This window comes from Saimiri boliviensis, chromosome 4 (genome assembly GCF_048565385.1).
Source record: "Saimiri boliviensis isolate mSaiBol1 chromosome 4, mSaiBol1.pri, whole genome shotgun sequence".
NCBI classification, from domain to species: Eukaryota; Metazoa; Chordata; class Mammalia; order Primates; family Cebidae; genus Saimiri; species Saimiri boliviensis.
The window spans coordinates 19,825,054-19,969,232 of NC_133452.1; the positions used below are offsets into that span (position 1 = coordinate 19,825,054).

At 44.0% G+C, this 144,179-nt stretch overlaps 1 protein-coding gene and 1 non-coding gene across 2 annotated transcripts; both read right to left on the bottom strand.

The window, feature by feature from the left end:
- Positions 1-2,137: 2,137 nt before the first annotated feature.
- Positions 2,138-116,014, bottom strand: PPP1R14C (protein phosphatase 1 regulatory inhibitor subunit 14C). The gene is made up of 4 exons (XM_039467924.2): positions 115,149-116,014; positions 38,283-38,366; positions 36,225-36,257; positions 2,138-3,745 (listed from the first exon to the last, which is right to left on the bottom strand). The coding sequence occupies exons 1-4, from the start codon at positions 115,458-115,460 to the stop codon at positions 3,671-3,673; spliced, it is 504 nt and encodes a 167-aa protein (XP_039323858.1). The 5' UTR covers positions 115,461-116,014; the 3' UTR covers positions 2,138-3,670.
- LOC120363508 (small nucleolar RNA U13) lies at positions 87,757-87,860 on the bottom strand. The gene has a single exon (XR_012517487.1). It is a non-coding gene; the product is annotated as a small nucleolar RNA U13 (small nucleolar RNA).
- Positions 116,015-144,179: the final 28,165 nt, after the last annotated feature.

A 144,179-nucleotide genomic window follows, 5' to 3' on the forward strand; every position in this document is an offset into this window, starting at 1 on the left:
CCTGTGCATGCAGTGGGTCGAATCCCAGGAGAGGGACTCAACACTTACGGAACCCAAATATTTTATAATAGACAGCTTTGCTCTGCGGGGAGACACGTTCTCTAACTTCCAAGGCTGTTTGCTGGACATAACTAACATTCTTGGAGAGAGGGTCTGGAACAAAGGCAGTCTCTGCTCACAAGACACGCAGAGACATGAGACCCATGTAGAAATGTCTCCAAACAACTTGAACACTGAATTCTGATTAAGTCTATGCAGCGCCTATGTTTAGAATGCACTCTTCTTTATAATCTGTGCTTGCTGGAACTGCTCACCTTCTAGAACCCACTAGAACAAAGCGAGCCCAAAGAAGGCCATCCTGCTAGTTTCATTTACACCCCACTGAAGAGACTGAGCATGAGGGAAACACACACCAATCACTAATCTGGCCTTGTTTATCCAGTTGACTCAATAAAATACCAGAAAAGCAGGTTTCTCAAGGACTTCATTTGTAGCTGTTCCAATATCAGTACCTTATGGAAATGTCTGCCTAATGTGTTGTGATGGGGACACTCAGAGAGCCACCAGAGGTAGAGAACAATCCAGTCTTTAAAGAACAATTCATCCCCAGGCAAGATGTGCCAGTCAACAAGAGAGAACTGGTTGGCCTTGGTGGCTGCACAAGAAGGCTATTAAGTGAAGTGTTTTCAGCATTTCTTTCTGTGAGGGGGTGGGAGGGAACTCCATGAAGCCTGCACTGTTCTTTCTCACTCCTGGAAGACTGAGAATCCACTCCATTTTTCACAGGCAAATTACAAACACACAGTGGACTGTACTCCAAGACCCCAAGGAAATGAGACTAGTTGTTAGTAACAATTCTCCAGGAGTATTTGAGTTTTTAAAGCTTCCCAGGTGATTCAAATTTACACTCAGATCTAAGAACCACAACTCTAGCTGGGAAGAAAACAGTGGAGTTTTCGTGAATCTTCTGTCACATTCATTCAATTGGCAAACACACATCAATCTCTTTGATGGGCCAAGCCTAGGACCAGATGCTTGGTGAAGTCCAGATCCCAGCCTCAAGCATCCTAGATTCTAACAGAAGACACCAACAAGTGGATAGACAATAACGAAACTGTGGAAGCATCTATGATGGGTTACAGGCTGGAGCTGAGGGGGATCATGCCTACGAGGGGATCTAACCCAGCTTTCTGGATATATCGTGTTGGTAGAGAGGGTGTTCTGGGCCAAGGCAACAGATTTTACAAAGTATTAGAGGAGAAAATACATAGAACACTACAGAAACTCCAAGGAAGGAATTTGGAAGAACTGGGCATTAGTACAAGGCCCAAAGATGAGGTGGAAGAGACAGAGACAACACTTCTCATAAGGCATGCAGAGAGGCTTAGGTATCAAGCAGAGGGTGGAGTCATTAGACTATTCTGGCAGCAGTGTGGAGATGGATTAGAGGGAGACAAGCCTGGACATGGAGACTCCCACCCAAGGTGGTGGCAGCAATCCAGGAAAATTGGATGTGGATTATATTTGAGAAGTATTCACAGAGGACAAGCTGGATGACTGGGAGTACACTGGGGAGTCAAGGAAGAAATCCAACCTTCTGGTGGAGCACTCATGGGGATCAGGGGATGCCAGGCCCTGACAATGGCAGGAGGGAAGGTGGAGAGGGCATGTGTGGTGGGCGCAGAGGCCTCTGGAGGAAAAGTCGGCTCTTCCTTCAACTGAGACCATCACATGGGCTGGTCAATCAAGTCTAATAGAAATCCTGCCCATTCTATATTTTTCTGACTCCATGGTGCAAGGCATTCTAACAATAAGTGGACTAGTTTATTAATTTGCAATGTTTTTGAGGGTTCTTGTCAGATCTGACAAGAAACAGGGAGTTTTCATTAAGGGGCATGGCCTAGGAGAGTGCCAGGCTGAGCACAGAGCTTGTCTTCTCTCTCATCCCAAGAATGTGGTCCAGCTGCTTTGCTTTCACCACCTGATCTGAAGACGCCTCAGGAGAGGGCCAGGATTACATGCCTAAAAATATCTTGAAAATGAAAAGCTAGATAGACGTAGGTGCTTGGTCCCCACCTCCACAGAGAAACTGACTAAGCAAAACCATCATGTTAATGTGTTGTGTAAGCCACACATGTTAACAGACTTGTAAGCAGCTCCATTTATTTGAGTAAATAGCTTGTAAATAAATCATTGGTAAACAATACAAAATTAAATACATTTTCCAAAGCTTGCCAGTATACGCAGAATTCACAAACACAGTTTCTTTAAAAAATAAAATATGTTCAGAGCACCCTTGATATAAAATGCCTGACCCCCGTCCTTGGACCAGGCCACCTGGAGACATCTTACGGTAGGTGGGTTTCTGTGGGAGGCAGCATGGGCCTCCTGGAGTGAAGGAAGAGTTTCTACTCTCACCTATTACCCATCCCACATCCCGTCTGAATTTGTTTCCTTCTCCAAAGAGCTGGAAACTGAGAGGGCTACAGCACACCACCAGGCCTAGCTCCAAGCACAGGGATCAGGGTACACAATTAGGGCCAGGAGCACCCAGAGTCCTCAACACAAGCCAGTGAGAGAAGCCAGAAATGCAATCACCACACTTCCAAACCAGCAATGTCGGCTCCTATAGCAACTGTCTTGAGAGAATGTGAGGCTTTCTCGCCTTGACGTTAACACTCGGTTTACATGCACTGGTCTGATGCTACCCAGGCACAGAAGCTATCAGAATCTATTTCTAAGGAAGACGACACTCGATCTGCTAACTTCCTTTTGATCTGCTTTCCTGGAGAGAGAATAATACACAGTATTGGGTTGAAAGCAGACAATGTGTTGCTACACAGAGCTTCCTTTTTCCAATGCAAAATACCATTTAGATAGTGTGGGCATTTCTCTAGAAACCAAGTTAGTTCTTCAAAAGAAGGGTTCATAAAACTCTAAAAGACCACAGATGAGGCAATAAGCACATGACCTGGCAAAGCATCCCAACCAATGAAATAATAGACATTTTATAAATTAAGCCCTTGACCAACTTAACATTTCTGTAGTGTAGCACATTAAAATAACAGATACACTGAATTCTTTCACTTTGGTGCATAAAGTGAATGTTGAAGTCAGCAGCACTCAATGAAGAATGCCTAGTGGCCTCTTGAAAACACATGTGCTGTGACCTCCAGTTAAAGGATGATCACAAGTTTATTCCATCCATATGAAATAAAACTCACATCAACATTTTAACTTAGTTGTGTGTAGATATATACAAGTACAAGAAATTTGACAGCTGAGTCAAATGTACAACTTAAGAAAAAAAATATTACCAAATTAGTTGTAAGAAAACTATCTTCCCTGTATCATAAGGTACTAAACATCTGAGTCCTTGCAGAAAATGCAGCTTGGCACGACCCTTCCTTGAGTGTCCACCTGCTTTGATAATCCTTGGTTGGGCTGTGGCTACAGTCATAATATCTTTGCTATTAAAATATTACATTAACAAAAACCTTTAAAACCAAAAAAGAAACACTCTTGAATAAATGTCTAATAGCACCCCCCACAATCTCCACACCAAAAAAAACTTTGTTCATAAGGACATCTATTCTTTCACAAAAGTCTTCATGAAGTACAAATCCTAGGACCCTCTTCATCTCTGGGAGAGTTCCACTCTGTTCCAGAATCATACACTCTTCTTCTGTGGAGGGCTCAGTTTCCTCATGCCTCTTATTCGAGAAAGCAGTTCTTTGATAAATTCCTAAAAGAGATGAGAAGAAGTTAATATGAAGGGTCACTATTAAAATTCTGTGTTTAAAAGTCTGTTTAAAGTAATTGATCTCAACCTCAGTTAACTTTTGCTGATGAATTTGGTTGGATGTGTTAACCCCCAATGGTATACTACAAGAATTTCTTAAACAAATAGAGAGTACTAAAACTTCACATCACAATGCCTTCTTATTGTTCTACTTTCTTTAGGGGAAAACCAGGCTACTTTCACTATTGACATGACCTACTTGGTCCCTGAGGCATTTGTTTTGAGATCAGAGCTATTCAACATTACCATGCAAACAAATTACCTGGTGATCTCACAGATTCTGAGTGAGCCTGTCAAGATTGGGGTCTGAGATTCTGCATTTCCAACTAGCTCACAGGTGATGCCAGTGTTAGTCCCTGAACCTCACCAAGAATAGCAAGTCTGGACTAGTGGCTCTCAAATTTGAGTGTGCATCAGAATCACGAGGGAGACTGCTGTGGTTTGAATGTGTCTTCCAAATTTTATGTATTGGAAACTTAATCCCCAAATTAATATGTTGATGGCATTTGGAGGTGGAGCCTTTGGGAGGTAGCTAGGATTAGATAGGGTCATTGGGGTAGGGCCCCCAAGATGGGACTGGTGGCTTTATAAGAAGAAGAAAGTTATGAGTTGACACACACTTGTCCTCTTGCCATGTGATAACCTCCACCATGACATGACACAGCAAAAAGACCCTCGCTAGATGCTAGTGCCATGCTCTTGGACTTCTCAGCCTCCAGAACTGTAAGCTAAATAAACCTCTATTCTAAGAAATTACCCAGCCTGTGGTGTTCTCTTACAGTAACAGAAAACAGACTAAGACAGGAACTCATTAAACCACACAGTGCTGGAACCCACCACCAGAGTTTGTGATTCAGTAGATCTGGGTGGGGCCTAATAAGGTGCATTTCTGACAAGCTCCCAAGTGACGCTGATGTTACTAATCACTGGATAATACTGCACACCACTGGTGTAGATCACACTAAGATTCTTTGGACTCTTTTGGCTGCAGACTACAGATAAAAAAACAAAACAAACCAAAACAAAAAACATTATGTTACAATCTAGTAACTACAAACACACACCTGAAAATTAAAAACGTACAGGATACTTACTACATGCTATGCACTCTGGTATTTCTATTCTACTCTAATTTCGTTTACAAGGGAATGCTGTGGAAGACTCACTAAAAGGATTTTATGATCATTGATCAGAACCTGAAGATTGAAAAATGATCCAGAATGGTTCCCACTTTACAGCATCAGGAATCTGTCACTGTTGCCTCCTGTTTTAAAATGTTTGGGCACCAACTAAATCATATTTATTAGGAAATGATTGCTTGGTCTTCCTATTTTATTTTATTATATCTATTTATTTATTTATTTTTATTGTGCTTTAGGTTCTGGGGTACATGTGCAGATCATGCAGGATTGCTGCATAGGTACACACGTCTATGTGGTTTGCTGCCTCCATCACCCCGTCACCTACATCTGGAATTTCTCCCCATGTTATCCCTCCCCAATCCCCCCACCCAACGGACCCCAGTGTGTGATGCTCCCCTCCCTGTGTCCCTGTGTTCTCGTTGTTCAACATCCACCTATGAGTGAGAACATGCGGCATTTGATTTTCTGTTCTTGTGTCAGTTTGCTGACAATGAGGGTTTCCAGATTCATCCATGTCTCTACAAAGGACGTGAACTCATCATTTTTTATGGCTGCATGGTATTCTATGGTGTATATGTGCCACATTTTCCTTGTCCAGTCAGGTCTTCCTATTTTATATTTATCAAATACAAAGCTGACAGCCAGGCAGACTTTCTAATCAGCAAGTGACAGTCAATAAGTGACAGAACTGAGTGCATCAGAGACTGAAAGCAAAAACACCAAGAAACTTTGCTATCCATGGAGCCATCTGAAAAACAGCTCTCAATCTCAATCTCTCCCTGTACCAATTACAACCCTTGGTCATGAGCTCCCAGACTAAATGAGCCCTGCATTACTTTCTGGCTCTAAAACACAGTAACCCTAAACATTCAACATTTTATTAGTCCCAAAATTTCTTTTATGAATAATCTTTTCCCTATTATAAAAGTAATATGTGTTTTTTTCTAGAAAACCTGGAAAACACAACCAGCAACAGTGCAGTCCTCAGGATTAACTACCATTAATATATTTCCTTCTATGGATATTGTTTTCACCTAATTAAGATCATACTATACAAATATATCCTTTTTCTTCACTTCACATTATGTGAGAAGCTTTTTCCCACATGAAACAATCTTCCTAAAAATCAGTGCCAGCGGTTATATCACCTTTTTGTAAGGATGTTATATGATTTGCTTAATTTCCCCCACCTCTGGATATTTGGATGGATCCTGACTTTTCAAAATTAAAAACAATGTCATAACTGATGTTTTGTGCACAAATCTTTGTCTGTAGCTTGGATTATTCCCTTTGGAGAGCTATCCCAGAAGAAGGTAAAGTAACTTGTTTTCATCACCACCATTTCTGAACTTGTACAGAATGGAATGAATACAAGTGAAGTAAAAGGGAGGCTTTATTTTAATTTTCTAAACACTGACTATTATGATTTAAAGAATTTTCTAGGGTGAAAACATGCCATATTTTCCTATTTATATTCAGTTTTCATTTTGCAAATGTAAATGTATTTCCTATTGCCTCATGTGTTACGTACTTTAATCAATACATAGTATTCTGCGCACACAGTTTCAGTTTCGTTGTTTTTGGAATCTGTTATGCAAATGACTACTACAAAAAGTTTCAGTATTTGAATTTAAGTTTTTTTTTTTTTTAAAGCAAAGGTCAAAATCACAAACCCTGTAATTTATTTTGTTAATAACTCGTAATTTTTCTGCACTATTTTAATAACACATTTTCACAAAGTAAAGACTAAATTTGTTTAAGGAATAATATATCCTAAACTACAGACCTTTCTTTTCAAGACTTTCAAATTTACATTTGGATAATTTAAATTAAATTTGGTAATTTAAATCAAATTCAAACTTTCTCACAAAGCTAACCATGATGTACATAAATCTCAGATTAAAAAGTTTAAATAAATACTATTTGTCTTGTGCTTATGATATATTCCCACTAATGAAATACTCTCATTTTAAATTTTATATTAACATAATTTATACATCTATATCTTAACATACTATGTTGTGCATAATGTGCATATTTTAAACTGTTCATTAAATTTGCATAATGGGGTGCTCAGTCAAGTAAGTTAAAAAATAGCAAGACCAATATTTATTCTCCATGCAGAAACTTGGCAGTATCCCATGCGCAGAAGGATTTTGTTGATTACAGATGATTTGCAAAGAAAATTCAAGGATCTCTAGTCAAGAATACTTTGATGGCTCTTGGCTCCTATTACTCAAAAGCACTCTATTTCAGTAACAATGTATCTCATTTACTCCTAAAATACTAACACTTAGACTTGGGTTAGAGGCACTGATTTAGTCAGAGAAGGGCTACTCCTTTGAGGAAATCACCTCTGAGTTAATACCTGAATTAACAGAGAGGAGCCAGCTTGGGAGGATCTGGAGGGCCTAGGTCACAGTGCATGTGCAGGGCTCTGCAGATAAATAAGCAAGGAAGTGGAAGTCCTTGGCACAGAATGGCCAGGGTGAGTGTGATGGACCAATGCCAGGGGGCTTGGCCTGGTCACCAGGGCCTCGTAGGCACAGTAAGGCGTCAACAGAGCATCACAGGGGAAAGCCCCTAGAGGCTCTGGAGCAGGGGAGCAGCAGCATCTGATTTATGACTTTGGAAGTTTCCTTTGGTCACTGGGTCTTATGAAAATAAGAATGAATCACAGACCAGTTTAAAGCTACAGCAGTACTCCAGGGAAGAGATGCCAGGGGCTTAGAGTATGTTGATAGAAACCCAAATGGAAATAAGTGGGTAGACCTGGAACCCATTTAGGATGCAGACCCAATAGACCTTGCTGGGGGATAGAGGTCACAACACATGTGCACAGCCCTGCAGATAAATAAACAAGGAAGTGGAAGTCTCTGGCACAGAATGGCCAGAGTGAGTGTGATAGGCTAATGCCAGAGAGAGCATGGTGTGGTCAGTAGGGTGTGGCGGGAGGGGGAACAGGAAAGCAGAAATTTAAGGTCACTGTTCCTTATCAACTGGAGGAAAGACAGTGCCATTTGCTGAGCTGTGGGATAACTGGAGGAAAAAACAGCAGGCTTACAGACTTGTGATGAGATGTCAGGATGACAAATATGACTTGGGATCTCAGCTCATGGTTGCAAACATCAATATGGACATCATATTAGTGCCTCTCAACTTACACATGAAACAAAACCAAAAAAAAAACCATGTGTGAGCACTAGACATACCAGCCCGAAACAAAAATTTTATGAAAAATATAACTTATTCTGAAAAAATGAAAGTCAAGACCAGCAAATGTGTTCCTACCCAGTTTGTAAACACACGGTGATCTAGACCTGGACTATTCAGTATGGTGGCCAGTAACCATATGTGGCTTTTTAAACTGAAATTAAGTACAATAAGTAAAATTTGAAATTCATCTGTTAGTCTTGCTAGCCACATTTCAAGTACTCCACAGCCACAGATGGCCAGTGGCTACCATGTGGACAATGCCAATAGGGACTCTTTCTATTATCCCAGAATATTCTGTTGGGATGTACAGATGCTGCTGCTTTACATTGCAGGCCTTGGTGGGATAACCTTGGAGTTGAATATAAATAGAGAGGAAGATAAGGTCAAAGGCCCTGGTGAGGTTTGGTAGAGGAGTCAGAGCCACAAGAGCTGGGAGAAAAAACCAAGAGAATGTACTGTTCAGAAGCCAAGAGGAAAAAGTGTTCCTAGCAGAAAGAGGTGTTCACCTAAGTCAAGTGCAATGAGAGGTTAAGTAAATCAAGGACAGAGACAAATATATAGGATTGGGCAAGAAAGGGCCAGTGTGTCTTAGATGAGAGATTTTTGAGTAGAATGGTTGGGGAAGTGGCTACAAGGTTCCCAGTGACTTTTTCTTTGTAAACACCTTTATTAAGGCATAATTGAAATGCCATAAGCTGAACATATTTAAGGCAGACAAGCACCACAAGCCTGCTATCTGCATGATGAACATCATGGACGTATCCAGCACCTCCAGCACTTTCTTCATGTTTCTGTGCAATTCCCCTCTCCTCCCATTCACAGGAAAGCATGACCTGTGTTCTGTCACTCCAGATTAGTTTTTCTTCTCCAGAGTTTTACACAAACAGAATCCTAACACTGTACTTTTCAGTGCGGCCTCTTTTACTTTGCACAGTTATTTGGAGATTCAGCTATACTGCTCCACGTGTTAATAATTAATTCCTATTTTATTGCAGAGTAGCATCGATCATAAAGATATACCACAATTTATCTATTCAGCTGTTGGCAGAAATGTGGGTTGTTTCCAGTTTGAGGCTATTATAGACAAAGTTGTTTAAAACATTCATGTACAAATCTTTGTATGGAACATGCTTCAATTTCTTTTGTCTAAATATCCATGAGTGGAATGGCTGAATCACTGATCTATTTATTTGTCGACGTTTATACCCATACCACATTGTCTTGAAAAGTATGGATTTATTTATAGTAAATCATGAAACCAGGTAATGTTAGTCTGCCAACTTTGTTGATCTTTTTCAAAATTGTTTTGGCTATTCTAGGTCCTTTAAATTTCCTTAAGAATTTTAGGGCCAGGCACAGTGGCTCACACCTGTAATCCCAACACTTTGGGAGGCTGAGGCAGGCGGGTCACCTGAGATCAGGAGTTCAAGACCAGCCTGGATAACATGGTGAAACCCTGTCTCTACTAAAAAACACAAAAATTAGCCAGGTGTGGTGGCAGGTGCCTGTAATCCCAGCTTCTTGGGAGGCTGAGGCAGGAGAATTGCTTGAACCTGGGAAGCGGAGTTCCAGTGAGCTGAGACTGTGCCATTACACTCCAGCCTGGGCAATAGAGCAAAACTCCAACTCAAAAAAACAAAAAAAAACAAAAACAAAAAACAAAAAACAAAAACCCAGAATTTTAGAATCAGCTTATAAATTTCCCTGCTGGAGTTTTGACTGAGATTGCCTTAAATCTGTAGATCGATTTGGGGAGAACTGATATCTCAACAGGAATGAATCCTTTCACCAACAAACATGATATATCTCTACTCTCAGTTAAGAACTAAACTATCTCAGCAATGGTTTGTAGTTTTCAGTGTATGAATATTGTATATCTTTTGTCAGATATGTTTCTAAGTATCTAATATTGTTGATGTTATTGTAAATAGTATATTTTTATTTCCAGTTGTTGCTCGTATAGAGAAATACAATAGATTTTCATCTACTTATCTTGTATCCTGCAAGCTTGCCGAACTCATATTAGTTCTAGGAGATTTTTTGTAGATTCTATTGAATGTTCTACACAGCCATATTGTCTATGAATGAAAACAACTTAACAGCTTCCTATTTAGAAGCCTTGTATTTATTTTCTTTCTTTTTTTCCTAACTGTACTGGCTTAAAGCTGCAACACTGTGTTGAATAAAAGTGGTGAGAGCGAAAACCCTCACCATGCTCCTGATCTTGGGGGAAGCAGTCAGTCTTTCACCACAAAGTCTGTTACCTGTAGGCTTTTTGCAGGTATTATTTATCAAGTTAAGAGGGTTCTCTGCTATTTTTAGCGTGCTGAGAGTTTGTATCAGGAATAGAGGCTGGGTTTTGTCTAATGCTTTGTCTGCGTCTACTGACATGATTAGAAGGTTCCCCCCTTCTAGTTCTTTCCTTTTTTTTTTTTTTTTTTAAGACAGAGTCTCCATCGCCAGGCTGGAGTGCAGTGGCGTGATCCCAGCTCACTGCAACTTCCGTCTTCCGATTTCAAGCAATTCTTCTGCCTCAGCCTCCTGAGTAGCTGAGACTACAGGCATGCACCACCATACCCGGCTAATTTTTTGTACTTTTAGTAGAGACGGGGTTTCACCATGTTGGCCAGGATGGTCTTGATCTCTTGACCTCGTGATCCGCCCACCTCAGCCTCCCAAAGTGCTGGGATTACAGGCATGAGCCACCGCACCTGGCCTCTCCTAGTTATTTAATGTGGTGAATTATGTTGATTTTCTAAAGTTAAATTAATCTTGCATTCTTGCAATAAACCCCACTTGATCATGATGGCTTTTTTACATATTGTTGAATTCAATCTGGCAGAATGTTCACATCCATGTTCGTGTAAAATACTTGTCTGTACATTTATTTTCTTGTAATATCTTTATATTTAGTATCAGAGTATTGCCAGCTTCATAGCATGAGTTGGGAAGTATTCCTTCCTTTTCAGGTTTCTGGAAGAGGTTATGTAGAGTTGGGTAGGATTTCTTTCTTAGATGTCTGGTAAAATTCCCCACTGAAGCCATCTGGGCCTAGAGGTTTTTGTTTGTTTGTTTGTTGTTTTGTGTTTGAGGGGAGGTTTTGAAAGGTTGTACCTATTGAGAAATTTTCCTGTATGAGGTAGGAAAAACAAAACTCTTTTTCCTACTCCCACACTCAACACAGAATACTTCATGTCACCAAAATGTGGGTGGGGGGCAGGGGGTTTCCCCACATATCAAGCAATTCTCCAGAAGACATCAGCAGAGTATCCTATGATTCAATTCAATTCTGGATGTCTCACTCTGTCACCCAGGCTGGAGTTTAGTGGCATGATACTGGCTCACAGCAACCTCCACCTTCTGGGTTCAAGCAATTCTCATGCCTCAGCTTTCCAAGTAGCTGAGATGGAGTTTTGCCATGTTGGCCAGGCTAGTCTTGAACTCCTGGCCTCAAGTGATCCACCCACATCGGCCTCCCAAAGTGTTGGGATTACAGGCATGAGCCACCATGCCCAGCTGATTCTGACACTATTTGCCTGGAGTTAGAGTTAGATACCACGGGTTAAAGTGTCAGTCCCACAGGCCTGACCCCAGCTTCAGATGCCAATTCTAGGTCCCAGGTTGTCACCTATACTTCTGGCTGACCAGCTATGAACTGAGGTTCTCATGACCCTCTCTGTGGGTACAATAATTTGCTAGAGCAACTCCCAGGACTCAAGGAAACACTTACATTTACTGGTGTATAACATTAATAAAGGATGTGATAAAAGATACAGATGAACAGCAGATGAAGAGACACACAGGTCAGGGCATGGGGGAAGGAGCATGGAGCTCCCATGCCCTCTCTGGGCATGCTCCTCTCCCAGAACATTCTTATGTTCAGCAACCCAGAAGCTCTCTCAACCCCATAGTTCAGGGATTTTTATGTGGGCTTTATCATATAGGTATGATCAATTATTAACTGTATCTCTAGCCCCCTTCCTCTTTTTGGAGGATGGGGTAGGGCTGAAAGTTTCTAATCATGGCTTGGTCTTTCTGCTGACCAGCACCCACTTATTTGCCCACCAAGAGGTGCCTCATTAGAACAAAAGACACTCCTATCACCCAGGAAATTCCAACAGATTAGGAGATCTGGGTCAAAAACTAAGGTCAAAGATGAAATGCTAGAACAAAAGATGTACATAGCACCTGATTGCCCAGGAAATTATAAGAGTTTTAGGAGCTCTGTGCCAAGGACCTGGAGGAGAAAGCAAACATGTATTTCTCATTATATTACAAAGCTGAGGCAGGAGAATACCATTTGGAGGCAGGGAACCTAAGGCTGATTCGTGCAGACCACCTAGAAGTAAATCAAAAGGAAAACCCCAACTTTCCACACCCACGTGAAAAATGGATAAGAGACTATCCCCTTTGCAACCTTCCCCACTTTCTGCATTGCAGATGAAAAATGGAAGGTACCTCTGATAGGTCCCCTCTCGCAACCAGTCGGACTGGTTGCAGTCCTAGTCTTCATCTGCGTAAGTGTATAACTTGAAAAATTCACTTCTGCAACTAATCAGACTGGTTGCAGGCTACTATTTTATTTACATAAGGTATAAGCAAGTAACCAGTGGGAAACCTCTAGAGGTTTCTGTAACCAGGCCTCTTGGAAATTCTGTAACCAGCACTCTTGAGTCACTTGCTCGAGTCCACTCCCACTCTGTGGAGTGTACCTTCGTTTCAATAAATCTGTACTTTCATTGCTTCATTCTTTCATTGCTTTGTGTGTTTTGTACAACTCTTTGTTCAAAACACAAGATCCTAGACACTCTCCACTGGTAACAATATCCTGCCTGTTTCAGCTAAGTTGTTGGATTTACTGGCACAATCTTGTTCATAACATCTATAGAATCTGTAGTAATGTCAGATGGTTCTGACAGTAATGTTGGTTCCCGATGTTAGTAATTTGTCTTCTCTCCTTATTTCCATTTATCATTATGGCTAAGAAGTTTATCAATTGTATTGACCTTTTCAACGAATCAGCTTTTGTTTCACTGATTCTCTTTTTTTTTTTTTTTTTTTGAGATGAAGTTTCACTCTGTCACCCAGGCTGGAGTGCAGTGGCACGATCTTGGCTCACTGCAGCCTCTGCCTCCCAGGTTCTGGCAATTCTCCTGCCTCAGCCTCCTGAGTAGCCGGGATTACAGGCATGTGCCACCACACCCAGCTAATTTTTGTATTTTTAGTAGAGACGGGGTTTTACCATGTTGGTCAGGCTGGTCTTGAACTCCTGACCTCATGATCCACCCACCTCGACCTCCCAAAGTGTTGGGATTACAGGCGTGAGCCACTATGATTTTCTTTATCATTTCTTTTTTTCTTTTCTTTTTCTTTTTTTTTTTTTTTTTTTTTTTTTAGATGGATTCTCTCACTGTCACCCAGGCTGGAATGCAGTCACACGATCTTGGCTCATTGCAACCTTTGCCTCCCAAGTTCATGCTATTCTCCTGCTTCTGCCTCCCAAGTAGCTGGGATTACAGGCATGCACCACCATGTCCAGCTAATTTTTTATATTTTTGGTAGAGACAGGGTTTCACCATGTTGGCCAGGCTGGTCTCAAACCCCTGACCCCAAGTGATCTACCTGCCTCAGCCTCCCAAAGTGCTGGAATTACAAGCATGTAATTACACTGAACCTGGCCTGTTTTTCTATTTTCTATTTCACTGATTTCTGCTTTATCTTTATTATTTCCTTTCTCCACCTTGCTTTGGGTTTAATTTGCTCTTCTTTTCCTGGTTCCTAAGGTGGAAGCTCAGACCATTGCTTTGAGACCTTTCCTGATGTAGACATTTACTGCTACATATCCCTCCACCCCAGCAGCATTAAGCATTGCTTTAGTGGCATCTCACAAATTTGGATATGATGGGCTTTTATTTTCCTTCCGTTTAAAACAGCTTCTAATTTTCCTTTTAATTTCTTCTTTGGACTGTGGGTTATTTAGAAATGTGTCATTTAGTTTCTAAGTATTTGGAGATTTCCCAGATAATCTTTCTGTTACTTATTTCTAATGTAATTCTGCTGTAGTCAAAGAACATACTTTGTATGGCTTGAATTTTTTTTAATTGAGACTTGCTTTCCGTCCCAGAATAAATCTGTCTTCATAAAAATTCTGCATGCATGTTATTACAAACCAGGCTGTCTCCATGCCAATGTTTCACCACAACCTTTAGACACCCTCCTCCCGTATAACTTGTACATGCACTGAACATGCTGAAAGAAAGGATGCACACAAGTGGTTCCCTGTTGCAGGATATTCAAGTGACAATGATAAGTTATTTAAAGCAATTCTCTAACCACAAAGGACATGATCTTTTGCAACATTCTAAAAACGAAATCCACTCTTCTTTGAACTTTTGGTCCCCGGCTAAAAGGATGGGTGAGGATCAATGAGGAACTCCCTGGCGGATGTGGCACTGCTTACGCCCGACTGCTAGAAAAGAGAAGGAAACCCTGATTGAAGGCCTCCCCTGTGTGGCCTCTTTACATGTTCCTGTATTTAATCCAATGTAGTAGAGGTTTTACAGTTCAAAAATACAGATATTCTGGTTCATCACAAGTCTTTTCCCTAAGTCACAACGCAAATATTTGAAGCCAGGCCTCTGGATGCCAACTGAATTTGATAAATATGTACTGAGCTCACGCTCTAATCTAAGTAGAGGCTATGCCAGGCTCTACCCAAGTGCTGAGAGGCAGAGCAGAAGGTGGCAGAGGCCCTGCCTTCCAGGAGCTCCCAGGCCAGCTGGGAAAGAAGACACAGAAACACAGCCTCTGCCAACATAAAGCATGAGCTGCACCTGGGGGTGCATGGGTGCCCTCGGGCAAAGGACAGCCCCTGCCAGGCCAATTCAGGCTCCTCCCATGCTGCCTTTCACAATCAAAGACTGCAGAAGGCAGCCAGAGCTCTGAGAGACCTCAAAAGACCTCTGTGTTCATTTAAAGGCTATAGAATCAAGGATGACTGCTCTGGAAGAACCAGCTCCCTCTCCTTCCTTCTTCCCTCCCTCTTCTCTCCTCCCCCCAGCACTCCTTCCAGGGAAAATTTTTTTTTATTAACTGACTGCCTCTGCACCAGTTTCTATGATCTGGCCATTCTACTTTCCTAGCTGTTGAAATACATTCAGCTAACTGCCATAATTTGACAAACAAGCATTTGCCTTGACTCAGCTTTCAAGACAAACAGTCTCTGTTTTCTACACTGCCTCAGTAGCTTTTGTCCAAATGCATCTCAAAATCCTACCTAAGCGATCCAGGGTCCACACCTTAGTCTGCCTCCCAGCAGAAGCATTCTCTGTGGGCTGTTGTGCCCAGACCTGGGCAGGCACAGAACTGCAAGTGGACAAATCATCACATGTACTGCTGGTGATGAGGCTGGGGCCCTGTGTCCTGAGGGCTATGGATTGTACAATGATGCAAGAAGCAGAGAAACAGAAGGAAAAAGTTTGGATTACAAATATAGCAGGAACCTTTGAAACTGATGCCTAAAAAACCTAACGGATTTGTTCTTGTAAGGAAGGAGTCATCCGATACACACACAGTAAGAAGCAGCGTAGCCACATGCCTATGAGAGGGACTCTGGAGTCAGATGACTTGGGTTCAAATCCTTCTGCACCACTTAGAGATGAATCATTTTCTCTTCATGCCTCAGTTTTCCTCACCTCTAAACAGAAGCAATGACAATAAGACCTCCCCTCAAGGACGCTGTAAGGATTAAATGATGAGATGATTTACTGTAGGTTACATATTTGGGAAAGTGCTTAGATAGTAGTAAGTGCTGTACAAGTTCCTGATACTATCATCATCATCATCATCATCGGACTACACTGAACTTTCCAGTCGACAAATTCAAATCAAGAATGTGCTACTCTGACCACACCAAAAAAATGTAGCTTAGGCCAGGTGCGGTGGCTCATGCCTGTAATCCCAACACTTTGGGAGGCTGATGCAGATGGATCACCTGAGGTTGGGAGTTCAAGATCAGCTTGACCAACATGGAGAAACACTGTCTCTACTGAAAATAGAAAATTGGCTGGCCATGGTGGCACATGCCTATAATCCCAGCTACTTGGGAGGCTGAGGCAGGAGAATCACTTGAACCCAGGAGGCGGAGGTTGTGGTGAGCTGAGATGGAGACATTGCACTCCAGCCTGGGCAACAACAGTAAAACTCCATCTCAGAAAAAAAAAAAAGAAAAGAAAGAAAGATGTAGCTTATTCTCCCCACCCCCCACTCCTGCCCATTTTCACCATGGGAAAGGTTTGCCATTGAAGGCAGAGGAGAAGCATGTTGTATGACACCAGGTGTGACCATGGGAGCTCAGGCTGGGGCATGGACATCAGGCCGGGTGCAGCACACACGTGTTTCTTCTGAGGAAGCTGTCAGTATCCCGCCAATGTTTCTCCCTCAGTGACTGTCAGTTCTCCCAGCTTTAGATAACAGAGGCTGTAACTGCAGAGAAAATCCACAGCAGCCTCTCCATCCCGCCTGGCCACGGGCCATGGTCTGTGAAGCTCCTTTCTCAGATTCTTGCCTGGGGCCACTCCTCACCACAGCCTAAGCAACAGCCCAGAACCAAAATCAACACTCCAGAGCCACCCAGACTGGGTGACTTCCCCTCTCATCATGAAGTGCTCAAAATGCACTTGAAAACATTCCTTCAGTGGCATTTCCCAACAGCTCCCTCCTAGGTAAACACACACACACACACACACACACACACGTACACACAGCAGTACCACCTCCCTCTGCGTTCGGCTCCTCCTTCTCATGCTGGCTCCTCTGAGTCTTTGGATGTGACCGCTGTCACACTGCAGGTGAAGTTTTATCCTCCCACCAAAACCAATGAAAAGGTCCTCTCTTCAATAAACTCCTGGGCCCCACCTCTCACTTCAGTCCTGGCTCTATTTTGGGATCTGAGAGTGATGCACTGCATGCATTTTTTTTTTTTTTTTTTTAGAGACAGTCTTGCTCTGTCATCAGGCTGGAGTGCAATGGCACGATCTCGGCTCACCGCAACCTCCGCCTCCCAGGTTCAAGCAATTCTCTGCCTCAGGCTCCTGAGTAGCTGGGATTACAGGCACCCACCACCACGCCCTAATAATTTCTGTATTTTTAGTAGAGAAGGAGTTTCACCATCTTGGCCAGGCCCGAGACTATTCTTTCCCATGTGTGTGCATTTCTAGTTTGCTTGGCACAGTACCATGCTCTTGTGGGCACTGAATATGTCAGGGATTCAGACACAGCATATATTTACTGGGCACCTTTCATGTGACAGGCACTCTAGTTATTTTCACATATTGTCCCATTTGATCATTACAAGTATTATAAACCAGGCTCAGAAGGGTTTAGAGGTTTGCCTGAGGTCGCACAGTGGCTCCGTGGTCAGACCAAAATTCGAAGCATAGGTTCATATAAAGGCAAAAGGGACCTGAGATCCCCACCCTGAGAGGGGAGGGCACAATTCCCTTTGTCTGCACAATGCTGCTCAGGGTGAGTTTTCTTCATTATTAAGCAACTGGGTTAGGTTATTGTCGTCCAATTGCAAACTAAACTAAAATAACCGAAAATACGTCATGGTCAACACAGCAATGCCTTCATTTTTTACTACAGGAGGAGGGAAGAAAGATGTGCAAAGAACAGTGTCTACAACTAGACTGGAAATTCTCCTCTGAGTATGACAAATCTTTTCCTCCAGTTCTCTTCCCAAGGGGACAATAAAATCTTTGAGAGCCCCCAGTAACTCCTTCCTATTCTAGCTACCTTATAAATTAGAAAAGAAGAATTTTAAAAGGAGGGAAAACTGGGAAAAAAGAGGAAAGAAGGAGGGGAAAAAAAGAAAGGAAGAAGAGAGGGAGTGGAATGCTGACTTTTCTGCTTACTGAAATTCTGCCCAGGCAACCCCCAGAATCATCAAGGCTCTCCTCATCGGCACATCCAGTGCCCCCAGCCAGGTCCCTTGACACTGCTAAGGATCGCTTTCCTTCCTTTTCTCTTTATCACCTTCATTGAGGAATACATTATGAACAATAAACTACATCTATTTAAAGTGTATCACTGATGAGTGGTGACAATGGGTTATACCCAGGAAACCATCACTGTCAAGATGCAGCACGTTTCCATCAGCTGGGGGCAGTGCCTCACACCTGTAATCCCAGCACTGTGGGAGGCTAAGGCAGAAGGATCACTTTGAGACCAGCCCGGGTAATAAAATGAGATCCCATCTCTACAAAAAATTTAAAACATTGGCCAGGTGTGGTGGTGAGCACCTATAGTCCTAGCTACTCAAGAGACTGAGGAGGATCATTTGAGCCGAAGAATTTGAAGGCTGCACTAAGCTATGATCATGCCCCTGCACTTCCGCCTGCACAACAAAATGAGATCCTGCCTATTAAAACAAAAGAAAAAGAAAAAAACAATTCCATCACCAATGAAAACGTCTTATTCCCCTTTAGGGTTCAGCTGGTTCCAAACCCAGTTTTCTGTCACTATAAATTAGTTCCCATTTTATGTAAATGAAATCATTCCTCTTATGTATTCTTTTTTACTTGGCTTATTTCACTCAATATTTCTGAGATTCACCTGTACTAGATGCTATTGTGTGCAGCCATAGTTTGATCCATTTTTTTTTTTTTTTTTGAGACAAGAGTTTCAGTTGCCCAGGCTGGAGTACAGTGGCGCAATCTCAGCTTACTGCAACTTCTGCCTCCCAGGTTCAAGTGATTCTCTTGCATCAGCCTCCTGAGTAGCTGGTACTACAGGTGCATGCCACTGTGCCCAGCTAATTTTTGTATTTTTAATAGAGATGGGGTTTCACCATGTTAGCCAGGCTGGTCTCAAACTCCTGACCTCAAGTGATCCACCTGCCTTGGCCTCCAAAAGTGCTGGGATTACAGCGTGAGCCACTGTGCCCAGCCAGTTTGATCCTTTATATTGCTGAGGAGTACTCTATTGTATGGCCAGACCACTATTTGTTTATCCATTCATCTGCTGATAAATGTCTGCAGTTCTGACCATTGCAAATAAAGCTGTTATACATATATTTGTACAAGTATTGTTATGGGCTTTGTTGTTCTTTTGAGCACATATTCAGTAATGCAATGGCTGAGTTGTGTTATGTGTATACTTAACTTTTTCTGAATCCCCCCCACCAACAGTTTTCTAAAGGTATTGTGCCATTTTATACTCCCACTCTGCTGGTGGGAGAATTCCCATTCTTCCACATCTTCCCCAACACTTGGTGTTGTCAGTATTTTTCATATTAGTCAAATTCTAGTGGGTGTACTGTGGTAAGATTTTGGGGACAGTTTTTCAAGGGGTTTATCTACTTCCCTCTGCAACAGGGCCTGCAGGAACATTGGTTTGTTAACATTGTTTTGCTATAAGGTTGGGGAAAGAAAATAGTTTCCCCCCAGAGCCATTCTCTGTACGGGAGTTCACACGTTCTCCCCACATCTGCCTGAGTTTTCTCCGGTCCTCTGGTTTCCTCCCACATCCCAAAGCTGTGTGTGTTACGTGAACTGCCCTGTCTACAATGTCCCAGTGTGAGTGAATGTGGGTGTGGGTGCGAGCATGCCCTGCAATGGGGTGGTTTCCTGTGAAGGGCTGGTTCCTGCCTGGTGTGTGCTCTGAGCTGTCAGGATGAGCTCCAGCCACTAGCAACAATTAAATGGAAAAAGAAGGTTGAAAAATAAATGAACACAAATTATCATAAAACAAAAATCAAAGAATATGATGATAACTCAAAGGCATGACAATAAATAATGCAGTCCAAAAGTGCCTGGCCAACCTGCCATACTGGCTACTGATTATTTTGGAACCACGTGATGGGAGGAGATGCTCTTTATAATTTTCACTTTGCACACATTTGGTCCTGGATTTAACCCACTGCTGGTATGATCACTATCACTCACAGATTTGCCACAAATTGGGTGAATAATTAGCAAACTTGATTTTATTAGTCTTTCTTAAATGTCTATATAGCTCACATTTATTTTGATGTTTAATATTAGAAGTGTTTTAGGCTCTTTATTTAGAAGTTTGGAAATGTTTTTGAGACCAGAAATATGCCGTAGGAACTTAACTCTTGTTTATATCAATTAGCCTGCAGTCAAATTGGTTTTGCTTATATACAGTTTCATTTAAAATTTCAGTTTCCAGGAACCTACTGGCAATGTTAAGACTTGCTGTACATTCTCTACCTGAGTTTCTAACTGCCACTCCTCACTCCGCTTTTTGCACTCCCACCCACCACCTGCTGATTAAATGCTAGCCTCCAAAGCTCTGTTCCCAGGCCCCTTGAGGCACTCCCTCTTACCAGCCACACTAGTGATACAGATCTCATCTCTAGCTCAGGTTTCACCCTGACAACCAGACCCACATTTTCTGTAGCTACCAAAGATCTCCGTGAGATGTCCCGTGGGCAGATCAATCTCAAGTGACCAAAAGTGAACTAACTCACTGTTACTCATCCCTTCCTCAACATGTCCCTGCCCTAGACTGTCCATTTTTGTGTGTCCTGAACAAATCATCATCAAGATCTCTTCTCTCACCAAATTAACCTATAAAGTTAATGTAATTCTAGTCAAAATACAAATAGTCCGGAATAGGTAAGACACTGTGAATAAGATAATAGTAGGCTTATTGGACCCTTACTAAGAACTTACGATAAAACCCTAGTAGTTGAGACAAAATGCAGGGGTAAACAAACAGCTAGAAGTAATCCCTACTTATAAGGAAACTTGGCATACAACAGAAGTGGATTACAGAGCAGTGAGGGTACACTGAACTGACTGCTCAATAAGTGGGACAATAGGACAAGACATAAAATTAGATCCCTACCTCACACTATACACAATAACAAAATCATGAGGTAACCGTAGGTAAATCATGATTTACCTAGGTGTAAAAAGTGTAAGTGAAAACTTTCAGAGCAAAATATAAGGAAGACTGGATTTAAAATCTTAAAGTCATGAAAAATTTCATAAACAAGCCCTTTTTTTTTTTAAAGCACAAGCCAAAGATGTCATTAATAAATCTGGCTTCAATTAAAAGTTAAAAACTTCTGTACACAAAAGATAACACAAGTGAAAATAAGCGCCACAGTTTGGGAAAATCACTTTGCAACCTATAATAAGGTCAAAGGATTGTCATCTAGAATATATAAATAACTCTTAAAAATCAACAAGAAAAACACCAAAAACTCAAAAGAAAAGTAGGCAAAGATTTCAAAATGGAAATTCCGAGAGAAGAAAACATGAACACCCAACAAACATGTAGGACAAAAAAAAAAGTCTCAACCTTACTAGCAGTCAGGAAAAATTTTGTTGAAACAATGAAATAGCATTAGATTGAAAAATTGTTAACACTTAGCAATACTAGGTGTGGAAATCATGAGGTCAAAAGGGAATTCTTATATCCTAATGATGGGCATGCACAGTACTGCAAACATTTAAGAGCAACTCCATTTCTTAAATATTCTTTGGATAAAGCCTTGTACACAAGGAAGGCAACAGGTCGATAATAGTTATTTTATTGCACCATTGTTCATAATAATGAAAACCTGAATACAGCCTGAGTATCAACAGAAGAATGGGTAAACACATTACAGTATATAAATAGAAGTACTGTACAGTAATAAAAATGAATGGACAGCCTTCTGTATTAACATGGATAAATGTCAGACATCTAATGTTGGGCAAAATACACAAGCTAAAAAACAACATTTGCAAAATATTCTTCACACATTTACGATGCATACAAAATAATTCACGTGCATACTTGTCACCCCCAGAAGATTCTAAGAGTCTTACTCATCTTTGTCTTCCTAGAATAGTGAGTGCTTAAGAAACCACAGGTGCTTCTCAAAGGTTTGCAGAATAAAGGATTGTACAAACGAACTAATTAATTCCTGTAACTCTGGTATAAAAGTGAAGAAAAAGAGAGAGGGGATACCGAAATCTTCAAATGTCAACTGAGTGAGAAAAAAAACTAGACAAAGTGTCAACTGGCCCAGCAACTATGAAAGTTCCAGAGGTGCTCTTGGAGCACTGGAAGCTAGCCAGACTTGGGGTGGGGTTGAGGGAAGACACAGTGTTAGGAGAGGGGAGGGCCAGGGATATTCCTTTCCACTCACACACAGTAATACAGAGGAGACATTGAAGAAGCAATAGAAAGCCAAGCCACATTTCCAGGGAGCTTGGAAAACGGACTTTTTACAACATGCTGCTGAGAGACTTCTAAGAAAGAAAGAAGTCCAAGCATGTTCCTGAGGGGATCTGGGAGTGGCCATGAAAACAGAAGGACCTTTCTCTCCCTGGAGTTTCTGCCACGTGGTTCTGTCATGGGGTTGTGGCATCACAGTGGCCACACTCTACTCTGAGCTCTGCCCACTGCACTAGCCCATCCTGGGCCCTGTGGCTTTCATATTCCATCCCCAGCACCCCGCCTGCTCCAGCTGGCACCAGTGGTAGCAGATGGACACCTATTTTGTAATTATTACCATAGCCATCTATCTGGTAGCCTTCCCTATTCATTCAAAGTAATTCATCTGTTTCTCTCTTTGATGATAATGTGCTGCTTAAGAAAGATGGGCCCAACGGAAAGTAGGGAAGGGGGAAACCACAATATCACTACAAATCCCCATTCTGTGCATAACCTGTACTTATGTCATTCTTTTAAGCATTTTGAGTCATTTAAAAAGCTAAACAAGATAAATGGATATTATGCAGTAGCCCTTGCACTGGACATATTTCCTGAAAAAAAGAAGAAATGCTTAAAATCACTGCTCAGGAAGCAGTCTCACCAACAGCAGTGATTGTGTACATTTATAAGCTCTAATAAAGGGTGCCCAGAACTCTGGATGCTCACCCTGATTTTCCCAAACAACGACAACAACAAAAAAATCACTCCTTATGCAGAGGGTAGGGGGACAGGGGAGAGAAGTAGCAGATGAAGATTCCAAAGGCTGGGGATGCACGTGGGTCATGCAGTTCCCCATATGTTGCCTCTTCTTTGTGCCCCTGACCAGTTACTTCCTTCAAGGTGCATAGTCACAAGGGCCATCTGCACCCAGCCTGGAGTCTGGCTGCCAACTTACAGCAAATTGAGTCAACTCAATGTCAAGTTTCCTTTTAAACAGCTACCAAACACTTCTTCTAAAGACTCTGACATTAGCAGACAGGTGGAAATGAGGCAAGGTGTGAAGAGGGTGGTGGAAAGAGAAGAATTTCCAGATCTTCAAAGTTTAGATGAGTGAGGAAAATGGGCAGGTGGTGTGTGCCTCTTGGAAAAGGTGAAGATAACACCTACAAATTGTTGCAAATGGCAAAATGTCCTCACCCAAAGAACCAGCTAAGCATTTAAAAATCACACTGAAAACTGGACACAGCCAGACAGGCAGGCAGATGAATCAGTACTGATGAGCTCAGCTTTGGGGTGTTCCCCAGCTCAGTGTGACACTGGGTTTTGCTCCCAGAAGTCCCAGGCAGGAATCAGCTCCACAGCAAACCCCATCACCCATCATCCCTCACCATTGACACATTTAATTTCCCTCTTCTTTTTGGGGATGGGGAGTGTTTTTATCTTTCAAGAGGTGCATTTGTTGGCAGGGCACACCGGAACTGATCCTATTTTTCATTATCTGAAAAGAGGCTTATGGATCTGTTATGGGTAGGGGTTTGTGGCTGCTGCCATTATAATGACTTCTGCCAGAATAAATTCCTGAAGGTCTTAACTACATCCTGCTTTTTCCCCCTCCTTTAACTTAAAACCACTGACACTATGTTGTCCATTTATTTTCTTGACTATCTGTCTTTAAATAGTAATTGGTTCCACTGTGAGATAAGTCCCATTAATCTATTTTAGAGATTCAGTCCATTGTTCTTGGACTAATTTATTTTTTACCCAAATTCCAACCTCTATTTGTATGCAGCAGTCAGTTTATTAACCCTCCCCTAGATTCAATCTGACAGCATTTAATTTTCCCCTCACTTACTAACTGGTGTCTCAGAATCTTTGCATTTTCAATTTGGGCAATGTAAAAAAATTCACATATATCATCCACCACAGTAAACAATCAATAGAATAAATTTGGCAAAATTATAATCTCTCAGTTTAGTCACTGAGGAACTAAAGTATAAATAACTTCATCAAGATCCTAATTGTCAATGAGGGAGAGTATTATTTGCTATAAACACCCAAATCTTGCCTAAATAAAAGAAGCCCATTGCCTGACTTTTTTGGGACTTGCTTTTGATTATAACTCTTTTTGTTATAGACATAGAAATTAAAGTCATGTGTCACATTGTCTTTATTTTATATTCTTTCTTTTGTCTAGATTAGTCTAAGTACAGGAAGAGAGTATGAATCTGTTTTTAATATAGGGTTGGCCATTCTGAATTTAATGAATAAGAAAAGGCCATAAAATACAATCGATCACTTTGAAAATGCTAACCAGGCCCACTGCCCTTTAAAGCTGTGCCTCCTCTATTGTGTCTCATAAAAATAACAATCATTAATTATCAAGAGAAAGAAGACCTACCCAAAAGCAAGGCCCACATGGATTTTCCTATAATGCCATCTAGTTTCTTCTGATCACTGTTATTATTATTGTGTCATCACCATCTCATGGTAATCCTGCTTCTAAAAGTATATAGTAAAATATTTAACCTTCCCTCACCTCCTGAGAGGTGAGCTCTAAGTCCTTAGAACATCTGCCTGAAAAAAAAGAATCTTTGTTTACTTGGGGTATGGTGCCAAGTTATATAGTCTAATGATGTGACTTAGAGTAGACACTTTGGATCATGTGGTATCAGCTGGAGACAAGGTCAGCCACGTGAGTAGTCCACTATGTCTACATGACCAAACCTCAGTAAAAACTCTGGACACCCAGGCTCAGGTTAGCATCTCAGATTGCCAATACTCTCTGCATATTTGTCACACGTCACTGCTAAGAGAATGCTGTCCATTACCCAGGCAGGAGACAAGTGGAAGCTTCATATTTGTCACTTTTATGGACTCTGTCTCATGTGTCTCTTCCCTTGACTATAGCCTTTCCCTGTAATAAACCAGAACCATGAGTATAAACTATTTGAATTCTTCTTTCAAATTATCAAACCCAAAGTTAGTTTTGAGGATGTGTGAACTTGTGATTGGTGTCACAAGTGAGAGCAGTCTTTTGGACACTTCCCTAACTTTACGAAGAGTGCTGAATGATGGCCAGGAAAAAAATGCAGAGTTTTGCTTCATGACTGCCTGTCTTCAGCAAGCTTACCTAACATTTCTGAGTAACACTGATTTTCCTCAATTAAGATAATCTTAATCAGATTTATAAATATTCTAAAGTAGAGCTTATGCTTGGTTAGTAAAAATTCAGAAAAAGGCAGTGATGAGTTGACAGAGCATAGAATTTGGACTCAAATGTGGGTCCTTTTCCAGCTCTAGTATGTACAGCACTTTGACCTTGAGCAGATGAAGTCTGGTGCATAGAGTCCTACTGAAAGTATGTGAGCAACTATAATACTGAGACCAAAATACTTTGGGCTTTTCAGTAAAGCTACACGTTTCTGGCTAGTAAACCCCAATCCTTTAATACTTGCCTGCCCAATGACACTAAAACATTATAAGGCTTTTGTAGCCAGTGGCTACAACTACTAAAACATAGTTTTCCTGATTCTGGTCTGGCTTTCTCAATTCCTTCTCTATTCGGAAACATTGTTCTAAACGTTTTAAAAGTGTGTTTCCAACTCATGAATCTAGCATTCAAGCTCTGTTCCTCATCCCCGCCCAACACTGCAGTCTTTTCTGAGGAAACCCCATGAGAGGTCAGATGAAAAGGGTCTGACATAAGAAAGGAGTTTCCCTGCCTATGGATACACACTCAGACCCATTGGAATGAATAACATGACTGCTTCCTCTAGCAAGTTCCGATGCCCTAAAAAGCACATTCTGTCAAGCAATTTGCTTCCTAACTTAGAGAACCATTGAATAAGCTGGCAGACTGACATTTCTGTCCTTTTATTCCTATTTAAATATTCTTTGAGCACTTAAATTCCCACCATAGTTCACTGTGGCTTTCTAAGAGGTTATTTTAAAAATGGATGTAGAAGTTCCCTGCCAGGACTCAGTTCCTAGATTAGTTACAGGCACACAGATATTTGATACACATTTGTTAAACAAATGAATAAAGAGAAGATTGTAAAACACCAAGCTGTGTCTCTTTCAGTCACCACATGGTTTTTCTGTGTTGTAAATACCATTTATAGTCTCTTTCCACTGTAAACATTTCAGTGCAGAAGGAATGTACTTCCATGTATGCAAAAAGTGAACAATGACTCTAAGAAACAGGTTTAAATACCAAATAAATGGTTGGCAATGGCCATCATCAAAGCTAGTCAGAAAGTCACAGTTACCATGAAATCATGGCAGAAGGAGATTCTGCCTTCCTACTGCCAACATGAGAAGAACAGCAGAGCAGACCTGCCTTTCAGAAAATACTGCTTGATTTCTACTTACAAACCATATCACACATTGCTTTCTGGCACCAGTGTATGAACATGACATTTCCATTACCTGGTAGATTACTAGAACCCAGAAATGCCTCTTGCCACCTCCTCTCAAACTTAGTCATCCTGGATGAATGAATGCCAATCAATATATAGGCTTTGATATCGTTGCTTGTTGTCTCATTTGATACAATGATAGGTTCTATCTAAACCTCTAGTTTAAAAAATGAAACAAATTCATGGAAAAAAAAAAACCTGACATTTATCAAAGGGCAATGGCATAGGTATTGTCAACTATAAAGAGAGATTTTTTTAAAAAGCTCATTGACTAGACAACTCCCGAACAGACGGTAAGGCAGATGCCCTCAAGCCCAGATTAAATGCATTTTCTATTCATCCTCCCAGTACAATGGAGGTTCTCCTAGTTTGTAATCCGAAAATTGGAAACTCTTCAAAGAGTGAGAAAAAGGAGAAGAAGCTCCTCTCAAGTCTGGCTAGCAGGCTTCCAAACCCCGACCTCTGATTTTTACCATGTCCACTAGGCTAACACTATCAATCATTCAAATACAAGTAATATCCAAAATAAAATTACCTTTTTGCCTCTTGCATTATGTGGAAACATCCTTTTGCTACCTTAAGTCAGATTAATTTTAATATTCACTACATTAGAAATGGCATTTACTCAAGGAAAAAAATGAAATCACCATTCTTACTAATCAATCACTCATACATTAATGAGGTGCCACAGTTATATTGCTGTGTTTCCCAGCAGTCATATTCACTGTCCAGGTCAGGAAGATTTACATGACAAGAGTCCACAGACTGAATATGAATCAATCAGGTCAGCTATGGATTTGGGGGGAATAAAGCATATGAATCATAATGGGGGCACATAAGTCCCTTCCCTAGTGGGCAGTGGTCCATATAAGGATGAAACCACAGACCCAAAGTATATGACAGAAGGTGACACACCAAAAACAATATCACTTCTGTGAAATTATCCAATTCTTTAAAGACAACTCTTTAAATTTAATAATCCAAGAATATCATTATTGGTGAATCTGGACATTTTGCATATTTAACATGTGACAGGGAAGCATTACTTTATGCAGAATCAGATTCAACTAGCATACTAAGGACCTATTATGTGTGAAGCTTTATGTCGTGTGCTTTAATACATACCCTGACTTCTCCACTCATTAACTGTGTGAATTTAGACAAATTACAGAACACTTTCATGCCTCAAATTCCTTAACTGACAACAATGGTGTCAATCTATTAGCTTTGTTGTGAAGATTAAATAAGAATTCCTGTTTCCAGTCAGGTATGTAAGAAGTTTGGAAATTGCCACCCTATCCAAACAAAAAAGTAAAAAGCTGAACAATATCCACAACTATTTTTAGATCCACAAGGGAAGTGAGGTTGCTGAGCAAACAAATGCCCCAGAAGTAGAGGAACTGACAGGTGAATACAGAAAATCACAACTTCCTGGAACAGAAACTCACAAGTAACAACCTTGGGGAACCAAGGGATAGGTAGAAAAACCTGAACTGGAATTGACAAATTGCTAGAATCTCAGAGAGAACAAGTTTTAGAGATTAAAATTCCATGGGGATCCAGTCATGGGCAGAGATAGGAGCATACCTTTGTATGAGATTTACCTTTAAGAATTCTACCAAGTCCTCACAGTGAACAATCGAGAAAAATTCCCTTGAACTTCCAGCAGGATGAGAGAAAATGGAACCATTTTGAAATACACCAGAGCATTCTGTTCTTCTTCTTCTTCTTTTTTTTTCCAAAGTCTAAAATTTTATTTAACAAGATCTGTCCTGAGAAGAAACTATTTAACCAGAGCCTAACCTGCCAGGGTTTTACAAGAGCCTAAGTGACCTGGGGGAAGGGGAAACACCAAACTCCATCTGGCTCCAGCTATCCTTTCCACCTACAGGGGCATGGGGGTGAACAGGGAAGCACTTGTGAAGTTCACAGTTCAGGGACACAGGTTACCTATAAGACTGAGAACTAATCACAGGACTGTGGATGCTTCTCCTCTCCTCACATCTTACTACCACATGACTTAAGGCCTGTTTACAGTAGTTCCTTTTATGTAGTTCACCATGTTCAGATATCAAAAAAAATTGTAACACATACTAAAAGGCAGAAAAACACAGTTTGAAGAGAGTAAGCATTAGAACCACTCAGATACAGCAGGAATGTTGGAATTATCCATCCAGGCATTTAAAACAACTCTGTTTAATATCATAAGGGCTCTGATGGCTAAAGTAGACAGCATGCAAGAACAGATGGAGAATGTAAGTAGAGAGATGAAAATTCTAAGATAGAATCATAAAGAAATGCTAGAGATTAAAATTACTGTAACAGAAATAATGCCTTTGATGGGTTCATTAGCAAATGGCACACAGCTGAGGAAAGTGTCTCTAAACTTGAGGATACCTTGATAGAAATAAATGGAGAGGTATTCAATGTTCATAGATAGGAAGATGAAATATGGTCATTGTGTCAGTTCTTCCCAAATTGACCTACAGATGCAATGGAATCACAATAAAAGCCTGAGGATGTTATTCTGTGGATATCAACAAACCGATTCTAAGGTTTATATAGAAAGACGAAAGACCCAGAATAGCCAACACAATGTTGAAGGACAAAAACAAGGGTGGAAGACACACTACCCAACCTCAGGACATACTTGAAGCCACAATAATCAAGACAGTATGGTATTGGTGAAAGAGTGGACATATAGATAACTGGAATATAATAGAGACTCAGAAATAGACCAACGTAAATATCAGCTGATTTTTGACAAAAAAGTAAAGACAATTCAATGGAGCAAAGGTAGGCTTTTCAACAAATCCTGGGACAACTGGAAATCCAGGTGCAAAAAAATGAACCCAGACCCAGACCTTACACTCTTCACAAAAATTAACTCAAATGGATCATGTATGAACCTAATGTAAAATGCAGGACTATAAATCTCACAAAAGGTAACATAGGAGAAAACCTAGATAATCTCATGTTTTACAGTGAGTTGCAGATACAACACAAAATGGACGATCCATAAAAGAAAACACTGATAAGCTGGATTTCATTAAAATAAAAAATCCTGCTTTGTGAAACATGCTGTCAAGAGAATAAAAAGAGAAGCCACAGACTGGGAGAAAATATTTGCAAAGAGCATGTCTGATAAAGGCCTACTACCCAAAATATACAAAGAATCCTTAAAATTCAACAAAAAGAAAACAAACCCTTTTAAAGGACGGACCAGAAACCTTAATGGACCCCCTCACTAAAGACGATATAGATGACAAATAAGCAAATAAAAAGTTGCTCCAAATCATATGTCACCAGAGAAATGCAAATTAAGACAATAATGAGATATCACTACACACCAATTAGAATGGCTCAAATCCGGAACAATGACAACACTAAATGCTGGCGAGGATGCTGAGCAACAAGAACTCTCTTTGCTGGTGAGAATGCAAAATGGTACAGCTGCTTTGGAAGACAGTCAGGCAGTTTCTTACAAAACCTAAACATACTCTTCTTACCATACAATACAATAATCCTACTCCCTGGTATTTACCCAAAAGACTTGAGAACTCACGTCCACACAAAAACCTGCTCAGGAATGTTTATAGCAGCTTTATTCATTAATTGCCAAAACTTGGAAGTAACCAAGAGTATTTCAGTAGATGAATGAATGGATAAACTCTGGTACATCCAGACAATAGAATATTATTCAGCACTGAAAAGAAATGCTCTATCAAGCAATGAAAAGACCTGGAGCAAACTTAAATGCATATTACTAAGGAAAAGAAGCCAGTCTGTAGCTGCTAACTGTTTAAATCAAAATTTTTAAAAGCCAGTTTGGGCTGGGCACAGTGGCTCACACCTGTAATCCCAGGACTTTGGGAGGCCAAGGCGGTTGCATCACCTGAGGTCAGGAGCTCATGACCAGCCTGGCCAACATGGCAAAACCCTGTCTCTACTAAAAATACAAAAATTAGCTGGACGTGGTGGCGCATGCCTGTAATCCCAGCTACTTGAGAGGCTGAGGTCGGAGAATCACTTGAACCTGGGAGGTGGAGGTTGCAGTGAGCCAAGATCATGCCACTGCACTCCAGCCTGGGAGACAGCAAGACTCCATCTCAGAAATAAATAAATAAAAGCCAGTTTGAAAAGGCTATGAATTTTCATGCTGTGGTTATTCTGAAAACAGAAAGACTATATACTGTATAATTCCAACTATATGGCATTTTAAAAAGGTAAAACTATGAAGACAATAAAGAGATCAGTGATTGCCTGGGGGAAAGGGAAAGGGAGAGATGAACAGGCAAAGCACAGAAGATTATTAGGGCAGTGACCCTACTGTGCATGATGCTGTAATGGTGGATACATGTCATGATGAATTCAATCAAACCCGTAATCTACGGTACCAAGAAGTGATAATGACGTATTAATGTAAGTTCACCAGTTCTAACAAATGTACCTCTCTGTGGGGAGATGGTTACAACTGGAGATGCTGTGTACATGTGTGAGGTGGATGGGAGTGAGTATATTGGAAATCTGTACCTTCTAGTCAATTTCACTGTAAGCCTAAAACTGCTCTAAAAAATGAAGTCTACTTAACATTTTCTTTTAAAAGCTATGAAGAATTTACCAAATGTTTAAATTTTCTGAAAAAAGATTAAATGTGTTAATACATGAGATGTAATTAGATCAGCACCTGGCATCTACTAAATGCCTAGTGATGTTTTTAGCTATCATCATTGCTACTGTTACTATTACTAAAGTTATCATGTGGGCCAGGCTTAGTGGCTCATATCTGTAATCGCAGCACTTTGGGAGGCCCATGCAGGCAGATTGCTTGAGCTCAAGAGTTCGAGACTAGCCTGGACAACACGGAGAAACTTTGTCTCTACAAAAAATACAAAAACTAGCTGGGTGTGGTGGTGTGCACCTTTAATGGTGGATACATGTCATTATGAATTCATGTAGGGGGTCTGGGGGCCTGAGGCAGGAGGACTGCTTGAACCCAGGAGGTTGAGGCTGCAGTGGGCTGTGATTGTGCCACTGCGCTCCAGCCTTGGGCAACAGAATGAGACCCTTTCTCAAAAAATTAAAATAAAATAAAATTTTAAAATCATCATAGCAAATAATCCTTACCAACATGCAGAGACGTGGTTATTATTACCTCCATTTTATAGAGGAGAAAAAGGAGACTCAGACAGGTTAAGAATGTTGCTTAAAGTCATATAGTTAGTGCTAGCATTGGCATAAGACTTTTGACTCAAATTCCAGTATTCTTTCCACCACTCACCCTACCTCTGCAATGAGGAGCTATAAAATAAAAGTATCTGAATCAGCAAAGACATCTTCCTTACATTTCCAAGTTCCAAGTGGCATAACAATTGTAAGTAAAATAATTTTAATTAAAAACAGCACCTCTAGAGATGGCTACTTAGAACAGAACACCATTAATTGATAGGCATTTAGTTCAGATAGGGCAAAGTCCTATAAAGCACTAAACCTCTTGCTGAGTCAAGTAGCTTAGGAAGACTGGCAGATTGGAAAGAAAGAGCACAAGATTAGGTGTCAGAAACTTGGGTTGCATCCTGACTCTTGCTCACTGCTCTGACCTTATGGGCAGGCTCCCCAAACCCTCTCTACTTTAAGTGACGATTGTGAGGATTAAATAAAGTAATGCATGTTAGTGCAATGTGAACTACAGATCTCTGGAAAAATATAAGCTATTAATTGTCATTATCACAATCCAGGTGCCAGTAAAATCTGTTTCTTATTAACCTAAACTCAAAAAGTGTCCAGCCTTTTTGAAATGATCTGTTAACAGATAAGTGAACCTGAATGAAATTCCTCAGCATTATACATCATTTCCATTCCTAGAAATATGAGCTAAAAAAAGAACACAGAGATGTTCACTTAGAGACTCCAGCTCCTTTTTCTGCTTGTGGAACTCTGAAGACTATTCAAATACTACATCCTTTCATCTCCTAAGCCTCCAAGTAGAAACCAGATGAGAAATATTTTCACTGCGGTGTGGGGTGGGGTCAAGACCCACCATTTTCATTGAACTGCAATGGCTCTTAATTAGTGTAAATATTTGGTTCCCTAGACACTGCAAAAACTGGAGAGAGAACGGGCTCATTTCCATGAGAAAACGCAGTGCCTCTCACTGTTGGCTGCCAAGCTGGGCAAAAGAGAAATCTGCAAGTCCAAACTTTCTCACCCAAATAACCAAACCATGAATTTCTTCACTTAGGTGGAAAAATGAGAAAAAAAGGAGTGATAAGATGAGTGACTGTGTGTCAGCAGCTACCAGTTAGGCTTCCTCTCTGCAGCAACCCCTTCCACCCCCATATTACATGCTCATTCACCTGCATAATTCATCATCTGTCTTGACTACAATTCTATTATTCTTGTCTAACCCATCACACAATTTAAAATCACTTTCTAATATCTAATTAACTCCTATACTAATTCCCTAACTACCTATAAATAAAGAAGCTCTAGTCCTCAAAGAGCTAAGTAGTAAAGTCTCCTGCCTTCTCTCTGCTTCCAGAAAGCCTAAAGTCAGACTGTCAACCCTCAAATAGGGAATTTGAGGGTCAAATTCTAAAAAACCCAAATCTCTTCAGAGAAAATGAGCCAAACATTGAATTTTTGAGGAGCCCACCCCCTTCCATATGTAATAGATTAAAAAAAAAAAATCCAGCTTGCAACTCAGTCACTCCATAGTGAGACCCAGCAATAGCCAAGCAGTCCTGGGTGAGCATGGTGGCTCATGCTTGTAATGCCAGTACTTTGGGAGGCCGAGGCAGGTGGATCACTTGAGGCCAGAAGTTTGATACCAGCCTGGTCAATATGGCAAAACTTTGCTTCTACTAAAAATACAAAAATTAGCCAGGCATGGTGGCCCATGCCTGTAATCCCAGCTACTCGTGAGGCTGAGGCAAGAGAATCTTTGCACCCAGAAGGCAGAGTTTGCAGTGAGCCTACATTATACCACTGCACCCCAGCCTGAGGTGACAGAGCAAGATTCTGTTCAAAACCAACAACAACAACAACAAAACAAGCTGTTCTTATACACACAAATGCAAATCCACTTACTGCCTCCTCATATTCAAATGTGAGTCTGCTGTCAAAAATCAGAAAAGACATGAAAATAGGCAGAAAAAGGTAAGATTCAGAGAAAACAGAAACAATGCAGACAGCAGAATAATCTTAAACATAAAAACAACAAAAAACTTCTCCAGATTGTTATATAGGGGCTCCAGGAGAAAAGTCTGGGGGCAGAGGGATAGCAATGATGTGTTTGAGCAGTCACGAAATACATTATATGTTTGACAAAGACACTGGAGAGTTCACCAAAAATAGCAATTGGTATTAGACAAAACTAAAGACAAGAGTTACGGCTGGGCACGGTGGCTCACGCCTATAATCCCAATACTTTGGGAGGCTGAGGCAGGTGGATCACTTGAGGCCAGCAGTTCAAGACCAGCCTGGCCAACATGGCCAAACATCGTCTCTACTGAAAACACAAAACTTAGCCAGGGTTAGTAATCTCAGCTATTCAGGAGGCTGAGGCATGAGAATCACTTGAACCTGGGAGGTAGAGGTTGCAGTGAGCCAAGATTCTACCACTGCACTCCAGCCTGGGGGACAGAACAAGACCCTGTCTCAAAATAACAGTAATAGTAATAATAATAATAATAATAAAGACAAGGATTATCAACTCCAAGAGAAAGAAAGGGCTATACAAAAAGGAACCATAATCATATTTTACTGTTGGCTTAACAGTGAAAAAATTTGCTTAAATCATAATGTTATAAATCTTGACTACTAATTTAGCAAAATACTGTTAAGTAACTTTGATGAAGGTATAGATGAAAACGAATTGTGTCAAGAGTGAGACAGTGATCATCTTTCTCCTAAAGTCAATAAATGAAAAAGATGTAGTAAACGCATATTTAAGAATAAAAGAATAAATAGGCCAGGCACAGTGGCTCATGCCTGTAATTCCAGCACTTTTAGAGGCTGAAGCAGGAGGATAGCTTAAGGCCAGGAGTTCAAGACAGGTTTGGAAAACATAGTGAGACCCAATCTCTATTGAAAAAAATTAAAATAAAAGTAATTTAGCTGAGTGTGGTGGTACATGACTGTAGTCCTAGCTACTCAGGAGGTTGAGGTGGGAGAATTGCTTAAATACAGGAGTTCGAGGCTGCAGGGAGTTATGACTGCACCATTGCATTCTAGCCTAGGTGATAGAATGAGACTCTGTTTCTAAAAAAAAAAAAGAGAGAGAGAGAGAAAAGAAATAAATAAATAAAAGAGCAAATAATAGGGAAGGGAAACAGCCCAAAGTGCAAAAGTGTTGCTTATTAAAATACAGAAATATAATACATAAATATAACATAAAAGAGGGAAGGGACCTGAAGGGTAGAGAAAGTCACTGTTACCTTTTTAAATAAACCTTAGAATTTGGGGGCGAGGAGATTCAGATGTATTAATATGTATTTGTATTACATTAATTTAAACATATATATAATTTTTTTTTAAGAGATGAGATCACACTATGTTGCCCAGGCTGGTCTTGAACTGCTGGGGTCAAGTGATCCTCCCACTTTGACCTGGGAGTACAGGTGTGGGCCACCAAGCCTGGTATAAAAGTATATATTTTGATGGCTAAAATTAAAATTAAAAATCTCTATGACTGCAAGATGTAATCAAAGCTGGAGGTTGGAACAATAAAACTCAAACAGGTAACTAGTCCCAAACCAAGTCATTGAAATCAGACACTTGTAAAAGCACACTTTCCTCCCCCTTTTAATTAGAACTCTTCACCACCATTGCTTTGATGTTACAAGTAGACTCTAAAACATCTGATGGATCTTATAATTTCTCCAATTTACCACAGGAACAAAATACTTCTCTCACTAATATTTTCATAACTAATTAAAACCTTAATTTCTACTCTCTGCTGTCAGTCATGACAGTCTACATTAAATGCTTTATTTAGTCTAATCACACTGCTATCCATTTGTATGCTAATATTTAGACATAATACTTGATAAATATATAAATAAAGCACATTTTTTCCCAATAAAGGTAATTCTTTGGAAAGACAGAACTGACTTTAAGCTTTTAAAAAATACATACCAGTAAACTGACAGAATGTATAAACCAGTTATAAACCTAAAACTTTTACTAAAATGATTCCAAACCCTCTCACAATTTCCTTTGAAGTTTGGCTTTTATCTAGCACAAAGAACACAATCTGCTCCATTAATTTTAAGTATCTATGAACGAGACACATTTAGGCTTAGAAATAATGAAGTTAGAACTACTCAAACATATGCACTCATGGATAATAATTGCTAATTGGAACACACACAGTCAAACCCACTAATTGTGGTTTGCTTTAAAAATAGACAAATTGATTTAATAAAAAACCAGTTCAAACATGGCATTTAGGAAGAGTAATTTGTTTACCTCTGTTGGTTTGTAGCAGTCTACAAGAGCTTCCTAGAATTAAACACACAGAAGGTCAGTTTTATTATTTGAAAATTCAATATTATTTTTAAAGCAAAATTAAAAATCATTTTATATTTATAGTGTTATTTTATAATGGTAAATCAAGGTTTCACACTGTCTAGAAACACACTTCATTTCAGCACCAGTTGGTCGTTTGAAGATACTAGACGTTTAACCTTAATAAATTCTTCAGCCTGCACACACACGTGCTACATGAAAAGTTTTTTGAACAGGAAAAGATTTATTTTTATGCTACCATAGCATTGAAAACAAAATATAATCCTTGATCATTTGTTGTTGTTGTTTGTTTGTTTGTTTGTTTGTTTGTTTGTTTTGAGACAGAGTCTTGCTCCGTCGCCCAGGCTGGAGTTCAGTGGTGCAATCTCAGTTCATTGCAACCTCTGCCTCCCAGGTTCAAGCAATTCTCCTGCCTCAGCCTTCTGAGTAGCTGGGACTACAGGCGCATACCACCACGACCAGCTAATTTTTGTATTTTTAGTAGAGACGGGTTTTTGCCATGTTAGCCAGGCTGGTCTCAAACTCCTGACCTCAGGTGATTCACCCACTTTGGCCTCCCAAAGTGCTCGGGTTACAGGTGTGAGCTACCCTACCCGGCCCCCTGACCAGGTTTTGAATGCCTTGCTGGAGAAAAAAGCTTCTTTTAAAGAAGGACAGGGATGCGCAAGCATCCATCCGGTTGTAGACTTCAGAGAGATGTGGACTAACTTAGGAGCTCAAATCCAGGATGCCCTTCCACAGGAACCAAATACCCCTCTCCAGTTTTCCTGTAATCAATTGGGTTTAACCTGGCAGGATCCAGATGGTTTCAAACCCATCCTCTGGTCAATGACTTTGTACCTCCGCTGTATGCACATGCACATGCACACATCTTTCCTTTGGCTGCCAACTTGGTGGATATTAAAGTTGGGCCAGCCTGTGCAAGATGGTGGCACCCACACTGCACTCAGGAAGCAAGGGGTTTAAGTGCATTGCAGCCATAAACAGCTTGGGTCCTCACCTGGGAACTGGGGGTGGGGGCTGATGATAACTTAAAAAGCTCCTTTCAAGTTCTCGATTTTCAGAAAACTTTATGTCATTACACTTTCCACAGAACTGATACCTGCGTTATCTTTTTAAAATTTTATAACTAGGATGCTATTGTCTCCCAGCCAAATCTACCAAGAAGAAATAATTGTCATAACTGAGACTGTTTACCACTCAAGGGACGCTAGTAGTGCCTAATACATTAAGCACATTAATACATTATAATGTGCCCTTTGATTGCCATAGTGGCCATTTGCCATTTGTGATCACCAACAGCCATTAACAGTAATTATCAGTGGACACTAAGAACAATGGCAAGTCGAAGTTAATTGGTTTTAGAAACTCCCAAATGCAGATTTTAAAATGACAGATTTGACCTCCTGTGGAAAGGGAAATGAGTATTGCACTTTATTGCTCTCCACTAAGGAAGTATTAGACATCTCAATATCCATCGTTGTACTGGAATGCTATGAGGTGAGCACTGTCTATGAAAAGATAGCCTACTAAATAGAAGTATGTCATAAGCAACCATATTTAGAAATTAATTTTATGAATGATACAGTCCACAACTGCAAGACCAGAGCCCTGGGCTTGGATATTCTGGTGCCAGCTCAGTCTCTCTTCTTCTCATAGAACTGTGGGGCATCACTTCCCTTCCCTGGCAAGGGGATCTTTGGAAGCAGAATCAGCTGTTTCCCCCAAGAAAATGAGAGAAAATGAGGCTGGAGAAAATGATACCCATAAGGCACTTTGAGAACTGACTATAGTAAAGAGCTGCTTTATCAACAGAGAGGCAGTTTAAGAGGCTGAACACTTAGCTGCCCATTGCTTTCCTCTCTGCAGACAGCCACGGCCCAAGTCCTGGTGCCAACACTGCCACAGGGCGGAATCAGTTCATGCCAAGCTCTGGAGACCTAAACAGGCTCTCAAATATCCATGATCAGAAGGTTCTCGGTTTTGAAAACTGCTTACCTGTAACTTTGAAGCTCTCTCTTCATCGCTGTCTGCATCAAGAAGATCATCAATGTCAATTTCTACCTCTGGCATTTCTTCTTCCTGGGGGGCAGCAGGAGGATATGAAGGCATTTAATTTAGAAACCTAACCGTACCCCACCAATTAGGTTAAGTGGAATAAACAACTAGATCATCAATCAAGAAGGGCTGATGGATAAGCAGGAAGAAAGAGAGAGCTGGGGCAGAGGAGGGAAGGAAAGAGAGGAAAGGGGAAACAGGAAGAAGGGGTTAGGAAGGGGAGAGGGGAGAAGATAAGAAAAAGGAAGAAGGAATGAGGACAGAGGGAGGAGGGGAAGGAAGGAAGGAAGGAAAAGAAGAGGGGAAGGAAGGACAAGAGGGAGGAGGGGGAACAAAGGAGAATTAAGAGTCACAAAACGGTAAAAGTCACATTGCAAAAAATGAGGATTTTCTCCTTTTTAGCAGAAAGCTGCATCTGTAAGCATATAATGGGAGATTGGCAGATGACAGAAAGAGCTGGGAGCGTCCAGTTTCCTATCTAACTGCTACCCTTTGCTGGGTGATTACCCCAGTCTCTATTTGGAGGTCCACATCTTCCCTCACAGCTCTGGGTCTACGGAAAACCTGATTTCACCATAGGATTTGGGGCATCAGCATTGCCTTAGACGCAGTTACTGATTTAATAGATGACACGTGGTCCAACTGAGAACTAAGGGGGCTCTGGAAAAAGGCGCTCTTTCAACAAGAATGTCCCCTTCACACCCTCTGAACCAAGGAAGTGTGTGGCACTGGAAATTGCCAGTGGCCATCACACAACCCTGAAGAGAGGCTGAGTTTAGGATGAGGCTGACTCCACGGTGGGCAGAGCTGGAGAGAAGAAGAAAACAGGGTTCTAGATAAAATCGCCACATCCCTGCATCAAAGCACCTCTGAAGCCTGCTTGTCGGCGAGTGAGTCAACCCCTTTCATTGTTGCAGCCCATGTGGGCCTAGTTTAATATTCCTGCCACAAAGACATCCAGTCCAGAAAACAGAGAAGGGTCAGTTGGATTTGGTGAAAGGCCTCACTAATTTGGAATCTGACCTTCAAAGGAGATCTTGGCTATTTCTCATCTCTTCTGTTACCTAAGTCTTCTCTATACCTCTCAGAAAAGCATTTTAAAATGTCAAAATAAAATGGCATTTAAGAGAGTCCCGCAATTTTTCATTTCATCAGGAGTCACTGCAGCCCAACTCCTTCCAGCCACAGGGCTGGCTGAGGAGCGTCTGCAGGAAGGAGCTAGAGAGAAAGGTGTGCGTGTGTTTATCTTGGCTTCCCAGGCTGACTTTCTGAATGTTTCCCTCCTACTAAAGTGCATTTATTCATTAATAGTACTCAACCTTGTGTGTGCATGTGTGTGTGTGTGTGTGTGTGTGTGTGTGTGTGTTACAACACAAAAGTGAGGACCCTAGTATACTGAGGAAGTCAAGAAATGTGATGCACTATCCTTGCTGACATCAGCTCCAAGGGCAGGCCCTCAACAGGCAGGAAAGTTCCAGAAACAACCTCCCTAGTGACTTATTCCTGTTTCTGTGGAGAATTTCTATTTAGATCCTTTGCTTGGCTCTTAAGGGGAAAATCCACTTCAAAAGCAGCATTTGTCAACATGAATGTTTTAGATATCATCTGTGCAGTTCTGCCGAATGAGAGAAAGATTTTGTATTCCTCGACATAATCTTCATATCTGTACTTAACCATCATGTAGCTATTAATAGAAGCTGATGATGTAGAAACAGGAAGTTGAAATGCTTTGATGATAATAAAGCTGAAGGATGACCTTTCGGTGGTTAGGAGCATCGCTGTGCAAACATCACAGACTGAACGTACACAAACCTAGATGGCCTGGCCTACCACACACCTAGGCTGTATGGCACAGCCTATTGCTCCTAGGCTGTAAACCTGGACAGCATGCTACCATACTGAATAATGTAGGCAACACTAACACAGTGGAAAGTATTCGTGCATCTAAACATGGAAACAGTACCGTAAAAAGAGGGCATTATAATCTTATGGGATGACTGTCATATATGCAGTCCACTGTTGATTTAAATACTGTTAAATAGTATGCGACTACACTCGCAAGCTATAACAATGTGGCTCCTTAAATCTCAGGTAAAGGAGCTTAATGTCTTTTTTTTTTTTTTTTTTTTTTTTTTAAGATGCAGTCTCGCTCTGTTGCCAGGCTGGAGTGCAGTGGCACAATCTTAGCTCACTGCAACCTCCAACTCCCTGATTCAAGCGATTCTCCTGCCTCAGCCTCCCAAGTAGCTGGGATTACTGGCACATGCCACTATGCCCAGCTAATTTTTGTATTTTTAGTAGTGACAGGGTTTCACCATGTTGATCAGGATGGTCTGGATCGTCGGATCTCACGATCCACCCGCCTCGGCCTCCCAAAGTGCTGGGATTACAGGCATGAGCAACCAGTGTCTGCTATTTTTAAAGGAAATGAAAGAACAGTTAGTAACTAAAGCCCTCCTCAGAACAGTGAAGCAACGGGTTTCCCTGCAAACATTATTCAAATAGTTTTGATGCCAGCCAAGTTTGGTCAAATAGGCTTTGACTTGCATAGCCATGTAGAACCCCACCCTGCTACTGTAAACAGTGCTGCAATGAACATTCGGGTGCATGTGTCCTTATAGTAGAATGATTTATAATCCTTTGGATATATACCCAGTAATGGGATTGCTGGGTCAAATGGGATTTCTATTTCTAGGTCCTTGAGGAATCGCCACACTGTCTTCCACAATGGTTGAACTAATTTACACTCCCACCAACAGTGTGAAAGTGTTCCTATTTCTCCACATCCTCTCCAGCATCTGTTGTCTCCAGATTTTTTAATGATCGCCATTCTAACTGGCGTGAGATGATATCTCAATGTAGTTTTGATTTGCGTTTCTCTACTGACCAGTGATGATGAGCATTTTTTCATATGCTTGTTGGCCTCATGTATGTCTTCTTTTGTAAAGTGTCTGTTCACATCCTTTACCCATTTTGAATGGGCTTGTTTTTTTCTTGTAAATCTGTTTTAGTTCTTTGTAAATTCTGGATATCAGCCCTTTGTCAGATGGGTAAACTGCAAAAATTTTTTCCCATTCTATTGGTTGCCAATTCACTCTAATGACTGTTTCTTTTGCTGTACAGAAGCTGTGGAGTTTGATTAGGTCCCATTTGTCTATTTTGGCTTTTCTTGCCAATGCTTTCGGTGTTTTGGTGTTTCAGGAAGTCCTTGCCTACGCCTATGTCCTGAATGGTTTTGCCTAGATCTTCTTCTAGGGTTTTTATGGTGTTAGGTCTTATGTTTAAGTCTTTAATCCATCTGGAGTTAATTTTAGTGTAAGGTGTCATTGCAGCACTGTTTACAATAGCAAAGACCTGGAATGAACCCAAATGCCCATCGATGATAGACTGGACAGGAAAAATGTGGCACATATACACCATGGAATATTAAGCAGCCATAAAAAATGATGAGTTCATGTCCTTTGTAGGGACATGGATGAACCTGGAAGCCATCATTCTCAGCGAACTGACACAGGAGCAGAAAATCAAACACCACATGTTCTCACCCATAAGTGCGTGTTGAACAATGAGAACAGATGAACACAAGGAGGGGAGCACTACACACTGGGGTCTGTTGGAGCAAAATAGAGGAGGGACAGCGAGGGGTGGGGAGTTGGGGGGGATGGCATGGGAAGAAATGCTAGATATAGGTGAGGGGGAGGAAGGCAGCAAATCACACTGCCACATGTGTACCTATGCAACAATCTTGCATGTTCTTCACATGTACCCCAAAACCTAAAATGCAATTAAAATAAATAAATAAATAAATAAATAATAACCAAATATATTTTCACGGAAAAGAAGAAAAAAGAACCTCACCCTACGCAGTGGGCATCTTCAATTAGGCACCTTCTCCTTAGGACTGTGCACGCCCTCTGTTAGGTATTGCACTGAGCCGTTTTCCCCAACCCTTGAGATCTGGGCTGTCCAATATAGTAAGCACATGTGGTAAGCACAATAGAATACATTAAAATGAAAGACAATTCAGAATTCAGTTCCTCAGTCGCAATGGCCACACCTCAAGTGCTCAGGAGCTACACGCGGCAAGTGGCTGCTGCTCTGGACAGCACAGATGAGAACGCCTGCACTGTGGCAGAAGCTCTAAGCACAGCGCTGCCCTGGAGTACACTCACACTCTGGCTGAGGAAGTTGGGAAGCAAAGCCCCTTCCCCTCTCAAAGGGGCTTGGTAGGAGTAAGAAAAAAAATTGCAAGGCATCTCAAGGTCACTCCCACTACCCAACGGCATGTGGTGACAAACCCTGAGCTTGGTCTTGCAAGCCAGAAAGCTGATGCCAACAAAGCCCAGATTTCAAGGATTGGGGAAAACCTCAAGGGACTGAGGAATCACAACAGTCATTAGGCATCAGTGCTTTTTACCAACCTATGCGCTTCTCAGAAAGCCCACCCTGATTTATCAGAGGCATAGGAGGAGAGAGGCATCCTGCTACCAGCTCAGCGTGCACCCCGGGTGTTCTGAATGCCAGTGAGGCTGAAACAAAATCCAGGTGAGAAGAACACAGAGACGCAGAGGCTCTTGAGGGAAAGTCCTAGGAAATAAAGACAGCACCTAAGTACCGAGCAGAGATTCCTGTAGATTGGTACTTAATATTCTTAATGAGAAGTATGGAAATATTCTAAATTCAATTGAAGTTCTATTTAACTTCCTCTTCTGTATGCTGGTCTTAGAGCAGTACCACTGAAAAACCTTAGTGATAGATCAAATCACTTACGAAGGAGTGAACATGCCCACGGCCCACCACTATGTCCCAGAGCTTAGTTGTGTTTGGGCATTTTCCCATATTAAAGATGTGTCCCTAAACAGTGGCTCTGGTGACAAAAAGGGGAACAGCTGTCTTCATAACTGCTGGGGAAAGTTACCAGCTACACCCTACCCCACATTAGTGAGAGGCCCTCTTGGGAGCCACAGCAAGAGGTCCTGGATCACCTCTAGGCGTGTTTCTGGTCGTACATTTGTTGAGAAGCCACAGTACACGGTGTGCAAGGCACTGTGTGTCAGCCACAGTGAGGCCCTGGCCGATGGGCCATCTAAACACAGCTCCGACAAACACAACGGCAAGCAATGGCCCCAGAGCCACAGATGAACCCGAAGTGCTTTAGTGATTCAGGGAGAGAGAAAACTCTGCTGTAGGCAGGCGGGGAGGTTTCACCTAGGAGGGAGGAGGTGAGCTGACCTTGTGCAGTGACAGGATTTGGACGGGTTTAGAGAGAAGGAAGAGCACTCCCAAGAGGCAAAGTGGTGGCAGGAGGCAAAAAGCCAAGACGGGTTCTAACTATGGGTGTAGAAAGGTCCTTGGCCTGGAAGCCGGTCAGCCCTGGGCTGCAAATATGAATGTCAATGGGGGCCAGACAGGTGACAGAAACGGGGCAGGCTGGGGGCCTATACGGTAGAGTGAGGAGTGCGGCAAACTGCAGAAAACGCGGCCCATGGAAAAGCAGCAGGGAACACTCCCTTACCACCTCCTGTCACCTTTTAGGAATATGTGCTCAGTGCTGCTGGATTTTCTAAGTTTTCAGGAGTAACTAAAAACAGAATTTTTAATGTAGAACATTCCAACTTTTAAAGCTGCTTGGCAACTTTTTTAAATGTTGTGTAGGATAAAAAAAAACAAAAACCCACTGGCCCGCAGACTGGGGTTTCCCCTTGTCCTGCAGATACTATCACCACTGAGGGCTCCATGGCTCCAGAACAAGAGACAGGAAGGACAGAAGGAAGAGCTGGCCTGCTGCAGAGCCCGGGATAACAGGGAGGAGGCAGGAGGCTGTGGGAAGGCCACGCATCAGGTGCGAGGCCACAGGCCTTGAAGGCGATCCTGGTGAGAATAAAAACAGTGATAATAGGGAGGAATAAACAGACACAGTTTGGAGAGGAGCTGGATGAGGGATGAGGGAGAAAGAAAAGGTAAAGAGAAGATCCGGGTTCTGAGCCTGAGAGGTTTTAGAGAAAGACAGCAATGACGGGAGCACGCCGGGGCCCTGAAGACAGCTCACAAGCCAGGACGCAGCACAGCCTTTGGCCATCACAAGCCCCCTGCCCCAACCTGCAGGCAGACGCGGGATCCCCACACTGCCACACTCAGGTAAGCACCGCAGAACCTGCCCCTGGGCTTGCCATGGATGGAGGCGCAGAATGGCTTCAGGCACCAGGATGCAGAAATGCAAGCAAAGCAGAGTCCCGAAACACAGCTGGCCTGCGGTGACAACATGCACACACACACACACACACACACACACACACACACACACAGAGATATATACACACACATGAATACACACACACTACACCACTCATACATTCACATCTACACACACACATACATATAAACTCACACATAAACACACACACAAATATACACACCCCACACCACTGATACAGTCACATGTGCACACACACATACACACATGTACATATATACACAAACATACACACATATGAATACACACACTCCACACTACTCATACACTCAGATACACACACACATACCCAAATATGTACATACACATGAACACATGAATACACACCCACACTCCACACCATTCATACACTCACATACACATACACACATACACATATACACACACACACACATGAATACACACACTCCACACCACTTATACACTCACATGCACACACACATGCACCAATAATCAAATAAATTATACAGATATGTACACATATAAATCACACACCCCACACATCACTCACTCACATGCAAACACATCCATATACAAACACAAATGTACACATACATAAATACACACACACCACTCATACACCCATATGCAGACACACTTTGGGTTTGTCTGTGGCTTTGGGGCCATTGCACGCCACTGTGTTTGTCAGAGCTGGGTTTAGCCAGCCCACCCCCAGGGCCAGGGCCCCAGTGCGGCTGACACACAGCGCTGTGGACTGCGGCTTCTATGACTGTGGCTAACAGTTCTCATCCACCTCCATCTCAAAACACGGATGGTGAAGTCACATGGGATTAAACTCCTGTGCAAACTGTGGCAGCTGACAGAGAAACATGGGTTGGCAGGGGTGGGGAGTGGCAAATGCCAGCTTCTTACGTGCTGTTCAAACACTCTTCTGATAAATAGCCACAGTTTCTTATAGCTCGCCTTTCTACAAGCCTATAGGAGAAAACTGGCATCGGAAGCATATAAAAAGAACTGAATCCTTGGGATTATGTGAACTCTCTATGAAAATATTTACATCTCATGTTTTAATTTTAATGACAATCCACAATAATTCCTGTAAGAAGCGCAGTCTAAGAATAGTCTGGACAGCCACGCTATCACCACGCTGTGCTGGGCTGCTCCGTGTTTACACACTGGCATCAAGCAGAGTTATGTTGACTGTTGTAGCTAATGAGAAAAAAGCCACAGGGAAGATTTAATATATAAATGACTCATTCACACCAAGTGAAGTCACATGCTATCACTCAAAGGACACGGAGCTACAGCAATCTGCACCTCATTCCTGTGACAAAAGGAGTGAAGTCAGCCGCCACAGCAAACGGATGTTGTGCATTTGAGTTTCATCAGCTGGGTACTATGTTTAATTTGCAATTTTGATGTGATTGATGTGATCTTTATAAGCATAGCACAACGAATTTATATCCAGTTTTAAGTGGTACGTATTTAAATAATATAACATCAAATATCGAAATCAGCCATGGAATCTGAAAAAAAAAAAAAAAAAAAAGTATCCACTTAACAAAGGGTCCAACCTACCCTATGACACATCACTATACAATGTCAGAACCCTGGGGAGAAAAGGAGGATCCTGGAAGCTTCCAGAAGAAAACTAGACCACACATGGAAGACAGAGGATTCATGTCAGGGGGTTTCCCTATAGCAACAGAGCATGGAGGCCAACCGCAAGGATTCCAGAAACCCAAGAGGCAAGCATTTCCTCAAGGCCTGAATCCTCCCTGCTCTGGTTTGGATGTGGTTTGACACCTCAGAAAGTCAGAGTGAAATTTGGTCCCCAGGGCAACAGTATTGAGCGAGAGGTGGTGGGAACTTTCAGAGGTGATTAGGTCATGGGGGCACACCCTCAGGCATGCGTGAACACCGTTCTCTAGAGACGAGGTTGGTTCTCATGAGGCTGGTTGTTATAAAGTGAGCCGGTCCCCTTTGCCCCACCTCGTTTTTCAAGGCTCACCTGCCCTTCCTGTTTTCTGCCACGCTATGACATGCCATGAAGGCTCTCACCAGAAGCCAACCAGATGTGACCCCTCAACCTTGAACTTCCCAGGCCTTGAGGTTGGAAATTGTTTCCTCTTGGGACTCTGTAATCCTTGCTCTTGGCTTCCATTGGGAAGCCTGCTGACATTGATTCTCTTCCTCCAGAACTGAAAGAAATAAATTTCTTTTAGTCTGTAGCCTTCTACCACAGCAACAGAAAATGAACCTAAGACATTCCCAAACTATCTATCAAGGATAGAGGAAAAAAACATAGACATTTTAAGACACACTGGATCTTACATCTTCATCTATTTGCCTCCCATTTGGGAAGGAGTGCTCCAGCAAAATAGAGAAATAAAGTTTGATTTTCTTATATCCTCTACAACTGTGGCTCACGAAGGCCAGAGGGCATGTCCTAAAATCGAGACTGAGGAAGGTACATGAGACGCCAGAGTGAAGAACAAAGCAGATGGAGGCTTGACAAGCTGGGGAGCATGAAAGGCGTGGAGAGGAGCCTGTGATGCCAACTGAGGGCACAGCCCTGCCGGGCACCCATCTGCACACGTGGCCGGCCATTCAGAGTGGCTGGGGTTGGATGGCCTCATCTTGGGCCTTTAACAGAAGTAGCATGGGTACACAAGCATATACCTTTCCAGTGGGATCCCATAGTGTCAGTATTTCTCTAATACACATTTGTTTTAAAAGTTAAACAAACGGCTAACGCTCGCTTAGAGCTAGAGAGCAAAGTCCTCCCAAAGTCCCCTTTAAAAACATCAAAATAGCCTGACTGAACCTGACTCCATGGTGCAGTGAAGGAATATTTTGCATAATATTTAAAGGAATTGCCGTTCCTGTCGCCCAGGAGAGCAGGTCCTGACCTACCTATATCCTATGAAGGTTCACTTCAGGGCCACTGACGCAGATGCTAACAACAGCTGCAGAAAGGAGAGCTCCCACACTGAAAGCCTCCCTTTCCTCCTGCTCATGAGGACACACCTAACACAAGAGAGCAGGAGTGGCATTTTCTCACAAATCAACACTGTGAAACAAACACCAGCTCTCAAGACACGAAGATTCACATCCTGGGTTAGGTCAGATCGTTCAAGAACTAGGCACATCGACATAAGGATCTCAGAACACCAGGCAAACCCATGCAGCCCCGATGTACTGAGCACCTACTACCTGTCAGGCGCTGTCTTAGATGTCAGGGATAAGGAATGAACAACTGGCAAGAACATTTGCTCTCGTGGGATTAAACCATAATAGGGGAAGACAGACAATAAATAAGTACAATCGGTGTGGCAAACAGTGATAGATATTTTGTAGAAAAATTAGGCAGGGGAGAGAGATAGGGAGTAGAGGGCCTGGAATTTTAAATCAGGCAGTGACAGGGTAAGGCTCAGTGAGACGTATGTCTGATTAAAGACATAGCATTAAGGGAAAACACTTAATGCCAGGTTGTGTCTAAGAAGCTGCCAGGAGCCCGGGGTCACTCCAGCAGAGTTAGGGCCATGATGGGGGAAGGGACAGAGCATGTGGAGACTCAGAGACCCCTGTAAAGCCTCTGATTTGTACTGTGAGCAAGAGAAAAGCCATTGGTGGTTTGGACAGAAGGACAAGGGCTTATAATTTACCTGTTAGAAAGGAGGGCATATGTGAAAAGACCACTTAAGAGGCCACAGAAATAAGCTGATAAGAGATAATATTATCTTCAACTAGAGGGTAGCATGATATATATTCTTTTTCTTTTTTGAGATAGAGTCTCGTTCTGTCACCCAGACTGGAGTATAGTGGCACGATCATGGCTCACTGCAACCTCCGCCTCCCAGGTTCAGGGGATTCTCCTGCTTCAGTCTCCCAAGTAGCTGAGATTACACACTTCTGCCACCATGCCCAGCTAATTTTTATATTTTTAGTAGAAATGGGGTTTCACCATATTGACCAGGTTGGTCTTGAACTCCTGACCTCAAGTGATCCACCTGCCTCAGCCTCCCAAGTATGATATATATTTTGTTCTTACAAATCAGCTCTCATCTGGGTCACCGCTGATCCAAACCTCAAAGAGCAAACTGGTGTCTCAAGAGTTCCATCAGGTACTGCAGTTGGCTGAGCCATTTGGCACTTTGCAAGATGGCAAGTCCCAAGCTCACACCTATTAAACAGCAGCAGCAGGCCAGTGTGATGGGGGTGTGAGCCACTGACGATGCAGACCAGGTGGTGAGAGAAGTGCCTGGGGACTCTTGGTCCCAGAAGTTCAGCGAGGATGCTAAACACTGACTAAGCCCAGGCTAAACTGCCTCGGGGCAGTGGCAAAACAGCAAGGAAAAAGGCTGAGGACGTCTTTTCTAAGTCCTGAACCCACCCACCAGGCAGGAGTCTCTTTCCCAAACACCAGGGAGGTTGATCCTCCTCTGTGGGGCTACGCCAGTATCATTGGCACCCAGGGCAGGTCTTGTTCATCCCCCAGATCTCTCCCCTACATTTAGAAATTCATTTTAGAAAATGAATATCTCTGGAGAGATTATCAAAGTGCTCCAGACACAACTTGAAAAAAAAAAAAAAAAAAAAAAAAAAGGACTCTGAGTTGGGGCAGAGTGGTGTTCTACGCCCAGCCTTGGTCTCAAAGGGCTCAAGAGGCCACTTCCTTCTTCAATGGGAGGACCCTAGGGAGGCTGGTGAGCAGAGCACAACATGGGAATAAAGTGACCAAAGCTTCCGACTTCCCTGTATGCCCCAGGCGGCCCTGCTTCTCAGCACAGAGGAGGTCTCTTGGGTAGGGACCAAGTGGTGGTGTCCCCAGAGCATGGAGTCTGGAGAGAGGCAGGCCTAGGTTTCAATTTCATCTCTGCCTCTTACAACCCATGAGAGCCGGGGCAGGGCTACGCATCCCCTAAGACTTAGTTCCCACACCTGTGAAATGGAGACTGCTGTCTAATTCTCGGGGCTGGATAAAAATCTGGCACGAACATGCCCAGGCATGTTGTGTAAACTCAACCAATGGCAACAGGACCTCAGTCGATGCTAAGTTGACTGGGCATATCTGATTTCTCTTCAAATAAATACACACATGTTCCGTGTAAATGTCTCTTCCAGGGAATCTTGTACTCCTGATGCCTGAAAATCGTAGTAAAGACCAACTCATTCAAAACCATAGGATTCAAAGAGCAAAAAAGAAAATGTCAGCCAAAAAAAGCCAGATGCAGAGCTTCCTGGAGACAGTCACACAGTGCTCTGCACATGAACACTGAGCACGCACAGCTGGTTGTTGACAATGCCCAAGGGACGAGAAAGTCGGCAGGTTGGTCCTCACGAGGCAAGGGAAAAGAAGTCATGGCTGAGACCGTTCATAAAGATGGCAAGGACCACCTTCTAAGCCGTGCCATAAATGAGGACACTGAGAACACCTTGAAGGCACTGGACACTGTGGCCAGATGGCCACCACCCTCATGGCTCCTTGTGTGACTGACAGCAGCATCAGCATCTCCCCTCCGGACCCTCCCTTCCCCATGCAGCACCTGCAGGAAGATCCTGGGAGGGGGAGGAACACCACCGGGAGCTATAGGTCCTGGGCCGCAGGCAATGGATAAGGACACTGGGAAAGAATAAAGGAAGGACTGGCACCACCCAAGGTCAGAGAAGCAGCAGCAGTCCCGCCTATTTCTAAGAAGTCACACCTGTCTATGTCTTGCTTTCCGTTAATTTAGGGATTGAGCCTGAGCTGTCTCCTGATAGAAGATGGCCCACATTCATATTTGCAGTGGCAATGCTTAGAGCCAAGCAGAATTCTCTTAGACTGGAAACACTTAAGTTACCTGAGGATGAAATAAAAGCAGTGGGCAGAAGCCTGTTATAGCCAATTCTTGGAGAGAAGCCGGTTCCCCTGCACTATCCACTGCTCATGAATGAGACATTCGGGGTTGCTGCAGTGTTAGATTTCCTATCACGGAACACGAAATCCAGGCCGATCCACCTCCTGTCTTGGGAAGGCTCCTAGATCAGCAATGGTCAAATACATCCAGTACTGGCAGGTGCACAGAAGTCTGAGAAGATGACATGGAAATGCCGCTTGGAAGACACTGAGAGGAAATTGTGAATCCCATCGTAAGGCCTCCCGCTGGTGAGCAGACACGTGGCACTTTGAGTCCAAAAGGCGATTGCTGATCTGGGCTATCAAGCATGAAAAGACACGAAGGACCCTTAAATGCAGATCCCTACATGAATGAAGCCAAACTGGAAAGGTGCCATCCTGCATGATTCCAACTACAGTACAGTCTGGAAAAGGCTAAAATACAGAGATAGTACAACCGTCAGGGATTGCCAGGGGCTGACGGGAGGCAGAGATGACCAGAGCAGAGCGCGGGGCATTTTTCAGGCCAGAAAACCTGTATCATCTTGTAAGGGTGCATATATGTCATCATACATTTGTCAAAGCCCAATTAGAGAAAAATGACACACAACCCCAGAACTCACAGAATGCACAACACAGAGTGAGCCTGAATGGAAATGATGGACTTTAGTTAACAATAATGTATCAAGATTGTCTCAGCAATTGTAACCGAGACACCACGCTAATGCTTGATGTTAAGAAAAAAAGAAATTGGAATGGAAGAATGAGAAAGGGGTAGATGAGAAGTCTCTGCTTTCAGTTCAATTTTTCTGTAAATCTAAAATGCTTTTAAAAAATAAGTTATTAAATTAAAACAAAACAAAAGAGCGAGACTAATGAGCTGGTGGTGGCTGAACCTGGAAGGTGCGGGCCAGAGCGCCCCGTGACTGGCCCTGCTGGCTCTTCCTTACAGCCGAGGGCTGGGCAAAAGGTCCAGGTGTGAGTCACACAATGATGTTCCGCCAACTGAGCCACACCCAGGTCCTCGGTTTCAGCCCTGAGACCACAGCAGGCACCGTGGGGAGGCTCCCAGAGAGGACCCTGCAGGGCTGTCCCAGTGGCAAAGGAGCGGCAAAGTCAGCCGGAGTCTCTCCTGCCCAGTGGGGACTCCAACTCCCGGCTGAGAGGAGCCAGGGTTGCCGCTGACAGGACACGGGCCTGCACTAAACCTAAGGACAGCAAGGGTGCAAATGAGAGAGGGCGAAGCAGAGCCAGGTGGCAGCACAGCCTGAGGCAAGGAGGCGTGGGCTTGATCTGGGGAAAGTCAGCTGGAGCCAGGCAGTGCCTCTTCCGTGGGCCCTGCCTGCGTGGCAGAGTCGGGGCACAGGGGAGGGACACAGAGACTAACAGAATCAAGGTTGGCCAGCCTTGTGGGGTGGGGGCACCCACCAGGGATGTTCTGCATGAGGATGAGAAACTTGCTAGAACGTCCCTTGCACTACCTCCTTCACAGCGCACAGGAGAAGGGGAGAGAGGAGCTCACGCTTGATGCAAGGGCTACACCAGGGTCAGAGGGCAGGCCGCCCGGGCACATGGGCCCAGCTGTCTTTGGTCTTAGGGAACGAGGCCAGTCCAAAATAAAAAGTCATTTAACCAGAGCTGCCTTGTGAAATGGGCAGACCAAAGGGCAGGCTTCTTTGTAAATTATTACTGTAATCGTTTACATGTAATGAATGTTTATGTAGGCCACGTGATGGTTTATGGAATACTTCACTCCCGAACCCTCCTCTCCCTGTCCCCACCATCCAATCCATCACCATAACTATCAGTTCTATAGCTTAAATGTCTCCTGAGCCTGCACTTTGTACCACCTCCACTGCCCCCCTAGTTAAAGCTAAATCATCTTTTGCATAAGCTACAGCAGGAGCCTCTTAACTGGTTTCCATAACCCAGCTTCATTACTCCTCCACCCCAATTTCCACTCTGTGGCCAGAGTAGCAACTTTAAGAACACAGATCTGTCATTCACCAGCTTAGAACCCACGAGTGGCTTCCTACCAGTCTTAGAACCAACATTCTTACCACCACCTGGAAGGTTTCGCCTGCTGAGCTTCCAGCCTCCTCTCCATTCAACGCCTCACCCCGACTCTCTGAGCTCTAGCTCTGCTGGTCTCCTCCCATCCCTCAGAACACTCCCCAGCTGGGCCTCCACAGGGCCTTTGCACGTACTGGGTGCATGCGTAGGACACTCTTCTCATTATCGTACATCGGCTGTCACTTCCTAAAGCAAAATGTCTTCACCAGACTTGTGAAAAGGTGAACCTCCTGGCCCTCGAAACTCACAATGCCCTGCACCTCTCTTTTGCTGCACTTTCCATACACCTAAATTTACATTGATCAGTCTCCCTCCCGAAACTGGAGGAACAAGAGCAGTGCCTGGTACAGTGCCTGACACAGCCCCAATAATCATTTTGTAAATAAAATAACAAGTCCCTGAGGTGGGTATTATCATCAACTCTATTTACAGAGGCAACGTCTGAGTGTCCTGCCCAATGGGGCTGATAGCTTCCTTGGTTCCAAACCTGGACCACCTGACCTCACAATGTATGGCCCTACAACTTGTGCTATGGATGCCTTTCAGGATGCAGCATGGCTGGGGAAATGATTTCCCCCTTTTGATTTCAGTGACTTTTGGAGCAGCAACGGATGAGAGCAGAGCCCTTTCAGCCATGCAGCTCATTAAAGAAGCCCTGGTATCCATAGCACACAGCCAGCTGGAGCCCAGGAAACTCCATGGAAACTTACAGGATGACAACAGCTTTCGCACTCAGGGGACCACACTCCCTGTGAGACGGATATCAATGGATTCAGGCTCTCAGTGAAGACTTCAGGAAAGAGGCAAGTTTGGGAATGACTAGCCATTTCTGGAGAACATGTGAATCTCCCAGCTGGAGGCCTGGGCCTCTCCTGCTACAAATATAGGGGATGTGGCTGCTTCTAATCTTGCTCTTCTGTAGACCTGTTACAGAGGAGCCCACAGCTGCATGTCGGAGCGTGTCCAAAGGGAAGGGAGCCAGGGGCAGGGCCATGAGACGCATCACTGTGTCTCCCGCTCCAGCCTCCGCTCAGCAGTGGAAAAGAGCATTCCCCAGATTGAGAACGGGAGCTGGACAGGTTCACCTTAGGATGAGAAGGAAGAACTGAAGTCTGCGGACTTGGTTAAGGAAGGGTTCCATGCAAGATCACAAGGGAGGGAGGAAAGGCAACTGTCCCAGAGAGACAAGTAATTCAGACCCCAGCACCATGATGGTTAGCTGAGGCTATTGCCAATCTCCAGGGCTCAAGTAGAGTCTATTTAAAGCCTGTACATCGGAAAGTGAACTGGCTTTTAATTGTACTTCCTACAGTATCAGTATATATATACATATGGCTCACCTATAAAAACATATATATATATATATGATTCTATATATATGCATAGCCATATATATATATATGCTTTTATAGGAGAGCCATATGTGTGTGTGTGTGTGTGTGTGTGTGTGTGTGTGTGTGTAACTCTTCAATAAAAGCGCTCAAATATTAATATATCAACTGGTTTCAATAATGTTACCAAAAATTTAAGATGTACTTCAAGATTAATTTTAAAGTGTACCTAGGGCATTGATTACACAGGTGCAACAAAAATTAAAGTGTGAAACACCACAGGTGTGAAAATGTGATGGAAATGAGACAGAGTTACCTTCTTCATTATTTATTCCGCACGTGGAAAATCTGCTGCCAGAGCTTGTCTGACTCTGTGCTGTTCTAACAAAATACCAAAGGCTGGATAATGTATAAAGAACAGATTTTTGTTCTTTTTTAAGACAGACAGGGTCTCACTCTGTCACCAGGCTGTGATACAGTGGCACAGTCATAGCTCACTGTAACCTTGAACTCCTGGGCTCCAGCAATCCTCCTGCCTCAACCTACCGAGGGGCTAGAACTGCAGATGCATGTCACTAAGCCTAGCTAATGCTATAAAATTTTGTACAGATGGCATCTCACTATATTGCCTAGGCTGGTCTTGAACTCCTGGGTTCAAGCAATTCTCCCACCTTAGCCTCCCAAAGAGCTGGGATTGCAGGTGTGAGACACCATGCCTGGACATGAAGAGAAATTTTTTCTGTTCTAGAGTCCAAGATCAAGGGGCTGGTGGGTTTATTGTGTGGTGAGGGCCAGGTGTCTGCTTCTAACGTGCTGCATTCTTGCTGCGCCCTCTGGAACACCGTGTCCTCACACAGATCGGTGGAAGGTGAAATGGAACGATGCATGACCTCTTTTACAGGGGCTAGATCTCATTCATGAGGGAGGAGCTCTCAGAGCCTAATCACCTCTTAAAGGCCCACGTCTTAATACTATCACATTAGCCATTAAATTTTAACAGCTGAGTTTTGGAGGAGACATATTCAAATGATAGCTGTGCCTCAGCTGAAAGCCTGAAGTATTCTTTTTCAAATTATGTTCGCATTTGCAAGATACCTGCCCCAGAATCACCCCCATGAACTTGTAAAAATGCAGATTCCTGAGAACTCCCTCCAAGCCGCTGAGCTGTCATATATGAGTGAGGTGTCCCAAGTCACCATAGTTGGGAGCCACAGGTATTAACCCCTGAGAGCCACTGCTTCCAAAGATGTTGAGTTTAAGTAAGGGATGCCATTCCACTATAGATGGGGACAATTTTTAAAAAGAGGGGGAAGGCCACCACTTCTGTCTGATCACCGATTTCTGCACGTCTTTTAAAGAAAACAATCACGCGTGCTATGTTTCCTGGCTATGTTACCCCTACTGCAGGCAGGACGCTGTGCTAGTGCTGAGGATTCACAGATCTGCAAGACATAAGACCTACCCCTTGGCGGGTGAGACAAAACCATCACAAGTAACGATGAGCAGGCAGATGGCTGCTGCGGAGCCGCACCCTGCTCCCTGGCCGTGGAAGCCAAGCTCAGCAGCGTGAGTGCCGGCGGTGCTGCCCGGACCACATGAGGGCCACCATTCCTCGGCCACCGCTCATCTTTGCTTCTCCTGAGCCCCTCTGAGAACAGATGGCATCGCTGAGGTCCCTTAGTGTTTCTCAGCCCCTGCTGCCACCTCCACTGAAACAAGGGTCGAGAAAACCATCTTCCATGGTTTTTGTAATCATCCAGGTCTTAACCCATAGGACATGGCAACACTGGTCAAAATGTCATGGAATGGGACACTGTGGCAGGGGAATGAGTTATGCACACCCTTCCTCAGCAAAGAAGACAGCTCTCCCATCCCTGGAGAGGACGGCCACCTGAAAAGCACACGGCCAGGGCAGGGCACACAAAGCCGGGCATCCAGGCCCTCCTCCACCGTGGCGGGCAGGGGCACAGATGTCATGGCCAGATTGCCTCCACATTGGAAAACAGGAGGCTCTTTCTCTCCACCCTGCTACAGCAACCTGTATACCCACCACCAGCCTTCCCACGGCAGCCTGGAAATCAGCCACGTGCCAACCATAAAGCATCCCATTAGCTTTTAGGCCACCTGCTCCCTTCTCACTAATCTCACAGACCCCAGGCCAGCAGCGAATATTCTATTCAACTCAAGCTATTTCTTACTTCTTCATGCAAGACAAATGCCCTCTGGAGCAAGACCTCTGAGCCTGCCTCCTGGGAGTGACTGCAGCAGGTAAGAGGCCCACAGTCTAACTTCCTAGACCAATGACAGTGGCTAGAAAGCCCAGCTGTTTCCGTGAATTGGCCCGGCGGCCAGTGCAGGAAGTGCAGCAGGCGGGAGCTGAGCCTCTCACACGGGGGCTCCGCTCTTAGTTCTTTCCTCTTTCACAAAGACTCCCTCATCCCCCACCTCTGGGAGGCCTGAGGAGGGCAGGGGCAGAGACAATCCTTGTAACCTTCTGCAGTCCTTCGACAGAGACTCCAGCCAACTCTCAAACTCAAGGATCTAAAGGGGTGAAGCAAGCAGCAGTTGAGCCTGAGGGAGGGTGGAAGGTTGTGTTTATTGGAGGGAGGGAGGGAGGACAAGCACATTCCTGCCTTCTTGAGATCCAGGAAGTTTCTGACTATTTTCTGCAAATGCCATTGGCATTGATGAGCCTAGATTTTCACCCTTAGAACAAGTTTGTAGCTTAGACTGCAGACAATTAGTGTAGAATAAAATTCCCATTAATTTAAAAAACCCAATTTTGTTATTCTGACTTAGTCATAAAGTAAGTTTCCTTTAAGGCAGCAAACCGTTGTCTCATTTACCTCTGTTGCTTCTGCTTCTAGAACAGACACTGGAATCGGATCACAAGTCACGGCAGATGGACAGGGAGAAGGGGAGGCCATGCTTTAATTTTAACAAATGAAGTGATTGAACTTCATCTTTATTTTTCAAAGGAAAAATGGTGGCAAATACTAAAGGGACAAATTCTTTACGCTGATCTCTGTTTCTATTCCCAGAAAGAGGTGTTAATGGTACATGGGTAAATGATTAAGGTTCTCCCCAGAGCTTTATCTTCTCCTGAGCAGAAAACAATTTGGATCGAGGAGGACATACTCAAAACAACCTTAGAGATTCAAAAAAAAAAAAAAAAAGTCCTTGGAAGAGAAACTAGATTCAAGAATTGGATGCCTTGCTACTACTTCTGCTAAATATTGACATAAAAGAAAGGAGAAACAGAATGTCTCACACCTAGTGGGCGGTCCATAATTATCTGCTGAGTGACTGACTGAATGATTTACTTTGAGTCCCAGTGGCTCTGAACCAGCAAGCTTACTCAGACGCTGTAAAGGCAAGCAGGGTTGCAGATTTATGGCTGCCTGGTTGCCCCCAGTGACCGTAAATCTTTGCCAGTTTCGAGGCTGTTCCAGGCAGTCCAGCTAGAAGCTGAGAAGGCTTAACAACAGTGGATTTCAATGACTTCCTTTGGAAGGCCCCGTTGATGCTCCTATTTATAGAAAGGGGTCAATCAGGACTACAGCTTTAGTCTCCCTGACACAAGAGAGGAGAATCCCAGTACCCTACTCACCGGGACAGGTTCTTCAGCCCAGACAGTGACCGGGCTGCAGAGTGGCAGGTCTTGAGTCCTTGGACACAGCAGGAGATGGGCAAGGGGCATTCAGGCCGATCACTGCCGGTGACCTGACACTGCCTTAGCACTGGGAGTTTCTTGTCCTCTGGCCTCCCGTAGCCCTGTGGTCCTAGGCGTAATAAACCCTTCAAGAATGGGCACAGTGTCGCAGTTTAGGAAGATGAGAAATTTCAGGAGATAAATGGATGAATCATGGAGATGGTTGCAAAAAAAGTTAGTAAAAGTTCTTAATGTAACGGAACTATACACTTAAAAATGGCTAAAATGTTAAATTTTGTATTATATGTATTTTACCACAATAAAAAAAAGGAGAGGGGTCGGGCACGGTGGCTTATGCCTGTAATCCCAGCACTTTGAGAGGCTGAGGTGGGTGGATCACTTTCAGCTCAGGAGTTTGAGACCAGCCTAGCAACAGGAAGAAATTCCATCTGTACAAAAATACAAAAATTAACCAGACATGGTGACACACACCTGTAGTTCCAACTACTCAGGAAGCTGAGGTGGGAGGACAGCTTGAGCCCAGGAGGCAGAGGTTGCAGTGAGCCAAGATCGCACCACTGCCTTCTAGCCTGGGCAACAGCGAGACTCTATCTCAAAAACAGTGTCCTTTGTAGGGACATGGATGAACCTGGAAACCATCATTCTCAGCAAACTTGACACAAGAGCAGAAAATCAAACACCGCATGTTCTCACTCACAGGCGGGTGTTGAACAATGAGAACACATGGACACGGGGAGGGGAGGACTACACACTGGGGTCCGTTGGGGGGAAATGGGGGAGGGGCGGGGGGGTGGGGAGGTGGGAAGAGATAGCATGGGGAGAAATTACAGATACAGGTGAGGGGAAGGAAGGCAGCAAACCACACTGCCATGTGTGTACCTATGCAACAACCTTGCATGTTCTTCACATGTACCCCAAAACCTAAAATGCAATTAAAAAAAAAAATCAAGATGTATATCAGTTGTCTCCACTAGCAAACTAAGAGACCCTTGAGGGCAGGAACTACATTTTATTTATTTTTTTAGCCCCCATGTATAACATGATATCCGCACATACATATATTGCAATTTTTTATTGAGTGAATAAACGGAAGCTCTCTCCCATGTAAAATGCTTAGGCCTAAAGCTACCATAAAACAAATTTTCTGAAATGTTCAAGTGAAGAATGAGTGTAACCCATATAATTGCATGAGAATTTAACTTCCACTTGAAATTGACACAGATTCGAAGATGGTCATACAGGTTATATTAAAAGGGCCGTAACTAGTAACTGCTCTAGGTATGTAAGTAAAGTAAAAAACAAAAGCAGACGCATAATCTTTTTATAACTTTTGCCTTTATTTATCAATTTATTCTGGACAGAATGCCTCCCGAATCAACTGTCATATTTATGAACTGAGTCAATCTCACCTTTAAATCAGTGTCAATAACTGTATTCAACATGTGTAAGTACTCAAACAGACTTCCCCCGTACTCACTGAGAACAACAAACATCAATCCCCAAGCAGTGGTGAAATAAACAAAACAGGGTCTTACACTATGCAACAAACAATAAGAGCCGCTTTTATGTTTTACAGCAAAACAAGCACATCATTTTATCAGGTTTACGAAGGACAGAGCTGCTTGTGCCAAAGGCGAGGTGAGTCAAGAGTAGTCAGAAGCCAAGGTGATTTAATGTAAAGTATTTTAAATAAAACACTGTTTAATCATTTTTGCATCCTACTGGTAGACAATCAAAGAGCTATTCCTTTAATTCATGGAAAAGTGATTTATAATTGACATACAATTCATGGTAGAACACTATTTGGTTCTCTTCACTAAATTACACACACACCACTTAAAATCCTGTTTACAGTACCATTTTGTACATACTCTCAAGAGATAAAACAAACAGGGGTTGCCAAACAAAGATACATCTTGGCTCAGGCTGTGTCCAAATCCTTAAATGGGTTTTGAATTTGTTGAGTAACCATTTCTTGGGATAAGTAGGAGGTAAAAGAAATGGAAGAGGGATTTAGAGAAAAAAAGAAAAAAGAAAACCATGCCTGCTATATTACTCTGTCCTCACACTGCTGATAAAGACACACCCAAGACTGGGTAATTTATAAAGAAAAAGAGGTTTAAAGGACTCACAGTTCCATGTGGCTGGGGAGGCCTCACAATCATGGCAGAAGACGAAAGGCACTTCTTACATGGTGGCAGCAAGAGAGAAATGAGAACCAAGTGAAATGGATTTCCCTTTATAAAACCATCAGATCTTGTGAGACTTATTCACTGCCATGAGAACAGCATTGGGGAAACCATCCTCCATGATTGAATGATCTCCCACAGGGTCCCTCCCATAATACCTAGGAATTATGGGAGCTACTATTCAAGATGAGATTTGGGTGGGGACACAGTCAAATCATGTTACCCACATTAGGCATTCAATCAATAAATGCCCACTGAAGAAATGGATGAGAGCCAGGATAAGGAGGCTTAGGACAGGGACTCCAGAGCCACATCCTATGAATGGCAGAAGGAAATGTGGAATGAGCTCCTATCAAGAGCAGTTGTTCAAAATCAGAATGGGCTGCCTTGCAAGGACATTCCAGATCTGAGTGACCCAGCAGAGGCAGATGTCATCCCCTCCCTCCTCCAGATGTATGCAGCTACCTCCCACCCTTCCCTCCTCCCCTTCCCCCAGCCCTGGCCCTCCATCAAGCACCTCAGCATTTACTCATTATCTGTAGGATGCAAGCCAAGGCCATCTTCTCATCTCCTATCTCTTTCCCATCATAACTCTCTTCTTCTTCGTCTTCCTATCTCTTACTCTCTCCTGGAAATTCTTCTGAAAATGCAGACTCTGATACAGACATCCACACACTCCAATTCTAAAAAAGAAAATGTACTTATTTTTTCTTGTTTTTCTGTTTTTCTGAGTAGCGTGGCATTTGGGGACCACTGACATAGAAAACTTTCCACCTAGTGTAGCAGTCTCTGAGATTTTCCCACATACTGAGACATCCTTGTCTCCTCCTCTTTCTCCTCCTCTTTCTTCTTCCTGTGTCCTGGCGATGCTGATTAAACAAGTTTTGAGTAATTTTTTAAAGCTTCCTGGGTGATTTGGATAATCAGGAGATTTAGGAAGCACTGGTCTTGGTAATCTCTAAGCTTCCTTCTCTCCATGAATCAAAACTGGGCCCATATCTGCCGGGAACAGCCTATACACATAAATGATTTATACGATGTACTTAAACAACAGAGTAAGAGAAAGATAACTGGGAAAAGAAAACTGATCCCTCAAAATATTCTACGGTCTATCTCCCTCCCACTAAAAGGCTAGCCAAATGTGTGACTGTGCCACATCATCCTCCAGCACAGGGGTCCCAACCCCCAGGCCATGGACTATTACCTGAAAGATGAGACGCTGTGTGGAAACAGAGAGGCCAAGAAGCCAGGCCTGTAGGTGAAGGAAACATTGTGGAAAACCAGCCCTGTCCAGTCTCCAGATGATTCCAGAGTCAGCCACCATCTGACTGCAACTGTATAAGAGCCCAAGAGGGAACCACCCAGCTGAGCCCAATCAACCCCCAGAATCATAAAATAAAATAATACATAATGTGTTAAGCTACTGAGATTTAGGGGGTGGTTTATGGCATGCAGCAACAGACACTTGGAGTAGATAGGTAACTTGCCAATCTGAGACTTCTTTAAAGCATAGTGGTACAGGTCCATGGCCTTAGGGACCAGGTCACACAGCAGGAGGAGAGTGTGGGTGAGAAAGCATCACTGCCTGAGCCCCGCCTCCTCTCAGATCATTGGCGGCATTAGATTCTCATAGGAGCGCAAACCCTATTGTGAAACATGCACAAACAGGATCTGGGTTGCACACTCCTTATGACAATCTAATGCCTGATAATCTGAGATGGAACAGTTTCATCGCGAAACCATCTGCCCCCAACCCTCTGGTCTGTGAAAAAAATTGTCTCCCATGAAACTAGTCCCTGGCTCCAAAAGCTCAGGGACCACTGCTCTAGCATACTCGAGAACAACACAGATAATCTGGGCCAGGATTTGGAGTCAACAAAATAACCGGGCAGCCCAGCCAGTATCCAAATCAAGCCCACAGAATGAATGGGAAAAGTCAAAATGGGCCAGCCTAAACCTGCAGCCAATCAAATCTCACGCATCCAATTTCATGCTGTGTCAGGACCCGGAGAAGAGCATTCCGTAGTACCCTTTAGGGAGACATTGAGAAACAAACAGAATCTGGAACGGTGCTCAGTCCCAGACACTGAGTCAGCAAGCTCCAGCCTCTGCACACACAGTCATCTGCACCTGGACACTCTTCTTTCCCCATCTACACCTCAAATCCCAGTTCAGAAACCAGTCTTGTGTATGAAACTATTTCCTTCATGAATAATCAGCAGGGTAAGGTTTCCCTCTTTCAAAGTCTCATGTTTGAATTTCGTGTCTATAACTGCATTCAATGTGCATAAGTACTCAAACAAGCAGACTTCCCCTATACTCGCTGAGATGCTAAAGAACAGCAAACATCCACCACCAAGTGATTAAATATACAGATACTATATTGTCTCCCAACATAAAAGATGACTTGATACTATATTGCAGATGAGACTAGAATGTTTCCCCAATCTTCCACAAGGAGAGCAGAATGTTCTCCAAAGTCAATCAAGGGTCTGTGGTACTTAAACGAAGATTCTGGGAGCAGGTGATATGGTCTTTGCCCTCTCTCACACTGTTGCGGACACTCTGAGAGACACACACGTCTGACATACTTGCATCTCTCCCGATTTCGAGCGCTGTTCTTTGCAGTCAATAAATAAACATCCGGTGCATAAATTCACTCCACAGATACTTACTGAATGCCTGCTATATGCCAGGCATTGTTCCAGGTGCTGGGAATAGAGTAGGAAACAAAAAGGACAGAATCTTTGCACTCCTGGCTTTTAGATGTGCAAAATAACGTTAGCAGGAGATAAGCACTATAGGGAAAAGCAAAGCAGGAAAAGGAGCCGGGAAGTGTGGAGGCTGCTGCCACTTCAACAGTTGCTCCTGGAAGGTTCACTGGGAGGCTGATGTGTGATAAAGCCCTGAAGGAGGTGAGGGAGGGAAACATGTAGAAGAACGTTCCAGACAGAGGGAACAGCAAGATGCAGAGCCCAGAGAAGGGAAAATGTGAGGACCCAGGAGGCCAGTGTGGGGAGCAGAGAGAGTGAAGGGCAAGGAAGTGGGGGATTAGAGAGGTAAGCGGGCGGGTTGGTGGGGGAGCCAGATCACGCAGGTGATATAGACCAACGTAAAAACATAGCCACTATACACCATTCGACTTACATTAACAGGATCACTCTGGCATCCAGGTCGAGAACAGGGAGAAAGAGAGGAAGAATGGAGGGCAGGCAGGGCCTGCGAAAGTAACACAAGCAAGAGAACTTGGTGGTATGGACCAAGGTAGAAGAGGCCAGACTCTGGGTCTATTTTGAAGGTAGAACCAATGGGATTTGCTGACCAGTTGACTATAGAATGCAAAATACAAAGATCTAGGATGACTTTAAGGTTTCTGCCTTGAGCAACTGTTAAGATAAAGTTGCCATTCCTGACAGGCATAAAGTGGGGAGGAAGAGCCATGGTGAAGGGCAGGGTTGAAGATCGGGGCTGGGCTTTGGTCGTACTAAGGCTGAGCTTCCTACTAAGTATCCAAGTGATGTTGAAGAGGAAGTTGGAGATATAAGAATAAAGTTTCATAAACGGGTCCAGGCTAGAGATATACATTTGTGATTCACCAGCATATAGACAGCATTTTAAGCCATGAGACTACCTAAGAGCCTCAAAAGATAGCACGTAGAAGGTTAAGAAATGTGACATGATCTGCCCTGGGTCAGGCGTCAAGGAAAAATTTGACCAAAACTGTCCTTTTCCCGCCTTTAACCTACAAGTTGGAATCAAGGGCAGGCTAAGAGCCTAAGAAGGTCTTGCTGAAGAGTGACTGTCTTGGCTTTCATCTTCCTGTAGATGCCTGAAGGGGTTCTGTGTTGTGGGGTTTGGGGACAGATTTATGTGACTCATTTAAAAGAACGGAAAAGGATAGATGCTGCTGGATTCAGCTAGAACTACTCAGGGTCAAGATTCCAAACTGGTTGTTGGTACCAAGGAATCCACAGTTTTATCCAGAGGTGTGCTTGATTATAAAGCATCGTATATCAGTCTGAAGAAAGGTTGCAAACGGGAGCAATCCTAGAATATAAAGTCAGAAATGTTCCCCACTGAACAAAAAGCAAAAGCAATCAATATCAAAATGATGAGTTTAACCATCAACAGAAAGCTTCCAACATAAAAGATGACTTAATACTATATTGCAGATGAGATGAGAGTATTTCCTCAATCTTCCACAAAAAAAGCAGAATGTTTTCCAAATGCAATCAAGGACACCCAGGTGTCTTCCTTATCCAATCCAGAGGCTAGAATCTCGCTCAAATCCAATAACAGTGGCCCTGAGAAATGAGGCTAGAATGTCCAGCAAGTCATGAAGGAACACTAATATCTGCTCCATTGCATTACGATCCCTGTCCGGGGTGGCGCTGTGTCAACAGAAATAGATCAAGAAATGGACTGTGAGGTAGGGAGTGTTATCAAATTGTTTAAATGCATCACTGTTCACCTGGTGCTTCTGGGGAGAAGGGAGAACCCAGGCCCTCAAGGATTGAGCTCAGTGCTGTTCAGAAAAAAGAACTTACAAGAAGGGGGAATTTAGTGAGTGAATAGAGGTTAATTAAAACATCCTGTAAGAAAAAAGATGTCCCATAAGAAGGTAATTCCTATTCTTCTGTTACCACACCAATCAATCTTCTGCAGGACTCGCCCACCAGGAAGGCATGCCCTGAGCACAGAGGGGTTTTATTTTTTAATTCCAATTTACCTTCGACCCCTTCTGAACAAAATGTATGATTTTAGAATGTGTTCTGTAAACATTTGTCTGATCATCTAATTAAGCTATTACCAAAAGAAGATTCATGGAAATACATTATTTCACCATCGAACCAGCAAATCAGGAAGAAGATTAATTAATCTAGAAGGTTAATCTGTTCTAAATTAGAGATCCTTAATGTTTTAAGCACATAAATACAAAGTTAAATTTGGACAAAACAACAAATTAGAACAACCACCTAATGAAATAAAGAAACCCTGATAATAAATAGACTTTTCTCAACAGTCACTAAAACTGTATTAGAATATAATATTCTACTTCAGTTTTTTTTATATTGTTGAGTCTTCTGTATGAGTGAAAAATATTGAAAAGGACCAGATTTAAATGTGATGTGGTTATTCGGTATAACATATATCTTTGAGATTTAAACAAATATTGTGAAAATAGTTTTAGAAATACAAACCATGCCAAGAAGTAAAGCATGTAAAAAATAAAAAAGAATGACCAAGTCAAGTTCAACTTAACTGTAGTCAAGGAGTGTAAATCTTGTCAAGATCCTGTAGTCAAAAAATATAAATCATTCTATCATAAAGACATGTGCACATGTATGTTCATTGCAGCACGGTTCACAATAGCAAAGACATGGAATCAACCTAAATGCCCATCGATGATAGACTAGATAAAGAAAATGTGGTACATGTACACAAAGGAATACTCTGCAGCCATAAAAAAAAATGACATCATGTCCTCTGCAGGAACATGAATGGAGCTGAAGGCTATTATCCTTAGCAAACTAATAATGCAGGAACAGAAAACCAAATACCACATGTTCTCAAAAGTGGAAGCTAAGTGATGCAAACACATGGACACACAGAGAGGGGAACAACACACACTGAGGCCTTAAAGTTGGAAGGTGAGAGGAGGGAGATGATCAGGAAAAACAGCTAACAGGTACTCAGCCTAATACCTGGGTGAGAAAATAATCTGTACAACAAATCCCCGTAACAAAAGTTTACATATATAACAAACCTCAAACTTAAAAGTTGAATTTAAAAGCATGCAAACACACACACACACAGAGAGAGAGAGAGAGAGAGAGAGAGAGAGAGAGAGAGAGAGAGAGAGAGAAGAGAGAGAAAGAGAGAAAGAGAGAGAGAAAGACTGAGGTAGGCAGATCACCTGAGGTCAGGAGTTCAAGACAAGCCTAGCAAATATGCTGAAACCCCGTCTTTACTTAAAATACAAAAATTAGCTGGACGTGTTGGAGGGTGCCTGTAATCCCAGCTTCTTGGGAGGCAGAGGTAGGAAAATCATTTGAACCCAGGAGGTGGATGTTGCAGTGAACCAAGATTATGCCATTGCACTCCAGCCTGGGCAACAAGTGTAAAACTCCATCTCAAAAAAAAGACTAAGTCAAGCATAACTTAAAAGAAAAATCAAATCTGACCACCCCACACCCCTGCTTCCAGGGCTCCTCACTGAGCTGAAAATTCTGACTCCCTGGCTTGGCCCACAAGGTCCTCCTGGCCCCAGCAACTTCTCCAGCTCTGCTTCAGGCTTGGCAGCCACCCAGCCTGGTATCCCTTTCCTGAACATTCTCCCCCTTTCTTCCTCAGGCTCTCAGAGCTCAGTCTTTGAGTTGACCACCTCCTGGCCCAGGCTGTCCCCAGCTTCAGGTCAACCCCCACCGCCAGCCCTGACCCCACCTTAGCCTCTAGCAAACGCTGTCCACTGGCTTCAACTTCTCTGAGCCGCCATGCTGTTTATCAACCACTCTGGACGCCCGGAAGCCCAGGTCCTGGCACAGTATGCAGAGAGGCTGCTCCCCAAAGCTTTTAATGCTTCCAGCTTCAGATTGTCAAAATCAAGTTGACAAGACGTGGAGCTCACCTATGCAATGACAAGCCTACAGATGAGTCGGTACTGAAGGTCACATCAACTCCAAATGCACGGTGGGGCTCAGCAAAAGCCCAGTGGAATAACTGAGTGTGCTGAGGGGACTGTCCCGTCTGGTGACACACTCCCCTCTGAGGCCCAGCTCTAAATTACGCACGGCATTTGTCTTCAGACTGACAGTGGAATTATATCCTTCAAACTGGATGGGAAAATTGCTCCTGAGGGCTTTTGAAGACCATACCAAGAGGAAAAGCCTGTTTGTTAAGCTTCCTGGAATTAGTGTCTTTTCTCCCTGATTAAATAAAACAATTATCTGAACTAAGGGTGGAGATATGGCAAGGAGCATTCATTTTTAGAAACCCCAAGATAAATGGGGCAGCACTCCATTTATCACAAATCCCTCCTTGGTCACGGGAGATGCCAAAGGCCAGCACGAATATTCTGGTGGCCTCCTTCCAGCGACAGGGTAGGGCTGTGCTTGGCTGCCCCTCTGAAGTGGGGTGTGACTATGGGACTTCCTCTGGCCAATGAACTGTGACGTGAAGTGATGTGTGCACTTCCTGGTAGAAGCTTTGGGAGCCGACGGGTGCCACGCCTGACTCTCACCTGCCTTGCCAGTCATGGCCACAGGTGTCTACACAGAGCCTCACCAGCCTAGGTTCCTGAGTGACGGTGAGGGTAGAACCCTACATCAGCCAACATAAGCTCCACAGCACGAGTAAGAATATGACTTGCTTGGTTTAAGCCACTGAGATTTTGGGTCATTCCTGAGCGTAACAGAGCTAGTCTATCCTGATGGATACACAGAGCTGATTTGTCACTGCTTGCTGGAATGATAAATGATCATCAGCTTCTTAATGCAGACAGGGAGGCTTCAGAGCAATTGTGCAGATGTAGCCTTCACTCTGTGGAGCCCTGAGCCGTGCCAGCAGCAAGGGTAGGCAGGAACCCGGCGTCTTCCAATCACACACATTATCTGTCAGACTCTGTGCTAAGTGCTAGGAATACGATAGTGGGCTGTTGCTGGAAATTCCTGTGGTTAACGCGAGGATGGCCCCCATGGCAAGATGAGCAGAATCAGGAAATCAGTGCGGTAGTTGGCAAGGACAAAGAGTAAAGGGCAGATGGCAGGGACCTTGCAGGAGCAGCTCTGTGAGTACGTGTGACCTTCACGAGACACTGTCGGTGTTCGGGCTGACTATTGCTAGGCACTTTTCTAAGTGTTTTGCCTGCATGTAACCACTTTATCCTCACAACTACCCTATAAGAGAGGCAATACCATTGTTGACATTTTATAGATAAGGAAATTGATACAGAAAGAAGTAAAATGATAGACCAATGCAACCAGCCAAGCTGAAAAGCAGGAAGTGAGAATACTACTACATCAGAAATTGACTATAATTGGAATTAAAAGGAGGAAAGACCTGTAACTTTCCCCCTGTTGTGATAGTCAGGAGCCAACAATAGATGGTATGTTTAGGTGAGAAGATCCTGGCTACCCAACCATGGACATGAGGGAATGAAGGGAGAATTAGTCAATCCCACTGCCAACACATGAACAAAGCCATAACCTCATGATCAGGCGCATCTCAGCCAGGCTATGCAGCTACCCATGTGTGCCCAGCTTTGATTTGTTCAAATTGATCATTCATTCATTCACCAACTTAATCACAAATCTTTCTGGGCACCAGCCCTGTGAAAAGCACTGTGTCTCACACTCTGGGACACAACAGTCAACAAAATCGTGCGGTGACTGCTCTCAAGGAGCCTTTCATTCAAGGGGAGACAGTAGACAGACCAGGAGTAAGGACTCACTGAGGGAAAAACGGAGGTCACTTGTCTGCATTTTTGACAGAGAGAAGTCCAAAATATGACTAAAAATTGCTCCCTCCAAGATACAGGTACAGTAATGACAAAACACACATATGGTCATGAAGAGGATGCAATGGGGGCAGGAGGCAAAAGGGGTATGTTCTGAGAAGTGCATTCATCGGTGATTTTGCCATTGTGCAAACATCACAGAGTGAATTTAACACCATCTAGATGGTACGTCCTACTCCATGTCTAGGCTGTAGGGATGGCCTATTGCTTCTAGACCACACACCTGTGCAGCACGTGATTGTCTTGCCAGATACCATCTACCAGGAGGTGGCTGGATACCCCCTTCCAAGGGAAGTCAGGCTTGCCTAGGAGCAAGAGGAGGCAGTAATGATGGAGATGGCCCCTCCGTACTCCACAGAGAAGCTGCCTGGGCACAAAGCCATGATTGGCCAAAGGCTGAGTCCCTCCTATGTTCACATCACATCCTACCCGGGACACTCGTTCTCCAGGCGCACTTGGTGTGTGACACCTACAAATCAGCTGCTGAAGAACCCACATATTAACTTCTGAATCTTTGACAGAGAAGAAGATAACATTCGACTCGCCCAGTTAGCTCACGGGGTTGTCACAACCAATCCTTCTTCAAAAACCCAAAGAATCACTGACCTGCCATCAAAAGGAACTCCTTACAACTTGGGAAATACGTGAGGTGTCAGAAAGGAAGCATTATACCATAGCAAGTCTCTGCCGTTTTTCTCAGATGTTTAAAATAAATATGCTTATAAATATACATCAACGTGGGATTCTACATGAACCACTGAAATTTTTGTTTCACTTGCTTATCTTAAGAAATGCCCCATCTTGGTGACTGGGTAGAACCCGTAACCAGGTGCATAATAACTGTCTGTGTACTATGACGTTTGGAAGCATTTTCCTGAACACTGCATTTCCCTGAAGCCCTAACACAAAATGTGTTTATTTTTTATTCTACTTCCTTTTTGTAGAGGTAGAGCAATAAAGTTGAATTTACATACCCATTTTCACCCACTCATTTCCTCTTTATAATTTCAGGGCTGGCTGTACTACAGAAAATTCAAGTTAAGTTTATGACTCACATCAGCCAGAATTGCCTGCTAATAGTCCAAGATAACACACAGACACACAAAAAAAATCCCTTTCAAATATGAAAAGTCTAATTTGCCAAAAGTCTAATTCTATCATGAAAGATAGAATTAAAAAACAACAGAATATTTGTACTATTTGTATCGAGTGGATATTTATGGATTTCTAGCATAACAATATTTCCACCAACAATGGATCACATATACAACAGTGGTCCCATAAGATTATAATATCGTATTTTTATTGCACCTTTTCTGTGTGTAGATGTGTTAGATATACAAATGCTTCCATTGTGTTACAACTGCCAACAGTATTCAGGACGGTCACATGCTGTACAGGTTTGTAGCCTGGGAGGAATAGGCTGTGCCATAGAGCCCTGGTGTGCAGTTGGTTGTATCATTTAGGTTTGTAGCTCACTCGGTGATATTCACAAATTGACAAAGTCACCTAAGAACGCATTTCTCAGAACACATCCCCACCACTAAGCAAAGCATGGCTGGCTATTGAACTTACTCGGTGATAGGTACTGTACTGTGCACCTCACATGTATTATCTCATTTAATCTTCACCTCAACCTTATAAGGTAAGTCCACCTCTTTCTTATCCCCATTTTATAGTTGCGCAAATAGAGAATGCCAGTAGGGACTGAGTGTTTGCGTCCTGCAAAATTCACGTGGTGAGCCCTAATCCCCATAGGGATGCTACCAGGATGTGAGACCTTTGGGTGGTTATTAGGTCATGAGAGTGGAGGCCTCATGAGTGGATGATCTCTGTGTTTCCATGTGAGGATGCAGCAAGATGATAGCCATTTGCAAACCAGGAACCAGGCCCTCACACTGGCATCTTGACCTTGGACTCCCAGCCTCCAGAACAGTGAGAAACACATCTATATCATTTAAGCTACCCAGGCCATGGTATTTTGTTATAGCAGCCTGAGCCAATTAAAACAGAGAGGTTGAATAATTAGCCCCAAGGTACACAGCTTGGAAATACGGAGGCCAGATTCAAACCCAGCAGGTCTGGATAGAGAGCTGCTACCCTTGGCCACCACACAGACAAGCTGTTCTGCTGTTGACCATAACCTGAAAATCCGTAAATGCACACTAATTTCATGAAAATGGCTGAATTTAGTCAAATGACAAGATTAAGTTTTATGGTTCTTAAATATCCTTTACACACAAGTTACTTAGCTATATAGTCAATTTGAAATTTGGCATATCCAAAAAAAACTAATTCTTATTCCACCACTGAATCCTATTTCCCACTTCAACTAGCAGCTGCTACAGATGAAGAAGAAGGGGATAAACATACGCAAATCATTTACCACAGTAAGTCATTCTATTTCAAGGCAAATTTGAGAAGCAATGAAAAAGAAAACCTGTCGTAGCCCAAAATCATAAATAAATCAAGGCACATTTAATGAAAGAGCTTAACAAATATACACAAAAAGTATACTATGTTTGTCAAAAAGACAGCTCACACACACTCAAAGCAAACCTAACAGATTAGCTCTGCAGCAAGGAATAGTTAAGGTGAAGGACAAAGGCATCTTACTATGTTTAGAAACAAGAAGGGTGTGCAGAGCTGACATTTTTCCTAATTAAGGTATCAGCAAAAAATTGTTTTAAGAAAACATTATGTGCAAGGATCCAATTTGAGAAGTGGATTACCTGGGGAACAAGAAGTAAGCAAAGAGACAAGGCAACAGAAAAGAACATTGATAGCTAACGGTTAAATATTCAAGACAACATTGTTTTAATGTTCTACCAGATTATTAGAATTTGTCCTCTAAGGACAACCTGAATCCCAGAGCAGAAATGCCCACCACTGCCCACCAGCTTCCTGAAAAGTACCCTTGAATAGTAATAACCTCTAGAGAGAAGTTCAGCACCAGGCCAAGCCAGGTAATCCTTACCAAGAACACCTTGCAGAATGCCAGCCTCACCTGAAGCACTCAGCCAACTCTGGATAGACAGACTAAAGAGGAGATAGGCCAGGCGTCGTGGCTCATGCCTATAATCCCAGCACTTTGGGAAGTCGAGGTGGGTGGATTACCTGAGATCAGGAGTTCAAGACCAGCATGGCCAACATGGTGAAACCCTGTCTCTACCAAAATTACAAAAGTTAGCTGGACATGGTGGTGTGTGCCTGTAATCCCAGCTACTTGGGAGGCTGAGGCAGGAGAATTGCTTGAACCAGGACCCAGGAGGTGGAGGTTGCAGTGAGCTGAGATCACACCACTGCACTCTAGCCTGGGCTACAGAGCAAGACTCCGTCTAAAAGAAGAAGAAGGAGAAGGAGAAGGAGAAGGAGAAGGAGAAGGAAGAAAGAGAGGACAAATACCACACTTGAGGTCCTTCCTGTGGTCAGTTTAGTGGGTGACACAGGAGAAGCAGTCTGTGGAGCTCCCTAAAAGCATGGCTGGGGTGGGGGCGAGTGAAGCTTGACAGCCTCAGATTGTGTGACTTTGAAGGGCGCCTCGTGCTGAGTTGCTTGGAGAGATGATTTTTTATTGCTGAATGATGACCCTGGATGACCTCAGCAGGCCTAAGAGGGGCTCTGGACAAAATAAGAGAGAATGTGGTGCAAATCTGCATGGTCACCGGAAAAATTAGTGTCCACATTCTTCTCACAGTGCATTCAACATAAGGACGGGATGTCAAAGTGTCGGCTTATTTGGGTGAGAGAAAGGGAGAGAAACTACAGTGGTGTCTGTCCGCTCTTTAGTCTGTCTGTCCAGAGTGGCTGAGTGCTTCAGGTGAGGCTGGCATCCTGCAAGGTGTTCTTGGTGAGGATTCCCTGGCCTGGCCTGGTGCTCAACTTCTCTCTGGAGGTTATTATTATTCAAGGGTGCTTTTCAGGAAGCTGGTGGGCAGCTCCACTAAATTTCACATTTAAAAAAAAGACATCGGCAATCACTCAGTTTAAATCTGACCTGGGGGGGAGCGATAGTTTCTCCACCTTCCTCTCACCCGAATAAGCCGACACTTTGTCACTCTGTCCCTATGTTGGATGCACTGTAAAAAGAATGTGGACACTAATTTTTCTGGTGACCATGCAGATTTGGACCACATTGTCCCTTACTTTGTCCAGAGCCCCTCTTAGACCTGCTGAGGTCGTCCAGGGTCATCATTCAGCAGCAAAAAATCATCTCTCCAAGCAACTCAGCACCAGGCGCCCTTCAAAGTCACACAATCTGAGGCTGTCACGCTTCACTCGCCCCCACCCCAGCCATGCTCTTAGGGAGCTTCAGAGACTGCCTCTCCTGTGTCACCCACTAAAGTGACCACAGGAAGGACCTCAAGACACGTGCCTAAAACAACGCTTCCAAGAATGTCTGTGACGACACTGACACCAGAGAAAACAACAGGAGGCAAACTGAGGAGCTCGTGAGGTGTCCCCACGAGCAGTTCCTCATGCAATGCTGGACGAAACACGGAAGTATTAAATCTTACAGGGCTTAGATTTCATTGAACTACTTTCCCCAAGCCTGCCATGTATGGCTCTTATAGCCACTCTTTCATGCAGGTGCAACTAATATCCCCATCTTACAGATGAAGTAGCTGAGACTCGGAATTATTTGCCCAGTCACAGCAAGAGCTGAAGCCAACACTTGTCAATCTATACTATTCTGTCTCAAATATAATAATAGCTAACATCCACTGAGTGCACCCTATCCACCAGACACTATGCTAAATGCTTTACTGCATGGATCATCACAGTTAATTCTTTTTTGTTTGTTTTTTGAGATGGAGTCTCACTCTGTCACCTAGGCTGGAGTGCAGTGGCAAGACCTAGGCTCACTGCAACCCCCACATCCCAGGTTCAAGCTATTCTCATGCCTCAGCCTTCTGAGTAGCTGGATTACAGGTGCATGCCAGCACTCCTGGCTAATTTTTGTGTTTTTAGTAGAGATGGCATCTCATCATGTGAGCCAGGCTGGTCTCAAACTCCGGACCTCAAGTGATCTATCCACCTTGGCCTCCCAGAGTGCTGGAATTACAGGACCGAGCCACCACGCCCATCTCAGTTACATTCTTACAACATCCCTTCTGTTGCCTGTTCCCCCAATATACATCTTACAAATGAGAAAACCAAAGAACAGAGAGTCTAAGTAACTTCCCTCCGGTCAAATAGTTGGTAATGTGGCATAGTTGGGACTCTACCTCCGCCCTTCTCACTCATTCTATCCATGGATATTCTTCTTCAGTTTTGTCACAGCTGTACTTGAAAAAAAAAATGTTATTTCATGTTACCTATATAATAGAGCCAACATGGATATTATCTAATTTTTTTTTAACAGTCCATGAACCAATGGCAGAGATTTAACATGAGACAGGTGTTTGGGGATTCAGATTGATTCTAATGAACGGCAAGTCTGCAGAGTTAGTTTCCATTTAAAAAGATAAGCCAATGTGGAAAAATCTAGACGCTTGTCTGGACTCTCTATACCTGGACTATCTGTTACCCTTGCTATATAGATAAAGGCTTCATGGCCAACCTTCCTGCCTTCCTTCCTTCCTTCCTTCCTTCTCTCTTTCTCTCCTCTCCTTTCTTCCTCCCTTTTCTTTCTTTCTGTTGGTGTCTCATTCTGTCACCTGGGCTGGAGTGCAGTGGTGCAATTATAGCTCATTGCAGCCTTCAACCTTTGGGCTCAAGCAGTCCTCCTGCCTCAGCCTCCTCAATCCTCCTGCCTAGCACCGCCACACCTGGCAAATTTTTATTTTGTGTACAGACAGGATCTTGCTATGTTATCCCAGCTGGTATTGAACGCCTGGGCTCAAGTAGTGCCCCCAACATGGCCTCCCAAAGTGCCGGGACTATGGGTGTGAGCCACCATGCTTGGAGGCCACAGTATCCTTCCTCCCTGGGTTTCCTCAACGCCTTCCCAGGTTGGTTCTAATCTCAGGACAGTCAGACACCACAGGCCTCCCTTCCTCCCAAAAGGAAATACATTTTAAGGTATTTTAGGAAGTAGAACAGAACTTTGAAAAGCACTTCCACATTCATAGTGACAGGGAGAGCAGAGAGAGCAAACAAGCGCAGATGTCGGACTTTCCCTAGAGAGCTCCCTTCACCTCCAGCGTCCGTGTAGCCGGTCATCCAAGAGCTACACAAATCCTGTTTCTCTTCTCTGCAGATGAAGTAATTAGTCCCCTGTGAGACCTGAAAATCTACACCTAGATGTTTCCTTATCTTCTCAACCCAGGTCAGGATAACATTTGAGACAAACCAAATCCATCTCTTCACCTTGATTGTCATTTTCTTTTTCTTTTTCTGAGATGGAGTCTCACTTTGTTACCCTGGCTTGAGTGCAGTGGCACAATCTCGGCTCACTGCAACCTCTGCCTCCCAGGTTCAAGCAATTCTCCTGCCTCAGCCTCCTGAGTAGCTGGAATTACAGGTCTATGCCACCTCACCCAGCTAATTTTTGTATTTTTAGTAAAGACCAGATTTCACCATGTTGGTCAGGCTTGTCTCAAACTCCTGACCTTGTGATCTGCCCAATTTAGCCTCCCGAAGTGCTGAGATTACAGGTGTGAGCCACCATGCCCAGCTCTAGATTGTCATTTTCATTTTGAGTAATGAAATAAAAAACAGTATAAAGACCCTTGTTACTATTTCTCATGCAGTATTTCATGTCAGCATGACAATTGTGATGGCTGGGAATAATTTTATCTTTAATGATTCCAAAAACCAAAGGGAGAAATCATTGGAGCTATGCTTCGGTTGGAGACAAACATCTCTTTGGTTGAGATACTTCGCGTAGGTCTATAGGTCTAGAAATCAATCGTATTGCCTTTACCTGAACTGAAGAAATGAACTTCAAAGCCTGGCCCTGCATATTAGGAGAGGGACACAACCTTCCCTGCTGTGACCCTTCCTCCCAGTCACACCCACCATCCCCTGGCAGGCTGCAGCTGATCTTGCTCCTCAGTCGGCCCACACAGCCAGCAGCCACTGTCCCCAGGGGCTTCTGTGACAGGCTCCTCTGCCTGCACTTGGAGTTTCCTCCAGCCTCTTACACAGGCTGGGTTGTGGGAAAGACCTGCGGGACACCTAGGTCCAGACCTCCTACCACCACTCCCAGATGAGCCCAAGAAAGGCCACGGTAAACCCTGCCGATGTGGTGCCAGCAACTGATGACAGGGTGCAGACGGAGTAGGAGGGCACACACAAGGGCAAGGCTCTGCACGAAAGGCCCCACGGAGGCTGCGTGGGGGGTGAGGGCCAGCTGCGGCTCCAGGAGACACACGCACAAGCTCTCTGGGAGACTGTGGCTATGACACACAGCTGCCTGGGAACAGCACATGCTCATGCAAGGTGAAACATGAACCAATGAGCAGCTGGACAGTATTTATATCCCAGCGGGGGCTAACCACACAGTAACGAGGGAAAACACACGTGCCACGGGGAGGTCCATCTTCCTGGCCTGGTGACACGGCCTCAGGAGATGAGTCTGTCTTGGCCTCTCGTTGGGAGAATCGCAGGGGTTCTGCTGCAGCTCTGATTGGCCCAAACAACGCGGCTCCTGTCCCACTCCCTGCCTCCCTGACATCTGTCCTGAGTTGAACCCCAGGCCTCACAGGGTGCTAAATCAAACTGGTCTCCAAGAAGAACACAAGATTGTGGGGCTGTGGGAAGAGCAAGGAGGGAAAGAAGACTGACACAGAGCTGCTTGTGTATTTGCACCCACAGACGTGTGTATAAAGAACCTTCCTGGGGAGAGAGACAGAGCGGGATTAGGCGGGAAAGGCTGGTAGGGCTATCTGTGACCACTGGATCTGCATGGAAGCTCCGCAGGTCCCAGGCCCAGGTCTGAGGACGCTCTACACATGACCCTTCACTTGCCTTCTCTGCTGTCAACAGACAGATTCCAGCCTTTGGTCACACCAGCAAGAATGTTCACTTCTTATCTACCAAGATAGTTCCCTTCCCAGTATAAACCTGGCCCCAACACTCACTCCATTAAGTGAGACCCATGTATGGCTCTGAAACTACCACTTCGTTTTTTTCCCTCTCTTCTCCCCAGGTCCTTTCACAGAAACGACAGGTAAAGGCACAGTCTATCTTAGATTTTTGGAATTGTCAAGTGCACCCCTGTTTTCAAATGGTCACATGGTGCAGGGAAGGGCTGTGCCACTTCTGCTGAGAGCAGGGACTGGCTGAATTGTGCCCAGAGAGCCGTCCCGTGTCCTCAGCATCTGCCACAGACCTACCCAGCAAGACACCTGTCGGGAACCAGAGCCAGGCTGAGCTGTAGGTATTGAGATTTCTGGTAAGGGGAAGGTGGCAAACAGGATATAGAGTTAGGACACAGGCAGCCAGAAGGCAGAGAGAGACATAAGGTGGGGGGCCAGATCACCGGCAGGTGGGATCAGCCCTAAATAACTGAACTTTCCTAGTGATCTCTCTTCCCTCTTCCTGGAGTGGCCTCATCCCTATAAAACCCATCGCCTTGCCCACGGGGTCTCCCACACAATGAACAGGATTGTCCTGTCTGAAGCCACTCCTTCAGGCCCTCTGCACAACCCAGACACCTGCAGCAACGTCAGGGTACTGCCCTTACCTAGGCCTCACTCATTATAACAGCGTAAAGAAAAACATCTCCCTCCTGTGAGCCAAAAGGGATTTGCTTGAATGTGGACTGCTTCAAGATGATAACAAAACCCTTCTGGCCCAGAGACACCAATCCACAAATCCACAAAATAGCAGTAGAAAGACGCAGATCATAGACTAACAGCAGGTTCCTTCAAATAAGCTCAGGAAGTTCTCACCTTTATTGAACCCTGAACTTATCTGATATTTCAAGTAAGATAGCAGCAAGATGCTCCTTCTCTGTCCTCTCTTCGCCACTAAGACATGAAGGGGAGAGTTCAGCCTAATCCGAAAGGCATGGCCTGGAAGCAGGAAACAAGACAAGAGGCAGTTGCCAAGGAAGCCAGACACAGATCGTGCCATGGGCACCCCGCCTCCAACTCAGCTTTTAGAAGCAGTTCCCAGCTTGGTAACTCCCGGAAGCCATGGGCACTCCCCGCTGAGAAGAAGATGGGAACCCCTCCAGGGCTGGCCTGTCCAGAGAGCCAGTAGGGCTGGCTGCAAGTGCCATCTGGCTCCACTGCAATGCCCCACGCTCCTCACCCCGTGGTGCCCACTAGGGCCCTCCTGTTCACCCCATTATAAGAACACTCTCTCTCCAAAAGACAATCAAGGAATAACCCCACAAGAAAGGGAAAATAACACAAGGCCCTATCCACCCACTGTTCTAAATACCCCCTGATGGAGTTCTGAGCTCTCCTTTAGCAGAGACACTTATGACTTAGGTGTGGCCGTTTAGAGATCCTGTTACCAGCAAGAGAAGTACAAGATATTCAGGGCCCCCTGAAGCAACTAATACTGGCCAACCAAACAGTGTTAGAAAACACCACAGGTATATTGTGCTTGTGGTTCAAACTGCACTTTCCAAAACAGGCCAGACTGGGGTGTGACATCCAGGTTTTATTTTAACTGATTCTGCTGAGAAAATGCCAGCCTCAAATCTAGCCCAGTCAAGAGCCATGGGTTACGTTACCCAATAACACATGGTTAGATGTTGTAAACTATTAAGCCTTTGACGAGGGAAATTACCCAAAGCAACAGCTCTGACAATTACCCACCGTCTGTACCTGGGCTGCCCGAGGCACCACCTGGGAGATGTCAAAGTCACTTCCTTGCATTTGGAAATGGTCTCACCGGCCCCATGCTCAGGAGTTCATTTTTATTTGTGCTTTTTATTGTTGAAGCAATATTTTACAAAGGAAATTACTAACCAGTCATAAAGAGCAGGGAGTTAAATATTTATAAGGACTCACAGTATTAACAGACTCCCTTTCCCAAAACCACATTCAGCATATGAAAGCTCTGCCTCCTTAGTAAATGAACACTGTAATTTCACAAAAGAAGAGGCAACCTCTGGGTCCACGTGTGACCTCTGCTGCAGAGATCCCACTGAAGCGGACCCAAGAGACCCAGCTCAGAAGGGGTCCCTTCCAACTCCACCACCTTCTCCATGGCTCTCAGCAAGTTACTGGACCTCTTCCTGCCTGATTCCATCCCTATAATGGGACCGGAAATGGCATCCACCTCGCAGGTTTATTAAGAGGATGGAGGGAGTTAACATGAGCGAGCCTTAGAATAGAGCCCAGCACATAATAAGCACTATGTGAGCCACTATTGTTACTGTTGTTTCTGGTTTTATTATTTGGTCAACAGGGATTAAATATCATAGAGGTATCATAAGCAATCTTCAAGCCAACTGATCATGTTTCAAATACGAGAGCAAAAAAAAAACATCCTCTTCACTATTTATTATTAAATGATCTTCCAGGAAATTATACTTATTTAAAACACACTGTTGAACACTGAATGCCAGGTTTCCCAGAGGACACACTGTAAGCTGATGTTCCTACCCTCTAGGAGCTTACAGTAGAATTGAGAAGACAGCAATGCACACACGGAAGAAACCATACCATCGGCAACTATGGCAAGTGCCCACCAAGATGCCATGGCATTTCTTTTTAATTGATTTATAAATACCAAGAAGTACTGGGTAAGTTAGTAAGCGTTCTCACAAAAAAATCACCAAAAAAATGGTAAGCATGTGAGGTGATGAATATGTTAATTAGCTTGATATAACCATGTCACAACATATACACATATCAAAGCATTGTGCCTTTACACTGCAAGTATATATAATTATTCTTTTTCAGCAATACCTTAATAAATCTGGGGGGATCAGGGGAGGCAGATGTGCTAAGTAAGCAAATTTATTTCAGCCTGAAACAAAAGACCTCATGGAGATGGGATTCAGGTTGGGCTTTGGAGGATGGGCAGGACTGAGATAAACGAAGCTTTGAGGATAGGGGATCCTGGGAATGGCGTGAGCAGAACTCTCGAGGCTATCCTGAATTTAAGATGAGAGAGTGGGGTGCCTAAGGGCCTCAGATCTCAGTCTTGGGCCACCACGTCCTGGCTAAATGACTGTGGGTCAGTTCCATAAGCTTCCGTGGGCTTCAATTCCTAGTGCTGGCTGGCATTATTCTGAAGAGAAAACAAGATAAAGCATGTAAGGAATGCACAGGGAGAATCAGCCATCACCAGGTATCAAGCAGAGTTAGAAGACTCATCTGTCTGCCAAAAGACCCATCTGTCTGCAGGAGAAGGCTGAAATTGGAAAGCAGTGTAAGACCAAGTTGGAAATGTATAAAGGAGGGCTGTGGGGAGCCCAGACTTCCTTAGGGAGAGATCCGAGCCCCCTGGGAAGAGTCACTTTAATGGTGGCCTCTCTGAGCAGCCCGCACACACACAGCAAGGTGGGAGAATCCGGGAAAGGGGGTCCAGGAGAGGGTGCCAGAGGCTCCACGTGAGTGGGAAAGGCCGGGCATGGACACTCACCATAGGGATGGAAAAAAAAGAATGAGGATAAGAGACCGGATTAGGTGGCGCCAAGTGTGGGAGAAAATGAGAGGAGCTAAAAACGCACTCCGCTCATGCAATGTGGTTTCCTGGAAGAGGCGCTAGAAGAGACAGAGAGTTCATGGGAAAAACGAGGAGATCTCAATAAAGATTGTCATTAGCTACCTTGTACCATTGCTCGTTTCTTAGTTTAGCGACATGCACAAGCTTATATAAAATGTCAACATTGGAGGAAGCTGGGTGAAGGGTACCCGGGAAAAACTCTCTGCTTTCTTTGCATTAAAATTATTTCAAAACATACAAAAAAACTCCAGATCTACTTGGGTGACTCATCACATCATTAATGAAGAGGGAGGCCAAGCAAGCAGCAATTTGGAGGTAGATGGGAGCTGACTGAGCAGCTTAGAAGGGAGCATGGCTGATGGCAAGACCAAGGCCATGCTTACACCTTGACTGTGAGAGTGACCTTGTAACCCATATCCAGCCATGTGAGGCCTCTGGATGCATCCAGTCTCCTGGGGAGGAGAAGCCTCTCCTTTTGCCATGCTCACTCTTTGTCCCCAATCAGTTTCCCCATGCCAGTTACAGTACCCCTAAAACCCCCTGCTTTCGGTTTTAGCAACTCTGCCCACCAGGAGAGGTGTCAGATGGCACTTCCAAAGAACTTTATTTTCAGGCTAAAAAGCTTCTATTCTGAGGCCCAAGATAAACCAAGGCTTCATAAGAAAAGACAAAATATGTCCAACATCAGCTCTTAGTATCCAAATGATGAACTGAGTAAGTCACACACCTAGTGATGCTCAGAGCTGAGGTTGTACACTCAGCTGTACCTTGCTCTCTAACTCTACCCTCCTCCCCCACTGCACCACAGGGCCTCACACAGTAGGCCAGGAATGCTCTGGTGCATTAATAAACACACACAAAAGCACAGCTTTACAAAAGAGCTTCACCTTGTCATAAAAGCACCAACACTGGGGGTTACAGAGATCTTCTAGAAAACTGCCTAGTCTCCCTGGCCTAGAAAACGAATCTAATATTTCCCATCTATAGTGACTTTAACCATTAGTTTTAAATGTCAATACCACATAATGAATATAAAGAGTGATTATCTATAACCCATCTAATGATGAAGTACCCATCTGCAAAGAGTTACCATCTAGAACTCTTTTTTTTTTTTTTGGATGTTAATAGCAGCTTTAATAATAATCGACAAAACTTGGAAACAACCGAGATGTCTTTCATTAGGCAAATGGACACATTTTATAGACAGGTGATGAATCCATAGAATACATTCTTCAGCAAAGAAAAGGAGAGATTCTGAATGCTGTTAAACATTGTTGATTTTATTTAATGACGTGGTTCTGTGATCTTTAAATTCATCCCTACTTAAATAAAATAGGTCTTGTGCTAAATTATGAAATCAGAAATCAGTCTGTTTGCATGAGAATAAAATTAGAGGGGAACAAGAGAAGGAGATGAAATTCCAGTCCCAGTTTGTAGCCTGAAGAAAATCCCTTAACTTTCAAATGTGTGCGTCAATCACAAATTCTGTATGGAGACATGAGAAATCTGAGCAGCAGTAGCCCTGGAAGATCCTTTTACCACGCTGTAGATGGAATCAGTGCCTCAGGCAGAGCGGTCAGGACAGAAGATCTCTCAGGTCTCTTTTAACTGTGAGCTTCTGGGATTCTCCTTATAATAGAGTTTAGATTGTTGTTATGCTCAAACAAAATTACAGAGAATCCTTCAACTATAACATATCAGGTATGTACAATGGTATGCTAGATGGAGCTGGTTTGTACCAGCTCACTGGAGACCACTGTCAAATTTTCAGGAATTTTACAAGCCAGCTGTCAAACACAATAATGAGAGACTTTTCCGGTCAGTGGAACTCCTCTGTAACACTACCATGGTGGATACATGTCATTACACATTTGTCCAAACCCATGGAATGTACAACACCGTGAGTGGACCCTCACGTAAACTATGCACTTTGGGTGATAATGGTGTGTCAACACGGGTTCACTGACTGTGACAAATGTACCGCCCCGATGGGGGGTCACGCCGGGGGAGTTGAGATGGAGGCTGTGTTGGGGGACTGGGCGGAGAGTACATAGGAAACATGCCTTCCTCTCAATTTTCCTGTGAATCTAAAACTGCTCTAAAAAACGAATTTAAAAAATTTTTAGATGTATTTTGAAAAACAACATGTTAAACAAAAGTTAACTTTTGTAGTCAGAAAAAATAATAAGACTGGTCAGGCACAGTGGCTCATGCCTATAATCCCAGCACTTTGGGAGGCCACGGCTGGCAGATCATGAGGTGAGGAGTTTGAGACCAGCCTGACCAACACAGTGAAACCCCATCTCTACCAAAAATACAAAAATTAGCTGGGCCTGGTGGCGGGCACCTGTAGTCTCAGCTACTTGGGAAGCTGAGGCAGGAGAATCACTTGAACCTGGGAGACAGAGGTTGCAGTGAGCTGAGATAGGGCCACTGCACTCTAGCCTAAGCAACCAAGTGAGACTCTGTCTCTAATAATAATAATAATAATAATAATAATAATAAATCAATTCCCTGCATAAAAGCTATCATAATTGGAATCAAAATCCAAATTTCTCACCATCAAAAAAAAAAAAAAAAGCCGTACTGTAACCTACAAGGCTCTGTCTGTTTCTTCTAACCTCATCACCCATCACTCTTCTCTCTCATTTCACTAGAATGTAAAACCCACAAGGAAGGGAAGTGACTCGTGTCTCTTTTGTCTACTTCTATATGACAGGTGGTTAAAAGGTAACTAACACATGACAAAAGTGGAATGAACATGTGTTGAATTCCGTTCTCATCACCCATATTTTCTTATTCTTTCTTGTGTGGCAGATTGTATTTTCCAAAACTGGCTTCAACAATATTTCCCATTCCACTTCCCTTCTTCACAAGGTGATCTCCCTTGACTTTTCTCCCATCAGAAGGTAAAATCTATATTCCTTTTCCCTGAAGTCTTGTTAGAACAGTGACTAAAGGCCGGGCACGGTGGCTCATGCCTCTAACCCAGCACTTTGGGAGGCCAAGGCGAGCAGATCATAAGGTCAGGAGTTTGAAACTAGCCTGACCAACATGGTAAAACTCTGTCTCTACTAAAAATACAAAAATTAGTCAGGCATGGTGGTGGCCACCTGTAATCCCAGCTACTCAGGATGCTGAGGAAGGAGAATTGCTTAAACCCAGGAGGCAGAGGTTGCAGTGAGCCGAGATTGCACTACTGCATTCCAACCTCCATCTCAAAAAAAAAAAAAAAAAAAAAAAAAAAAAGACTTATGACTAGAACAGAAGCAATACTACGATGTGACCTCCAAGGCAAAATCATTAAAAGCAATACAACTTCTTTCTGATTATATTGAGATGTTTACTTCAGAGCCCAGTCCCCATACAGCAAGGAAACCAAAATAGCACATGGAAACGCCTGTATGCCGAAGAGCTGACACAATGGCCCTGGCCCCAACAGTTTCCTAAACGCGTGAGTGAGTCATGTTGAAAATACATACTCAGTCCCTAAGTTTGCCACATCAGTTAGTTCCCCATGAGACAGAGATGAGTCACCCCCAACCAAGGAGGCACAAATCAGATTTGCAAACAAAATAAATGGTAGTCATTTCTTAAGCCACTAAGATGTTGGGGAGTTTGTTGCATAGTATTGGTAATTAGTAAATGCCTCATTCTACTTTCAGATCCGTTCTGCTCCGGCCTTTACATATCCGATTTCGTCAACCTAGAATTTTCTTCATTCACGAATCATTTGTCCTACGCCCTCACCTTGTGCAGGTCTCTGCTTATGACACCTTCTCTTTCATTCCACCATTCAGCTTAGCTGCATGTAACACAACCACCTCCTAACAGCAGTCTGGAAACTAAAGACGCTTTTTTCTGCCATTTACAGAGAAGTTCAACATACTTGGTTATTTGCACTTGTTCAACAGTTCAAACATGTCATGGATGAATTTTCATTTTATTGTTTATTTTATTTTTAATTGTTTTTTTCCTCTTCTACTTATATATGAGGAAGTAAGGAAAACGACAAGTTTCCCATGACAACTGAAAGAGTTACCATTAAATTATTATTCAGGAACTCCATGCAGTAAACTCATCTCACTGGTCAAAATTTGTCATAGGATCACTTTTAGCTATAATGGAAGGCTACATATTTTTAAGAAGTGTAAAATGTCATATTAATAATTTTATATTGAAACCAGGCATGGTGGTTTAAGCCTGTAATCCCAGCACTTTGGGAAGCCGAGATGGGTGGATTGCCTGAGGAGTTCGAGACCACCCTGGGCAACATGGCAAAACCCCATCTCTACTAAAATACAAAATATTAGCCTGGCATGGTGGCATGCGCCTATAGCCCCAGCTACACGGCAGGCTAAGGCAGGAGAGTCACTGGAGTCCGGGAGGCAGAGGTTGCAGTGAGCCGAGATTGCACCACTGCACTCTAGCTTGGGCTACAGAGTGAGACTCTGTCTCAAAAAAACAGAAATAAATAATAATAATAATTTTATATTGATCATATGTTAAAATAATATTTTTTATATATTGAGTTAAATATGTTACTAAAATTTTTAATTGAATTATATAATTGTATAAGAAAAGTCATTATATAATAAAGTTGTAAATACTCAAAACATCACTTTCTAATTATTTGATGCCATTTTCCTATTGCTCTTAAGGTTACTTCCATCTCCGGCATCTGTATGAAGTACTCGTCCCTGCCTCTCCCCAGGGACTTCACAGTGGTCACCTGAAATCAACCATGGCGAGGATTTACACCAAGGAAATCAGGCTGCTGTGAATCAAGGTTTTTTTTTTTTTTTTCTCCTAAGAACCAGTTGCTAAACTTTCACCAGCAACTCAGTGCATATATGTGAACCTCAAAGACAAAAAAAGAAAAAAAAAAGGGACACTGTATTGTGTTAGGAGGGAGGAGAAGGAGTGAGGGAGAGGAAAGTAAAAGGGGAAGTGAAAACGGAAAGGGAGACAGCAAGGTGGGGGAGAGGGGGGAGGAGAGTCGGGAGGGGAGGAGCAGGAGAAAGGGTGAGCGGAAAGCCAGGGGGAGAGGAAGGGGGAGGAGAGAAGGGAGGTATGGAGAGAAGGGGGGAATTATTTCATGTGGTTAGTATCCCGAGAAAAACAAGGGTCCTATATAGGTAAATTATTTCAGATAACTAGTATTCAACTCTTTGTCTGCAAATCTCTCTAAAGGGATTCCTCGTGTGCCTGCCTCGGGGTCTGAACGGCTCAGATCCCTCCCGTGGCCAGGCGTCCTGTGGCATTGCCTCTCGGGACACGCTCCAGACTGCAGACAGGCTCAGAGCTCTCTCTGCCTTATGCAGTGTGTAAGACGGCTCTGGCCTTCTGAGCTTTTTATAGATGCTCTGTCTCCTCCCTTACGGTCAGGCTGGCAGCTGTCACTTCTAGATGTTCTCCCAGGACTTATACCTAGCAGCCTAGTTTGTTGCTTCTAAATCCAGTGAACTAAGAAGGCAGAAAACCAAACATTTCAGAAATGTAATGTAAGAGCACACCGGCTCTTTATGAAAGCCCAAGGACCTCTGTAATGAATCAAGAACACAGCCCCAGAATATCACTTTAGGGTCTCAGAGCTACTCTTTCTACTCTTTCTGCTTTCTTTCCTTCCTTCCTTCCTTCCTTCCTGCCTGCCTGCCTTCCTTCGTTCTTTCTTTCCCTTTCTTTTCTTTCTCTCTCTCTTTTTTTTTTTTTTTTGAGACAGTCTTGCTCTGTTGCCCAAACTAAAGTACAATGGCACAAACTTGCCTCACTGCAAAGTCCGCCTCCCAGGTCCAAGTGATTCTACTGCCTCAGCTTCCTGAGTAGCTGGGATTACAGGTGCCCACCACCAGGCCCAAATAATATTTTGTATTTTTAGTAGAGACAGGGTTTTGCCATGTTGGCCCGGATGTTCTCAAACTCCTGACCTCAAGTGATCCGCCTGCCTCAACCTCCCAAAGTGCTGGGATTACAGGTTATGAGCCACTGTGCCCAGCCTCTTTCTGTTTTCGTTTAGGCTCCTTCACTCAGTTCCAAATGACTGGAGTTACAAATTTCACGACTTCAAGGTTGGTGAGGTCTCACTAAATATATAAAATATTAAACTGAAACAAGCTGAAAAGTAAGGAAAATGGAGATGACATTAACTGAATGTGAAAGAGAATCACGGTCCCATCACGGAAGTAACATTCACAAGCACCAGCCACCCTGTTCCCTTAGCAATCTGCTTCCTCCTTCTGAAGCGGGCCAGCTGCGAGGCTGCCTCTCCCAGTGGCCTCAGAAGGCTTCAGAGCAGCTCAAACTGCAACCACCGGGCATGGGCAGTGGTGGACCAGAAGTGCTGGCAAAGGCAGCCCCACTGCCTAGAGCTGGCCCCACTTTGGGGATCTGCTCATCCTCTGTCCCTCTTTGTTTACAACCTGAGAGGGAAGAAGGAACAAAGAGACCCTGGGACATGACCCCAGGCCCTGGTGTCACCAAGCAAGATGACACCATGGGAGAAGCCTCTAGGGCTCTTCTGTGCCCCAGTAGGCAGTTTCCAAGAAGAACAGCACTTGGTTCACGGCATGTGACACATGGTATGTGGCACGTGGCCCCCTCACTATGCCATCTGGTGTGCTGGCACTGACTGGCACATCCAGAGTCCACACCAACCTCCTGAAAATTCATTCTTCTATTTTTCTAAACGTGGTCTTTGGTCTGGCACTAAATTTTGAAAATAAGAAAAGTACTTAACTGCTCATGGAAATCACCATGTGAAATACTGCGCTTTAAATTTATTTACATCTCTTTTTCTTTGTAAGGTTTCGTTTGTTTTAAAATAGTCTGATAGCAACATAAAAGCTCTAATTCTTAGGCCTGTTGCCTATTTACCCAGACTGTCACAAAAATTTTAAATAACTATAATAGAACAATAAAGCTACCCCAGAAACAGAGGAAAATTCTCAACATCACTCTCCTTATACTGAGTGTTTAACTTGTACAGAAAGAAACAACAAATGTTCTAAATCTAAAAATAGAAACTCTGGAAATAATCCTATTATTTTAGTTCTACTTTACACCTGCCACATAGTAGGCTCATAAAAAATATTTATTGTGTGACTGGCTGGATGGTTAAATAGGTAACAGTAATGCCAACTGGTCAATCTGAGGTCAACCTGCCTTCCCCAAGGACTTAAGCCAGCAGAACTGGTCCAGAAACATATTTGGGCCTAGAGAAGAAATATAATTAACTAGGCAAGTCAAGTCTTCTCTAACATGAAATCCGAGTATCTTTTCTTGGAGTGGGAGCCCAGAGATTTTAAAACTGTAGCCTAAAGGCAAGTTTAGACCTGTCCACAACCAGCTGATATTTATTGAATATTTACAGCACAGGGGCCACTGCCCGGAAATGCAGATGGAGTATGGTGAGCAAGACAGGAAGGCTCCACCTAATATTAGAACGTACTCACTAGAATCTATAGGGAGCCACACATACAAGGTCTCCTGTTTTAGTCAGTTTGGCCTGCTTTCACAGAATACCACAGACTGGTGGTTTAAACAGCAGGAATATATTTCTCACAGTTCTGGAAGCTGGGAAGTTCAAGATAAAGGTGCCACATATGCCATGTCTGGTGCGAGCTGGTTTCCTGGTTTGCAGATGGCTAACTTCACAATGTGTTCTCTCATGATGGAGAGCAGAGAAGGAGAGCTATCTTCTGACTTTTACAAGGGGACTAATCCCATTCACGAGTGCTCCACCCTCATGACGTAATCACGTCGGAAAGTCCCCTTTCCCAATACTCTTATATTGGGGCTTAGAGTTCCAACATAGAAATTTTAGGGGGATATAAACATTCAGTCTATGGTATCCCCTGATTGGTAACTACAGTGCAGTGAGAAAGGATGATCTTTACATGAATGGTCCTTGGTCAACTGGATGTCCAAGTAGAAAAAATGAATTTTTTTTTCCAAATTCAGGTCAGACAGGTAATGTGCCAATGTAATAACAAGGTTCAAGGGTGGCACATCTCACACATGTGCGTGAGCACCCAATCATCATGCCCATGAACTATAAAAGGATCATGAATCCTAATCTCTACATTATACCACACATAAAAATGAATTTCAGATGGATTACAGATCTATATATAAAAGGTAAAATAATGAGGCATCAAAAAGATAAAACAGAAAAACATTTTCATGACCTCGGAGCAGACAAGAATTTCTTAAACAGGTTGAAAATGTACCAACTATAAAGGAAAAAGCTGACAAATTGGAAAATATTAAGATGAAAAACTTCTGTGCATCAAGAGCCACCATTCACAGAGTGAAAAAGGCAATTTACAAAGTGGGACACATATTTCTGACAAAGGACTCATATCTAGACTCTACAGAGATCAATGTCCAGGATATACGAAAGACAACACAAACCCAAAGTTGTTGTTTTTCTCTTTGAAATGAACAAAAGAATTGAACAAGCACTTCACAAAGAGGATACCCAAAGGCCAATAAACACATAAAAAGGGGCTGGACTTAAAGTCATCAGGTAAATGTAAATTTGAACCATAATGCAACACCACCATCTACGTAACAGACGGTTAAATGAAAAAGTCATAAAATAGCAAGTATCAGTCAGGATGTGAAACAATCAGAACTTTCATATAGTGCGGAGGGCATGTAGGTTAGTACTAAGAAATCATCTGAGAGAAACAGAGCAATGCTGAATATATACATACTCTACAAGCCAGCAGTTTTGCCACTCTATATGTAAACAACAGAAATCCAGGCACAGGTTCACCAAAAGACATATACAATAATATTCACAGAAGCTCAATTCAAGATAGTTCAAAACTGAAAGGCTCCCAAATGTCTATCAAAAGTGGAATCAATAAAAAACAACTGTGGTACACGCATACGTGGAGTATTATGTGGCAACTGAAATGATCAAACCTTAAATGACATGCAACAATGTGAGTGTATCTCACACATCTAATGTTGAACAACCACACCAAACAAGCAAACAAAACAGACATAACAGATTTTAAGAAGGCAAAATTAATCAGATGACCTTGGAGGGAGAGCAGGGGGCTGATAATGGGACGAGCACACACGAGGGACCTCTGCAGTCCATTTCCCGACCTGGAAGGCAGGTGGGTTCAATTTGACAAAACGCATCTGCTGTGCACTTGCACTTGGGTTTTATAGATGTTGCATGATATACTATAATAAAAAGTTTTTGGGTTTTGTTGTTGGTGTTTTGAGATGGCTGTGTCACCCAACCTGGAGTGCACTGGCTCATTGCAACCTCTACCTCCCAGGGTTCAAATGATTCTCCTGCCTCAGCCTCCTGAGTAGCTGGGATTACAGGCACGCCACCATGCCCAGCTAATTTTTTTATTTTTAGTAGAGATGGGGTTTCACCATGTAGACCAGCTGGTCTCAATCTCCTGCCTTTGTGATCCACCCACCTCGGCCTCCTAAAGTGCTGGCATTACAGGCGTGGGCCACCGCACCCAGCCTACAATACAAAGTTTTTAAGAAAATTCTCTCATTCATGTCTTTACCTCACAGTTATTTCTGTTCCTAGTCCCTTGGCCATGCCAAGATTCATCCTGCCTGAGCGGGTTTGCATTAACGGAGCCCAGTATGGTCCCCCAGGGCTTTGCACAGCTGGTGCCATCTCTCATCACACAGGCCCAGATTCACATGCAATGAACTTCCTCAGAGAAGCCCTTCCTGGCCCCACCAACCTGGCCACAGTCTCTCACTCGTTATCCTGTTAGTTTTATTTTTTTCCTAGCACTTCTCATGAGCTGAAGCCATTCTGATTTATTCATTTGCATTTGTTTTTAGAAGCACAGGGACTCTTTTCGCAGTTGTATCCCAAGCACCTGTGTCCCTAGCACCTAAAAATGTATCTGGCATTTTGACCTCACTAATTTCAAAGTTATATCCAAACAAAAGTCCACCTACAAGTGACCAGGCTTTCTCTTAATCATCAAAAACCGAAGCAACCAAGACGTTCTTCAAGAGCCAAGTGGATGAACTGTGGCACATTTGTACAGTGCATCTTATTCCGCCATAAAAAGAATTGAGCTATCAAGTCATGAAAAACCACAGATGAATCTCAAATGTATATTGTGTAGCAAAAGAAGTTAGTCTGAAAATACTGTATACTGTATGGTTCCAATTAAATGACATACTGGAAAAGGCAAAGCTATAGCAATGGGAAAGAGATCAGTGGTTCAGGAAGAAATGGAGGGGGTTGGCTTGGTGCAGTGGCTCACTCCTGTCACTTCCAGCACTTTGGGAGGCCGAGGTGGGTGGATCATCTGAAGTCAGGAGTTCCAGACCAGCCTGGCCAACATGGTGAAACCCCGTTTCTACTAAAAATACAAAAATCTGCCAGGCGTCGTGGTGCACGCCCAGAGTCCCAAGATCACACCACTGCACTCCAGCATGGAAAACAGAGTGAGACTCCATCTCAAAAAAAAAAAAAAAAAGAAAGAAAGAAAGAAATTGAGGGGGTTAAATGGGTAAAGCACAAGAGATATTTTAGGGGGTGCAACTCTTCTGTATGATACTTACTGTAAGGGTAGATACATGACACTATGCATTTGTCAAAATCCATAAGACTGACTGCACAAAGAACGAATCCCAATGTATGCAAATTTAAAGTCATTTAGGAGATTGGGGAATCCCACGATGGAATGCAGAATTTGACAAAACAATCTACCTATATTACAAATATATGCAACAATCTCACTGAAGGGGATAGGAGAAAAGGCTGCTGACCTAAGTAACTAGAAAAGTAGAGTCTGTTAAAACCAAATGCAAAAGAAGTGCACGTAAGCACCATATTCTAGCTGATAAAGTTGTTTCCTACAGGGTTTGAGTTAACAATTCTGATATTGTTGTACATGTATACTACAACTGAACAATAAAGGGAACGGGTGGTGGGAACCACAGGCTTGTCTCTGTTGGAGTAGGAGTTTAAAAACAGGCAAAGAAAGGAGGCAAGCACGACCCACATGGTAATGGATTAGAATCGAAGACGTCAAACGAGCTGATGTTTAGCTTGATACAGATGCTGATGGTTACATGTGAATATATTTGTAGATATGTATATGTATACAAATTAGAATACGCACATATATTTTCTTCCTGTCACATGAGAGATCTTAGAAACAATGACATTTCAGTAGCAACAAGTATACCTGGCATCCCTTATCTTGGTTTCTTTCTTTTTTTTTTTTTTTTAAGTGGAGTTTTGCTCTGTCACCCAGGCTGGAAAGCAATGGCATGATCTTGGCTCACTGCAACCTCCACCTCATGGGTTCAAGTGATTCTCCTGTCTCAGCCTCCTGAGTAGCTGGGATTGCAGACACACGGCACCATGCCTGGCTAATTTTTGTATTTTTAGTAGAGATGAGGTTTTGCCATGTTCGCCAGGTTGGTCTCAAACTCCTGACCTCAGGTGATCCACCTGCTTTGGCCTCCTAAAGTGCTGGGATCACAGGTGTGAGCCACCATGCCTGACGATAACTTGGTTTCTAATATTATTTTTCTAATAAAAAGTGCCAGGGATCCTTGGAGAAATAATGGCAGACTCTGAACCTGGGGCAGGAAACATACAAGATGAGCCTAGAGTATTTTGCAGTGCTAGAAAGTAAAGCAGTATTAAATACACACATATACACATACACACACACACAATCATAGAAGTATGTGGAACACAGGAACCAATCGAAACAGCTCCCAGTAGCCAAAGCTGGAATAATATGGGCCATAAAATAAAGTAATATTAAATTATAACACAAAGCACACAATAAATGTCCATGATCCCTACTGACATAAAGCATTGACTAAATAAACAAATGACGAAGAAGAGACAAATCTCCCATGCAAAATAATTCCATGTAAATTACGTAGCTACATGAGGAGGTGGAATATAACTTCCTATTCCTTAAGAATGAGCTACACATAGTGATTTTCTTCCAAAGAAGAAAATCCACACAGTGTGGAAAGGGAGGGAGTAGCTATGCAGTGGAGAAACCAGACAGACACTATCTCAGCCAGGTGGTCAAGGTGAGTATCAACAGCAATAAGCCGTGTTGACGGGATGTACCTCAACGGAATGTGATAAAAGTGTTTACCTTTTGGGTCTTCTTCCTTCAAAGCCATAAACCCAGTCTAATCCTGGGAAAAGTATCAGACAAATGCCATTTGAGGGACATTCTACAAGATACCTAAAAATTACTCCACAAAACTGTCAAGGTCATCAGAAACAAAGGAGGTCTGAGAAATTGGCACAGCCAAGAGAGTCTAAGGAGACGTGCCAGGTAAATGCAATGTGGTGTCCCGGGTGGGACCCTGGAACAGAAAACAGACTCTAAGCAAAAACTAAGGAATAATAAAGTATGGACTTTAGAGAATAATAATGTATCAATATTGGTTCATTCATTGTGACAAATGTGTAAGTCTCACATACGTTGCTAACAGGTAAAACCTGTTGCAGAGTATATGGGAACTCTATTCTGTCTTCACAATTTTTCTGTAAATCTAAAACCACCTAAAACATAAAACTTATTTGTTTAAAAAAAAAAACACACAATGCTTGGCAGAGGTAGACGAAGGGACTAGTGGGTGGATACTGGAAGGCGGGACGGAAGGACAGCACAATGGCTGATGGAAGGACGGACAGATGCCGGGATGGCTGATGGAAGGACGGACAGATGCCGGGATGGCTGATGGAAGGACGGACAGATGCCGGGATGGCTGATGGAAGGACGGACAGATGCCGGGATGGCTGATGGAAGGACGGACAGATGCCGGGATGGCTGATGGAAGGACGGACAGATGCCGGGATGGCTGATGGAAGGACGGGCAGATGCCGGGATGGCTGATGGAAGGACGGACAGATGCCGGGATGGCTGATGGAAGGACGGGCAGATGCCGGGATGGCTGATGGAAGGACGGGCAGATGCCGGGATGGCTGATGGAAGGACGGACAGATGCTGGGATGGCTGATGGAAGGACGGGCAGATGCTGGGATGGCTGATGGAAGGACGGGCAGATGCTGGGATGGCTGATGGAAGGACGGGCAGATGCTGGGATGGCTGATGGAAGGACGGGCAGATGCTGGGATGGCTGATGGAAGGACGGGCAGATGCTGGGATGGCTGATGGAAGGACGGGCAGATGCTGGGATGGCTGATGGAAGGACGGGCAGATGCTGGGATGGCTGATGGAAGGACGGGCAGATGCTGGGATGGCTGATGGAAGGATGGACAGATGCTGGGATGGCTGATGGAAGGACGCGCAGATGCTGGGATGGCTGATGGAAGGATAATTGATAGACTGGCTTAGAAAGCTGAGAGCACGCCAGACAAAAAACTGGAATTTACTAACATGGAGGTCATGAGCCTTCTGGGTGGAAAAGGACAAGTCACACAGCAGTGGCTAAAACGGGCACAGAAGTTGACAAATGGGAACAAAGAATATAGACAATCTCTCTGTCAAATCTGGCTGAAGAGAGGAAGAGAAAGAGAGAAAGATTTTTGTGTGTATTCGTGTTCTAATACTTTACTGAGGTGTAAATTACATATCATAAACTGCACAGATCTTCGGTATCCACTTTATGACTCTTAAAACAAAGGAACGGTTGATGATACCGGAGACGTCAGCCCCTGAGCAGGTGGAAGGGGCTGCGCTCCAGAAGGAAGTTGAAGGGTGATCCAATCTTCCTTTTCACTTTCCTTCTGTCCTGTGGGTGGTAGCACCATCCTCCCCTTCAGAGACTGTCTTTCCTGCCTCCTAAAAATGAAGACATCAAAGGAATCTTCCAAAGCATTATGTGTCATACCCAAAACGTTATGGCTGCTTCTTCTGAAAATAGAAAGAATCTAATATGAACAAATTTACTGGCTTTTTTCCCCTTATTTATATATTTTTTTAAATTTAAAGTCTGTCTTCCTCAAAAAGAGAAAATGGAAGAAACACCAGTCAAGCTATTCCAAAAATTGTAAAGCCCTGTGGCAGGAGAGGGCTTGTGCCCCTTTCTTACCCATGACAATAAATTGGTGGGATACCCAAGCCCACGTCTTCTAAAAAAACAACTTTGAAGTTCTTCTCTTACAGGAGAAATACATGTGCATTGCACAAAACAGATAAACAAAATAAATTACCCGGGATCCGACTTTCAAGATGGCCGCCTAAGAACAGCTCAGGACTTCAGCTCCCAGTGAAAGTGCAGAGGGTGAGTGGACGCCACATTTTCAGACGAACTCTTATTGCCCACAGACCAGGAGATACCCAGGCAGAGGGGTCACCAGCGTCGCAGTCCCAGCCGGTGCGGCTGTTTTGGCCCCCGCGGGGCTGATTCCGCCCGCGCGGCTGCTGTGACCACTCCCTGTTGCTGCGGTTCTCCGTACAAAAGCCACTGGTCTGGGAGCCCTCTTAGCTGGCGAGCAGAGCCCTGAGACGGCAGAATAGCCCATTCATCTGAAATAGCGAGTCAGGCCAGGAGATTCCTAGGCAAAAAATCCGCCAGGAGCCGGCGCCGCGGTTCGAGCCGACTCCGTGAGTCGCAGCACGGGAGATCCCGGCGCCTTTTCAACAAGCGACCGGAACGCGGGGTCGTTCAACTTAAAAGAAAAGACTCTGAGTCAGGGAGCCAGGTGATCAGGCTCGGTTGGTCCCACCCCTCCACCCCCAACAACAACGAAAACAAAAACAGTAATTGGAAACCCTCTGGGTTGAGCCCTTCAAACCAAGTACAGCTGAACCGGGACGGTCCGGCTCCGTGGGGGAGGGGCTTCCGCCATTACTGAGACTCTCCACCGCTACGGAGGCAGGCTGCCGTTGCCGAGGCAACCCGCCGTTGCCGAGGCAACCTGCCACAACAGAGAGAGTCCGCCATAACAGAGGCGGGGCCACCATTGCCCAGACAGTTCTAACTACGCCCATATAAAAAGGACTACAGGGAAGAGCTCAGGGCAGCTGGGCGGAGCCCACAGCAGCTCAGCAAAGCCCCTGCGGGCAGGCAGAGGCTAGGCGTGCTGCTAGCTGGGCGGGTCCGACCTGAAAGAAAAATCAAAAAAGGCAGTAGTGCAACGGAAACTCATAAAGCTCCAACTCCCTGGGACAGAGACAGACAACAGGTAGATAAACCCACAAAAATGGGTAGAAACCAGCGTAAAAAGGATGAAAACTCCCGAAACCAGAACACCTCTCCTCCTAAAAGGGATCACAACTCCTCACCAGCAAGGGAACCAGACCGGATGGAGAAGGAGGGTGATGAAATGACAGAATCAGACTTCAGAAGATGGGTAGTAAGAAACTACAATGAGCTAAAAGAACATGTTCTAACCCATCGCAAAGAAAATAGGAACCTTGAAAAAAGATTGGACGAACTGCTGACGAGAATGGACAGCATAGAGAGGAGAATAAGTGAATTGATGGAGCTGAAAAACGCAACACGAGAACTTCGTGAAGCATGCACAAGCTTCAACAGCCGAATTGACCAAGCAGAAGAAAGGATATCAGAGGTCGAAGACCAACTCAATGAAATAAAAAGAGAAGGCAAGAACAGAGAAAAAAGCACAAAAAGGAATGAACAAAATCTTCAAGAAATGTGGGACTATGTGAAAAGACCTAATCTACGTCTGATAGGTGTACCTGAATGTGATGAAGAGAATGAATCCAAGCTGGAAAATACTCTTCAGGATATTATCCAGGAAAACTTCCCTAACCTAGCAAGGCAGACCAATATTCAAATCCAGGAAATACAGAGAACACCACAAAGATATTCCTCAAGAAGAGCAACCCCAAGGCACATAATCGTCAGATTCACCAGGGTTGAAATGAAAGAGAAAATGCTAAGGGCAGCCAGAGAGAAAGGTCGGGTTACCCACAAAGGGAAGCCCATTAGACTCACAGCAGATCTCTCAGCAGAAACCCTACAAGCCAGAAGAGACTGGGGGCCAATATTCAACATCCTTAAAGAAAAGAACTTTCAACCCAGAATCTCCTACCCAGCCAAACTCAGCTTCATAAGTGAAGGAAAAATAAAATCCTTTGTGAACAAGCAAGCACTCAGAGATTTCATCACCACCAAACCTGCTCTACAAGAACTCCTGAAAGAGGCTCTACACATATAAAGGAACAACCAGTACCAGCCACTCCAAAAACACACCAAATGGTAAAAAAGCAGCAACACAATCAAGAATCTGCATCAACTAACCAACAAAACAGCCAGGTAGCATCAAAATGACAGCATCAAATTCACACATAACAATACTATCCCTAAATGTCAATGGACTAAATGCCCCAATCAAAAGACACAGACTGGCAAATTGGATAAAAAGCCAAAACCCATCAGTGTGCTGTATCCAGGAAACCCATCTTACATGCAAGGATACACAAAGGCTCAAAATAAAGGGATGGAGGAAGATCTACCAAGCAAATGGAGAGCAAAAAAAGGCAGGAGTTGCAATTCTCATCTCTGATAAAATAGACTTTAAAGCAACAAAGACCAAAAGAGACAAAGAAGGACATTACATAATGGTAAAAGGATCACTGCAACAAGAAGAGCTAACGATCCTAAATATATATGCACCCAATACAGGAGCACCCAGATACATAAGGCAAGTTCTTAATGACTTACAAAGAGACTTAGACTCCCACACAATAATAGTGGGAGACTTTAACACCCCATTGTCAATATTAGACAGATCAACCAGACAGAAAATCAACAAGGATATCCAGGACCTGAACACAGACCTGGAACGAGCAAACCTAATAGACATTTACAGAACTCTCCACCCCAAATCCACAGAATATACATTCTTCTCAGCACCACATCACACCTACTCTAAAATTGACCACATAATTGGCAATAAATCACTCCTCAGCAAATGCAAAAGAACAGAAATCATAACAAACAGTCTCTCAGACCACAGTGCAATCGAGTTAGAACTCAGAATGCAGAAACTAACTCAGAACCGCACAGCTTCATGGAAACTGAACAACTTGCTCTTGAATGTTGACTGGATAAACAATGAAATGAAGGCAGAAATAAAGATGTTCTTCGAAACCAATGAGAACGAAGACACAACATACCAGAATCTCTGGGACACATTTAAAGCAGTCTCTAGAGGAAAATATATAGCAATGAGTGCCCACATGAGAAGAAAGGAGAGATCTAAAATTGACACCCTATCATCAAAATTGAAAGAGCTAGAGGAGCAAGATCAAAAAAACTCAAAACCTAGCAGAAGACAGGAAATAACTAAGATCAGAGCAGAACTGAAGGAAATAGAGACACAAAAAACTCTTCAAAAAATCAATAAATCCAGGAGCTGGTTTTTTGAAAAGATCAACAAAATAGACAGACCACTAGCCAGATTAATAAAAAAGAAAAGAGAGAATAACCAAATTGATGCAATAAAAAACGATAAAGGGGATATCACCACAGATTCCACAGAAATCCAAACCATCATCAGAGATTATTACAAACAACTCTATGCACATAAACTAGTAAACCTGGAAGAAATGGATAAATTCCTGGACACCTGCAACCTCCCAAGCCTAAACCTGGAAGAAGCCGAAACCCTGAATAGACCAATAACATGGTCTGAAGTCGAGGCAGCAATAAAGAGCCTGCCACCCAAAAAAAGCCCAGGTCCAGATGGGTTCACAGCTGAATTCTACCAGACATACAAGGAGGAGCTGATACCATTCCTTCTGAAACTATTCCAGACAATCCAAAAAGAGGGAATCCTTCCCAAATCATTTTACGAGACAAACATCATCCTGATACCAAAACCCGGCAGAGACTCAACAAGAAAAGAAAATTTCAGGCCAATATCCATGATGAACATAGATGCAAAAATCTTCAATAAAATACTGGCAAACCGATTGCAACAGCATATCAAAAAGCTCATCCACCATGATCAAGTAGGATTCATCCCGGGGATGCAAGGCTGGTTCAACATACGCAAGTCCATAAACGTAATTCACCACATAAACAGAACCAAAGACAAAAACCACATGATTGTCTCGATTGCTGCAGAGAAGGCTTTTGACAAAATTCAACAGTGCTTTATGCTAAAAACCCTCAATAAACTAGGTATTGATGGAACATATCTCAAAACAATAAAAGCTATTTACGACAAACCAACAGCCAATATCATACTGAATGGGTAAAAACTGGAAGCATTCCCTTTGAAATCTGGCACTAGACAAGGATGCCCTCTCTCACCACTCCTATTCAATATAGTACTGGAAGTTCTAGCCAGAGCAATCAGGCAAGAAAAAGAAATAAAGGGTATCCAAATTGGAAAGGAGGAAATCAAATTGTCTCTATTTGCAGATGACATGATTGTATATCTGGAAGACCCCATCATCTCAGCCCAAAATCTCCTGAAACTGATAAACAACTTCAGCAAAGTCTCAGGATACAAAATCAACGTGCAAAAATCACAAGCATTCCTATACACCAGTAATAGACTTCAAGAGAGCCAAATCAAGAACGAACTGCCATTCACAATTGCTACAAAGAGAATAAAGTACCTAGGAATACAACTAACAAGGAACGTAAAGGACCTCTTCAAGGAGAACTACAAGCCATTGCTCAACGAAATAAGAGAGGATACAAACAGATGGAGAAACATTCCATGTTCATGGTTAGGAAGAATCAACATCGTGAAAATGGCCATACTGCCCAAAGTAATTTACAGATTCAACGCTATTCCCATCAAGCTACCAATGACCTTCTTCACAGAACTGGAAAAAAACACCTTAAACTTCATATGGAACCAAAAGAGAGCCCGCATAGCCAAGTCAATTCTAAGCAAAAAGAACAAAGCGGGAGGCATCACACTACCGGACTTCAAACTATACTACAAGGCTACAGTAATCAAAACAGCATGGTACTGGTACCAAAACAGAGATATAGACCAATGGAACAGAACAGAGGCCTCACAGGAAATACAACATACCCACAACCATCTGATCTTCGACAAACCTGACAAAAACAAGCAATGGGGAAAGGACTCCCTGTTTAATAAATGGTGTTGGGAAAACTGGCTAGCCATGTGCAGAAAGCAGAAACAGGACCCCTTCCTGACACCTTACGCCAAAATTAACTCCAGATGGATTAAAGACTTAAACATCAGACCTAATACCATAAAAACCTTAGAAGAAAATCTAGGCAAAACCATTCAGGACATAGGTGTAGGCAAGGACTTCATGACCAAAACGCCAAAAGCAATGGCAACAAAAGCCAAAATAGACAAATGGGACCTAATCAAACTCCACAGCTTCTGCACGGCAAAAGAAACAGTCAGTAGAGTGAATCGGCAACCAACAGAATGGGAAAAAATTTTTGCAGTCTACCCATCTGACAAGGGGCTGATATCCAGAATTTACAAAGAACTAAAGCAGATCTACAAGAAAAAAACAAACAAGCCCATTCAAAAATGGGCAAAGGATATGAACAGATACTTTACAAAAGAAGACATACAGGAGGCCAACAAACATATGAAAAAATGCTCATCATCACTGGTCATCAGAGAAATGCAAATCAAAACCACATTGAGATACCATCTCACACCAGTTAGAATGGCGATCATTAAAAAATCGGGAAACAACAGATGCTGGAGAGGATGTGGAGAAATAGGAACACTTTTACACTGTTGGTGGGAATGTAAATTAATTCAACCATTGTGGAAGACAGTGTGGCGATTCCTCAAGGACCTAAAAATAGAAATCCCATTTGACCCAGCAATCCCATTACTGGGTATATATCCAAAGGATTATCAATCATTCTACTACAAGGACACGTGCACACGAATGTTCATTGCAGCACTGTTTACAATAGCAAAGACCTGGAACCAACCCAAATGCCCAACGATGATAGACTGGATAGGGAAAATGTGGTACATATACACCATGGAATATTATGCAGCCATCAAAAACGATGAGTTCACGTCCTTTATAGGGACATGGATGAACCTGGAAACCATCATTCTCAGCAAACTGACACAAGAGCAGAAAATCAAACACCGTATATTCTCGCTCATAGGCGGGTGTTGAACAATGAGAACACATGGACACAGGGAGGGGAGCACTACACACTGGGGTCTGTTGGGGGGAAATGGGGGAGGGGTGGGGGGTGGGGAGGTGGGAAGAGATAGCATGGGGAGAAATGACAGATACAGGTGAGGGGACGGAAGGCAGCAAAGCACACTGCCATGTGTGTACCTATGCAACGATCTTGCATGTTCATCACATGTACCCCAAAACCTAAAATGCAATAAAAAAAAAAGAGAAAAAAAAAAAAAATTAAAAATTAAAATTAAAAAAGTGAAAAAAAAAAACAAAAAATAAAAATAAAAATAAATTACCCATAATGATACTAAAAAGCACTGCTAATAGTTATCATGTATCGTTCGAATATCTTTTCTAGGTACATATAAAAGATATCCTATGAAAAAAGGAGTTTTACCTAGAATACGTGTTATCTGTTATTACTTAACTCAAATGTGATAGAGCTTATGTCACAAAAAGGTAATTCTCCTGAAGAAATCCAACAAGATTTTTCATTCTGGTGTGTTGGTTAGATTATTCTATATTCATAAAACCTGGTGTGTGGCCAAATCTGCAATCAAGGTAGAAACTCCACCAAAATTATTCCATAATAAAAAAAAATCTCATAAGCCTCTGCTCCCCATCGGTCTGAGAACACACCTTTAATCTGAATACATAGATTAACAAGGCAGAGTTAGTTATAGCAAAAGCATAGTAGATGTTGCTAATAATACTTTCATAAATATTCTGGGCTTGAGGGGATGGTTTTTCATATTATTAATCCTCAAACTTTCTCTGAAAGGATTAGATCATTTAAAAGTGGAAATTAAGGTTAGCCAAGGAAGATGACTGACAATTACTCTTAATAAAGGCAGGTAGCGGGCAGCCTGCTCATCCTTCTAGGCAGACCAAGCCAGCTCCCCGACCCCAGGAAGATGGGAGGGCCTATCTTAGAAGGCAATGTCTCTGCTATGGTTTGAGTGTCCCCATCAAAACTCACGTTGGAACCTTAATTCCCAGTGCAGCAATGTGGGGAGGTGGAAAGAGACTTAAGAGGTGGGACTTAATGAGAAGAGTTTGGGTCACAGAGACTACACCCTCTGGGCCTGGGTGTCTTGGTGCAGTTCTCACTGCAGCGAGTGAGTTCTTGCTCTTGTGAGACTAAATTAGTTCTGGGGGCAACAGATTAGTTCCCACCAGGGCAGGTTCTGTTTTCCTCTTCACATGTGTCCCCTTCCCCTTTGACCTTCCATCGTGTTATGACATGGCTCGAGACTCTCCCTGGAAGCCCAGAAGCCAAACAGATGCAGTGCCATACTTCTGGGACTCCCCAGCCTCCAGAATCAAGCACCAAATAAGCTGCTTCTTGATAAATTACCCAGTCTCAGGTTTTCTGTTACAGCAACACAAAATGAACGAAGATATCCTCTCAATCAGGACATAAATGACGTGAAAAGGACCTGTGAGTGTAACCAGTGGGTATCTCTGAAATGAGCCAAACTGTTCCCTACTACTCAGTAAGAAGCCACACTTAGGAGCTTTTCTGTTTGTTTTGATTTTGTAAAGTGGGGCCAGAGGTAGGAAGACAGTCATGCTCCAAGCATGGACTCCTGGAGCAGAAGGCTGGGGTCCACACCCACTCCACCCTCCTGTGTAGACCACACCCTCTCACATCCTTGGAGTTGTGGTTCTAACAGCTGACATGGGAATTTCATTTTACTAAATATTTTATACATTTTCTGTATCTCATTCTTTGCCCTCCTTCAGAGTTTATAGTAAGGTGTCTGTAGTAAATTAAGTGAACTAATTCCTCATTTTGTTCTTCTTCAGCGTGATGAGTTAACCTTGGTATCATTCACCATTGAATACAGCCCATCACCTCTGAACCCCCAAAAGAGTTCTTAATCTAAGTCTAACATGGGAGGTTCCCAATATTTAAGGCATGACTAGCAGCTAAATGCTTTGGCATCTCTGCCTAGTTTAGGTGACAACCTTTCTATTTACCTAAATATAGACAAGTTTTCATTATCTAAACATCTCCCCATGTAAACTGCTTCTGGTATAAGATTAGTAAATGCTGAACCATCTGGGGTGATGAAGACATGGAATATCTTACCACAACAAAAGGCACTTGTTTAACCAGAGATAGTACATGCTGTTTTTTTTTTAGTTGTAATATTTCTAGGGTGTTTTCATTAAAGCAAGCATAATCATATTTTAGCACCAAATCAATGACTCACTTTCTTTTGACTTGTCAGAGAGCTGCCACACCCCAACACAAACATAAGAAAGAACAGTTGCCTAATTTGAATTGTTTAGAGTACTAGCTCATAAGAACCAAACAGAAAAGCCATCTCTACCAATCTGAAAACTCAGCACCTTACCTACCTGGATTGAAACAGATTTGATTCCATCAATATTAGCAGAAATGAATGAAATGCCTATGCCAATTGTTCTGTTGACACAGAAATATAAGAGAAAGATTGGCTGAAGCAGCTAAGGACTTGAGCAAAAGCATCATTTAGCATAAGGAAACCAAATTATTAAGACTTTTTTACATTGTATTTAGAAAAAGCATTATGTTACTTCCTCCATGTCAATGATAATATCTGTTGCCTTCAAATGTGTAAGATAAAATATATACTCTGTATCCTTTGGCTTATTTAAAGTGAGTTTTTAACTTTTAAAGAGATTGAGCATGGAGCTAGTTCCATCTAAATGGATAGACCAAGAGCTCAAGCACTCCATGACCAACTGCTCATGCAAACCTGGCAAAGAAAGAAAGAATCAGCACACTCACTGGGGTGTCACCTTCAGAGCTAATGGATTTTTCTTTTTCTTTTTCTTTTTCTTTTATTCTTTCCTTTTTCTTTTTCTTTTCTTTCTTTTTTTTTTTTTTTTCTTTTTTTTTTTTTTTTTGAGACAGAGTCTCTCTGTCTCCCAGGCTAGAGTGCAATGGCATGATCTCAGCTCACTGCAACCTCTGCCTCCCAGGTTCAAGCGATTCTCATGCCTCAGCCTCCTGAGTAGCTGGGATTACAGGTGCCCGCCACCATGCCTAGCTAATTTTTTATTTTTAGTAGAGACAGGGTTTTACCATGTTGGTCAGGCTGGTCTCAAACTCCTGATCTCAGGTGACCCGCCCACCTCAGCCTCCCAAAGTGCTGGGATTACAGGCGTGAACCACCATGCCTGGCCAGGATTTGCATTTTTCTTAAGAAGTGGCTGAATCCTGTAAATGGTTCACTTAAGAAATAACAGAATTTTGTAAACTGTTTAACTAAGATGAAGCATATTTGAAAATGTATCAAGTAAATCAAACAAAAAAGATTTGCTCAGTCTATTGACCAAATATGCTAGAATACATGGAAGGTATCTGGGGAAATGGTACAACTGATGTTCACAGTTTCCAGGAAGCAAGTCTTCCTCTTCCTACTGGCAGTTTGAACTTGGGCATGTTACCAAGCCTCTTGGAGCCTCCCCCTTTTCTCATTTTAAAATGGAGTAACTACTTATATAACAGAGTATTCGTGTGGGTCAATGGGATTATCTGATGGTGCTTTATGATTCTGTCATTACACAAAATAAACAAATATTACAAAGAATAAATTGTGCTTTTCACTTCCTGCCAGAACTCTCCATTAAAAAAAAAAAATCTTACATTTTTCTTATTATCCCATCCGATTAGTCCTAAAACTAACTATAAAGTAACATTCCAGGAATAAACTTCCCAGTGGAAAGTAATTTGCTTAGTATAGATTTAGTTATGCTCTTATTCAGGCTAATTTGTACATTTCACCTTGTTAAATTTTGCTCCTTAAAGCTGCTGTGGTTTTCCCTCCCAGAGGCTGATTTCTTATCTTAACACGAACCCCCCTCAAGTTAAAATAAATACCACCATTAGTTAATTATGAGGTGCCAAGGTAAAGGACAAATAGTAAGAACAGAAAAGCACCCCCCGAAGCCAACATTATAGGCTATACGCCTAAAAATCTTAAGTCAAACATTGCCAGTTCTTAAAGGTTAACCCAATTAAATGCAAAGAAAAAGCAGCTATGGTGGCTGTTTAAGTATCTGTGCTGTTATATTTCAAACTTAACTTGAAAGGCAACAGTTAAGGAGAGGTTTCCAAGGAGGAAAAGATGATTTTTTAAAAGGGTTCTTAATCTAATCCTTTCATTCTAGTTCCTACCCAAGCCACTCACACAGACATTATGCCCAGGGAAGGATGGATACACTCCCACTTCAGCTACAGGAAATCAGCTTCGCAAATTCACCGGCCATTTGATAAACTAGTCTAATTCTTGTCTGAGGTTTGCTTCAAAGGTGAAGACACTTCTATTTCTCTTGCTTACAATATCACTCTGTCTTTGACACATCTCACTTTCACCAGTGCGGCCGTGGCTTTAGCACAGAATTGCTAAAGGTGAGAGCTGGAAAGCCCCAGACCTCCATTGTTTTCAGATGGAGAAAGAAAACCTGAAAACAAACTCCGATGGTGAAAATGACTTGCCAAGCTCATCTAGCCCGACTAGGACGGGGCTCACAGGCAAGGGCCATGCCCACTACCTCACACGGGGAACGGCCAACAGGAATTAATCTCACAGATGCCAGCAAGGTTCCCACAGCCACAAAGCATACATCCTGCCCTGGCTTATTCATTCCCGAAGCCCAGCTCTTAAAAGATTACTTTCTCTTACTTAAGAACTGACTTCCTATCAAAATGAAAGGTAACTAAATTGTTTTTAGTCATTTGCATTAATAGTCATTAGTCATTAATAATCATTAGTCAGTGAAGTCACCATATCCTTTCCTGAACACAGGCTTTGAATAAAGAAATGTGTGGCCACTATGTACTAAATAACAGTGTTGAATATACTAATACAACTGCAAACAGGACAGAGTCCCTGCTCCAAAGAGCTTTCAATCATATGGACTCCTCCATTCTTCTGCCATAAGAGGAAGGTTTCCTTTACTTTTTCTACTTTTTCCTTTACACAGTTTAAAAGGGTGAAGCTTCTTATAACCCTTTTTCTTCCCTATGTAAATATCTGTTGAACAAACAAACGGGTCAATGAATGAATGAATGAATGAATGAATGAATATTCCAGCCCTCCACAACTCCTTCCACAGTTTTCTCCATGGGTTCTTTCAAAATGAAGAAGCTGTTTCTTAATCATTTTATTCCTCAACCATAAAGTGATGATTTAGAGACCCACCCACACTCTGGTCTTCTCTTTTTTCTAAGCTTTTACTCAGTGGAACAGATTTCCAAAATGCCAGTGCTGACTAAGAAAAACTTGGTGAAAACGTGTTGGCCCCAACTTTTAAGCAGAGGCAGGAATCCAGGCTTTCATTCTTGTTCTATGAAGACTTGTGTGAGCCTGTTGCTCCGAGTCTTCTCCACAGATGGAAAAGACTCACTACTTCCTTGCACAAACCTTTCTACTCCCATAGAAATAAGCAATTCCTGTGCAAACAAAATTATTGGACACACTGAAGACTTAAAATTACAGAGGATGGCAGTAACTTGTGATCCTTTTCTTTGAAGACTTTCATTACCCCATACATCTGTGCCTGAAGCCACAACAACTTCCTTTCAGTTCAGAGGTTCAAAGGACTCCATAGTTATAATTTATAACCAGGAAAAAGAACCATAACTTCAAGCTGACAGTGAAAGAGCAGGTTTTCGATACAAGAAGAGCCAAATTATATTCATGTGTTTAATTTGGGGAACATATTTCTGAAGTGCACATCACGAAACCAGAAGATGCAGCCACTGTCCCTCACTGACAGTCAAATGAATACCACAGACCGAGTGGCTCAAACAACAAGCATTTCTGCCTCAGTTCTAGAGGCTGGATGTCTGAGATCAGGGTGCCAGCCATCCTGCTCCTGGTCTACAGGTGGCTATCTTTCATCTTCTTGCTGTGTTTTCACGCTGTGCCCTTGCACAGCAGTGACAGAGCACTCTGGTCCCCTCTTCCCCTTTTAAGGGCAGTAGTCCCATCACAGCCCTCCACCCTCATGACCTCATCTAATACCAATGACATCCCCAAAGTCTTCCCTCCAAATACCATCACTCTGGGGACTAGAGTTTCAACCTATGAACCTGGGGGGACACAAACATTCAGTCCACAGCAGGAACACCCAAGTACAGCCAGACATGTGAGAGTCACCAGGGCTGCAGAGGTACAAGATTCTGCCTTCAGGAGGCTGCAGCGAGGGTGGCAGACAGGATTACAGAAAGAGGGGCCTCGGAAAGGCCTCAGAGCCAGCCTGACAGCAGGAGATGGATCAGAGAAGCTCCCGGAGAGGCACTGCCAAGTGCCAGGCTGAAGAACAAGTTCGAGCTAGACAGGTAGGGAGTGGGCTCGGGGAAGTGGGTGCAGGTGATTCTGGCAGAGGGGTTCCTACTGAGCTGCCTTAGGGACTCTGCTGACAGCTAAAGCAGCAGGGCCAGGGTGGCCAGAGACAGGTCCAGAGATGGGGGCAAGGAAACCCCTGAACCCTGGATGCTAAGGAGCTCCTGCTTTATCCTGAAGGCTGTGGGGAACAAGATTCCATCTGGATTTAACACACCAGCTGCAGCACATGGAGGTGGCTCTGAAGCACTGTGGGGAGCTGGAGCAGGGACAGAGGGGGAGGCCCAGCCCAGGAACCGGAGACCCTGCCACCTGCTGGCCACATGGCCTCTGATGGGGACCTGCAGCTCAAGCTCTCTGTACTTCAGTTTCTTCACCTGCCTTGCAGAGGCACTGCGAGGATTAAATTAGCACCCATGAAAAACGGGGTTAGCAAACAGCACTTCATAAATGGAGCTATTGGGAGGGGAGCAATGGGAGCATCGTGGCTAAGGGACTTTGGAATCAGTGTGACCTTGGACAAGGACAAGTGACAACTTCTCGGATCTCAGCTGCTTGCTCCAAAAAAATGAAGAAATGAAAATAATACCATCTCCTTCATATATAAAGTTGTTGGGAGAATAGATGGTATGAGGTAAGATGCATAAATCTCCCAGCTGTCCCCTGAGAGCTATGTTAGTTCCAGAAGTAGCAGAAACAATAGCAGCAGTGTTGGGGGATGCAGTAGCAGAAGGAGTAGCCACCATAATTTGAAAGAAACTGGACTGCAGTGACCATTGCTATAACACAGGTGGAAAGTTACAAGTAACTGGATTAAGGCAGTGGGAGCAGTGGGGACTCAGATTCCAGAGCTGCAGGAGCATCAGCAAGACTTCGTGACTCCTGGGTGTGACAACAGGGAGGAGGTGAGAGAGAAGCATGCCACGTAATCTTGGGCTGGGACAACTGCGGACAGCAGCGCCTCTCGCCCACTGAGGGAAGTGAGGAAGATGAGAAACTCATTTTCAGACCAGTTGAATATGAGGTTTCCCTGAGGTACTAAGTGGCATTGTCCATTTCAAAGCTGTCTGAATACATCTGGCACTCAGAAAACAGATCAGGGCTAAAAATATGGAGTTACACGTTGTCAGCATATGGACAGCAGGAAGAGTCCTGTTATCTGGAAAGAGCATGCAGGAGTGAAAAGAAAGGGAAAAAAAAAAAACAGAAAAAAAAAAAAACAGAAAAGAGAGCTAGGACCAGAAGACAGAGAAATTTCATCATTGATGAGCAGGTGAGAAAGGAAACCCAGAAAGGAGTTGAGGATGAGAAGGGCAGAGAGAGCCCAGGAGGAGATCAGGAGATTGGATGGTCCCCAAGGCCAGGGCACAGGGCTTTAAAAGGAGAGGGTGAGGAGTGCTTAAGGCTGCCGAGGTAGGGTCAAAGAAAGATGCAAACACGACCACGGAATTGAGAAACAAGAAGGTCCTGAGGGAAACTGGTGGGAGCAGACACAGCTTGTGGCGGATAAAGGAGGTGTGTGTCCTTCGGGGAGAAATATCTTCTGGGAAAACAGCCAGTAAGGGAAAGAGAAAGACAGAGTGCCACGTGGGGTGGGAGAATACAGGGAGGAGGAGGGGAAGCTATTTGTGTAGTAGTGGAGGAAGGTGGTGGTTTAAACAGAAGAGAAAGACTTCAACTTGTGTATATGCTGAAATGAATGGGACAGAGAGGTTGAAAACGCCACCAAGAGAGGAGTGTCATGAATGAAGTGCCTGGAGGGTGGCTGGTCTAGCTTGCTCTGAGGGCACCATCATGGGCAGAGAACAGAAAAGTTGCCTTGGATAGACAGGGGAAGGCTTGAACTAGGAAACAAGAGCAAGAGCGTGTACTGCAAACCAAACCAGGCAGCCAAGGCAGGTGCCACATGGAAAACAAAATTCTGATTTTATTCTTTCCTCCTTCTAGAAATAGACTTCTTGCTGTAGAGCTGTGAGTTAAACAAAGGAGGCCAGGGGCTGCCAGGTTGATTTAGGCTGGGAGGAAAAGGAAAAAGACAGCAAAAGCACACGGGAACCCACAGAGACGAGAATGGCAGGCAGAACCAATGTGGCAGGGGCATGTTAGGAGTGAAGGAAAAGGCAGTGGACAGGCTCAGGGAAGATCACATTTGCAAAGGAATTCTCTCAACCTAAACTTCAAAGTCAACTGGCTACCACCTCCACCTTTCAGTTCCTGTGTGCAGCAAGTAAGTCAGTGAAGAAAGGTGTATCTTCCAGCAGCACTGACATAAAACTGTAAGGATGCAGGAATATGATGTGATTATAGTAACAGAAACACAGACTGACTTTTTCCTTAGCCATGTCTATGATAAAGGAATACCACTAACTAATTCAGATACGAAAACATCAATGACTTTTAAATATTTGCTGAACATTAATCCTTTTTCATTCATTCAAGCAAATGCTTAAAGGTTGAAGAATTATGTCCTGCTAGGAACTTTTAAATGATGAAAATTATAAGACAATTCGTTGCCTTCACATTGTTGCTGTTTAACTTCCTTACACATCTGTGAAAATCCACTGAAACAGTGAGAATGAGGAAGGCTCTAGAAATAGGAGATGGTCCAGAGACTATTTGCCCATGTTCAAGTTCAAACACACGCCAACACCGCAACCCTAAAGTAACCATATAACTCTTCCCCAAATTCTCGTACCAAATAGACATGAATACCTTGTTTTCTTCCCCCTTTTCTCCCTCTCCACATCACAGAGAATAACCAACAGTTAGTGGCAGCTTATGGCTCCAGTCACAACACTGACGTGCGATAAGTACTATGCTTGGTGTCTCACCAGTCAGTCCTCCCGACAGCCTCGCAAAGGCATCGGGAATCCAATTTACTGAAACATATAGAGAAAGCAGACAGGCGTGGTAGCTCACTTCTATAATCCCAGCACTCTGGAAGGCCGAGGCTGGCAGATTACTTAAGCCCAGGAGTTCGAGACTAACCAGGGCAACTTAGTGAGACCTTGTCTCTACCAAAAAAAAAAAAAAAAATGAGGTGGGAAGATAGCTTGAGCCTGGGAGGTTGAGGATGCAATGAGCTGTGATAGCCCCACTGCACTTTAGCCTGGGCAACAGGAGTGAGATGGTCTCAAAAATATATATATATATATTTGAAGTATATGTATATATATTTGAGACAATCTCAATATTTCAAATATATATATTTTTTAAAATACATATATTTCAAATATACATATATATTTGAAATATTGAGATTGTCTCATATATATACATATATTTCAAATATATATACAAATATTGAGATATATATAGAAATATATATATTTGAAATATGTATTTCTATATATTATATAAATATATATATAAATATATATATATATATATATTTCTCCAGGTATATATGGAGAAAGTGAGGCTCAGAGGGGTGAAGAAAATTGCCTAATCACATACACCCACTGAATGACAGGGCCACATGTGAATTCAGATACATCTCCTTTGAAGCATACATTGTGACCACTGCTTCCACATCACATTTTTCTAACCACTGTTCCAAAGGGAATGTGTTAAATAGTTTTCTTTCCTTCCTTTGACAATTTAGAGTTCTTTTATCTACTGACTTTTTCTTTTCTTTTCTTTTCTTTTCTTTTAGGCAGGCTGGTGCCCAGGCTGGAGTACAGTGTGCGATCTTGGCTCACTGCAGCCTCCACCTCCCTGGGCTTCGGTGATCCTCCCACCTCAGGCTTCTGAGTAGCTGGGACCACCGGCACATGCCACCATCTCTGGCTAATTTTTGTGCTTTTGTAGAGACAGAGTTTCATCATGTTCCTCAGGCTGGTCTCCAACTCCTGGCCTCAAGCCCTCTGCCAGTGCTGAGATTACAGGCGTGAGCCACCATGTCTGGCCTCATCTACTGACTTTTTGCCTATGTCATTTATCCCTTGGTAGTTTACAGGTTGAGTTTATGGAAATTTTTGGTTTTTGTTGTTTAAAAGCCCGTCTTAAAATACTTGAATAAATGGGGATTTACCAAATAATCCACAAGACAAATTCTAAGCAGCAGTTTCTACCTTCCAGCTCGGGCGCTGGCAAAGCAGCAAAGCCGGCTGATGTGATGCTGCATCTGGAAAGTATATGTAAAAGAAGGACCCGTGCGTAAAAGGAGGGGCCTCATTCAGGTACAAGAACTAACCCGCTGACAGGGGTGTCCCCACATGCACTAACAGTCCACTTACAAGGTACAACAGCGGCATCTGGGAACAGGCGAACCATGAGGTTCACATAGGTGCCAGGCTCTGTCCTGTCTCAGGGCGCAGGACAGGGCATTGGTTAAGGTGTGCCTAACTCCCTGGCCTTGCTCTGACAAGCCTTGCTCTGTCACATCCCAGCTGAGAGTCCTAGGGCAACTTCTTAACTTCTGTGTGCCTCAGATTCCACCTTCACAACATGGGGTTCTCAGAGGTTGTCGCCAGGATTATATGAACCTTGCCTAGTGCATGCTAAGTACTCAGCCAGTGTCTGCTAACTCTATTACATATGTTTAGGCTTCTCCCTTTCAGAAGCAGTATTTTTAAAATTGCAGGTCACAATCCATAAGTGCATTATGAGACAAATTTAGAAAAATAAAATTATCATTTTTCAGAAAGTGAAGAATAAAACATTGTATTTAAACATTAATGACATTACATTTCAGATTACTTTTATAATATTTTTCCTTAGCAGACATAGTAAAATTAAGTGGTGCCCTATGATTCTGTTTCTATGTATCCATGTGTCAGACAGCAATCTATATATCCATATGTATCAGGCAGCAATCAACAGGGTATTTCTGTCTGTGTCACCACCAACATCTCTCAAAAGACAGTTTTATAAAATGAGGGTGGTAGGGAATCAGGGAAGACTGAAAGGTGTAATAAATCAGGAGCCATTTTATAAAAAGCAGAGGCTGGAAGCAAAGGGAAAGACCTCCTAAATTGACAAGACAACACAGCAAGTACCCGAGGTACACAAGTCTGTTTATGGCTAGGATGCTACTGGCATTGCAATCATCTGAGCTTAGCAACATGTTTTTATTTCCAAAGCAAATCGAATTGCAAAACTGGAAGTACAGATGTTATCTTGATGCTGGGCAAACTTGGAAATATTCATATGACTTATCCAGTAAGTCATCTTGTAGTACTTGTTAAAGTAGATATTATGCCAGATTTCAATTGCTCTTAAAAACCACCAGGGTTGGAAAGAGATATGAAAATGTCTTTAAACAGAGATACTTAAATGTGTATGTACATTTAGTCTAACAGTTACATTATAACCAAATTCCTAGCTGAATATTTACCTGTATAAGCCTTCCCATGAGAAGATGAAATGGAAAAGAACTGTAAGCACATAACGAATCATTTCAGAATCCAGTAAAAGCACTTATCTATGTATTCAAAAGGTTGTTTGACGTGATATTTTACAATGCTGCCTTTAGACTGGGTAAGAGGGATCACATCCCCGGGCCCCACTCCTGCCATCCCCTGTCTTCCTGAAGACTTCCTGGGACCAAGTGGACCTACCTATCCAGAACCAGTGTCCCTCCACCTGGTTTTAGTCTGTGATCCAGGTCCCTGGAATTCCCTCCCCAAATACCAAGTAGCTTCTAGGACATGAACAAGCTCCTCCCAGATCTGTCCTACCCAAAGGGGACATCACCACTGGTGTGTGCCAGAGGCATCTTGGTCAAGGAGTGGCAGGTACAGACCAAGACTGTGAGTGCAGGTGGACACAGTGCCCTTCACCAGGTGGGACGGTACCAAGGGTGCAAAGCAAAAGGGAAGAAACCTGGGCCAGGGCAGATTCTCCCAAATGCGTTTCAGCTCACGACTCTGGGAGGCTACATTTTCAATTCAAAATTCAAATCTAGCCTTCCAAGTCAGTATGAAGCTGTAGCTGGCAAGGTCAGTGGGTAGAAGAAACTTTACATAAAGTTGTTAATTCATAAGTTTTAAACATTTAGACAGAAGCCCTATAGACCTTCATTTGTTCTCTTGCACGGTACAGGCAGGCCTGGTAGTTACACAGTGGACTCAGATTTCAGGCTGGGTTCATTGCCAACCCCAACCCACCCACCAGCTACATGAGCTTAAAGAAGCCTCTTAATCTTCTCTGAGTCTTCATTTCTTCATTTACATTAAAACAAGGATAAAGAGAATGTCTTCTTTACCAGGTTGTTAAGACTAAATGAATTAGCCCAAAGTACCTAGAACAGCACCTAGTCACCTAATAGGTAGGTAATAAATTCCCCTGTGACATTATTCTCATACAAAACTGATTAGTCACTGTACACTTCCAGATAAAACCCCAGACAGAAAGTGGTTCTGTGTATTTCTTCTTTCCTCTTCCTCTTTCCTTTTAAATATATTGCTGTATGCCACCCCAAAGATTATTTTCTATTCTGAAAAGGTCAAGTCATCTGACTGCTGACCTGCCTGGGTCAAGTTCTTTTGAAATTAAAGATGTGTTCATATTCTATACCAACTCAGCAGATAACTCAAGCCTTTGGCAGGTTTGAAGTTTGAAGCCTGGGAAATTGGACCTGTCAGTTTCATTTGCTAAACATTTGAAAGAATTACCACTTTTAAGTGTAAAAAGGACATTTCCTAATCTTCATATGCATGAGGTTCAGAGCTGTAAGCCAGAGTAGGTCCTTCTTGATTCATAAACCAGAGGCTGAAATACTTGAAGCTATCAACAAAGAAAGGTTACTCAACTAGAGAACTCAATGCTAAAAATAAAGCCCTATCAGCAGAGAAATAGATGCAAAGAGACAAGCCTTTATTTGGCTACTTATTTACCCACATTTCTTTATTATTAAATGGAGCCAGCATAGTGATTACAATTTGCCAACAACCTTCTCATGATTTATATTCCTTCAGCCTACAATGACTGAACAAACAACTTGAAGAGAAATGTTTGCCACATGTAATGACATGCAGGCAGCATAGAGAGCATCTTGCATTATTTCACCATAAAAACCTCTCTTTCAAATGTCTAACTGTTTGCTATGGGTTGAAGATTTAAAAGCCAAGAAGGAAAGTACAATACAAGGAAAAGATTCAAGGTCATGTTTACCCTTTAAAATATATACCTAACCTACATGTTCAACATAGGGGACAATCAAACTTCCATCTTTTCTAATTATTCTTAAGAATTTTTAAAATATGTTATTTATCAGCCTACTCAGTGCGTAGAGCTCTTTCCAGTTTCCCAAGCTATGTCTAATTAGTCTGCCACAAAAAGAACCATGCTGGAGTATTGTTAATTTCAACAATACTTTTTCTATTAACTCAAATCTTCTCCAAACACCAAATGGGGGAGGGGGGAACAGTATAAAATAAATGAAAATTTACTGGATTCTATAGAGGCAAGATTGAGCACGTCCATTCATCCAACAGTAATCCCATCTATATCAAATATGTTATTTCTTTACAGAGTTTTGCCAACTTCCTATACAAATCTCATGAGCACTTCTTATGTTTGCCAGTTTTTATTTATGCAATTAAATTGGCTTTTTGTAAGAGCTGGGCTGGAGAAACAACACATTTTTACAAGCCCATTAGTCATACAGTCAAGCTTCATTATATCATAATCATTCATCAGTAGTCAGTAATGAGCATGCCATTTCCTTGTGCAATGAGGATGTTAAAGAAAATGTGTCTTCACAACAGGCCATGAAATGTGTCAAATACAGAATACCCAACATTAATGGTAAAGGCCGTGAGTTCATCTGGTTATCATCATTGTTGAAGAGCACAACAGTTGAATGGTCACAAACCTAGCCTTAGCTTAGAAGCCACATCCTTAATTATTAACCCTTTCATGCTTCCACCCTTTCCAAACTCCACTCCCTTAAGAGGAGGACATTCATTTAGAATTAATTACTGTTATTCAAGATGCTCGTGAGAGGTCATTTTGACTTCAGTCGTTTTTCTAGTATATGTTTGCTGCAGTTTATTCTATAGATTTATCCCTACATCAAATGTATACACGTCCCTGAGACTTGTGTATGTCCAGGGACTTGTCCTAGTCCCTGGACTGTGGGAAGTCATGATGTCGTGGAGGAGAGAGCTGGGAGCCTGAAGCTGGCAGATCCCGGGATCCTGCAGGCTCCCTGCAGGGCTCCCGCCCTTCCACAGAGGCACCCATCGAGGTTGCCCAGATACTCATTCTGCGCCCATCAACGTGGAGTAACTGAGCTTGGAGAGGACAAACAACAGCCTCAACAAAACACAACGTGTGCAGCTCTGATAATGCAGGGATGAATTATGGAGACACCGTCGGGGCTGGCTGGAAAAGGGAAAGCATTCCATCTCAGGATTTTCAAGGTAAATTTCAGGAACCAAGGGGGCCTCTGAGATATCCACCAGAACCTCTCCTTTCCACGAGGCAGCTTCAGATACAGCCCTTCCCTGCTCGCTCTCCACAAAAATCGGGGCTCCCCGGATCCCAGCAGTGAGCGCTGTTCTCTTAGGCTGCTGTTTCCCCAACCGCTGCTGAGGCGCAGCAGGAGTGAGCCCCTCCGAACCCCGCTTCGCGCAGCTGCAGCTGGAGCCCAGAGGAGCCCGGAGCTCGGAGAAAAGCAATGCGCTCTCCGCAGGACCCAACCCTCCCCATGGCCACCAAGAGGGCCCGCAGCTCCTCGGGCACCGGCAGCTGGACTCAGGTAGGGGCGTCCCAACCGCAGAGCGCGACGCCAGAGGGCACCGGGGGAGGGGAGGGGAGAAAAGGCGCCGCGCCTCGCTCCTGGCACTTGGTTCTTGCCGGGCGTCAGGGCCACGGGCGCCCCGGAGCTGGAGCCCGGGAGAATTCCTGCGCCGGCACAGCAGGGCAAGGGAGGTCCCCGACCCTCCCCTCCCAGCGCCCCGGTACCTCGCAGCCGTAGAGCTGACCCAGCTGCTCCACGATCCACTCCTCCAGCACCAGCCGCTTCCGAAGCTCTTTACGGTCGTATTTCACTGTCACTTTTCCCTGCTGGTGGCGCCGCTGCTGCTGCTGCTGCTGAACCTGCCCGGCAGCGGCTGTCGTGGCCACGGGCGCCGAGTCCTCCCGGGAGGATCCCGAGCCGCTGCTGGAGCCGGGGCTGCCACCGGCGCCGCCCCGGGGGCTCTGGAAGAAAACCCGCGCGCCACCGCCACCGCCGGCCCCGCCGGCCGCCTCGCTGCTGCCCGTCGCCACCGACATGTCCCCGCGCGCCCGAGCCCGAGTGCGGCCCGGAGGAGGGGCGGGCGGAGCGCGCCCGGCTCCGCTACCACCTCCGGCCCGGCAGCCGCATGCGAAGGGCTACCCAGCACCTGCTCCGCGCCGCGCGCGCCCGGCCGCCAGGCTGTTCTGGGAGGGCGGGAGGAGCCGCGGCGGGAGGGAGGCGGGCGGGGAGGACGGCGGGGCGGGGACCGCAGCCTTAAAGACGCCGCCGAGGACCCTCTCGGTCCAGCCCCCGGAGGGGGGATCTGGCGCCGGTGGCGGAGGGCTCGGGGCGTGGGAGTCGCGACGGGGCGGGGAATGTATGCGCCAAAAGCCTGGCGGTCGCCGGTGTGCAGACCCCGGAGGGACCGGCGTGGGGCGGGATGCCAGGGGATGCTCCTCTGCGCGGGTGTTCGTGGCCTCTCGTCTAGGAGACAGGGACTCGTGCGTCTCCCACAGTCCCCGAGCGCAGGAAACGCGCCGCGCAGCCCCAGGCAGGACCCGCCGCGAAGGGGACGCGGGAAAGGACCACGCAGCAGGCTCCCCGCCGAGGTTTGGCTTGCCCCACGGTCTACTCGGGTGGCTGGGTAGTGTTCCCTCCTCCCCTCCCAGCCCCGCCCCGCGGCTCCAAACACACATTCCTATTCATGCCACGATGGATGCCACTTCCTCCCTGGATTGTGAGAAACATCGACGAGGCGATGTTTGTGCAATAAGCGAGTCACGGCGCTTGAAAAATTATTTCCAGACCAGTGTTTCTTCCCTTACTAAGCATCTGCTTAATCATAGGCAGCGCACTCGGATATCTTCATATCCAGAGGGCAGAAAGCCCGCTCAAGCAAGGCGGCTGGGGCATCCAGACAGTAAACATTTCTCTAAAAGGGTCGGCGACAGGGTCCTGGTTTCACATATCTGGTGTTGCGTTCCCTGCACTGCCAGCTTTCTCTCAGTGCCATTCCAAACAGCCCCTTCCACCCAGGAGGGCAACAGCACTGCCTGACTCTACTGTAAAACATCACAGCCGAGTAGTTAGTTACACACGAAGGAGCTGATCAGAAGGGTTAGGGCAACAAGGTGAGGAGGGAAGTTGTAAACAGAAGGCTGCCTGTGTAACATTAGGGAGACAGTAACATAGTCTCCTTGTACATAACAACACATTCCTGTTTAGCAACTGACAGAAACCACAGAGAAGTCCAAAGACAAGGAAGCAGCTCTTGTGAACGGTTTTTTTATAAAAAGAGCCATAAAGGTTACTGGCAGCTACTCAAAGAAGTTTCTCAGAGACAAAATAGATACAAAGTCAATTTCCTTGGAACACTTTCCTATGATGAAGATCCTGTATGGGGTTCTAGACTGACACATATAAAGACAAAAAAATAAAAGAAATAACCAGCCAGTTTCTCCTGAGGCTTCAGGTTCTGCCATCCACCAGTGCCCAGCTCTGCTCTACCCAGTCTTAGGAACACCTTTGTTCCCTCAGTCTGGGGTTTTCCCGTGAGAGCCTCGATAGGGATTTTCCCAAAGTGTTCCATGCCTGCGGCTCTTCATAAGGACATGTCAGGCCTCACAAGGTGAAAGAGAAGGATCTGTGTTGTTGAAATAGGGTGACTGGTGTGGGCCCTGGACTCCTGCCATAATTGCAAGGGGGTCAAGGCTTGACTATCTCTGTCTGCTAGAGGAGGCCAGCTGTCCTTCAGAAGGTAGGTTTTGCACCAAGCCTATCAGGGACAAGGGAGACCAAATTACCTTCACTGCCCCTAAAGACCGATAACCCGTCTGTGCACCACCTCTACCCTTAGGGCGGGTCATTGTAAACCCCGAACACACAGTCAAGAGGGTGAATACCTCAATGAAAAGGGACTCTGTCTGCAAGGAGGAAGGGAAGGGAGCATGGCAACCAGCCCCAGCGTCTCCTACACAGAATCAGCTTGTGTGGCTCCAGATATCTGGCCAGGTCCGCTGGCACCAGCTTTGACCAACTGCACTAACCAGGAGAATGCAAATCAAAACGAAAACAGCTTAAATCTTATTAACAAAGGAGAAACTACATAAAATCTCTACCTCATTCTGGCCCCGGGACCTGACAATCCTATTGTTTTGAAAATCATGCCTGTGATCCTGCAGTTTGGCAAAGACTGGGGAATTCCAACTTCTTCCTTTGAATCTTTGGACCATGAAATCAGTCATTCAAGGATAACATCAAAGAATTTACAAAAATTCACTAAGTTCTTTCTGAGAAATTCTGATGTCAATTTTTTTCTCACTGAATAAGATGCTTTCTTCTTTATGCTTAAAACTCTGTTTTCCCTTACAATTTCAAAAATGACAGATACCAAAAGACATAGGTTTTAGGCATCTTAACTTACAGAATATCCAGGATAGTCTCTTCCACAGGTACACTGGCCTTCAGATGTTCAGGTGAGTCACCCTGACTGGCAAATAGAGTTGAACCAGGGTCCCACTTGCTCCACCCAATACATAATTTATATTCAAAGTGAACTCCATATCATCTCCTCTACCCCCTGACACACACACACACACACACACACACACACACACGCACGCACACTTCATTCCAGGTTTGAATAATTAAAACTTAATGTCCTCTTTTTGACAGCTGGAAATACTGGTTTTGCAAATTTCTAATATTGAAGCCAAAATACTTAAGAATAAAAAAAATTTTCATAGTCCAGAGACCCTTTACATAGCTGACTATCTAAATTCAGCCAAACCAGTGATACTTCTCATCTACAAGACCAATATATACATTTGTTCAAGGAAAACACTTTCATTACTAGCCTATTTAGACAAGTGTTTTTAGATGCTGGTTAATTTAAGACAATGAATAGTTTTCAGTGAATTGAACGGTCTGGGATGCAATTTCACCTAAAGGCAATTACTCCCTGCTATGAGAGAGCAACCTAAGACTGTTTCATTTGTCAGTATCTTCTTTTACTTGCGACCGATTTGGACAAAGTTTTTGTTTGTTTTTTGTTTGTTTGTGTGGGAATTACACAGGTCCTTTATCTCTGAACCTGATCTTTATGACCAAAGGTTGTTAGACACCATGGTGACTTAATCAGGGGCCCCAGAATTTTTGTCACCCCCCCAGGAAAATAATTAAATACACGTTTATACTCAGATGCAAATATCCTTACTTCTTAAAGATTAAATGTCACAATAATTATGCAACACCTGATAATCTACCTTGTCAATGTTATAATCACATCCCGGAGGCTCACAAACCACAACATAATCTGCTTATCTTCAGTAACAAATGTCAAATGATAAGGTGCCTATATCCGAATTCTCTCCGAGATTTGATAAAGCAAAAAGACAAATCAAAAACTATTTTCAGTCTGGTTTTCATTATAAATGTTGAAGAAATTTGGTCTGTCCTTTGGGATTCTATCGGTTACCCACAGCATTTTCCATTTTCATGCCGATATTTCATTGTTCTTTACAGAGTGATAACAGAGCAGCTGTTGACTGTATATCAACGTAGTTTTTCTTTTGGCTACTGTTTCATCTTCTATTTTTTCTCCTTCTAATTCTGGACCTTTGATTGTATCAGGCTGTGATCAATTTAGGATCATAATTCCAAAATAACTTTGTCATTGCTTGCATTAAAAACAAACAAACAAACAAACAAACAAACAAAACAGAGCAACAGCAGTCACTGTTGCAAGCCTAAAATTTTGTCCCGGAAACTAACAGAAGTTCTCACCTCACTGTTCAGACAGGTTGAAAAAAGGGGAAAAAAAAAATCCATAGCTTTATCTCATCCCCTTTAACAAAGATTAAATATCTCTGCCCATTTCAGCAAGCCTAATCTGTGGGATACGTTGTGTTCTTCTGGAAAACTAGGTTCCAATTTGTTTCTAGAGGAGCAAGTTATCCTCCCTTCTAGCCAATGGCCTCTTGTGCTCCCCGCTTTTACCAACAAACATTCTGGAGGAGGTGTCCTTTCCCACATGTCTCTAGGTCTTCCCACCTCATCACGAAGCCCTGCGCCCTCACCGAGGTCACCAGCCAGCGCCCTGTTGCTCAAGTGCAGGTGTCAGTTTCAGTGCTTATCTCACTTGACCTCCTGCCACATTTAACCATCTTGAACCTTTCATCACTATTCAAACTCTCTCCTGCCTTGGCTCCAGGTACCAACACCCTCCTGGTTTTCCTCCTACCCCTTGATCTAGTGCGTCACAGTAAGTGTTTTTTGTGAGCTCTTTTTCCTACATCTCTGCCCTTAAGGTGGATGATACTCAAGTTCTGCCCAGGGCTCTTTCCTTGCTCATTCACAGCCTCCCCAGGTGCTTTTGCCAAGAGCTCCAACTTCCTGCAGCTTTGACTCCCACCTACCTGACACACACTCCTCAAATCATGACCTCAAGCAGATCTATGGCAGGAGCTTTAGATCTGAGGCATGCCAGATATAGTGCCAACACACTGCACAAACATGTTTATATTTAAAGTAAATCAGTACATATCTATAGCAATTCATGAGAAAACAAAACATTTATACGTGTGTGTGTGTGTGTGTGTGTGTGTGTGTGTGTGTGTGTGTGTCATGGGTGGCCAGCACAATAAATAGTGCTCAAGCCTAATGTTTTTCAAACATTTTAGGTCATGACCCAAATATATATTCACACACATATACTTACCCATTGTATTAGTCTGTTCTCACACTGATGTATTTAATGTGACATACTATGGAAGGTGCAGACCACAATGCCTGGCTAAATTTTTGGTTTTGTAGTTTTTGCTTTTTGCTTTTAATAGAGATAGGATCTCCCTATATTGCCCAGGCTGGTCTGGAACTCCTGGACTTAAGCAGTTCTCCCACCTTGGCCTCCCAAGTGCTGGGATTACAGGTGTGAGCCACCATGCCCAGCACCCCAGGCATTCTTACTCTACCATTATTAAGTTATTCAGGGTTCTGGTGAAGAACTTTGACCCCAAATGACTGACAGAGGGCATGCATGTGACCTCGGAGGTGCCACAGAATAACCAAAGAAAAAGCATATTCTTGACATTAAGAGGCACATTGACTGGGTCTCCAGCCTCCCTCAGGAATGCCCTCCAGTGTGCCCAGAGGGTGAAGATGAGAAGACAGCAACTGAGAGAGACTCCAGCTTGAGGAAAAAATGTATTGTGGTAGTCACCAGTACAAACCCAGATCTCAGCTGCCTTTCACCCTCTGCCACTGAGGCACAGAGTGACCTTGTCAAGTTACTGAATCTCTGTACTTCCACTTCTCCAGCTGCAGTGTGATCAGTGGCACTTGTGTGTGAGGGTGTGTGTGAGGGCTGAGTGAGTTACTGGGAATAAAGCACCTAGGACAATGCCTGCTGTTACCTGCTGAGGGACCACAAACACAGAAACGAGGACTGGCTTACCATGGTTCCAGCAACGTACCAAAGGAATTATGGCCAAGGGTATTTCTTGACTTTAGGGATGGGAAGGGAACAGTGGAAAACATCTCCATGGGGATCCTGCTCCAACTCTCTATGCAGCAATTCAATTACTTTTCCCATTAACAAGCCCCAGTTAATAGGGGGGAAATGCCTATGTCCAACTGCTTACTTAGGGGACACCAGCACCTGGATGACTGCAGTCACCTCAAACTTAAAGCAATTCAAATGTAAATCACCATTGCTGAATGTATCTCCCAAGATTCATCTGTTGAAACTTAATCAACAATGTGATCAGATTAAGAGAGGGGCCTTTAGGAGGTGACTAAACCATGAGGACAGGGTCCTCATGAGTAGATTAGTGCCCTTATCAAAGAGCTGCAAAGGAGCTGCCTCTCCTTTTTTGCCCTTTCATCCTTTCTGCACATGAGGACACAGCAAGAAGGTCCTCACCAGACATAAAATGCTGGCACCTTGACCTTGAACTTCCCAGCCTCCAGAAGCATGAGGAAATAAATGTGTGTTCTTTATAAATCACCCAGTCTGTGGTATTTGCTTATAGCAGCACAAATGGATGAAGACACCCATCTTCCCAGGCTGAATATGCTCCTCACCTCCCTGACAAAGCTCTCCTTTGACATCCCTAGTTTTAGGGAGGTTTACCCGTCATGCTTCTTATTGGCCACCACCCCTGGCTCTATCATATAACCCATGAAACCTGTGTGTGATCTGGTCTCTGCTCAAATGTTACCTCCAGGCCTTCTCTCTGCACCCTCTATGCTCCTGCTTCATTTATTTCTCTTTCTCATTCTTATGACAGCTTGGAGACTGTATATGTATTTGTTCATTGTCTTACTCTCTCCCCAGAAGGCAAACTTCATGAGGACAGGGATGTCAGTGTTCACCTCAGTATCTCCACTTCCTGAAACAGTGTGAGACAAATAGTAGTTCCTAGCATCTCATTGTGGACAGAAGGAGGCTGTCATCTGTCCCTCCCATTAAATTGCAAACTCCTGAAGACCAGAATGTAGCTAACTTGATTATAATTTTAGAAAGAAGAATGGTCTTTAGCATAAAGCAGATGCTCCCAAATTAGTGAATGAGCAAGACCATCTTCCCTTCTGACTGTACATATTTCTTCTCTTGAGTCTACAGTGCAACTATACAAAAATATAGATCTCTTTCCTCTCTCTCCAATATAGGTCCGATCTTGGGATGGTGATGATTTTAAATCATAGGAAGTCACACTTTTTCTCTCTACCAAGATGCTCTGGGGTTTGACTATGTTTCCTTAGTAAACAAAAAGACAACTGTCACCAGTTCCTCCAGGGCCCTACACGTGAGCAGAATCTCAGCCAGACGCAGTGGCTCACACCTATAATCCTAGCACTTTGGGAGACCAGTGTGGGAGGATCACTTGAGCTCAGGAGTTCAAGTACACACTGGGTAACATAGAAAGCCCTCACTTCTACTAAAACAATTTTATTATCTGGGCGGGGTGGTTCCCAGAAAAATGAGACTTCAGTAAGCTGTGATTGTGCCACTGCACTGTACTCCAGCCTGGGTGACAGAGTGAGACTCTATCTCAAAAAAAATAAAGAGAGAGAGAGAGATTGAGAGAATCTCTAATCACCTTTTCCTCCAGTATTAGTTTCAGCTTTGCAATACCTTGTGGGTTTGAGCCATTCATGAGACAGTGGCTGAGGAGTCAGTTATAAAATGAAATTGTAATTCCAGCTGTAGTCTCACCTGGATATGAGCAGTCATTTCAGATCCGCAGAAGTAGGGATGGTTCTGAAGGCTCCCACTTAATGCCATCTGTAGTGAAGGACCAGTTTTATTGTTTCGCAGTTCATTGTGAAGCAGGGCGTGATCTTAAAGCACAACATTAATGTGTGACTTGTGCCTCCTGCAACCCACCATGTGAGTCTACAACACTCAAGCTGGTCTGAGCCCTGTTCTGTGAGACCAGTCTACACCACTGGTCTCATGACAATGTCACATTTCTTTAAAACATTCTGAATATCTGCTCTCCGTTTATGAACTTACTTCACCATGGACCAATTATCAACCATTCACCAACTAGCAGCAGTTCAGGCCTCACTCCCTGGAAAGCACTGTGCTAAAACTCCCATTGTGCAATTTACAACTGGCTTATAAACTTTAATAATGATGATAATAGCAATAATAATTGGGCATTGCCCTCCAGCTTAAGAAAATGAGACACTGGTTTTGATTTCCTCCTCCAGAACTCTTTTATTAAAATAGAGCTGATCCCAGTGACCCAGAAAGATGTGAACATTCTGACTAAGGCTGTGTGGTTTTCCCACTGTTTGCAGCCTTGTGGTCTGGAGCATTCCTCAAGAATCCTTTGAAATCGACATCCTTGTTCTACTGGGTTTCTTAGGGCTGCTGGGGTGGTGGCACTGTATTAAGGTGCTACAGTAGACTCTGTCCCAGGGAACAGGGTGCTGGGTATCCATGAAGGGCCTAATATTGCCAGTGTCAATTATCCAGAGATCTAAGAGGCCTTCTGGGAGCTGGAATTCCTTAGGCACCACTAAGGGGAGGTGGGAAAAGCAACTTTACTGTGCGGCCTCGTGATTAGACTCACAGGAGATGTCTAGCCCCAACCATGCCTGTGCACAGTCTCCACAAGGAAGTCAGCCCACACCCAGGGCGGGAAGGTCCTGAGCTGGGCTTATCTGTGAGCAGATGACCCAGGCTGATAACAGTGTGGGTCTAATAATACCAAAAGCTGCCCATCACTGACACCTCTTATGTGTCAGGCACTTTATTATAAATGCTAGCTCATTAAATTTTCCCACAATCATGTAAGATAATCTACCTGTAGTTTGGTTTTTATATTCATTTGCAGGATAAGGAAACCAAGCTACTAGAAGGTATGTGGCCCCCTAACGCCACCCTGAAATTTTATGAGTAGCGGAGCTGGGACCTTTTTCATCTGCTGGCCTAGTTGTTTGTAAAATCTAACTTACATGTTTGAGCCCCCTCTCAGTCCTGGGGTAGGGTCTTTAGGACAGGGCTGTGTGTTGATGGCAGGGTTAAATGGGCACGTAGCAACCCCTTACCCCATCTTCCATTCTAGCTTGGCTTGGTGGAGCCTGGGAAAATTGTAGGAGAGCCTCAGGGTACAGACAGCCTCACAAGGCACATTCGCGCTCCCCTCACAAAGATTGCTATTTCAGTTCCAATTTTGGACATGCCAAATATTGTTCTAATTAATGAAGGTGGCTTATCTTTTCCTTTTCTCAGCTTTAAGAACTAAAACCCTCTACAATTAATTGGTAATAATAGATGACATGTGGCAGATGCTCAGTACCATGTCCCTTGTCACATGGGATATAATCTGTTGCTTGGCCCACCCCAGACCCATTAAGTCTAAGTCTCTGGGGGTCTGGCCTGGGCACCGATGTTATTTAAAAGTTCCTAGAGGCTGGGCATGGTGGCTCACACCTGTAATCTCAGTACTTTGGGAGGCCGAGGCAGGTGGGTCACCTAGGTTCACGAGACCAGCCTAGTCCCCATGGTGAAGTCCCAATCTCTAATGAAAATACAAAAAATAGCAGGGAATGGGGGTGGGCACCTGTAATCCCAGCTACTCGGGAGGCTGAGGTAGGAGAATCACTTGAACTCGGGAGCCAGAAGTTGCAATGAGCCAAGATTGCACCATTGCACTCCAGCCTGGGCAACAGAGAAAGACTCCATCTCAAAAATAAATAAATAAAGACATGCTCCTAGGTGATCCCACTGTGCAGATAGAGTTGAGGACAACTGTTCCAGGCCATTGGGAACAGTCTTAAGGGTACCAAGTGCACTCCAAAAACTCTGCCCTCTCTTCCCAGACCTCTCTCACGCATTCCCACACCCAGCTGCTGTCTCCTCTGGGCTCTGTCCACAGAAACCTCAGGATCAGCAGCTGCTGCCCCCCAGTCAGTGCTTCCTCAGTCCCACAGAAACGCACTCTTCTGCCACCATGCAGATTTCACTCACCATTTGAAATGGGTAAAGCAATTTGCCAACTGTTTTAAAATATTAAGAGTGGGCATTGACAGGCAAAAAAAAAATCTTCATTATAGAATAATAAAGGAGTCAGATCTCAGTATATAATTGTGTAAATGAGTCACTCTCTCATGCCACCAAGAAAGCTGGTTACCTAATTTAAAAAAACACAGCTTAAGAGTACTGTATTAGGCTGTTTTGCATTGCTATAAAGATATACCTGAGGCTGAGTAATTTATATAGAAAAGAGATTAATTAGCTCAGGATTCTGCAGACAGTACAAACAGCGTGGTGCTGGCATCTGCTTCTGGTGAGGGCCTCAGGAAGCTAACACTCATGGCAGAAGGTGAAGGGGGAACAGGAATCTCACATGGCAAGAGCGAGAGGGAGAGATACCAAGGAGGTGCCACACACTTTTAAAAACCAGGTCTGGAGATAATTCACTCACTGTTGCTGGGACAGCACCAAGCCATTCATGAAGGAGTCGCCCCCCGTGACCCAAACACTTCCCACCAGGCCCCACCTCCAACACTGGGGATTATACTTCAACAGGAGATTTGAAGCGGACAGATATCCAAACTGCATCTAGCATGATGTGCCAAAAACTTGTGTAGAGAATTATGTAGACCTGAGAAATTACAATATGTTGAAAATGTAGAGAATGGAGGCGAGGCTTGGTGGCTCACACCTGTAATCCCAGCACTTCAGGAGGCTAAGGCGGGCAGATCACAAGGTCAGGAGATGAAGACCATCCTGACTAACATGGTGAAACCCCATCTCTACTGAAAATACAAAATAATTAGCCAGGCGTGGCATGCCTGTAGTCTCAGCTACTCAGGAGACTGGGGCAGGAGAATTTCTTGAACCCAGGAGGCAGAGGTTGCAGTGAGCCAAGATTATGCCACTGCACTCCAGCCTGGGAGACAGAACAAGACTTCATTTGAATAAAACAAAACAAAACAAAACAAAAGAGCAGCCTGGGTAACATGGCAAAACCCATTTCTACAAAAAATACAAAAATTAGCTGGGCATGGTAGCATATACCTGTAGTCTCATCTACTCTGGAGGCTGAGGTAGGACGATCACTTAAGCTTGGGGAAAAAGAGGCTGCAGTGAGCCAGGATTGCACCACTGCACTCTAGCCTGGGTGACAGAGTGAGAGCCTGTCTCAATTTAAAAAAAAAATTAAAAAAATAAGGAAGGCATTTCTTTTTAACTTTTATAATTAAAATAAAAGAAAAATCTATTGATATAGGTTGCATACATACTGTTGAGAAAAAACAGACCATATTATAACATTGTAAGTCATGGCACAGTAATAACGTTATAGCCTAGAAAACAAACCAAACACTAAGCGTACCTGGTGTATCTCATGTAGATACAAAGCAATATGCCATTAATTCAAGTCCTAGGTGTCATTAACCTCCTCTGCCCCGAATGCCCAACCCACAGGAAAAGAATATTATAAAATATTCCACAGATGCGCTTTGGCTGTCTGAGCCCTGATGAACTTAGAATTTATAGTTGAAAACCCAGAAATGAGACAGCACATAATGAATGAGGATAAGCCTCAACGTACCTCCCAAGCTGTCACTGCAGTGACAGTAGAAATGCAACTGTCATCACAGACAACCCTTCAGAAAATAAAAAGTCTAGTAAGTTTCTGATTCTGTTTAACCAAAGAATATGGAGTCTTTCTGAGAAAAACAGAGTAAGACTTTAATTTACCTATTATGCTACTTCTTCTGTTTTGTCCATTAAAATCAGACAGGCGGGGCAAAGAACAAGACAGACCCCACACTTGCGGAGGATGAGCTGGGCCGTCTGCAGCTGTCAATGCTGGCATGCAGTTGAGGGTTGGTTTCTGGCCTAAGCCGAGCTGCCGGGGGTGAACTGTGTCCTTCTTCCTAATTTCCAGGCCACCCACCTCCCCAGGTGCAGACTCCAGGTGTCCCGCCCCTCCCCCACTGCCATTTGCTGGCAGTTTCCCAGAGGCCCCCAGTGCCGCATTTCCTCCCCGGCCCTCTCCACCCCTTGCCGGCCCTCTTCCTGCTCCTCCAGCACCAAGGCGGCCCCTCGCGATGGGCTAACCCAGTGGCGTGATAACGACAAAAGCCAAAGGCCTGAGCTTGGTTGGACAGTCCCCCAGCCCCCAATCTATGACTTCCTGGAACTCAGAATGTGGCTTCACGTGGAAAGAGGATCGTTGCAGATGTAATCAGTTAGGCTGGGGTCCCAGGGAGCAGGAGGGCCTCAGCCCAAATGACTGGTGTCCTTATCAGAAGAGAAGGGACAACAGCATAGACACACACGGAAGAAGGCAGTGTGACGAGGCGTGAAGAGTGTCACAGGATGCCAGAGGTGAGATGTGACATGTCTACAAGCCAGTGAACGCCAAGGCTGCTGGGAAGCCATGGAAGCTGGAGAGAAAAGAAGGACCCGCCCAGGGTCCTCAGAGGCAGCGCAGCCCTGCAGACACCTGGACTTCGGACTTCTGGCCTCCCAAACCACGAGAGGATAAATCTCTGTTGTTTGAAGCCACACAGTTTATGGTGCTTTGTGAGTCCAGCCCCGGGAGCAGAGCCTTCATGCGGCCATGTGCACCCAGCTACTCATTGTGGCCACCTACAGATTGTCGAGGAAAATAAGTTTCATCCCAAATAACAACTCACATGGCTTTACAGGGGCCACTTAGCTCTCTTCATGGAGAGAGGCTCTGGGGCTGTGTCCAGGGTGAAGAAGGAAGCGGGCTTCGGCCATTACCACTGTCTACCATCAGCACAGAGCAGAGAGCTACAGCCTCATGGCCTGCACTGCCAGCCCCACTGGGGGCACCCCCCAAGGCCCACAGCCTCACACCCACGTTCCAGGGGTGGCTCCCACAATCACCCACTCTTTTACCATGTTAAAATGTTTTTTTTCATTCTATAGAAGAAAGTGAAAATGAATACAAAATAGCACACTTAGGAGTAATCATTTTCAAATGCCAGTAATCTAAAAGTCTATTTTTAATTTAATGTTTTTATTTAATGTTTCACCATGTGAAACACCATCTAGTCTGGTCTCAAACTCTTGGGTTCAAGTGATCCATCTGCTTCAGCCTCCCAGAGTGATGGTTATTACAGTTGTAAGCCACTGCACCCAGACTTTTTTCTTTGAGTGGAATTATTCATCTTTCTACAAATATACTGAAGGTCAGCTGGCTCATTAATGGATCCTAGATCCAGTATGGAGGTATAGGTGAAGGAATGTTAGAGAAGTGTCCTGAAGGAAAGGAAAAGACTGACTTACAACAGTTTAAAGACAAAATATAAAGTCAAAGTGGTTTCAGAAGATCTGTGGGCTGAAAAGATGATTTGTTTGCTTGTTTGTTTGTTTGTTTGTTTGTTTTTGAGACAGAGCCTTGCCGTGTTTCCCAGGCTGGAGTGCAGTGGTATGACCTCAGCTCACTATAACCTCCACCTCCCAGGTTCAAGCAATTCTGCCTCGGCTTCCCGAGTAGCTGTAATTATAGGCATGTGTCACCATGCCTGGCTAATTTTTGTATTTTTAATAGAGACGGGATTTCACCATATTGACCAGGCTGGTCTTGAACTCCTGACCTCAATGGACCCACCCGCCTCAGCCTCCCAAAGTGCTGGGATTACAGGAATGAGCCACTACACCCGGCCATGAAAAGATGGTTTTTAAACAACAGGGTTTAGATGATAAAATCTCAGAAGAAAACAGAATGGATTTGGCTTATGACATTAGCCCAGTGTCCCCTTGGCTGGCATGGTATTTGGCAAGCAGAAGGTTTAGCAAATAAATACGTGGCTCCATATGCTAATTTGTTTAAAAAGCTTAAAGATAATTGGACACCAAATGCTATTTTGACATGGAAATAATCATCTTGATAAGCTGTAACTGCTCAATGTTGCTTTTCCACTCAGTTTATTAAGAGGAAGGCATTGAGAATCACTTGAGCATTCTGAAAGTTGATATTCAAGGAAGGCATGACTCCTTCTGCACAGGACAGTGGCAATGCTTAGACAGCCCTTCCCTAACGCCAGCCTCTGTCACACCTGCTCTATTGACATCCACTACTGTTCAGTCCTCAGGACAGCTCATCACTTTGCAGTCGAGGCCATAGAGGTGCTGAGAAGTCAGGTAATTCTCCCAGACCACATAGCTGGTGAGGGCAGAGCCAGCCAGGGCAGCCCCTGTGCCAGGCAGCCTTTCCTCAGAAGCCGCTCCTCCAGTCAGTGTCTACAAAGAGCCCACTGTGTGCAAGTCCCCCATCTGCCATCACACTGAGACAAAGAAGCACCAGGGAGGCTCCTCAGAGAAAGATCTTCCTCGTTATGGCCCCTCACATTCCTCCAAACCTGAATTCTGGCCTTCCACAGCCTCCTCCCTCAATCCGATCTTCACACTCAGCGAGCTCTCACTCACCCAGCCTCTCCCCAAGTCCGGCAGGTACAGGGAGTCATCACACTCACAACACGGAGGCAGGTGTGGTGGCTCACACCTGTAATCCCAGGTACTTGGGAGGCTAAAGTGGGAAGATTGCTTAAGCACACGAGTACAAAACTGCAGTGAGTTATAATTGCCACAGCCCTCCAGCCTGGGTGACAGAGTGAGACTCTGTCTCTAAAAGAAAAAAAAAGTTGCACTCCAAACAAGAGGTGAGTCATGGTGTAGTTGGGAACAACCTAGAATTCTGGCTTCTCTTCTTCAGGAGGAAAGGGAGGAGTGTTTGCAAACAAATTAATTTAGCTTATTAGAAAAGCTGAACTGCTTGTTTACATAGATGGCTATCTTATCAGATGTCAACATTCCCCTAGACTGACTAGCATGGTTGAGATTGAAAGAAACTGTTAACCACACAAGCAAGAGGACAGCAGTGATGGCTCTGTTTGCAGGACCAAGACTGATGACTTCACAATACGGTTTGGCTGTGTCCCAACCCAAATCTCATCTTGAATTGCAATCCCCATAATCCCCGTGTGTTGAGGAAGGGACCCAGTGGGAGGTGATTGGCTCATGGAGGTAATTTCCCCGTGCTGTTCTTGTGATAGTGAGTTCCCAGGAGATCTGATGTTTTTTAAGGCAGTTTTCCTGTTCTTGCATGCTCTCTCTCACCTGCCACCATGTAGGACATGCCTGCTTCCCCTTCCGCCCTTCGGGAAGTCATCAGTCTTGGTCCTGCAAACAGCCATCATGGCTGTCCTCTTGCTTGAATGGTTAACAGTTCCTTTCAATCCCAACCATGCTAGGTCCAGGGGAATTTTGACATCTGATAAGACAGCTATCTAAGTAAACAAGCAGCTCAGCTTTTAAAATAAGTTAAATCAGTTGGTTTGCAAACACTTCCTTTCATCCTGAAGAAGAGCAGCAAGAACTCTATGTTGTAAGTGTCCAGAGGCCTCCCCAGCCATACAGAACTGTGAGTCAGTTAAACCTCTTCTCTTTATAGATTATCCAGTCTTGGGTATTTCTTTTCTTTTCTTTTTTTCTTTACTGTTTGTTTGTTTGTTGTTTTTTGAGACGGAATTTCATTCTGCCACCCAGCTGCCAACCAGGAGTGCAGTGGCCCAATCTTGGCTCACTGCAGCCTCCACCTCCTGGGTTCAAGCAATTTTCCTGCCTCAGCCTCCCAAGTAGCTTGGACTACAGGTGCCCGGCACCACACCTAGCTAATTTTTTGTGTTTTTAATAGAGACAGGGTTTCACCATGTTGATCAGGATGGTCTCAAATTCCTGACCTCAGGCGATCTGCCCACCTCAGCCTCCAAAAGTGCTGGGATTACAGGTGTAAGGCACCACACCCAGCCAAGTGTACTTTTTTATAGCAGAGTGAAAAAGGCCTAATACAATTCCTTTAGCCAAAACTCCTAGAGATTACAGTATATTTTCTGTGTGTACATAAGAAATTAGAATGGGATTTAAGGAGTTTGCTAATAGGACTATTTACCTGATGTGGTCAAGATAATATGTGGATCCTATTTTTCATGGACTCTTAAAACTGCCCCCACGACACCCCCCTGGCTGTAGCTAGGTAGCTGACCCTTTATCAGCATTCAGTAATATCTGAAAGCTATTCAGAAAAACTTGGCTCAACATTTAGTTCTGAATAAACATTTGAAAATCATTCATTTTTCTGGCAAATCAGTAGCAGCATCAGCAGATCATGCCCCAGTTTTATGGGGCACTTACCTCCATCTGGCCTGGAAGCCAGGCTACATTCTGCTTATACACCTGCTTCTGTGTCCATAACACAGTGTGTATTTGTTAGAAAAAGCTAACTGCCATGGCAGAGACCCAAAATCTCTAATGGCTCCACCACCATAGACGTTTATTCTGTGCTCACATATTAGTTCTAAACAGATGCACAGCCCTCCTCCATGTAGTCACTTACAAAGAGGCCCAGACTCAGGATAGCTCTGCTATCGTCACCTTTTCAAGTGGAAAATGTTCTTGTAACTCTTCAAGTTGAAAGTCAAGTGACTCTCAAGGTAGCCCTGGGTGTTGAAATCAAGCCTTCACTAAAGGGAAAGCTCTGGAAACAGCATGGATGGGTTTTCCTAGGCCAGGTGAGGAAATGGTATCTACCCCTTCTGCATGCATTTTATTGGGTAGGAAGGACTCAGGGCCATGGGCCACTCCTAATGCCAAGGCTGGGAAACAGCTCAGCCATGGGGAAACATGGATTTTGATGATCCCTTAGCAGTCTCTGCTTCATAATGAGATATGAGATGATGGATGAACCCTGAACCTTATTCCCCACTTGCAATAAAAAGATACTATTCTGGACAATATAGACTGTAGGAAGCCTTATAGTTAATATTTTAAAATTCTGTTTTCAGGAATATTCTGGACAAATAAAAAACTCACAGACAAAAATGGTGTGTATTCCAGTAATCCATGTAAGACCCTGAAGTCAGATAGCCTGGATTTGAATCTAGACTCTGTCTTCTTTGTAATTGGTTGATCTGGGCAAGATATTAATTTCTCTTTGCCTCGGTCTCTTTAGATATAAATGGGTACAAGAATAGTATCTGTCTCACAGAGGTGGCCTGAGTGTTAACTGAGAAGATGCACGTGGACTGTACATGACAGTGATGAGCCTGGGACTTGGCACAGAGCAAGCCCTGAGAACAGGAATCAAACCACATTTCACCGAGACTCCAAATGGCAATAGATACCACCTTCTGGAGTAAGGCATGATGCCACTATGTAAGACTTGCAAAATGAAAGGTGGCGGGGAGGAATCAGGCAACTCTCAAACCCCCTTTCCCATTCAGGGTATGAGTTGGGAGGAATTGGGAGAAGAGGGTTGCTGCTGGGCATCCCACTGTCCCACCCCCAGGGGAGGTGGGTTGGAGGTGCCTGACTTTAAGGCCACGAGGGGATCTTAAACAATAGCACTTGGGGACACAAGGAGCTCGTGTCTGACCCAGGCCTGAAAACCTTGACAAACCTGGCAGGCTGGCGGCTGTGCCAACAGAGGCAGAAGAGGCACGGCATGGTGACGGCCACCTCCCAGTGCTTCCCAGGAACCAAGTGTGGAGCCCCAATGAGAACCAGATGGGGCCAGGAGAGGGCAAAGCAAAAGAACGTCTCATGGATCCCAATCGAAGGGGCCCCAGGGAGGGTTCAGACAAATCGGCTAAAGAAGGCCTTCCTGGTTACAGAGGTTATGGAGCTGATGCCAGCCCGATGGGATCAAGAATCTTCACCCATATTAGACAGCAGCAATGGAGATCCCAGTGACAGGAACTTGGCACTGGGCTGGGCAAGGAGACTTCCACCAACTCACAAAAGGTCACAGGGAACAAACTCATCTTTCCATCCTGCCAAGCCCAGAAAGGTGCTGCCGATCTTTCTGCTCAATTCAGATTCTTCCAACAAACGTTCTCTGAGCATCTCCCACACCAAGCATCCTCTGGGGACCTAGGGTACATCAGTGAACAAAACAGAGGCCTCGCCTTGGCAGAGCTTCTGTATCAGTGGGAGAAGACAGACAGTAAACCGTGAGCATAGCAAATGAACAGGAGCAGGCTGTAAGGCGTGTGAGAAGGTGATATTCTAAGGAGAAAAGGCAGCTGTGAGCACAAGCAGGGGGAGCTGCCATTTTAATCATGGAAAGTCAACTTTCTGGTTTCTCTTACTTGCTCTTCCTGCCCCGAACTCCAAACACCAGAGGTAGCTAACTGGGAGGAACGCTAGAGCCCAGCCTGGAGACAGAGGGCAAAGCCCACCCTGCACCTCTGCCAGTCCCACCACCATCACAGCTGGCAGTTCTGAGCCGAGGCAGGTCGGAGCTGCAGGAAGGGAGGAAGTTTAGGAGGAATCAAGCTTCAATATTACACCGACCTGAGCATATTAAGTACTGCATTGAACCTGGTCAGCTAAAAGTAACCAGAAAAGCTCTGTAAATGACCAGGAAAGCTTCTAGTGCTTTCTCCTTGAGCAGGGGACAGAAGTAAGGCCACAGAGGAATTTAAGGGCCACAAGAGACAAAAATGATGCTACTGTTTATATACCAGGCTGGGATTCCCAAATGTTGAAATGGGCACGCACTCATTAATGACAGCTGATTTTTAATGGAATGATCATAGAACACTATGGAATCACTTCTTAGTACTGTATACCAGAGTATCTGTTAAAAACAATGAAGTTTACCTGTGAGGCAAAAACCTCAGAAGCTTAAAATGAGGTCCAGATAACCAAAAATATGGGGTGCCTTGTTTTATAAAATTGAAATGTTGACATCCAGAAAGAATTTGATTTACTTAAGAAGAAAAAAATATGAGAAATACCTGCATATTCATTTCCTCAGGCTCTATAGCAAAGTACCACTCACTGGGCGGCTTAAACAATAGCAGTTTATTCTCAGTTCTGGAAGCCAGAAGTCCAAAATCAAGGTGCCCACAGAGCCACCCTCCCTCTGGCACCCACAGGGCGGAACCCCTGCCTCTGCTGGCGTCTGGTGCGTGTCTATCCTGGACACTCCTTGGCTTGCGGCTGCAGGACGTCTGTCCAGCCGAGTGGTTTCATGGTTGTCTCCCCACGTGTGCTGTGTGTCCTTTCTTCTTCCTGTGAGGACGCCCGCCATATTGGATGAAGTCCCCACCGAAGACTAGTGTGACCTCATCTTCACCCATTACATCAGCAATGATGCTGTCTAAATAAGGCCACATTCTGATGTACTGGGGAATAGGATGTCAACATATTTTTTGGTGGGACTTCATTCAACCCATAAAAACTTATTAAGCCACTTTTTTAAAGAAAACATACTTCTTTTTAGGACATTGTAAGAAAAGAAAACTTTAGGTCCATGTCACTGATGAACACAGATGCTTAAATTCTAAAAAAAAAAAAAAAAAAAAAAAAAATCAAAGGGTGGTAAGCTGTTCTTGCATTGCTGTAAAGAAACACCTGAGGCTGGAGAATTTATAATCAAAAGAGGTTTAATCGGCTCACTGTCCTGCAGGCTGTACAGGCATGGCACTGGCATCTGCCTAACTTTAGAGAAGCCTCAGAGGACTTTTACTCAAGGCAGAAGGAGAAGCAGGAGCCGGCACATCACATGGCAGGAACAGGAGCAAGAGAGAAATAGGGTTGGGCGTGGTGGCTCACGCCTGTAATCCCAGCACTTTGGGAGGCCAAGGCTGGCAGATCACCTGGGGTCTGGAGTTCGAGACCAGCCTGGCCAACATGGTGAAACCCCATCTCTACTAAAAATACAAAAATTAGCCAGGAATGGTGGTGGTGCATACCTGTAATCCCAGCTACTCGGGAGGCCGACGGGGGAGAATCGCTTGAACCCAGGAGGCAGAGGTTGCAGTAAGCTGAGATCACGCCATTGCACTCCAGCCTGGGTGACAAGAGTGAAACTTCATCTCAAAAAAAAAAAAATGGAGGGAGAGAGAAATGGGTGGCAGGGGAGGTTGTCACATGCTCTTGCACAATCATATCTCATGAGAACTCACTCATTGTCATGAGGACAGCACCAAGAAGATGGTGCTAAACTAATCATGAGAAATCCACCCCACGATCCAATCACCTCCAGGCCCCACCCCCAACACTGTGGATTACATTTCAACATAAGATTCAGGTGGGACACACTTCCAAACCATATCACAGACCAACTTCAACAGCATATTAAACAGCATGATCAGGTGGGATTTATCCCAGGCACACAAGGATGTTTCAACAAATGCATATCTATAAATGTCATCACCACCTTAACGGAACGAAGGACGAAATCTTTTTTTTTTTTTTTTTTTTTTGAGACAGAGTTTCGCTCTTGTTACCCAGGCTGGAGTGCAATGGCGCGATCTCGGCTCACCACAACCTCTGCCTCCTGGGTTCAGGCAATTCTCCTGCCTCAGCATCCCGAGTAGCTGGGATTACAGGCATGTGCCACCATGCCCAGCTAATTTTTTTTGTATTTTTAGTAGAGACGGGGTTTCACCATGTTGACCAGGACGGTCTCGATCTCTTGACCTCGTGATCCACCCGCCTCGGCCTCCCAAAGTGCTGGGATTACAGGCTTGAGCCACCGCGCCCAGCCAACGAAGGACGAAATCTATATGATCATCTTAACAGATATAGAAAATGCATTTGACAAAACTCAACATCCGTTCCTGATAAAAAACAAACAAACAAACAAAAAAAAAAAAAAAAAACTCTCAACAAATTAGGTATAGAAGAAATGTACCTCAACACAATAAAGTCCATATATGAGAAGCCCACAACTAGCAGTGAAAAGTTGACAGCTTTTCTTCTATGATCAGGAACAAGACAAGAATGCTCATATGGTTTGGCTCTGTGTCCCCCACCAAAATCTCATCTCGAATTACAATCCCTTATGTAGAGGAAGAACCTGGTAGGAGGTGATTGGATCATGGGGACAGATTTCCCCTTGCTGTTCTCATACTGAGTGGGTTCTCATGAGATCTGATGGTTTAAGAGCGTGGCACTTGCCTCTTCTCTCTCTCTCTCTCTCTCTCTCTCTCTCTCTCTCTCTCTCTCTCTCTCTCCTGCTGCCATGTAAGGTGTGCCCTGCTTCCCCTTTGCCTTCCAGTATGATTGTAAGTTTCCAGAGACCTCTCCAGTCCTGTAGAACTGTGATTCAATTAAAGTTCTTTTCTTCATAAATTACCCAGCCTCAGTGTGTATTTTATAGCAGTGTGAAAGATAAACACTTATCTTTATAGCAGTGTGAAAACAGACTGATACAGATGCCCACTCTTGCCACTTCTACTCAACGCAGTACTGGAAGTCTGAGCCAGAGCCTTAAGGCAAGAGAGAGTAACAAAAGGCGTTAAAATTGGAAAGGAAGAAGTTAAATTGTCTTTGTGTATAGATGACACAATCTTATATAAGGATTTATATATATATAAATGTATATAATATTTATATATTTTTTTATTTCCTTATGTAAGGAAAACTCTAAAGGCTCCATAAAAAACTGTTAGAAATAGGCCGGGTGTGGTGGCTCAAGTCTGTAATCCCAGCACTTTGGGAGGCCAAGGCAGGTGGATCATGAGGTCAAGAGATCAAGACCATCTGGCCAACATGGTGAAACCCTGTCTCTACTAAAAATATAAAAATTAGCTGGGCATGATGGTGTGTGCCTGTAGTCCCAGCTACTCAGAACACTGAGGCAGGAGAATTGCTTGAACCCCGGGAGATGGGGGTTGTGGTGAGCAGAGAGTGTGCCACTGCACTCCAGCCTGGCACCTGGCGACAGAGTGAGACTCTGTCTCAAAAAAAAAAAAATACTGTTAGAAATAATAAACAAGGCCAGGCACAGTGGCTCACACCTGTAATCCCAGCAGTTTGGGAGGCCAAGGTGGGTGGACCACTTGAGGTCAGGAGTTTGAGATCTGCCTGGGCAACATGGAGAAACATCATCTCTACCAAAAGTTCAAAAAAATTAGCTGGGCGTGGTGGCATGAGCCTGTGGTCCCAGCTACTCAGAAAACTGAGGTGGCAGGATCATTTGAGCCTGGGAGGAAGAGGTTGCAGTGAGTCAAGTTTATGCCACTGAACTCCAGCCTGGGTGACAAAGACCCCATCTCAAAAAAAAAAAAGAAAGAATAAACAAGTTAGTGAAGTTGCAGAAATCAACACATGATACAGAATCAACATACGAAAATCAGTGACATTTGTATACACCATGAACTATTCCAAAAAGAAATCAACAGAATAATTCCATTTATAAGAGCATCAGAAATTATTTAGAAATAAATTTATCCAAGGAGGTGAAAGGTCTGTTCACTAAATACTGTAAAATATTGATGAAAGAAATTGAAGACCAGTCATGGTGGCTCATGTCTGTAATTCCAGCACACTGGGAGGACAAGGCAGGAGGATTGCTTGAGTCTAGGAGTTCAAGACCAGCCTGAGCAACATAGTGAAATCCTATCTCTACAAAAATAAAAAATAAAAATAAAGATAACAAATTAGCCAGGTGTGGTGCTGTGCACCTGAGGTTTAAGCTACTCAGGAGGCTGAGGCAAGAGGATTGCTTGAGCCCAGGAGTTAAAAGTTACAGTGAGCTGGCCGGGCGTGGTGGCTCAAGCCTGTAATCCCAGCACTTTGGGAGGCCGAGGCGGGTGGATCACGAGGTCAAGAGATCGAGACCATCCCGGTCAACATGGTGAAACCGCGTCTCTACTAAAAATACAAAAAATTAGCTGGGCATGGTGGCACGTGCCTGTAATCCCAGCTACTCAGGAGGCTGAGGCAGGACAATTGCCTGAACCCAGGAGGCGGAGGTTGCGGTGAGCCGAGATCGTGCCATTGCACTCCAGCCTGGGTAACAAGAGCGAAACTCCGTCTCAAAAAAAAAAAAAAATTACAGTGAGCTATGATCATGTCACTGCACTCTAACCTAGGCAACATAGTGAGACCTTATCTCAAAAGGAGGGAAGAAGAGAAGGAAGGAAGGAAGGAGGGAGGGAGGGATAGAGGGAGGGAGGGACAGAAGGAAGGAAGGGAATGTAATGTACACCTGAAAATCGCTGAGAGTATCTCAACCACAAAAAAAGATATGTGAGGTAATGGATATGTTAATAGCTTGATGTAAGCCCTTCAAAATGTATACAGATTTCAAAACATTATGTTGTAGATCATAAATACTTGCAATTTCTGTCAATTAAAAATTATCTCAAATTTATTTTAAAAATTTAGCCAAAAACTCCAATATAACATACTTGCATAAATATTCCATTTTTTTGTTTAGTTCTCAAAGCATGTGGTTGAGTTGCTGCAGCAGTAGCCAGATATTTACATTGTATTCATTCAGAAGAAAAGCAGCAACTCCAAGTAGACTTCTCCCCAGAGGTTTCCAAGCATTCACTGAGATCTGAGGGCCTCACAGCGCTCACGCCAGTGCTCTTCCACCTGTGGTCCTGCTGGCTCTGGCCTGCCCATCCAGCAGTCTGCAAAACTTCCTTAAAGCAGAGAAGAGATTCACTTCACTTCGTGTGAGAGCAACAACATTCTGATCACTTAACAGCGGACGTGGCCAGCTGTTCCCACTTTCTCCTAGGAGTTTTCTCATCCGTTGACTGGTTCTTTAACTTCACTGACAGTATTACATGAAATCACTCTGTCACGTCTGTAATCCCAGTACTTTGGGAGGCCAAGGCGGGTGGATCATGAAATCAGGAGTTTGAGACCAGCCTGACCAACAGGGTGAAACCCCATCTCTACTGAAAATACAAAAATTAGCTGGGCATGGTGCTGCGTGCCTGTAATCCCAGCTACCAGGAGGCTGAGGCAGGAGAATTGCTTGAACCCAGGAGGCAGAGGTTACAGTGCGCTGAGATTTTGTCATTGCACTCCAGCCTGGGCAACAGAGTGAGACTCCAACTCAAAAAAATAAAAACAAATAAAAAAGAAAAAAAAGAAATCACTCTGCTCAGAATCCCAGAGCTGCATAGCCTCCACCAACAATTTAAGCCTCTGTTTTTTGGGGGTTTTTTTGTTTTTTTGAGGCGGGGTGGGGCGCAATCTCAGCTCACTTGAACTCTGTCTCTGTTCAAAGGATTCTACTGCCTCAGCCTCTGGAGTAGCTGGGACTATAGGTGCGTGCCACCACACCCAGCTAATTTTTTGTACTTTTAGTAGAGTTTTGTATTTTTAGTAGTTTCACCATGTTAGCCAGGATGGTCTCGATCTCCTGACCTCATGATACGCCCACCTCGGCCTCCCAAAGTGCTGGGATTACAGATGTGAGCCACCATACCCAACCCCCAATTTAAGTCCCTTTAAAGCATCCAAATGTAACACTGTCTTCTTGGTGACACAGGAGATTATGCTTTGGTTAAACTTCGCCAGGACTGGCTATATAGTTTGGGGAGGGTACACAGTGTAAAATGACCCTCTTTGGAAAAGCATCAGTGAGTTACAGACAACATCAGCTGATCATTAAACAGCAAGAGAGGCTCTTCCACGCAGGCCCGTGAGGTCTGCCTGAGCCCCGCCCTCCCACCTCCCAGCACTGACTGTCCCTGGCTCTCTGAAGAGCTTCCTGAGTGATACAGCCTCTGAGTTGGTAAAGTGTTGACATGGGCTTCATTGTGCAACCGTATTTACTCAGGTGCGGTTTGTCACTTTCTTTCGATTCCAGGCATGCAGGAAATCTAGACTCTGTCTTCCTCTGAGCTTGGAACAGGCTCCAGTTGCCTGGCAGCCCCTTGTCTACGCCAGCAATGCCTCCCCCAGCCTGTGCCCACAGCGCTCCCAGGCAGGGAGTGAAGCAGATGTGTGTGCATGTTCAACACAGCTACATTTTTCACTTCCACCAGGAACTATTCAGATCCCACGCTGCCAGGTTTCCAGGTTTCCATGAGAATTCAGATTTTTTGTGAAAAAAATTTTTAATGTTGACAACTAAATAAAATTTTTAAAAGAGAACTGTGCAAGCAGAACAATAGATGGGCATGAGCCCTATGTAGTCGTGAGCGGCAGGTTACCCTCAGCAGCGCCTACACTGGCTCCAGGTATCATTCCTGGCAACACAAAGACATCCACTTGTAGGGGAGGGAAAATGTTCCTCAACCTTCTGAGGACTTCCAGCTGGGACTGACATAAGGCAGATTAACCAGGGAAAAGCACACAAATTCGACTTGTGTGCACGTGGGAGCCCTCACAAGAACGATGAAGACCCAAAGAAGCGACTAGGCCTACATGCTTGTATATTACACTGAACACAATGAGAACTCATGGACACGGGGAGGGGAACATCACATGTCCGGGCCTGCCGGAGGTGAGGGGCTAGGGGAGGGATAGTATTAGAAGAAATACCTAATGTAGATGATGGGTTGGTGGGTGCAGCAAACCACCATGGCACATGTATACCTATGTAACAAACCTGCACATTCTGCACACATACCTCAGAACTTAAAGTATAATGATTATATATATGTCTATCTTATGTTGAACAAAGAATAGCAATTGCAGAAAAATAACTGAAATGTATGGGAGATTAAAGGGCAATCAGGGTTATTTTAACAAGGTCTGTTTGTACAGATTTCTCTTCGCCTCAACTTCCATTCTCTAATGGAAAGAATGTTTCTTCTTACTGATACAAGATGGTCACTTTTTTTTTCTTTTTTTTTCTTTTTTTTTTTTTTTTTGCTCTTGTTGCTCAGGCTAGAGTGCAATGGTGTGATCTCAGCTCACTGCAACCTCTGTCTCCCGGATTCAAGAGATTCTCCTGCTTCAGCTTCTGGAGTAGCTGGGATTATAGGCACCTGCCACCATGCCCGGGTAATGTTTTGTATTTTTAGTAGAGACAGGGTTTTACAATGTTGGCTGGCCTCAAACTCCTGACCTCAGGGGATCTGCCCACCTTGGGTTCCCAAAGTGCAGGCATGAACCACTGAGCCTGGCCGATAGTCATATTTTATATGGATATTTTATCCCCTGCTTCTAAAAAAAAAAAAAAAAAAAAAAAAAAAAAAAAAAAAAAAAAAAAAAAATCAGAGTGCCCTTCCTGCACCTGCTTTTTTCCCAGTGTTTTTAACTTAAAATAATTAATTTTGAGTAAATAGTATATTTTGGGGTGGCACATCCTGAACTCCTTTCTCCTCCACGAGGCTGTACTTCCTCCCCCAGTGGCCCTGCTGGGTTTCATCCGTGCATGGAACCACTGCTAGGGCAAGTGTCCTTGAAGAGCAGAGGAGGCCTCGGGGGTCCCTCTGATTGACATATGAGTGGGGAATTTCTCAGCAGATGAGCCTGGAGGAGGTGAGAAGGCAGAATGTGCAGCGTCTTGACAGGGTGGAGGGGAAGTTGTCCCCAGATGCAGCCAGGTATCCTGGGTAGTTGGGGGCCAGTGGTGAGAAGGGGGTGGTGGTGGAACAAGGGTGGTGAGAATGGTAGACCAGAGAACCTAGAAGGGATGTGACAGGAGAGAGGCCAATGGAAAGAGACCAAGAAAGACAAGGCCTCCCACTCACAGTTCCACCCAAGGCTTCCCTGGACATCCCGGTCTCAGCAGAGAGCTCGTCCCGTGATGGTCTTTGGGGCCCCTGGAGAACAACAGCACTCCCCCTCAAGATGCTCCCAGTCACTCCTGGTTGTGACTCAGGCCACCTTGCAGGGCAGCCCCAGCGTCTTCTAGGGAAGAAGAACAAAGCGGTTTCCTGCTCTGGCAGCCCCATCGGGTTCGCCTCCCAAAGGAGTTCGTGGGATTGGCCTCCTGGGAGCCAAGAGAAGCAAACACTTGTAGAATTTGTTCATTCCTCTCATTGTAAGTTTCTGTTTGATGAATTCCACATTCCCAGGAAATGCCCTCGGCACTTTCAATAACATAATAGCTCTTGTTGATGTAGGGAGTGGGGTGAGGGAAAACTTGGTAAAGCCCTTGATTGGCACCATGAATGGGGAAGGCAGTCGGCACCATTCCTTCCCAGAACCATGCTGTCACCTGGGGCCAGTCTGACGGGGCCAGCCCTGGGGGAACAGGCAGAGGAGCACGCAGCTGGCCCTGCCCAGGCCGGGGCTGTGGGCTCTAGCCTGACTTTGTGGATAGGACATTAGGCTAGAGATGTCCAGGCCCAGGCAGGCCCAGGCAGGCCCAGTGTTGACTGTGACCCTCAGAGAGGATCTGAGCTTCCAAGGAGGCTCAAAGGACACACCTTCCTGTGTCCCTTAGCCCCTGGGACTCAGAGAAGTGACCAGAATTTCTTCAGACCACCTGAGGCCATTGGCAGTGGATACCTAGATGCATTTAACCTGTGTGCACAAAGTAAGCAGGAGTAGAGTAACTCTAGGAGACTTCAGGTGGACCGTGACAGCTGCTGGATGTGTCCTTATAACTGGAAGGATTGACAATGTCTTCCAGAACTCTGTCTGTACAGCAAGGAGCCAAGTGAAAATTTGGCAGCTGCAGTACCTTGCAGATTCAATCAAAGGAGACGAAGCAGCTTTTCTTGCCTAAATAGCCCAGTGTGGGTTTGAACGAGGACTCCATTAACCATGTACGTTTTTCACTTTCATTCTCTTTACATTGTGTATCTTCACAGCAAATTATTTTCATTTGAGACGACTTGTGTTCTTCAGCTTTACAGGAAAGATGTGCAGCGGCTTCCTCGTTCCAAAGTCCCACTTTCTGTGCTTTTAGTTACCCACAGTCAGCTGCAGTCCAAACACACGGCATGTGATAAGCGGGTTTGAGAGAAAGAGGCCGCGTTCACATAACTTTTATTACAGCATATTGTTATTGTTTTTTATTATTAGTTACCATTGCTAATCTCATACTGTGCATAGATGTATGTGCACAGTCTAGGAGAAAACACGGCATATATAGGGCCCAGTATGATCTGCAGGCTCAGGCATCTGCTGGGGGTCTTGGAGCATGTCACCCCCAGATAAGGGGCCTTTTCTTCGTTTTTGCCAGGAGGCAGGCACTAGTCAGCACGCACACATTTACAGAGGTTCCGGAACTTCTCATGCGCATGGCTCCTGAAGGACTCAGTAGACTTGACCCTCCCCTAACACCAAACTTGAGGTTGGGGCTCACTTCTCCCCTCACCCTCTACCCTTCCCTGAAGGCTGAGAGTCCTTTCCTCCACATAGTCCTTCTTCCAAGACAATCTGGCAGGACAAGTGTTGATAGTCACCCTCTATCAAGCGGGTGACTCTTTGTCCATTTCTACCTAAGGAGCAAATAGTTAGCAGTAATGTCACAATTGTTAGGTGCAGTACTTGGGTTAGAACTAATCTTCCAGCAGTTACACATTGCTTTCAGGGAACAGAGGGGTCACTTTCTTTAGAAAACTTTTTAAATCTGTAGAATCTCATCTGTCTGGAATAACTCATTGTCTGCCCGAAGCTAGGAACATAAATGGACCCGCTGCTCAGAGCCCTCTGGTCTATAGCAATCACCATTTATGTTGACAGTGTTCTTTTATTTCTTTGAATAGTCACGCCTTCTAGCCCAAGACAGTGTCTTCTTCACCACTAATTTGTCATAACATGTGTCTAAGCAGTCAAGACCATCCCAACAGAAACACCTAGAAGAATCCAAGACTCTCAAAGCAATGGATTCACTGGCAGAGGGGCTGGCACGTGGGCTGTGGGTTGCTGAGGAAACGTCTTTCTCCTGGAAGGCATCCCAAGAACAGGAGAAGCTCCCTCACCACTGAAATGTGGATTAAAGCCTAAACTCCCTGCCAGCCCCAAAGAAGAGAGGAGCTCTGTACTGAAAAAGCCAGTCTTCTCCCTTGTGAAAAAACATTTGGATGTTACTTTAAAAAAAAAAAATTGTTGCTACTATGAAGGAACAGTAAGTTGTAAAGGAGAGAGGGCGTCTACAGCACAGGAGTTAACAGCGAGTGGGTTTGGGGCTCAGATGGCTGTGGCTTGAATTCTGGTTATGGCACTACTAACTACACTGTCCCAGTTATTCACCCTTCGTAAGTTTAACAATCTCCAATGTAAAGGGAATAAACCTGCAGCCATGCCACAGCCCGGCTCCACGGCTCCCATGAGACGCTTAGCACAGTTCCCTGCACGCCGTCGGGGGTGGCTCCAGGCCGGGTCGTGCTGCTGTGAGGATGGTTATGATGATCATTGTGTCATGCACATGATGCTCCCAGGAGGTTCCAGTTTTTGAGGGGTGGGGATGAAAGGAGGATTTGTCCCTGGAATAAATTGGAAGCAGCAGTGAACTCAGAGACGTAGAAGGGGCTGTGCGGCTCAGATGTAGGTCCCTGGTGTCTTAGTCCCAAGACGTTCGCAGCCGAATCCTCGGGACTAACGAGGCTGCCTGGTG

Excerpts from the sequence above, each read along its gene's own strand:
- PPP1R14C (XM_039467924.2), bottom strand. The coding sequence starts at position 115,460 with ATGTCGGTGGCGACGGGCAGCAGCGAGGCGGCCGGCGGGGCCGGCGGT. Across the intron at positions 36,258-38,282 it reads AGAGAGCTTCAAAGTTACAG|GAAGCTCTTGTAGACTGCTA; the intron begins GTAAGCAGTTTT and ends GTTTAATTCTAG. Across the intron at positions 3,746-36,224 it reads ACTGCTACAAACCAACAGAG|GAATTTATCAAAGAACTGCT; the intron begins GTAAACAAATTA and ends CATCTCTTTTAG.